The sequence below is a fragment of the Thamnophis elegans genome, chromosome 1 (genome assembly GCF_009769535.1).
Source record: "Thamnophis elegans isolate rThaEle1 chromosome 1, rThaEle1.pri, whole genome shotgun sequence".
Taxonomy (NCBI): Eukaryota; Metazoa; Chordata; class Lepidosauria; order Squamata; family Colubridae; genus Thamnophis; species Thamnophis elegans.
The window spans coordinates 156,040,440-156,143,983 of NC_045541.1; the positions used below are offsets into that span (position 1 = coordinate 156,040,440).

At 40.4% G+C, this 103,544-nt stretch overlaps 1 protein-coding gene across 1 annotated transcript; it reads left to right on the top strand.

Annotated features, from left to right (window-relative positions):
- The first annotated feature begins 33,713 nt into the window (after positions 1 to 33,713).
- Positions 33,714 to 89,444, top strand: PELI2 (pellino E3 ubiquitin protein ligase family member 2). Its single transcript, XM_032236190.1, is given in 8 exon segments — positions 33,714 to 34,144; positions 58,364 to 58,493; positions 74,061 to 74,162; positions 78,296 to 78,493; positions 80,015 to 80,154; positions 80,156 to 80,201; positions 81,710 to 81,860; positions 81,863 to 89,444. Coding segments are annotated over 8 exon segments (1,260 nt in total). The 5' UTR covers positions 33,714 to 34,067; the 3' UTR covers positions 82,279 to 89,444.
- Positions 89,445 to 103,544: the final 14,100 nt, after the last annotated feature.

Below are 103,544 nucleotides of genomic sequence, written 5' to 3' on the forward strand. Positions count from 1 at the left end.
ATGGCTTGTTGTGAAAGAAAAGCAAATCGTAAGGAGAAATAAGTAGGGTCTGTTAGTTATCAATATTTGTTCTTTTTTTCATAAGTGTGAAAAGCCATCACAAAAGACAATAGAAAAAAAAGCAAGTGATATCCAGCTGTGACTGCCAAGATTACCATTTCTTCCCCAGATTAGACAATATTTATAATCTGTATTTTCATTGTGATTTTTATTGTGTTTTCATAGATCGGTACATATTTTTATGGTTTTATTTTGATGTTGTAAGCCACCCAGAGTTGCCTTGCAGTGAGATGGGCAGCAAACAAATTTAATAAATAAATAAATTTGAGTTATTAACTGAGGAACTTAATTTATACGTTTCAGAGTATTTCAGTGTTAAAAAAACAAGTACTATGCCAATCACATATTAGTCTGAAAAGTAAGAATCAAATAATTCTTCCCAATCCTGGTTGTTAATCATTTTTGAGTCATAACCTGCTATGTATTGGCTCTCCTTGGCTATTTGCAAAAATTAAGCAAGGTTAGACCTTGCTCATGCTTGGATAGGAAATCCCCCACCTCGCACATCCTAAATTTAAAGAGAGCCAAAGAAGACCCTGGAAGGAAAGAAAGGCATACCACACCTGGAGAGTTTCCTAGATATCTTTTGTGCATGAAGATATATGTGTATGTCAGGGATGGGTTGCTGCCGCCGTTACTGCTGGTTCGGCTCACAAAACTATGCATTTCCTATAATGCATGTGCATTTACACCTAAAAGGTCTGCTCATGCGCACAACGTTAGAAAAGGAAAAAATTACATTTTGGCAATGAAGATTGCTCTGCGCATACGCAGAACTGAAAATCAAGATGGCGCTGCCGCCAATAGAACCGGTTCGGGGGGGCGTGACAGGCTGAGTTACTACCTTCTTGGCCGAACCGGTAGGAACCCACCTCTGGTGTATGTCGATGAAGACATGGGTGCCATCTCGACTTTTTTGACCATACTTTGTAAGTGTGCCTGATTTTACAGCCTTTATTGACATTAAGAAAACCAAGAAGACAAATATCTGCCTCCTGCAAGTAACATCCCACTGCTGGATAAGCAAACAGACTTGAATTGCATTGGGTGAAGGTTATGCTTAATGAAGCATGTAATTTTGTTTTCTAGACTATACAGTCTGCATCATAGTGCAACCCATGGAGAAAAAAAGGAAATAGCAAAGACTCATGGGAATGCACTGCTCTCTAAACAAGGCCTTATTTATGTAACAGGGCTTGGCGTTTGCTTCATGACTGCTTTCTTACCATCTATAGCAGTGTTTGTCAACCTTGGCAACTTGAAGATGTCCGGACTTCAACTCCCAGAATTCTGGCTGGGGAATTCTGGGAGTTGAAGTCCGGACATCTTCAAGTGGCCAAGGTTGACAAACACTGATCTATAGATCAGTGTTTTTCCAACTTGGCAACTTTCAGATTCATGGACTTCAACCTCCAGAATTCTTCAGCCAGCATGGCTGACTAGGGAATTCTGGGAGTTGAAGTTCACACATCTTAAAGTTGCCAAGTTGGAAAACCACTGCTCCATAGCCTGACATTGCTGCTCCTGGTTCTTATTCTCCTTATGTACACTGAGTCTGAGAGCATATGCACCAAAGACAAATTCCTTGTGTGTCCAATCACACTTGGCCCATAAAGAATTCTATTCTATTCTATTCTATTCTATTCTCTGAAAGGCAAGCATTTTTAGCATACACATCATGGTGACATTGCTGAGCGTTACTTAGAAAGCACTCTGCAATTCTGCTGGAGGATTTTGTGGATGTGGTAGAAGGTATCTCACTAAAGGCAGCTTGCGAGGAAACACATCATTGGCAGGGGAGGGGGAGGGGTAAACAAATGCAGTGGCAGCAGTATCATTTTATCAAATTAAGTGCCTATGATTTTGACTGTCTATTCTGGAGAGGATGAAAATGATTTTTAAGTTTTAGACTGCCTGAAGATGGAGGTATGACACACATGCATCCAGAATTATAGAATGCATTTTTTAAAAAGGGGATATTTGACATTCTGATTATTGGTTGGAATTCCTCACCTCCTACGCTTGTCCTTCTATTCTGCAAGGAATGTTGCAAGGGCCTTTTCTGTCCACTCATTACATTAATTCAGCTTTTTAGTCAAGATTGACCTCAGAAGCAAATAGCAACAGAAACTTGTATTTCAATAAAATTAAGGAGAAGAGGGGAAAATGGGCTGCTCATATGGAGGGAGATCTTAACACAAAGTATGAATGTTTCAAATGATCGCGTAGTCTCCTATCTTCAAGCCAATAAAATAGAATTATGATTAAAATATGGTACTAAGTTATCACCTAGCCCTCTCCCAGAAAAATGAAATATCCTAGGAAATATTGAAAAGGCAGAATATTTCTCTGGATGTGAAAAGAAAAAAACATGTTTTACAGACAGAATAGCTCCCTGTAGCTTCCTGCCCATCCCCACTTTGTCAATGGGCCATTAAGAAGGCCAAGCTAGTCCCTTTACATAATAAAGACTTCTCCGCTGCAGCTCCAGGGGGATGGGATTAAAAGCATGATAATATTGGCCCTTTACTCAACTGACCACATGGCATCTGAGAACTCAACCAACCTGAATTCAAAACACAGCTTAGAGAGTTACCCCTGCATGGCCCCATGGGAGTCTGACAACCAATCAGAATACATTTCTTACACAGGAACAGGAAACAGAGAGGTGGGACTGAACAGGTTATAAAAAGCCTAGCAAGCCCCTCCCTCAGCCCTTCTCTTCTTCTCCACCAACATTGAAGCATGTGATCACCTTTTCTGTTCAGGACTCAAGCCATGTGGTCCTGTCCACCAATAAACCATCTTTCCAAGCAGCCTCCATGTCTCCAGTGTCTTTTTCCCCACTTGGAGCCGAACCCAGAAGGACATTTCTTTCATCAGTACTTCGGTATTTTCAAACCAGAGTTTTTACTTGAGACACAAACGACCAGGCTCAAACTATCCTACCAATGTAGGAGAAAGAGAGACAGAGCCTGGGGGGAAAGTCAAAACAGGAATCAGCTTAGAGCTTCTTCATTGCCACGAATGGACTAAGTCCAACCCTCTTGTATTCCAACAATCCTTATCTGGCACCAAAATAGTGTTAACTATTAGTTGACTAGATTCTTGTGTATAAGCATGAGCAATAAATCAGTTTAATTGGAACTTCATGTGTGCATCTGGTCTTTTGCACCTGGCAACCTCAGACACGTTATGCAAAAGCTTAGCTCTTTGGAAAAGGCAGTTTACCATCATCTTATATATCAAGTCACAATCTTCCATGTGCCAAGGTACTTAGTAAATACGCCCATAGATATTGGCCTGTGCTGCTCATCACAGCTTTGACCACCTGAAGCTTTTAAATAATATTAATTAGTAAATAGAGAGGATATACCTAGGATACTAGCCTTAGTTATGCCCTAGGCAACATTCTCTTAAGAATGATAAGGTAACAACTGTACAAGTCAGTTTGAGCATAGTTTGATAGATGTAAATTTGGATGAGTTTATCATGGATGGAGTGTAGTTTCTGATACACCTATTGGCTGTTTTTGTAAGTATGGACCTGAGATGTTTCTTATGATTAATTATATTTTTTCAAATTTTGCCTGTTTGGTTAATTCATGATTTAATTTACTATGAAAACACATCAAAGGATTGGTTTACTAACCAAACCAAGAGTTTTGTGAGGATGCAGCCACCTAGACATGAATTAGCAAAGGTGGTATGAGTACAGCTGCCTTTAATTATATAGTTATCACTCCATGGTCTGCAGACTCCCTAGTTTCTCCTGTTTGCTTTAAATCCCGTGGGAACAACAATTCCTCTCGGAGGTCTTTTTCCTCGGTATTCATATTGCCTGGAGAAATAATTGGAGAATTTCTCTTTTCCCTTGAGAGAGTTGGAGAAATAGTTCCCACTTACACCTATATTCACAAATTGGATAGAAAACTTCAAAAGGCCATTTGTGCCTAACTTGAAACTGTCTCTGCCAAGGGGTTAGTTTTAAAGACAGGTAGTTCTCAACTTACAATCACAACTGAGACAGTTAAATGTTTGGGCCCATTTTATGACTTTCCTTGCCACAGTTATTAAGTGCATTTCTGTGGGTGTGACGTTAGTAATATGGTTGATAAGTGAATCTGGCTTCCCAATTGACTTTGTTAGAAGGTCACAAAAGAGAATCACTTGACCCCAGGCAAGAAAGAGAGGGAGCAGAAAAGGAAGGGGGGAGAGGGAAAAGTCAGATACAAACCAGAAGCAACAAAAAACACCCCATCTAAAGATGGAACAGGAAATAACAATTATTTCAATAAACTTGAATGGACTGAACACACACAAAAAAAAGAGCGCAGATGTTTAATAAACTTAAGAAACTGAAGGTAGATATAACCTATATACAGGAAGTACATATTAAAAGGGAACATAGGAACTTACTGGTAAGCAAAAAACTAGGGAAATTATATACAGCACTGGCAGATAAAAAAAAAAGAGGAATAGCAACCTATATAAAGGAAAAAATAAACTCCAAAGAAGTCTACTCTGATGAAGAAGGCAGGATGCTAATGATTGAATTAGAGACAACAGAAAAACCAATATTATTAATAGTCATATATGCACCAAATCAGAAACAAGAGGAATTCTATAGGAAATTACACAACAAAGTAAACGAATTAGAATATGAAAATATTTGCTTAATTAGGGATTATAACGCAATAGTGGATTAAAAAATGGACGATGAAAGCAAAAAGAAAAATAAAACAAATCCTTTTTTGAGATGGCAATGGAATATAAACTACATGATATTTGGAGAGAAAGGCACAAAACAAGAAAGCAATATACCTTTTATTCGAACCCCCACCAGTCCCTATCAAGAATTGACATGGCTTGGATTTCATCTGGTCTATGTAATCAATTAGACAAAATTGAAATAGAAGCAAATGAGTGGGCAGATCATAATCCAATAAAATTAAGATGGAAAGGTCAAAGAAGAAGAAAAAGATGGATGGTGAATGCAAATATTGTAAATGAAATAGAACACACTCAAATGCTGGAGAAAGAGATGCACCAAGGTTTTGAAGAGGCAAATTAAAAAAAAAGTTTTTGCACTCTGCAGACCTCCCAAAAACATCCCGTTTTTCACAAAAACATGTCCGTTTTTTTTAAAGGGCACAAATAGCCTTTAGGAGGCTTGTAGAGTGCTCCTGGGGGGTGGGAAGTCCCAAAACAAGCAAAAACCGGTCTATTTTTCTCAAAAATGTCTCTGTTTTTTGTCAAAAAAGGATATGGATATCCTTTAGGAGGCTCATAGAGTGCTCCTGTGGGGCTGGGGGGGGGGCAAAATTGAGCAAATATTGGCACATTTTTGCTATTTTCTGCCTTCCCCAGCCCCCAGGAGCACTCTGAAAGCCTCCTAAAGGCTATGCACGGCCATTTTGGTGAAGGGGGTGGGGTTTCAGGAGGCAAAAAATGCTGTATTCAGTCTATAAGACATATCCAGATTTTCAGCCTCTTTTTTGAGGGAAAAAGGTGCGTCTTATACTCCGAAAAATATGGTACATGCCAGTTGCCAAATGTCTGGATTTTAATCATGTGACCCTGGAGATGCTACAACAATCATAAGTGTGAAATACAGTCATAAGTCCCCTTTTTCAGTGCTGTTGTAACTTCAAACAGTCATTAAATGAATGGTTGTAAGTCGAGGACTACTTGTATTTGAGGGAAGAGAAAGAAATTGTGGATAGGAGAGGGTTGATGCTGGGTCTGAAAACATGCCTTGGACCAGGGGTGAAATGCTACCGTTCAGACTGGTTCACCCGAAACGGTAGTAAAACTGGTATTTCCGGCAATCAGCTTTGACGCGCGATTTATATTAGCTAGAAAGCAGGATTTCCTGCTTTCTAGCTAATCTAAATTGCGTGGCACAGTGGATTCCCCCCACTCGCTGTTCTACTTACCTTTGCAGGCGCACTCGGTATCAGGCTCCGCCCACCCGGAAGGTCCTGCATACGCTCACATTTCTGTACCAGTAGCAAGATAAGTAAATTTCACCCCTGCCTTGGACACTTAACAATCGACAAACACTTTTTTGCAGTCCTGTTTGTTGAAGAGGTTGATAAATATTAGTATAGATCCAACCACTCCCAATAGATAAATCATAGCTGGATCAGTTGGCTGGAGTTCAGCTGGGCTTCTGCCACCATCATTAGCCTCATCGAACAGGCTGGAAAGGTCTCCCAAGAGTCAAGTCATCTTTTTTTTTCTTATTGCTGTCATGGCTGACTGCATTCCAATTGCAGAGATGCCAAGCGAAACCAAACGGCCTTTGTTGAGAGGAGAGGGATGGCAAGGAAAAAAGATGCACAGGATGTACTAAGACAGCATCGAAAGGATTAGATCTATTTTTTTCCCCCTAATGCCCTCTCGGAGTCATGCTGTGATGTGAGACTATAATAAACTTTAATGGAGTTTTGGTATTATCCTTAACCAGACGGGGACAAGCCATCTGCAGAGTGTAAATGGGCAGGGTGTATTTAAACAGTTCTGGTCTCTAAAAACAAATAGCAAATCCCTTAGTGTTTCTCAAGTTTGGCAGATGTGTGATGTTCCACTTCCAGAATTCCTCAGCTAGCATGGGTTGATGTGGAATTTTGGGAGGCTGCTACAGGTTCGTCCAAGTTCGGGAGAACCTGTAGCTAATGTTATGTCCAGTTTGGAGAATCTCCAAATCCCACCCCGGCCTGGCCCTTCCCTTCCATTCCTGCCCCTCCTCTCCCAGGAGTCTCCCCGCGGCTTGTTATGGATGCGAGGTAAGTGCAGGGCCCGTGCAGAGGCTCAGGGAGGGGAAAAAATGGGCATCCTGGAAGTTCTGGAAGGCCGGGAACGGAGCTCGGGGGAGGCAGTTTTCTCTCTCCCAGAGGCTCGAGGAAAGCCTCCAGAACCTGGAGAGGCAAAAATGGTCCTTCCACGGTGGTGCAGGAGGCCGACTAGGTTACACCAACCATGGCCACACCCACACAGCAACCAAGCAGAGAACCCGTTGCTGAAATTTTTGAAGCCCACCCCTAAGTTGAAGTCCACACATCTTAAAAATGATCAAGGTTGAGAGATAGTGCTTTGAATGGCACAATAGTTTTTGCTCTTGAGGACAATGTCAGGACTTGGAGCCTTTTGGCAGCCACATAAGCATATTTTCTCTAACATGAACTCGAACTCATATCCTGGCTAGGAGTCTGGGAGTTGCAGGCCCACCATCTATGGAGGGTATCAGATTAGGAAAGGCTGAGCTAATCCCAATGCATTTAAAGGCTTATTGTCAGGCCTGGAAGCCATATTTTGCATTGGGCCTTCAGGCATGCCTCACTTAATGCTGTGGGGAAATGGGAGGGGGGAATTATAAGGAGTACGTGAGATAAATAGTCTAAACAACATTCCTTTCTCAGAGAGTCAAGGACATCTTGCCCTGCACCTGGAATGGTGTGACTGGGAGGCATCTCCAGTTGGGACGGGGTCTTATTGGACCTTGTGATAGACATGTGGGTGCTGGGCGGGGACTTGGACTTTCACTTGGGTAGGGACAACCTTGAAGCTTTCAGATTCAGGTTTTCCCAGATGTGCCAATGTGACATCTCTAATAAAATGGAACTTTGAGGAAGCCTCAGAGTCTTCTTTCATTGGGGGTGTTACTTGAATCCATGACACATATTTTGATTCTAAGACCAGCAACATACAAGTAGTCCTCAACTTACAACAGTTCATTTAATGACCATTCAAAGTTACAACACCTCTGAAAAAGTTACGACTTACCAGGACGCAATCCTTAGATTATTGTCAGGATGCTACCTCAAGATTGGTGCTACTTAAGGCCATGGAAGAAGATTAAGTCCCATTGTTGTCCTTTTGCATCCATTTAAATGGAAAATAACAGAGCAAGGAGCAGGCTGGGTAATAGTCAAGTTATTTATACTGGCAGAATACCTAGCAGTACAATTTATTACTGGTACATTCAGGTCACAAATTTGTCCATTCATCACCCAACTTTTTCCAATCTGGTTTCTCTATATTTTTTTATTATAATTCTTTTGGTCCCTGGCCAGATGTAATCCAATAATCTTCCTGCTCCCCAATATTCTGTTATTTTCCTTCTACTGTCACAAAGCTTTAGAAAATACAACATATTTTGCGGATGGTACGGTGACCTTAGATTAACAAAACATCATGGCTATGTGCATATAAAAGGGATGGATTTGTCAGTTTCAGTTTCTCATAATTGGTTTTTTTTAAAAAAATCTATTGTTAAATCAGGTCTACCCATTTCTTTATTAGATTGTTAATTTTAAAAAAAATCATACATCTATTTTCAAAAATATTTTTTTTAAATAAAAATAAACTATTAAAATATATTTGATCATGGAACATATTATACTCCACTTGTACCCAGCCACAGTGGGCACATTTTTTTCTGCTGCTGTACATTCCCTTGACATTTATTTATTGGATTTTTAGGTCCACTCGATTCCAAAAACATTCTGGTACGGCTTACAATATTTTAATAAAAGCAACCTTAAAAACTCAAAATATTGCCTTTGTCTCATTTCTAGCACATGAATGAGAGGGGCTTAAAATGTCCCTAGCTGTACTGGCAATAAAGCATTGCTTCTCTTTTTGTTCTCTCCTTATTCGAATGTTGTCCAAATATTATCAAAATGTGTAAAATCTTTAAGGCTTTTGCACCTATTACCTTGGAGAGAAATCAAGTGACTGCAAATATGAGATCAGACTCAATAGATATATAGTAGGGATCATTACTAAGAACAGCAGGGGGAATCAAGCTATTTTCCAAAGCACCTGAGGGCACGACAAGAAACAATGGATGGAAACTAATCAAGGAGAGAAACAATCTAGAACTAAGAAGAAATTTCCTAACAGGTAGAACAATTAACCAGTAGAACAACTTGCCTCCAGAATTTGTGAATTTTCTTAACACTAGAGGTTTTTAAGACAAGATTGGACAACCATTTATCTGAAATGGTATAGGTTTCTGGCTTGAGCAGGGGGTTGGACTAGAAGACCTCCAAGGTCCCTTCCAACTCCGTTATTGTATTCTGTTTTGTTCTGTTCAGCAAATGTCATGTCAATATAGTTTACTACTGACTCAGGAATGGATGGATTCAACTCAAAAGTGGGAAAATGTCCAGGGTACGAATGCACTGAAGTAGAAAATGCATAGCTTCTGCATCAGGTACATCTTCTAGAACGCTTTATCAAATACTGCTTTTGGCACAGATGGATTAGAGGGAGATTCCAGCTAATTAGAAAACGAGCAAAAAAAATAATAATGAAATATGGCATTGTTCCCAATGTAAGCACATGGTGGGAATAGAGAGCGCACGAGCAACGGTTATCATCCTGAGTCCAGTACTGCCGTCACTTTTGTGCTTTCTGTTTCTTTCTGCAGTGTTAGCAACGTTGCATTTCAAGACCAGGAGAATGAGAAAGGAAAAAGGCGAGGCTTTGTCTTTGCAACTTCATGGTGCCAGCCATGTTCCATGGGCAAAGGGCAGTGGAGGAGGGAAAGGGGAGAGAGAAGGAGCTCCGTCAGTCCCAAGGTCTGTTGAATCATTCATCAGTGCAAACAATGAGAGGCCAAGCATGTTGGATGTGGGCAGCTGCTAGTAGGAAGCAGGAACGTTCCTCGTTTATTTGGCAGGTGCGCTTATCTAAAATTGCAGAAAGGCCTTTAAATACAGTGGTCAAAAGATAAGTATCGGGAGTATGAAATGATAAATTAGGCCAACAAAGGAACTGTGATCAAAATGACAGGCATGTGTTGAGTTTTCCTTCGAAATATCAAAGGAAACTATAACTGATCAATTTAGGTCACTACATTAGCGGAATCCACACATGTATTGAATTGTATTTTACTAACCAGCTTTTTAAATGACCTACCAGTAACGGTTCCACCACAAAACCGCGTTCCACTAAAGGGCGCTCGATGAAACCGCGTAGCTGACGTCATCACAGTGCGACAACAGCGCGGAGAAAAAAGCACGCTGTAAACGCTAAACCTAAAATTAACCCCTAAACCTAAACCTAACCCCCCTAAACCTAATCCTAACCCTAACCCTAACCTAACCCTAAACCTAACCCTAACCCTTAACCTAACGCTAAACCTAATCCTAACCCTTAACCTAACCCTAACCCTAATCCTAACCCTAACCCTAACCCTAACCCTAACCCTAACCCTTAATCTAACCCTAACCCTAACCCTAACCCTAAACCTAACCCTTACCTTAACTTGAATCGGCTTGCTTTCAAAGCGCTATTTAAAGCGCTCTTCTTTCTCCACGCTCGCTGTTGTCGCCCTGTTGATGACGTCAGCGACGCGGTTTAATCGGGCGCGCTTTAGTCAAGCGCGGTTTTGTCGTGCCACGACCAGTAACTGCCATTCTTAGCTCAGTCTAGCTTTCCTAAATATGTAACTGTAACCTACCATATATTCTGAAGCAAAGGGATGTGAAATCTGACCTTAAGGTTTTCATCAGTCATAAAGATTCATAATTTTTCCTACAGTGCATCTTCAGCTTGACTAGTATTTATTTATATACTAGTATTTCAGTGGTGGGTTCCGGATCCCGTTGCAACCGGTATGCTGCAATGGGGATGGGTGTCCACCACATGAATGCATGCAGCACGCCCACACATGCGTGCAGCGTGCACATGAGTACTTACCACCCATGACGCTCCAGCTGCTCGGCAAAGCGTCACGCAGATGCCATATGCTCCGTGCGCATGCGTGGAAGCCTGAACAGCTCAAATACCGGTAAGGAGCGCGGGCGGGTGGGTGGGCCTCCAGAGCACCGGAATGGTACCTGGTGCTCCCGGCAGGCACCGGTTCGCCTGTACCGGTGTGTACCAGTCATAACCCACCACTGTAGTATTTCTATAGTTGCAGACTAATCTCCCCTCCATGCAAATCAAGATGCAAATACATAGAACTAATTGACTAGATATTTTGCAGGACTACAAAGGGTTTTTCAAGAAATGGCTGGGTCTGGGTGATTATAGTCAAATGAAATGTGGTGGATGTTTCATCTCCAACTATCTATCTTAGTGTAAAGAAATATCAGTTGCAGAGATGCAAATTCTAGTGATGGCATACACTATTTTATTGCTATGGGTCTTGATAAAGGTAAAGGTTCCCCTTGCACATATGTGCTAGTCATTCCCAACTCTAGAGGGCAGTGCTCATCTCTGTTTCAAAGCCAAAGATCCAGTGCTGTTCGAAGACATCTCTGTGGTCATGTGGCCAGCATGACTAAATGCCAAAGGCGCACGGAACACTGTTACCTTCCCACCAAAGGTAGTTCCCATTTTTCTACTTGCATTTTTACGTGTTTTCGAACTGCTAGGTTGGCAGAAGCTGGGACAAGTAACGGGAGCTCACTCTGTTACATGGCACTAGGGATTTGAACCGCCGAACTCCCGACCTTTTTGATCGACAAGCTCAGCATCTTAGCCACTGAGCCACCACATCCCTCTATGGCTCTTGATAAATGATTGCTAATATGTGGGGGAACCACTGTTTTGGAAAGAGAGGAATCATCTTTATTATGCGTTTTGGGTAAAAGAACAAGAGGACCAGTTCAAAGAAGGGGGAAAAAAAGCTTGCTGAAATGATTTAACCTCCAACTCCATCTGTAGGCAGTGACCTTTGCATAATTAGAGACTTGTTCTGCATGCAAAATTGAAGGAGAGTGCCTTTGAGTTGGTTGATTACAATCTTCCCTTTATGGACTCAGATTCCCAGAATGGGAATGTGGGGCTGGTAGTTTGCACACTTTGCACATTTTGGAACCCAAAAGGTTCCAATTAGTGAAATGTGAGAAAGTGAGGAGGGTACTAGAGAGAAGCCTGGCTATAGCTGTACTCGGCAGCTTCATTCATAATAACTGATTCATACAAACAAGTGTCCACTGGTCTCTGTGGTAAAGGTAAAGGTTCCCCTCGCACATATGTGCTAGTCGTTCCTAACTCTAGGGGGCAGTGCTCATCTCCGTTTCAAAGCCGAAGAGCCAACTCTGTCCAAAGACATTTCTGTGGTTATCTGGCCAGCATGACTAAATGCCAAAGGCACATGGAACACTGTTACCTTCCCACTAAAGGTGGTTCCTATTTTTCTACTTGCATTTTTACATGCTTTCAAACTGCTAGGTTGGCAGAAGCTGGGACAAGTAACGGGAGCTCACTCCGTTATGCAGCACTAGGGATTCGAACAGCCACTGAGCCATTGTGTGCCCTTAAGTAGTACTTGGGTCAGAATGTATAAGTAATTTAATTATTAAGCAGTGTTTATCTGCTGTCTTATACATTGGCTGGGAATTTGAACTTTGAAGTCCAGGATGAAGAACATTTTTTGCAGCAACTTCTTTATTTGGCTTATATGCTGTTTCATTCACATATGCATCTGGGCATCTTACATTCCTAAAGTCAGGAGTAAGATTAAGGCAATGTAAGAAAACATCAAAATATAATCAATTCTTCTTCTTCGAGGAGCCTCCAATCACCAATTAATTGATGCTCTCCCTGCAGAACCTCAGGCTAATTCAGCCTATTAGTACTGAAGGCTTGCTGAAACAGCCATGTTTTAATTGCTTTTTGAAAACCCAGGACACTTGGGGTTAATCAGACCACAGTGGATTGCTGTTCCAGAGAAAGGGACAGCAACTGAGAAGTCCTGTTCTTGTGGTGCATAGAGATGCCAGGGATAAAGAACCAAGAGGAAACTTTATTTTGCATTTATCTTTGGATGGGTAGAAGTCACTGGGAATAGGCGGTCCCATACATTGGAGATCCTAAGCCAGACAGGGCTTTTCAAATGACAACCAGCCTTTTGAATGGCACCCAGAAACCAACTGGCAATAACTATAGCTCTAGTAAAGTTACTTGGGTAAGCCCATGACTGGGAGGAGAAAGAATTGCATCTTTCTCTGAGTGAGATACAGAGAGGGACACTACATGAGGCTTCTGGAGTGAACCACCAGGAGTTAGTACCACAGTCCTGGGTGACAGAAAGGGAAGTAGGTGGGATTAGTTAATCACGAAAGAACTAATGAAGGGAGAGGTGCAAGGTTGGTTGGAATTATTAGCCCTTGGAGATAAGCCATGTCAGCAAACAGATTCCACACATTTGATTGGAATTATACTTTATTGTTATGTTATAGGGTACCGTTAAAGGATCTTGGAAGGCCTGTGTTTTCCCTTCCATCCTTTTAGACCCGAGTGACTTATGGACCCACTGTTGGGCCTGACTCAAGAACAGCAGTACAATCCAGCCAATGTTTAGTTCTTTATTTGCTCATGTCATATAGACAGAATCTTGCCAGACTAAACCCATATTACTCTAACTCTAATGGGTATACCTTGAAAGAGTCTAGGGCTGTGATGGCGAACCTATGGCATGCATGCCAGTGGTGTCACCCAGAGCCCTCTCTGTGGGCACACCTGCCATCGCCAGCTGCTCTTCTGGTTTCCGGTGTGTACATGCGTGCTGGTCAGCTAGCCTTTGAGGCCGCTGGAGCACCGGAAAAAAATCTGGAAAAAAGGCCTAAAAAACCACCTGAAAACAGCCCCCAAAATGGCAAAAAAAACAGGCATGCGCACGCTGGCCAGCTAGTCTTCGGGTTTCTGGTTCTGGCACACATGTGTTTGGGTACTCGGTGCTGAAAAGGTTCATCATTACTGATCTAGGGAGTGGCTATTTTAACGTTTTGCCTCCTTCTCTGATCCTGCTCAGGGATGTGTTGTCTCTTGTCTCATCCCCATCCTTGCAGTGTGTTCCTCCTTCCTGGGAAATTGCTGCTTCACTATAGTCCGGATTACAGCCAGTCTGACCCTTCCTCTGGAGCATAACGCATGTTCTTGCTTTTCTAACATTTTCTTCATAGTTTCTCCAAGTTTATTGCTGTGTCTCTGTATAATAAATCAAGTCAGGAAACAACCACCCTAAGAACTACTGAAATGCCAAGTTTGAAAAACACTGTCACAGATTGATCCAAGAGAAAGAGAAAAACACTATTTTTCAGCACGGGTGTCCTATAGGAGCCACTTCATCAACAAGACCTGCTTTAAGATTTAAGATAGGTCTTACCCAGGAGTTAAATCCCTCCATTATTAAAAAAATGGCAATAGATTTTAAATCCTCTTTTTCCTAAAAAAGAATTTGAACAACACTAGAATATTTGGTGAAATGCAATATACCACTCGTTTCCCCAGTTCATGATATCAACTGAAATAAATAATAGTACATTTAACTGAGACCATTATCTCTTTACAAAACAACAAATATTATGTATGCTACAACTTCATATTTCTGTTCTCATTTTGAACTTACATTCAGGATTTATAACCCAGACATTAACTGCACTGTGTACCTCTGCTTTTGATTATGATTTCAGCTTTGATAAATTTAGCTAGCAGACCTGTCTTTCTTCTGCAGAAATAACTTAGATAAAAACCTTTCTATTTTCTTTTTAGTTATAATCATGAAGCCTTGTTATTGCAATGATTTTTAGTTTGATATTTTCATTCATCTTTTCATCTATTTATTTATTTAATCTGCCTATCAAATTTATATAATAGCCCATCTCATGAGAAATGACTCTGGGTGATATACAGTAGTCAATTAAAAAAACACACATATATAAAAACAGACATTTAAAAATAAAAAAGTTCACCATTAAAATGGAGTTAATTAAAACAAAAAAATATATACTCTATACAAACCCCAAACCAGTGGTGGGTTCCTACCGGTTCAGATTGGTTCGCTGGAACCGGCAGTGACCCAGGCCTGCCATGTCCCCGGATCGGTTCCCCGGGCAGCACCATAGGCGCTGCCATCTTGTTTTTCAGTTCTGCGCATGCGCAGAACAATTTTACTTGCACTGCACATGTGCACTCAGAGTGTACATGAGTGAACCAGCAGTAGTGCCTGCTGGAACCCACCCCTGCTCCAAGCAGAGTGTGAATGAGTGCATACATCTCAATACTGGAGCCATCTAAACAATTCTCTGGTTCTCTGCAATCTCAGGCCTAATGGCAAAACCAGGTCTTGAGGGGCTTCCATAACATCTTGTCCAACTGACAATGGGTAGAAACTAATCAAGGAGAGAAGCAACTTAGAACTGTGGAGAAATTTCCTGACCGTTAGAACAATGAATCAGTGGAACAATTTGCCTCCAGAAGTTGTGAATGCCGCAACACTGGAAATCTTTAAGAAGATGTTGGATATCCATTTTTTCTGAAGTGTGTAGAGTTTCCTGCCTAGGCAGGGGGTTGGACTAGAAGACCTCCAAGGTCCCTTCCAACTCTGCTATTGTATTGTATTGTATTGTATTGTATTGTATCTGACCCTCCCATCTTCTCCTAATAGTGGTGATGTACATACAGAAAAAAAACCTGCAAGCACAATGGAACTGTAAAAAGAAAATACCCAGGTCCCACCCTTCCTTCCATTCTACGGGCAAAAGCCTCCCCTGACCAGTGGTGGGTTGCAGGCGGTATGCCCCAGTACAGGTGTACCGGATTCTGCCTGGAGCACCGGGTACCGTTCCGGTACGGTGCTCCGGAGGGCCTGCTCGCACTCCTTACCTGTGCTTTAAGTTTTTGGCGCTTCCACGCATGTAGGGTGCCTGTGTGACACTCCACTGAGCAACTGGAGCATCATGGAGGCTTGTTGAAGCATCATTTGATGCTACAACACATGCGCACACCGTGTGCGTGTATGCGCGCGCTGGGTGCGTGCATGTGGGTGATTCTGGGGCCGTTGGAATGCAATCTGGAACCCACCGCTGCCCCTGACCCACAGACAGGTAATCCTAGACTATTATACTATTCGTTTAGTGACTGTTCAAAGTTACAACAGCACAAAAAAACCCATCTTATGACCATTTTTCACAAAACAGTTGCAGCTTTTCCATGGTCATGTGATCAAAATTTGGTTGCTTGGATACTGGCATGTAGTTATGATGGTTGCAGGGTTCAGGCTGGTCATGTGATCACCTTTTGCGATCTCCTGACAAGCGAAGTCAATGGGGAAGCCAGTTTCATTTAGCAACCATATTACTAAGCTAACAACTGCAGTGATCGACATAACAACGGTGGCAAACAGTTTATAAAATGGGGTAAAGCTCACTTAACAATTGTCTGGCTTAGCAAGGGAAATTTTGAGCTCAGTTGTGTTTATAAATTGAGGACTACCTGTAAAAAGTTACAAAAAACAGTTAAGACCGGTTTTCATGCTATGTAGGCTGAAATTGACAAAACGTGTCTCCCCAGGAAGCCAGATAATTACCTATGAATCAATCAGGAAGCAAAGTCCCCTCAAGATAGGGAAATCTCCTAATCACAATACTGCTTCCAATGCCAGACTTCTCACCCAAATCTTTGATGCCAGACCCCCTCATAAAATGCCACACCTAGAAAAGATCAATGCACCCCACAGAACGAGAGACAGAGGGAGGGAGAGAGATTTCCTCATTGGACTTTACACGTCTACAAGGTAAAACACTTCAACTGACACATTTACACACCTCACGATCAAAGCCCATTATTAGTATAAATATTACTCCTCTCAACATTCCCAGTTTTGGCCAACTTTGAATTGCTGATCATCAGTTTTGCTGTCCAGAATAAAATTCTATCTCAACATGGAGCAATTGTTCTGCATTCTTCATTGGGTAACTTGGCTCAGAATCGGACGGAAACTTCTTTTAACAGAACTAACATGTTGCATGTACGTATGTGGACCAAAGATCAATCTATGACATTTTTTAAACTTGGCAAAATTAAGATTTGTGGATTTGAACTCCCAGAATTCCCCAACCAGCATCTTAAAAGTTGCCATGTTTGAAAAACATTGATCTATTATAGTAGTAGAATATTTTGTTTTAAGCTTACTTACCTTAATTTAAACCAGCTTGTGCCATGCAATCACAGGAATTAAACCAACTCTAGGATTAAGTATCTCTTCCACCTTCCAATCACAAAGATGAGAGACCAGAGGAGCTTCAAAATAGTTCTCTGCATGCCACTGTCTCCCTTCTTTTTATAAAAAAAATCTTTTGCAGACACATAGGACAATTATATAAGAGTTTGGAGAAAGGTTTGCTCAATAGCAATAGCAATAGCAGTTAGACTTATATACCGCTTCATAGGGCTTTCAGCCCTCTCTAAGCGGTTTTACAGAGTCAGCATATTGCCCCCAACAACAATTTGGGTCCTCATTTTACCCACCTCGGAAGGATGGAAGCTGAGTCAACCCTGAGCCGGTGAGATTTGAACAGCCGAACTGCTGAACTGCAGTCAGCTGAAGTAGCCTGCAGTGCTGCATTTAACCACTGCGCCACCTCGGCTCACATGTTCTATAGTCTAGCTTTCCAAATCCGTGTTTCTGAATAACCGAAATCATATTCATTTGGGATTGGATTACAAGGCAAACCATAAAGATGGGTTGAAGTATGATGCTGATGAGGACTGTGTTGATGACTTGCACAGATGAACTGAGTTCTTCCGCTGTGTGAAATTCTGCAAACAAGCCTTTTGTGGCATCACAGAGGTTCATCACGGGCGCTAGTGAATTCCTTACAGCACTGCCATAAAACATATAAACAATGTTCAGAGTTTGTCCCTGCGGGAAAGGTGATAACCCTAAGCAAAGGCCTCATTTATTTTCTTGAAATGAAAGCCATTTTTTAAAAACTACTGCAAGGATGCCAATAGCTGGGGAAAAGAAGCTTGGCCAAAGCTATTTGTAAATGTCATTGAAGAGGAGAAGCCTTCAACAAAAGGCCTCCTTCACCACTTTAGGAAGTTTGGCCTGAGTAATCCCAAAGGCCCCACCTACGAGTTATTTAAAGTTCTTGCCGATAATCGACTGCAGCTGCGGGAGCTCTCCTAAATGAACTGCTGTTGTGGAGCTGCTGGGAAAGTATTTGTTGCTTCAGTTACAAGGAGGAATGTCTGCAACTGTTAAAAATTGTGGTTCGGTGCTTTGCTTCGTCACAGGAGGCCGTGGAGGGAGGGAAGGTTCACCCGTATGTAGAAAGACAGATTGAGATGTCTAGTTCAAGCCATCCTGTGAAATATGAACCTATCCCCCCCCACCACCACAACTCCTTTACGGAAACAGGACGACCCTGCAAGAGTTCAAAAATGGTGAGGAAGAAGAGGAAAAGAACTGAAACAGTCTCTCTTGACCCGATGGCCTTCAGTTAGTTTCAGCAACTTGTCTGTTGGACTACAGCCTGTAGGAATTTATCACCCAGCCCTCTCCCAGAAAAATGAAATATCCTAGGAAATATTGAAAAGGCAGAATATTTCTCTGGATGTGAAAAGGAAGAAACGTGTTTTAAAAGACAGAATAGCTGCCTGCAGCTTCCTGCCCATCCCCCTTTGTCAATGAGCCATTAAAGCCTGAGCTAGTCCACTTTACATAATAAGGAGTTCTCCCCTTCAGCTCCAGAGTGATGGGATTAAGGCAGGATAATATTGGCCCTTTTACCCAACTCGCCACATGGCATCTGAGAACTCAACCAGGGCTGGATTCAAAACACAGCCTAGAGAGTTGCCCCTGCATGGCCCCATGGGAGTCTGACAACCAATCAGAATACAAGATCAAGATCAAAGGCCAGAAAGGGCATAAAACCTCAGCTTCTCTTCCTTCCTTGCCTTCCCTTCCCTTCTCTTCTCTACCAACATTGAAGCATGTGATCACCTTTTCTGTTCAGGACTCAAGCCACGTGGTCCTGTCCACCATTAAAACCATCTTTCCAAGCAGCCTCCATGTCTCCAGTATCTTTTTCCCCACTTGGAGCCGAACCCAGAAGGACATTTCTTCCAACAAGCCTTTGGTACCCCCGACATTACATCTGCTGGTACTAGGTTAGACTCTTGATAGCCATGTATCCAGGGGTGGGCTGCTGGGGGGTTCACAGGGGTTCGGCAGGATCTAACTAAGATTCTGTGTAGTTCAGAAAACCTCCAAATCCCACTTCTGGCTGGCCCCACCCACCCCGCCCCTCCAGGAGTCTCCACACAGCCTGCTTTGGATGCAGGTAAGTGCAGGATGTGGGCCCTCGGGGAGTGTGAAAAACGGGCCTACCAGAAGTTCAGGAAGGCTGGAAATGGGCCCATTTCAGGCCTTCAGAGGGCCTCCGGAGCGTGGGGAGGCCATTTTTGCCCTTCCGGAGGCTCGGGGAAAGCCTCTAGAGTCCAAGGAGGCCAAAAACCCACCCCCTGCCATGGTGCAGGAGGCTGACTAGGCCACGCCCACCCAACAACTGGACAGAGAGGCCCACCCCTACATGTATCCTATATTCAGTGACGTGCGGTGACGTTTTTGGCTGGTGAGGTAAGCGGGCAAAAGCCGCCCTATGTCGGACACAGCAGCAGAGATGTCCCTATGGCGGACACAGTGCCGGGATGTTCTGCTGTGTCCGCCATAGACGCGGGACGCCTCTGTCGGACACAGTGCCAGGGTGAACGCCCTGCCTCTGTGTCCGACAGAGGTGTCTCACCTCTATGGCGGACAGAGTGCCGGGGCATTCAGACACCCCGCCACTGTGTTTGCCATAGACGCGGGATGCCTCTGTTGCAGGATGGAGCCAGGACACCCAAGCTGCTGGCGGCGGGGGTGGGGCCACCTGAGCGGCCATGATCCTCCCTCCCCAGCCAGCCAGCCAGCCAGCCCACCCCCCCCGCCCGACCTACTCCCCGCCTGGCCAGCCGGCCGGCAAAAGACCTCACCGCTCTTCTCCTCCTCCTCATCCTCCCCGCTCAAGCGGCGGCAGGCTCCATGGGACAACGGGGTCTCATTCCTCCCCCGCCATGTTGAGCTCCAGTGGGCTGGACGCAGGTGTGAGGGGCCTGGCCCGTGGTGCCTCCTCGCTCAGTTGCAGTCGGCAAAGAAAGGGGAGAGGAGGAGGAGGAAAGAGGGAGGGGAGCAGGATGGGGCTCCCAGTGGGGGGAGAGGAGAAAGGGAAGGGAGGCACAGTGGGCAAAAGAAAGAAAGTGCCAGCCCGCCAGCAGAGGTGGGTAAAAGACCGCCTCTGCTGGTGGGCTGCCCGTCTCTTCTCAAACAAGGCTGCCCCTCTCTTCTCAAACAAGCTGCCCTCCCTGCCTCTCCCCGTTCCCTTTCTTCTGAAACAAACTCTCTCTCAAATTGAGAGAGAGTTTGTTTGAGTGAAGTGAAGAAACAAACACATGCACACACAAATTACTTACAATAAAAAATTACATTAATTTTGAACTCCTCCCACTCCCTCCGACCCACATACCTTTTCCAGCTGTTTCACAATCACAGAGGATTTCAACTCTGCTCTTGCCTGCCATGATGAAAATGTAAAAGGAAAAAGGCAAGAGCTGCTGAGGTCAGGCTGGATTAGCTGCTGCCAGAGTCCCCAATGGATGACTCTGCTTAACTGTTTAAAAAAGCCTCTAAAAAGAGTGCCCTCTACAGGAGGAGGCAAGAGAACCACGTGCCTCATCTACATAAGGAATTTTTCGGCTTTTAACCCTTGCTTAACTCTGCTCGAGTGATCATAAAGATAGACTAAATGAGGCACGTGTTTCTCCCGCCTCCTCCTGTAGAGGGCACTTTTTAAAGAGGCTTTTTTAAACAGTTAAGCACTAAGCAGAGTCATCCACTGTGACTCTGGCAGCAACTAGCTCAGCCTTTTTCCTTTTACATTTGTTTTTCTTTTCATGATGACAGTGGTGAAGCCCTGCCTTCCCTGCCTCCCCTGACTGCACGTCCCTGCCTATATTACAAAGGAGAAATAAAAAATCAATTCCTTTAGATTTATTTCCACCCCACCCCTGCAAAACATACTTTTGTCCTTGTAGCACAGGTAGCCCTGAAGTCATCATACATGTGCTTTTAAACTAGCCCTAGGACCAGAGCAGCCAACCATTCTTCGTCAATCTGTATTATATAGGTCAAAATGAGAAATTTTATGCTGGTTTTTTTTTTGACAGACAAGAACCCATTTATCCACTCTAATGTTGCCAGGTTTTGGGTCACAGCAATTATAATTCATAAAATGACAAGTACAGGGCAAGAGTAAGCACACTTTGCTTTTTAAAATCACAATTACAACTCTTGATAGGTAGCATTTTAAACTGAGGTTAACCCTCCTCATTTAGACGGAATACCGTACATTTCCTTTGTATTAAACAAATCATTGATCCTGGGAAAGCTTAACTGATGGTCTGAACTGAAGATTACGGGTTTATTAAAATAAATAAATTTGATTCTGGATTCTTTGATTACTTCCTGGATATTTAAGGGTCTTCCTCTTCTACTTTTCAAAATTATAATCCGATAGTAATCACGGGGATGAGTCCTGCATTTGTGCATAAGGTTACTGTCAGCCCTCAGGCTGCCATCCAGGGACCCTGTCCATCACCATGCCCGCTCAGCCATGCTTGCACGCCACTAACGCTGCCACGTTGATGCTGCCTCTCTGATGTCAATTGAGCCTGTAGCTGCATGTGGCTCTTCTACTTGGGTGCTACTGCCTACTCTGATGTAACTCGTTTGCTCGGATGCGGCTAACCAGGAAAGAGGCTATGATGACACTGAGTGGGGGTGTGGGGGTGTGGCTGAGGGTCTGGGTCATGGTGATTGGTGATGGTGGGTGGGTGTCATCTGGGTGGAGTTGTGGGTGGAGCTGGGTGGGCTAATGGTGTGTGTGTGTGTGTGTGTGTGTATATATATATATATATATATATATATATATATATATATATATATATATATATACACACACATACATACATACATACATACATACATACACATACTTAAAGTCACAACCCCTGGTATGCCCAAGTATGGGAGGAAGGTCACACTTCCACTCTCTGTCATAAAGTCTCCCTTTATTTATTTATCAGCATAAATATAACTAACATACATACATACATACATACATACATACATACATACATACATACATACATATATATATATATATATATATATATATATATATATATATATTTTATATTTATGCTGATAAATAAATAAAGGGAGACTAGTATAGATCTATTTCAAGCTATTTAGCTCTCATCAGCTAGCCATACCCAAGTTTGGGAATCGAACCTGTGCTCTATTGCCTCCCAGGCAGGGAGTTAACCATTTGAGCTACAGAGAACGACTCCTTATCAGCCAGCCAGGGTGGGAGGTATATACTTAAAGTCACAACCCCTGGTATGCCCAAGTATGGGAGGAAGGTCACACTTCCACTCTCTGTCATTAGGCTCGTCACAAGAGACCATCCAGACAGAAACCCAATATTTTTTACTGTTGCCTTTTTTGTTACATTTGTTATATTTATGCTGATAAATAAAGGGAGACTAGTATAGATCTATTTCAAGCTATTTAGCTCTCATCAGCTAGCCATACCCAAGTTTGGGAATCGAACCTGTGCTCTATTGCCTCCCAGGCAGGGAGTTAACCATTTGAGCTACAGAGATTCGATTCCCAAACTTGGGTATGGCTAGCTGATGAGAGCTAAATAGCTTGAAATAGATCTATACTAGTCTCCCTTTATTTATTTATCAGCATAAATATAACAAATGTAACAAAAAAGGCAACAGTAAAAAATATTGGGTTTCTGTCTGGATGGACTCTTGTGACGAGCCTAATGACAGAGAGTGGAAGTGTGACCTTCCTCCCATACTTGGGCATACCAGGGGTTGTGACTTTAAGTATATACCTCCCACCCTGGCTGGCTGATAAGGAGTCGTTCTCTGTAGATCAAATGGTTAACTCCCTGCCTGGGAGGCAATAGAGCACAGGTTCGATTCCCAAACTTGGGTATGGCTAGCTGATGAGAGCTAAATAGCTTGAAATAGATCTATACTAGTCTCTCTTTATTTATTTATCAGCATAAATATAACAAATGTAACAAAAAAGGCAACAGTAAAAAAATATTGGGTTTCTGTCTGGATGGACTCTTGTGACGAGCCTAATGACAGAGAGTGGAAGTGTGACCTTCCTCCCATACTTGGGCATACCAGGGGTTGTGACTTTAAGTATATATATATAAATAAAGTCACAACCCCTGGTATGCCCAAATATGGGAGGAAGGTCACACTTCCACTCTCTGTCATTAGGCTCGTCACAAGAGTCCATCCAAGAGTCCATCCAGGACAAGGTCACACTTCCATTCTCTATCCTTTGGCTCGTCACAAGAGACCATCCAGACAGAAACCCAATATGTTTTACTGTTGCCTTTTTGTTACATTTGTTATATTTGTGCTGATAAATAAATAAAGGGAGACTAGTATAGAGCTATTTCAAGCTATTTAGCTCTCATCAGCTAGCCATACCCTTGCTGGGAATCGAACCCCAGCAAGGGTATGGCTTCTATAGGGAGACTAGTATAGATCTATTTCAAGCTATTTAGCTCTCATCAGGTAGCCATTCTCTTACTGGGATTCGAACCTGTGCTATATTAGGCAAACGTCTTGTTTGTGTGTGTGTGTATATATATTTAGAGTCACAACCCCTGGTAAGCCCCAATTATGGGAGGAAGCTAACTGCTTCCATCATCTGTCAATTGGCTCGTCACAAGAGTCCATCACGACAGAAACCCAATATTTTTACTGTTGCCTTTGTTATATTTGTGTTTGTGCACAAATAAACACACACACACACACACACACATATATGATGGTGTTAACTTGATTAGAACTGACTTGGATTTGATTACCTTTGTATCATTCTCATTTAGTGCTCGTTATCAAGTAGTTTGTTAGATAGAGACAAAAGTTTTTCACCAAGCAAACTGAATCTCTGTTTGTATGCAACGTGAATGCCGGAACGTGACAGCTACAAGAGACCCAGATTCTGCATCTCTGCTTCGAAGCCCAGGAAGTACCTAGATGGTGATTAATAAAATCCAGGATACATGCACTGGTGGGATTCAAATAATTTAACAACCAGTTTTCTGCTCTAATGACCAGCTGGGTAAGCGGGGCTTGGTGGTCATGTGACTGAATGGGTGTGGCCAACTCATGTTGATGGGCACTTTGCCTTAGCTGTTACAATGTAATGAGGGTTAACCGGAGAGGCAGTTTCTGTAAGCAGGGCAATAAAGATTAAGCTAGAAACAACACCAGAATGCTTCCTTCCTGCCTTCCTTACAGGATTAGCCCTGTAAAGTTGAAAAGAAAACCAAAAGGAGATTTCTTCCAACAACTGGTTCTCCGAACTGCTTAGAAAGTTAATAAACGGTTCTCCTGAATAGGTGCGAACTGGCTGAATCCCACCACTGAATTCATGACCTATCTTTTTAAAATAAGTGCCTATTTTGTTTGGTACAAATTACACAACTGCAAGAGGTTCTTATTTTATGTCACTTTTTTTTGCCAACTTCATTTCCATAGACTGTGCCATTCTGGACACGTCCCTATCAAAACAATTGAGAAATGGTATATTTATCTGGTACTGAATACTTACTCTCTCTATTTAAGGTACAAATCCTGATCTACTGACCCAAAGTGATAATTAGATATAGACAAAATATTAACTATTTACTCTGTGTCTCCCCCACCCCCTTTACCTAACATTCCCTCTGTTCCTGGTGTCTAAATTTGCTAATCTGAGATCTCTTTCTTCTGCCTTTCTTCCGAAGCACACATTCAAAGAACACACATTCTTGGAGTATCTTTGGAATAGGCTACAGCTAACTAGGTGTTAGGTTTTGCATATTTTTATAATGTATTTCCTGTAAACAGATCTCTTCACTAATCCCTTATCTGGGTAGATTCCTATTCTCAGAAGTGCTGGTACATAAGAAAGAAAATTTCTATCTCCAACATTCTTGAGGGATTTCCAGGATGAATCCTGGAACTAATCAGAAGACTAGAAGTCTAAACGCCTTCAAATTCTTTAAAAAAAGTCAGCTTTTCATCCAGCAGAATTGAGTTTTTGCATTCTTTGTGGTCTATGAAACAGTCTGAATATTTGAAACTCCAAAACAGAATACGTATGAGGTCTCTTTGCAACAATTCTGATCCTCTTTATCCTCATAAATGTCAGTGGCTATCCTTTTATTACCTTTCACATACTGATGGAGAGGAGAATCTTTAACTTATTCCAATGTTTAAAAAAAAGGTCAAATGAGTTAAAGAACATTTATTTTTCTTGGATAGGAATATACCAGAACAACTAGATTATTCTACCTAATCAGCACTTTTAGTAGCTAAAAATCGGTCTATCCAATTGTAATGTACAGAATTATATTTTGTGTATACACTACATGGTTCTCTAAAATCCATTGGTATACATTAATGATTATTTAGTGTAGATTTCTTCAGGTTTGGGCTATCTAGATGCACTGGAACTGCAGATGACAAAATATCCAACCAGGAAATATCAGCCTCCCAGAACGTCAAACGCAATAATAGACAGGCAAACAAACGAAAGGTAAACCGCTCCAAACTCGATTGCAGAAAAGATGACTTCAGCAATAGAGTGGTCAATGCCTGGAATGCTCTACCTGACTCTGTTCTTACTTCCTCTAAAGCCCATAGCTTTAACCTTAAACTGCCTACATGGATCTCACACCATTCTTAAGAGGTCTGTAAGGGGCGTATATAAGCGTACCAGCATACCTACAGTTCCTGTCCTACCGTCCCCATTTATTTGTACTCATTTCATGTGCTCATTTACATGTTTATACTTATACCTGTTATATTGTACATGTTTGACTAACTAACTAACTATCTATCTATCTATCTATCTATCTATCTATCTATCTATCTATCTATCTATCTATCTATCTATCTATCTATCTAACTAAATAAACAAACAAACAAACAAACTTTTCAACAAATGTGGGTTAGATAACTTACTTAGTTTTGTCTGGAATAGTGTGCAAATCCAGCTATTGGCATGTGTAAATTACTCCCAACTGTTGTCTTGGTAGTTTACCACATAGGGATTCATGATCTAGAAAGGGTGCAACTCAGGGGTGAAATCCAGCAGGTTCTGGAGAACCGGTAGCAGAAATTTTGAGTAGTTCAGAGAGCTGGCAAATGCTACCTCTGGCTGGCGCCAGAGTAGGTTGGGAATGGAGATTTTGCAGTATCATTCCCCTGCCTCACGCACCAAGCCATGGCCACCAAGCCACACCATGCCCACCAAGCCATGCCCACAAAACCAGTAGTAAAAAAACATTCACCACTGGTACAACTGGTACATCAGGTGAAGCAGAGCATAGACCTTCCTGTGGATACTTCTGGCTGGATTCAGTTCTTTTTGTAATCGATCCTCAACAATCTATTTGTGTGCTTTTAACTAAAGCAAGATTCTGGCCAGTTAGTTTTGGATTTATCTGATCCTAATTATTGAGACATGAATGAAAAAATAGCTATTTTAATTTATAAAGAAGAAGAGAAATGCAAATCTTTAGATAACTGCATTTGGGGGTCAAATGCAAGAAACAGGAGGAAGTTATATGAGTGATGTGCAGCTGTTTGTTTATGTTTTATTCCTTGCTTGTTTTATGCACAAGCGTGTGCTTACTCTGACAGTGAGTTATGGCACAGCTTTCTTAGCTGCAGCCTCCTCCTAATAAAAAAGATAACTATGTAATAATTCAGCTCTTGGTTTTAATAAAATCTCATCCTTCTCCTTGGAAGCAGATAGGAAAACTTTCTATGTTTAAAGATTAGCTGCTTTTCTCCATTTCCTCCTTATCGCTGGAATGAGCAGCAGAATGTCTGTGCCAAAGAAATTAATGGCCAGATTTTGTTTCAGTCAGGGCTACTTCCCTTACTCTAGTAGATTAATAATTTTGACTGGTGTCAGAAGAATAATTTGGGGTTCCAACTTGAGCTGGGGTTGCACAAGAATAAATAAAAAATGAGATCCAGACAGCTGTGAGGAAAGAAGAAACATTTATTCCTAAAAGCAAAAGCAGTTTGCTTTTAGGGGCAGGCTGCAGAGAAATGGGGTACAATGGCAAAATTTTATAGGGGGAGCTTGTCCAGGGTATGGAAGTGTCTACGTACTAAGGTGTATGTGTGTGTATTCTTGTAAACATGCCGTTCTGCTGGGAGACTTAATTTAATTAACTCTGTTTGCATTTTATCTTTTGATATGTGGATTAGGTCTACTTATTTTGGGGGTTGAGGAAGTTTGCTAATTTGATTAACTTGGAGACACTGATTCTCAGACCATTATGGGTTCTGTCAATATTTTAAGGGAAGATGAAAACCATATAAATAATAAAATATATTTAGATGTAGAACTTCTCACAATGGCCTGGAAGCCTCTGAAACCTGCTGCCTGCATTTTCCTGATGGAAAGGTGTATGTGTTAGGTAAGTGCTGTTGGTGAATTAGGGTATTTTCTCTAGTACCTTTGGAATCCACAAAACATTTTGTTCACAATTTTATTTTTAAAACATGTAAAGAATAAAGTAAGAGATTATGCAAAAGAAAAGAGGAAGACGATGATAAAAGTCAAGAACCCACAAGTATTGGTAAGGGAGAATGAGATGGAGATAAGAGGCTAAATCATTGAAGAAAAGCTGGACAACCATTTAAAAAGTTATACTACCAAATTTAGTCAGCTTATCTCCCCACCACAGTCTGTTCTACAAACATTAATGGAATAAGTTTTAGTGCATAAATAGAGGCTGAGATGTTTGCTTTTGTCTTATAACTGAAAACAGTAATAAGAGTGGAACAGATTTTAAGGAATTTTATTCTCAAGAGAGAAGGAATGCTTTTTGTTACTTCTTGTTACTGCTTGATTCTCCTTAGCAGTAAGAATGTTTGTCTTTCCAGCCTGGAAGAAAATGGAATAGAAATCAGCAGAACACCACTGCAAAGCATTGTACAAAACTTCATCACAAGTACTTTTTCTAACTAACAAATAATTTTGGCCTTTTAATAACATTGTTGAATAAGACAAAAAGTGCCACCAGACTTCTGATTTGTTGGTGGTAGCCTAGACTAATGCCTCTCTTCTCCTACAATGTAGGATGGAATATATTGGCCTGAATTCCCAGGAGGGAGAGGGTGCATTGAACGTTGTCAGCCACTCAGAGTCACTTCGAAATGAGTAGGGTGGGAAATAAATTTAATAAATAAATAAATAAATTCCAGAAGACTAAGAGACAAGTTAATTCAGATACTTTGTGTGAGAGAAAGAAAGTGAAGGCAGCCCCTCCCTAATAGTTTCCAGAGTACCTGCTTCTTATAGGAAGTAGTCTGCTTTACTTTGGCAAGATTCCGTCTGTAGGTGTAGAACAATAAAGAAATGTGTTTGGAGGAATCACTATGTATTTTTCTTAATTTTTGGAGCCTGACACAATATCTACAATGCGGAGCTTTTTTAGATGGTGCTCTTTCCAGGCAGCATGTCCAAGCCTTACTAGTACAAATTTTAGGACCAAAAAATTTACACATTTGGAAAGCATCACACTGGAGAAGGTGTCCATAAAACAGATGAGCTCTGTTGTCTTAACATGAGCTGTGAGTAGAACTAAGGATTGTTTTATTAAATCTACACTTGCAACTAATCCCAGTCCTCTGAGTTCATTGGCCAAAATGGTCCCAAGTGGATTCTTGGTGGAATATACCCTTCATATTTTTCATGAATGGGAGCAAAATCGATCACATATGTTTAACAGCACATGCCCATTCATCTTTCAACTGCCCCCATTAATTTATCTTATTTCTTTGTAAGTATGCATAGGATTAGTTCAGAATAAGCAAGTTTCAGACTGCTCTGCTGAAGATGCAATATCTAGTAGGTTTTTAGATAACGAAGGTCCACCCAGCTCTCATCCTTCATTGGTATGGTTCCATGTTATGTTAAACATGTTTACAGCATAAGTGAAGCATAACAGAATAACAGAGTTGAAAGGGATCTTTCAGGCTTCTAGTCCAACTCTCTGCTTAAGCAGGAGACCCTATACCATTTCAGACAAATGGCTGTCCAATCTCTTCTTGAAAGCCTCCAGTGTTGGGGCATTCACAACTTCTGGAGGCAAGTCGTTCCATTGATTAATTGTTCTAACTGTCAGGATATTTCTCCTTATTCTAAGTTGCTTCTCTCCTTGATTAGTTTCCATCCATTGCTTCTTATCCTGCCCTCAGGTGCTTTGGAGAATAGCTTGACTCCCTCTTCTTTGTGGCAGTCCCTTAGATATTGGAACACTGCTATCATGTCACCCCTAGTCCTTCTTTTCTTGAAATTAGAATACCCAATTCCTGCATTTAGGAATCTCAGAAATAAGTTGAGCAATCATGATTTATATGCAGCACCAGTGTTTTAGGTAATACATATACCTGTGGTTGTTTTTTTCAAATAATGCCTAGTATAGGGATACTGTGAGTTGCACAGAAAGTTCAGGAACCTTCTAATTATCTAAAATCTAAGATCCATTTATGTAGAATGTGAGAGCAGGGCTCTATAACACAATGCCTAGATATGAAAGTATTTTTAATCTGAAAGCAAGCAAAGCAAGAACAGGGTTGTGATTTCAATGGATTAAATGAAAATAATACACCTGGAAATAAATTGGAAAGCTGAAGAGAAGATAAAGCAAAGAGTGAAAAAAGAAGTAGAGGAAGAAGTAAATTGTTAATAAATGGAAGGATGAAGAGGTGGGGCTGGGGAAAAAGTTATCCCAAACCTATGAACAAGGAGAGCTAAACTTGACAAGCAACAGAGCAGAGGTGGGTTGCTGCCGGTTTGGCCCGGATTGACCGAACCCGTAGTAACAAGGGCGGGAGGCTCCACCTACCTGCCTGGATGCTTCTGCGCATGTGCAGAAGCTTCACATGTGCGAGTAGGAGCATGTGGGAGCGTGCCCGAACCAGTAGTAAAAAAATTGGCAACCCACCTCTGCAACAGAGATGACTGTGCACCACTGAATCGTAAACATTGGATCCTAATGGCACAGAGGAAGGTTATGGATTTTATATGCCAGTTAAGTAGCCAATATTCAAATACATTCAGCACCTCAAATTTTTAAGAAATAAACAATGCAAGCCAATGACAAAACTTCCTATCTTAGATAATCACTTCTGAAAAACAAAATAAAATAGGCTAGGTACTTAAACATGTTTCAGCTAGACATTAATTGATTCCTTTTATCCAGTAGTGTGCAAAGTGGAAAGATGAAGAGAAAGTGTTCCTTTTAAAGAGAAAATGGGCATTTACACAGACAAATCCTTAAAGAGAAAAAAAAGCTAAAATAAAAAGATTAAACAGCATATAAATGACTCCAAAGTGGAAACATGGATTTAAAACATTTTTAGAGTTAATAAAAATAGAGTGTTCTTTTTTTTAAAAAAAGAACTCTCTGAAGAAAGAAACTAGCAGTTAAGACAATTTATTTTAGTCTCAGAAGATGAAATTGAATAGGTGGGTGAGAGACTTCATAATGTCATTTCCAATTGCTGATAAATTACAATTCACAGAAGATGTATTTTACTTTAGCTGTATGTTCAACAGAGTGATCCCTAGATAAGCTGGGGTGAATTTAAATGGGCACTGGCTTTGAAAACCATATGATCAGCCAACTGTAGGTTTCTTTTCCCAGATACTGCTATATCTTAAAAAAAAAACCTTGCAGACTAATATCATGAGAAGAGGGGTGCCAGGAGGAGATCCATTTAGAATAGAATAGAATAGAATTCTTTATTGGCCAAGTGTGATTGGACACACAAGGAATTTGTCTTTGGTACATATGCTTTCAATGTACATATAAAGACCAGATACATTCATCAAGAATCATAAAGTACAACACTTAATGATAGTCATAGGGTACAAATAAGCAATCAGGAAACAATCAATATCAATATAAATCATAAGGATACAAGCAACAAAGTTAAATCCTATACTTGCCAGGTTTAGGATATTGGTTAGATGACTGGAATTTTGATTAGGCTAAAAGTAGATCTACCATTAAGCCAAGTAAAACAACTGACTCAGATGGCAAATAATTCTTGTGTGTCACATTAAGTAATCTTCTCCCCAAAGCTAGGCTGTAGATTTCAGAGGCCATAGAGAAGGTAAGGACACCTTTTGGGTGTCTGGGAGTAGCACTTTGGAGAGGGGATGCAGTGACACCCACAAAGGGCCTTCCCCCATTGCTGAACCAAAGGCTCTCCTTTCTTGCTTGAGTCAGCAGAAAACTTCCTAACTTGAAGACTGCTATTCCCTTTATTGATCCCTACACTACCCCAGCTTCTCTGTTTCAACTGACTGCTAATTTTGCCTCCAAGGGGATAAAGGCTAACTAATACTATATACCTTGAGGTTACTCTTAGACTGCGATGGATAAAGAGGGAAAATAATCCCCTAACACTTAATATTATGACTTAAGCCTGTTTCAATCACAGGCTGGGGATGTGATAAAGGCAACAACATGAAAACCCCACAGAAAAAAAGATGCTGTATGTGGTTGCTCTGGTTGTGCTATGTGTGAGATGGCCCCGTTTTAGGGGGTGTTGAGATTTTTAGAGTTGTTTTAGTTTATTTGTTGCTTGTTTTTGCAGGGAAAGGATTGTTTAAACTAAAATTTAGTATATCTGTTTTCAGCTGTTTTCTACAGAAAAAGTGATAGGAAATCGCATCTTATCAATTTGTTGTTGAAGTTTAACACAGAGATCTAAACAATGAATTGCAAAAAAGTAGGTGTGGAAGGATGGATGGGAATTGCATGCATTTTGTCAGCAAACAAGTTGCTCATCCTGTAAAAGAAGGCACAGTATAGTTCTGTGGATACAAACGCATAGATGCCCATCACATCATTTTTATGTGGTGAAGCTACATTTATGCAGAGCACATATAGAGTAAGAAATACTAAGAGCTAAAGAGACAAATAAACATAAGATAAAAAAATGCAAATGAAAGATGTGGGGTAGCTATAGACTGAATGATATTCTTCTGGCTCTGCTGTTGAACTGCTGGAACAATGAATTGGCTGAAGGCATTCTCAGTTTTTATGGTTGGTAGCAATGAAGCAGACCTCGAGGTGAAATTGCTTGTGAAGGACTGTGAAAGGAAGGTGCACACTGTGTAAGTGCTGCGTGTTTATTTTATGTACAAATATTGGTAAGGATCTTATTGAGGCTGCCACATTCTCCATGGATGCCAACTGAATATTTCAGAAAAGCTCACACTTATAGCATGAAGACTAGATCTCTTTTCTTCTATGCTTCCTCAAGAACTAACACCATTTAGCAGAGTTTCTTAACCTTGGCAGTGCGAAAATGTGTGTGGGCTTCAACTTCCAAAATTCCCCAGCCAGCATGCCAGGATTGAGAAAGGTTACATTTGAGAAATACTTTATACAATCACTATTCCAGAAGTTTTAATTATTTACAGAAAATTACTCAAGTCACTAATTGGTAATGATAAATGTCATTCCCTATGTGAAATTTTTGCATTAATTTTATTTTCTAGTAGTGACAGTAGTATGGAATACCTCATTGCAGTTCTGAATGGCCACATATCTGACACAAGAAATGACAAGATTAAAAAAGAACCGATGAAGTTCTCTGGATAGTCTGTCATTTATTTTAACGTGGGCATTTTTGAACTTCAAAGACCAATGTCAAGATGAAGTAGCTAAGGTATAATGAATGAATTCTATATCTCTCATTGGCTTAAACGGGGAAACATGGGAGTTTTCTGAGCCACAATGTGCAGTATTTGCATCAATGAAAGATTCTTAGTATTATATGCAACAATACCCAATCATACCCAGTTTGGTGTACTGATTAAAGTGCTAGCCTAGAAACCAGGAGATTGTGAGTTCTAATCCTGCCTCAGTATGAAAAGCAACTGGGTGACTTTGGGCCAGCCACTCCCAGCCCAATCCACCTCACAGGGTTGTGTTGTTGTTGTTGTTGGCATAGGAAGAGGAAAGAGCATTAGATATTCGCTGGCTAGAGTTACTTATAAAGGCAGGATAAAATCTAATAAATTTATATACAGCCACCACTATAAATTACTGTTTTTAACTTCTCTGTTTACAGTAATTTCTCTTTATCTTCATTGTTTCCACTCTCTAAATTTATCCCAAAGTTATGCTTCATGCTACTGTTGTACATAGTCCAGAAAATATTTTGCTATTATACATTTGTGGATCTCAAAGGTATTACAGAATTGTCTTCTTTTTATCCCCAGCTAGAGTAACTATTAGTTACTACTCAGCTTCTAGAGGTAAATGCCCATCTTCTCCTTTATATTATTAGATAGAACAATGGTCACACTTGTGGCAGTGAGTTCCCTAAATTACTTATATACTACCGTACTTTGTCCGCTCTTAAACTTAAGCTCATATTCATTAAGTACTAAGTACCGTAATCCCATCCCGACCTATTCGATAATTGAGTACAGTACAGTAGTCAATTATTGTAGACAGGTTTTTGGCCGAGAGAGGGACGGACAAAGCCTCCGGTAGGCGGCGGTAGACAACGCCTGTCTTTCCTTATGAAGGAAACATTGCTTTAACAGGGCAGCAGCCCTTTAAGAACTTCCCCCTGTCCCTTTTCGTACTCTATGTTTACATAACAGACTGGAAGATACCATCGCGGTTTTAGACGGAAGGCGAGGGGAGCGTGGAAGGCCCGGAGAAAGCCAAGAGGAGGGGCCGTTCCACGCCTCCTTTCTGGGTAGGCGCTGTAGTTGGTCTCTCCTCACTCCCCCCCCCCTCACCCCCGGGCAGTCGTGTCTGTCGCTGTTGGCTTGAGTGCAGAGAGGGGGAAGCGAAGGGTCCGCGTCGGCGGGCGCACCAAGCAAAGGCAACCCCGTAATTTCGCCCGACCGCCCGACCGCTGGCTGGCTGGCTGGCACCGCGACTATGAAGGAAAGGTCTCCAGCCCAACGTCCTGTTTGATGACTGCTCTTGCAACGGCTCTTCTGGCGAATGCCGTTGTTGCCCCGCATGGGATTATAGCCACGACGACCGCGGCCGTGGCGGTGGCCCCATGTTTTCTCCTAGCCAGGAGGAGCACTGCGCGCCCAACAAGGAGCCCGTCAAATATGGAGAGCTCATGGTTCTCGGGTAAGGAGGAGGAGGAGGCGGCGAAGACTGGGGCGCTGCGCTGCGGTGTGTCGGGGCTCCGGCGGGGCATCTCCCCCCTCCTGTTTTGAGGCTGAGGGGGAAGCCGGCGGCGCGGGAGAAGCGCGAGTGGGAAGGAGACCCCCCCCCGTGCCACCCACCACCACCTTTTGCCTCCGGTGGGCAACGCAGCCCGAGGGGCTCTAGTTACGAGCGGGTGTCCTTTCGGGGGTGGGCAGCTGTGGAGAAGCTCCCCGAGAGTGAAGTGAGGCTGGGAGAGAGTTGCGGGTGCGGGGTGTCCCCCGAGGCCTCGGGCCCACGGTCGGGGAGCAGACGGGCGACGGTTAGGTGGGACGGCGGGCGGAGGTGTAATAAACTTGAGGGAGGACGAGGAGGGCCGGTGGGGGTGGGTGAGCAAAGAGGGCCTGGCAGCTCAGGTCAGCCGGGGAAAATGCGTGGAAGGTCGGCCCCCCGGCTGACGAGCGGAGGAGAAGCGGCGGCGGGACAGGAATTATTTCTCCCTCGGGGAAACATCCTGAAGCGGGCAAGAGGGAGCCGCGTCTCTCTCTCTCTCGGGGCCTCCAGGCAGCAGGGCGGGCGAGTGTTGGACGTAAAGGATGTGCGGGTCGTTTTAATTAGTGGCCTCTCCTCCTCCCTCCCCCAAAAGAAAGAACCCGAAAAGTTCGTTGAGGCGAGAGAAGGCGCGGATGATGGGGTGGACGCGGAGAGTATTCCGGGACCCACTTCGGACCTGTGTCTGTGTGTGTGTGGGGGGAGTCTCTCGCTTTCCACTGTTTTGGGAGTGTTGACGGGAGGGGGTGGGGGGGGGGGAAGAGAAACCTACCGGACGGGGAGGCATGTATCCGCTTGTTGGGAATGGTGAGTCTTGATTCATAGAGGTCTTCAAACTTGGCAACCTTAAGACTTGTGGACTTCAAATCCCAGAATTCTCCAGCCAGCTCTGCTGGGAGTTGAAGTCCACAAGTCTTAAAGTTGCCAAGTTTGGGGACCCTAGTCTTGAAGGTCAGTAGGGAGAAGGGGGGGGGGAGGAAACACAACTTGCCTGGTTAGAAGGCCTGCCCGGATGGCAAAAGGAGTGCCAAAGAGGAGTGGTGTTAATCGTGATGGAGGGGTGGGAGAAGTAGGGGATTAATCTGTGCAGGTGAGGAAAGAGGAAACTTTGTATTGAAAGAGAGGGAGAGGGAGAAATTGAAAGGAGGGGGGGTAAGAGGAAGGGTGGGCAGGCAAATAGCATGTTTGTACTGTAGTCCCATTCTGAATGCTTAGCAGTGAGATTATTATAAACACTGATTATGGGGTGGGTGTGGGTGGGGGAGAGGCCCTGTTTCATTGGGACTGAGCAGATCCTACTTCTGCCTGGTTTATGGTTTATTCTTGCTTACCCGATATCTTTTCCCCATATTCTGTCTGAGATGAAAGATCTCAAAAGGGGTAAAATATGGTGATACAGAAGTGTAATGCTGGGAGCCTGCTTAATTGGCTATTGGTCCCATAGATTGGAATCAGGGGATTGGCTCTTGTCAACCTCATTGTCTTGGCTTTAGATATAGTTTGTACCATATTGCAGGATACTGTATTTGTTGGGACTAATAATAGCTGTTCCAAAATTAAGACTGTTTTGTGTTTGCTTTTGTTGGATGGTCAGTGCAATTCTTGGACTCGTTCTATAAGAGCATTCTGGATGGTAAAAGAGAAGCACTGGGCCTTCTGAAATGTGTACTGTACTGTTGGGAGAAGAGCAATCTGCAGTATCTATATTTTTTAATGAATTGCTTCTAAGTTGGATACTTCTTAGCATGCTTTAAAAAAAACCATACTGTGGAGAAGGTAAACCGACATTACCCATCTGGTTTGGAGAGGTCTGTAGTCTGACTCTGGGGTGCTTTTACAATTAATCTCATGCCATTCTAGAATGTATTAATTATAGTGCTAATTGTTGTTTTACTTCTCCAGTATGCCTTGTGATAGAGAAGACTGGATGATGTTGGTGAATATGTGAAATAGTAAACATGTACTTCAGCAGTTGGGATTTGGGGAGGGGGGGGTGGAATCTATGTCGCTGGTTTGGTGTTCTTCTCCATCCTTATTGTTTGAATGTGGAGTTTGTGTCTGAGTGCCATACAAATTGAATATAAGACATTTAAATCTGTTTATCCACTCCCAGCAAACCTTGTGTTTAGACATGTTAACTAAAAGTACATAACATTTGCATGATCAAATAAATAGAATATGAAAACTAACTTTCAAATTAAATTTACTGTTTGGAAGTTTTACTATGAAATAGCACTACTGGGTGCTTTGTACTAGCTGTTTGCTTATTTCATAAACAATATGGAGGGATTGGATTTGAAAGAATTATCACTAGCAGAGACCTTTTTCTTAGCATTTTTTTCTAAGCAGATCCTTATAGGGTTATATTTTTAATAACACTGAATATGACAGTAAAAGAAAACTTGACAAAATCTTATTCCAAAGAAGTTGATTATTTTAAATATTTTTTCGGGAGATTTAATTAAGTGAAGTAAATATAAATAATGACCATAAAGGAACATCCATAATTAATTTTTTTGGAAATACCATGAAAGTGATTTACAATTGTCACTTTTTTGTAAAATCCATTGATTTTAAGCTTTATAAAGATCTTGAATTTCCTAGTAGTCTCCTCTACAGGAACTAAACAGGTTTAATCTGACTTAGCTTTTTTAGGGATGAGGTACATTGCTACCTCCTGTAGCTGATTTCAGAAAATTAGGAAAATATAACATGATTTCAAATATTTGAAAGGTATCAAACATTTTCTACAAAAAAATTATTTGTAGAAAAGTTGTTAATCTAAACAATAATTGGAAATATCTAGTTTATATCACTATCAGTAAAGAACAGTCTACTTGGAGAAGAGACATGCTGACAGCATGGACATCATCTGTGTTATTAAAGTCTTGTCACTTCTAGAACTCTGTTCAGCATGTAATCTTTAATTCAGGTAATTGTACTATTTGCTTTATGCAATTGGAAGCTTTGGAACAAACATTATAGATATAAGTTCAGGATAATTGAATGTGGCTTGAACCATTTCCAAATATTTATTATTATTATTTCTTTCCTTCCTTGCACTGCGCAATGGCAAATAGCTTTCCCCCACAAAATCTTGTAGGACTGAATTTATCCTTACTTCTGTTTTGAATATCTATATTTCTTGCTTCCCCCACCCTGCAATGTCTGTGTGGAAGCACTAGAGATTTTTAATGCTAAATGACTACTTTTGCTAGTTATTAAGGGTCATTAGAGAGGCACTTAATATGCATGAGTATTTCAGCTTGAGCAAGAGATACATTTAATCTTATTCTGTCTGGATTGTAGCATGACATATTTAATAAAGCTAAATTTCTATTTAAAGGAACACCAAGAATGAGAATTGAGACTGGAACAAAATCAGCTTACAATAATGCAGAGAAACTAGATTTTATTTGTTGTTTTTATTCTAAACATCTATATCTCTTCTAAGACACCTTTTCAAGAAGCTTAATCACTCAGTAATTCCATAAATAGCATAATGCTTCTTCTTCCCAGAGCTGTATCATTAGTAGAAAATAATCACAGAACAGCTTGAACATCTGTTCAGCATTTTTAAAAAAGCCTAGAATAAGTAATTGTGTAATCGTCTGCTATTTGTTACCTTTGAGAATGAAGAACTTTAGGTAACAAGGTTGTGAATCAGATAATCACACTCATAAATGGTTAGAGATGTTGAATAGCTTATGTGTTAAAGATGTGAGTATATTAATTGTATTGTGACAAAAACCTATTTATTGGCAGAAAAATGAGGTATCCAATCAACTTCTTCTATGAATTTCTCTATATTGTCAAAGATTGATTGCGATGGAAATGGCTTAAATAAGAAATAAATAAAAGTAAATCAAATAATCATTTCCTAAATCAAAGAAAGTTGGATTGTGACAGAGGAAGCACCCCCTGTACAATTTGGATGATATTAATTAATTGAATAAAGAAAATCTCCAAGAAAAAGGAAGTGATTATATGCCATGAAACAAAAGAGGAGGTTTTTTTTTAGAAAAAAGATAATGTCATTTCAGATTGTGTGATAAAAAGCATTGATATTTCCTACCATAAAACTGACCCTCGTATCGAATTATCTAGTAATACCACAGCAATGGAACTTGAAGCAAAAAAAGCGAACTGGGAGGCGGTGTTGAGTAATACACGATTTGCTAGTTAGGAAGATTTCAAGAAGTGGTAAAAAGGTATTAAACTTAGACAGCCAGCTATTCCAAATTTGGAGAAGTATACCAATATCATAGGAAAATATTCATTGATAAACTTATTAGAGATAAGAATATTGTATACTTTGGGTTGGGAAAGAATGTGATGATATATCACGTTAATCTGATAAATACTTATCAAATATGAGATTTGAACAATTAAGTAATAGATTAAAAAGGCTTTCTGCTAAAGCTTTTTGTGCTAAAGCTTTTTGAACTATTCCAAAAATCCTAGATTTGTCTTATTTTACATTTAGAGAGATACAACAAGTAGATTCATTTTTCAGCAAACTTGTAATGTATCAGTGAATTAATGTTATGAATGCTTTGTGCCTTTACAATTTTGTCTATTTTAACAGTATTATTATTATTTTTTTTTAAAAAACTTTTTTTGCTTCAGTTAATGTTTTTAAAAAACGAAGTCCACAAGAAAATTGTTTCAAAGAAAGAGTGTTGTAGAAAGTTGTCAGTAACTGAAAAGTTTAAAATAGTGACATAAAATGCAATTTTGTAAGATGCTTAGCATTTTATCCTGATCTGTGTCAAAATAGCAATACCGGTACAAATGTAAACTTGAAAGAAACTCAACTGTGTTAGAAAGTGCTTATTGCAAACATTATTTTTTCTGCTGATTTGTCTGCAATTTTGTAAAGTATTTATGCATTTTAGTAATAAAAATAGCAATAATTTTTTGTAAAGATAAATTATACACCTATTCAAGTCTGCAAATATTACCTGATATATTTTTAAAACTATAATTGATGTAGCGATAAAATATGTATATGCATACTTCAGTGACGTGTGGTGAGGATTATGGTTGGTGAGGCAAGAGCGTGGCAACGACGAGAACGTCCCTGCCACTGCCGCGCTCCCCCGCCTCGCCATCTTTTCTTCAACTCCTGCCAACCTCCCTGCTTCCCCGTGTCTCCATCTGCATATGAATCGCACCTGCACGAAGCGATCCCGCTGCTGACAAAGCCATAAAGAAGCCGCAGGAAAACAGTCGCCTCCATTCAGGGCTCAGCCAGTTGCAGGAAAGCCCCCTCCCAACACCTCCTTCCCGTGAAACCCGCTCGGGGCGCCCTTGGTGCGAACCAAGAGCCAACCCATGTAATTCCCCTTCGCCTCCATAGCCCATTAAAGCCTCGGTCTGGCTGGCATTTCCCCCTGGCACGTCGCTCTCTGCTTGGCAATGTCATCCTTTATTTTAAAAAAATAAGTAAAAAGAGGGAAGCCGGTTGGAAGTGGGAGGTTTTTTTGGGGAGGGGGGGTTGGGAGAAGGAGAAGGGCACCTCAAAAAGAAAAGCAGAGGTTGAATCATGCAGTGGCTGGCGGGGGCCCGATCCTTCATTAGCGGACATTCATGAAACGGCTTAGGGGGAGGGAACACCTGCAGCGGACGGGGATGGAGGAGGCGGGGGGCGAGGTGGGAGAGTGCAGCAGTGGCGGGGACGTTCTTGCCGCTGTGTCCGACAAGCGTCTCGCGTTTATGGTGGACATAAATGTGAGATGCCTGTCGGACACAGTGGTGGGGGTGTTGCTTCTCGCCGCTGCTGCGCTCTGCAGCCTCGCCCCCGCCTTCTCCATCCCCCGCCGCAGGGACATTCCGAAAGACTCAGGCCACTGAAAGTCAGAAAGGCGCATGGAAATCCACAATTGCAACCCGACATTTATGTATTTATGAAAGCGAGATCACTCCAGTTCGCGGGTGGGCAAAGTTGGGGTGGGGGGAATCTCCCGGAGATCGTTCTGTAAATTTGCTTTGGCAGACAGGTTTGTTTGGGTTTTTTTAGTTGCATCGAGCCCTTTCAGGGTATACTTCACGGGGAAGTATTTAACCGCTCCAGCTTGAAAATCAAACTCCCCCGGCGGCTTTTTTGGTTTCTTTCGCCCGTTCTTTTGCCCTTTTGAGCGTCTTCCCTGCCTCTGATCGCTGTCAGGGGATCGGGAAGGACGTTTTGCCCCTTTTATTTCATAATAGAAATATAAATAAGCTGGGATTCGTTTGCGGTAACATCGAAAACACGCTTGTCAACCCCACGTATTTAAACCCAAATACCAAAGCAGCCAAAAAAGGACCTTGCCAAAGCGAGAGAAAACCCGTTTCCAGGACAGAAAATTTGTAATTTGTAATTTTAATAGATTTGTATGCTGCCCAATCCCGGAGGACTCTGGGCGGCTTACATAAAACAGTTTAAAAATATTAAAAAGAGTTTAAAATAAAGACAGAAATAGATTAAAAGAGACACAACATACACTCGATTATAATGGGGCTGAAGTCCAATCAAAGATCAGCAGCCCCAGGCCTGCCGGAACAGCCAGGTTTTAACAGCCTTTTGGAAGGCCGAGAGATTGGGGAGGGTCTGGATCTCAGGGGGGAGATCGTTCCAGAGGGCCAGGGCAGCTACAGAGAAGGCTCTTCCCCGAGGAGCCGCCAGACGACATTGTGTGGTCAACGGTACCCGGAGAAGGTCCGCCCTTTGGGATCTTATTGGGCGCTGGGAGGTATGTTGCAGGAGGCGGTCATGGAGATATCCAGGTCCCAGGCCATGTAGGGCTTTAAAGGTGATAACCAGCACCTTGAAGTGTGTTCGGAGACCGATAGGAAGTGAGTGCAGCTCACGGAGGATAGGTGTAACATGGGTGTATCTGGGTACACCCAGTATCGCTTGTGCGGCTGCATTCTGGACCAATTGTAGTCTCTGAACACTTTTCAAGGGCAGCCCCTTGTAGAGCGTGTTACAGTAGTCAAGCCTTGAGGTGACGAGGGCATGAGTGATCATTTGGAGTGCCTCCCAGTTCAGGTAGGACCGCAACTGGTGCACCAGGCGAACCTGGGCAAAAGCTCCCCTGGTCACAGCTGACAAATGGTGTTCTAATGTCAGCTGTGGATCCAGGAGAACACCCAAGTTGCGAGCCCTCTCTGAGGGATGTAGAGTTTCACCCCCCAGGTTTAACGGTGGAATATCTGGACTATCTTTGGGGGGGGTAACATCCAAAGCCACTCAGTCTTGTCAGGGTTGAGCGCCAACTTGTTCATTCCCATCCAGACCTTGACAGCTTCCAGGCACTGGCACATTACTTCCACTGCTTCACTGAGTTGGCACGACGCGGACAGATACAACCGGTTATCCTCCGCATACTGGTGGTATTTAATCCCGTACCGACGAATGATCTCACCCAGCAGCTTCATGTAGCTGTTAAATAGGAGGGGGGACAGGACCGAGCCCTGCGGCACCCCGTATTAAAGGGGTCTAGGGGTCGACCTCTGTCCTCTGACCAACACCGACTGCGACCTGTCAGAGAGGTAAGAGGACAACCACTGTAAGATGGTGCCTCCCACTCCCACCTCCACTAGCCGCCGCAGAAGGATATCATGGTCGATGGTATCGAAGGCCGCTGAGAGGTCAAGAAGCACCAGGATAGAGGAATGTCCTCTATCCCTGGCTTGCCAGAGATCATCGGTCAGTGCGACCAAAGCGGTTTCGGTGCAATAACCAGGCCTGAAACCAGACTGAAAGGGATCTAGATAATGCGCTTCAGGCAAGGTCCGCTGGAGTTGGGAGGCCACCACCTTCTCAACAACCTTCCCTAGAAAAGGGAGGTTGGAGATGGGACGGTAGCTTTTAAAGACAGCTGGGTCCAGAGCAGGCTTCTTAAGGAGGGGTCTCACCACCGCCTCCTTCAAAGGATGCAGGAAAGACCCCTCTCGAAGTGAGGTGTTAACAATCCTCTGGATCCAGCCTTGTGTCACCTCCCTGCTGGTCGAAACCAACCAGGAGGGACACGGGTCCAGCAAACAGGTGGCGGCACTCATCGCTCCCATGGCCTTGTCCACTTTTTCAGGAGTGGCAAGCTGGAACTCTCCCCACGAAGTTTGATCAAGGCTCTCCCTTGAAAAGGGCAACACTCCAGATTTATTGCCGACAAAAATCACATTCCCCCCTACCTCATTAACCCAAGAAGGTGGTCCCAAAGGTGCTTTTTTTTCCAAAAGGCGAGTTGAATTTCTTGCGGTATTCCCCCCCCCCCTTTTGAACACGTTTCGCTTCTCATCCATGAAGCTTTCAGTTCTTCTATCCTCTTGCATGAGAAGAGAAACGTCTGAAGGGGGGGGGGCAGAAAGTCCACGCCTTTGGAAAAAGCACAGATCTGAATGATTGAGAAACTCTCCTGAGAGATAATGGTAAAAGGTTGGAAAAACCAAAGAAACTTTACTTGCACGCTGGAGAGTTGAACTCAGAGCATGAACTTTTCCAACACAGGCGCGTTTTACAAGCAAGGCTCCTGCTGCTATATTGTGCAGTCGCTCAAGTGCAAGGCATGATTCGCTGCTTCCAGATCAGGAGGCGGGAGAATCAGTGCCTCCTTTGCATATGAAATTTTTTGCTTTTTAACTCTTTCTTAACTTTTAAAAGGCGAAAAATTCCTTATGCAAAGGAGGCCCCGAGTTCTCTGGCCTCCTCCTATAGTTAACACTGAGAGCAGACACCAAGCCACTGTGACTTGAAATCTGGTAGCAACTATCCTGGCTTTAATTATTTTTAAAAAATTCTTTAAAATTCTTTCCTTTCCCTCAGGCGACTGATGAGGCCCCGCCTCCCCTGCCTCTAGTGACTGCACGTCCCTGGCATTCTTTTGGACAGACAAGTTGAATTGTCTGAGAAGAAAGATTTGTGTGATTAGAAAGGATTAATGTGGTTTACAATTTGCGTGGTTAGAAAGGTACACTTTAAAAAAAAATTAGATTGTACATATGTAAGTACTGGAAATACATAGTGGCTATATCTTGATTTTTTAAAAATTATGGTTGATGAATTATGTCATAATTAAGATAATACTAAATCTATGATTTAAAGATAGCATTAACTTGAGTTTATAAAATGTGATTTATTTGGTTTTGGCTTAATATTTTTTTATTTATTAAACTTGTTTGCTGCCCATCTCACCATGAGGTGATTGGTGGTATTTTGTGAATCAAGCTTGTGCGAGTTATAAATTATGATGTAAGAGATGACCAGGCTAAGGGTAAGGGAATGGGTCAAGCGTGTCACTAGTCTTGAGTCCCTTCGTGGACACGAGATCTACGTCTGTTACACCTTGAATTCCATTGACTCTTATCTATCACCAATTTGCTTTGACCGTTAGTAGTTCATATTCTTGTAGAAAGCGTTAGCATGTATTAAACTGATATTCGTTTGGACAGCCTTGGCTCCTGATTTCTTGTGCCTGACATATGAGTTATAAATTATAGTTATAAATTATAGTTTTTCACTTAGCATTTTATGCCAACCCAGTCATTTGTGGTTTTATACTACAAACAATAGTTAAACTGGAACTATAATATATAAACTTTGTCACAATTTCAGTAAGGAGACAATGAGAAAAAACCCTCGTCCTTGTTCTGGCAGTCACATCAACTACATTATCACGACTACATTAAAATGTTAGTTTAGGATTGGGTATGTATTCTATAGGGAATGGTAAAGAACAGGTTAAAAGAAAAGGATTGAAATTTGAGAATGGAGCAACACAGTCAAAGAATACCAATTACTTGGACTGTAAAATCTAGAATCAGATGAATTTCATCCTAGGGTAGTGAGGGAATTTGCTGATATTGAAGAACATATGAAGTGCTAATCACATATGGACTGGCATTTTTTTTTGGGGGGGGGGGATGCTTATGGAATAATGATGTTTGTACAATTTATATGAAATATATTTCAATCCTGATCCTTACCCACAAACATGATTTACTGTACTATATAAATGCCAACCAATAGCTTATCTCTGGTATAAATCAATATTTAAAATAGACTATATTCCCATTTGGTACATTGTAAAACAGCTAAAGTACTGACAATGGCCTTCTGCCCTGAAATTGTTTCATCCTGTGGGTATATTTAAATATTTAGATAATGCACACTTTGCAGACTGCTCAACAACTCAATAGCCATTACCCATGTTCTACCCTCTTGAAATAATTGATTTTTCACAGAGGCTGCAGTATATTAAAGGAATACTTGAGAAGCTTATCCTTTGGATGGATTTTGCCCCTGGCATAATATTTGATGCAAAGCCAATGTACTCCAAGATAATTTAAAATTTGTAAAGTTTGTTTTCTATATTCTGTAATACATAGGAAATGGCCGTGTTTTATTTGTACCAGGATGCTCCTGTCAATTAGATATGTGTTCTACCTTGAGTTGTTTATATAAAAAAATAAAAGCTGGATAAAAAAAAAAATCTACACCCCCCCCCCCAAATAAAACAAAGCTGTCAGTACAAGAATTATAATGTAGCTCTAGTCTCCCGAAAAAACCAAAATCCTTCAGTGGTAACAGTTGTGAAATATTTAGAAGAGTACATAAATCTATGATATGACACAATACCACAGTACCATCAGAGATTCATTTAAATCTTAATGCAGTTGTATGTAAAAGTTTAGGTAGCTATTAAATTGTACAATATGCTTTAGCGAATCTTTACTTGAACAGAAGCTGACTCTATCTGCGTATGGTTAAACAGGATATCTTTCTGCTTATTAGAATCATGGGGCTGGAAGGAATCTTAGAGGCCTTCTAGTCCAACCCTCTGCTATTTAAGTACAATTATTTTCAGATTGAAAACAAAACAGTTAATATGACAGATGCAGAAATGTGTACATTCTTTAGACCGTACCTTATAGCCCCTACTGTGACAGTAAAGATTAGCAAAAATTTTCAAAATTACAAATAATCATGGTTGATTTGGAGATATATTTAGATTGTTGTCTTGCTGAAATACATAACCTAAGAATGTGGTGGGCTATCTATAGTGTGAAAGAATAGTGTATTGGGTAATATAATAAGAAATACATGTTTGGTCTGCTCTGTGCCTCCAGGAAAAAACCTAAGAGTTTTGAGACAGATAATCCCTATAAAGAGAATAAAATGCAGGTGTATGATACATCTCATTGCAGTTATGATTTCAGAATATCATCCATTTTGCTTATATCTAAATTTTTAATTGCAGCAATGAGTTATAAACATTATGGCTCATTACTTTTTAACTCTTACAGTACTACAATTGTAAATATCCCCTTGACATCTTTGATTGGCCTTTATGAGGCAATTAGATTTGAAAATGTTTTTAATAATGAGCACTTCTCCCCTTATTTTTGCCATTTTGAAAAAGAAGTTGCCTCTCTTCTCTCCATGGTGCAGTTCTTGTCTGGGATGGAGTGGTGGGAGGCAGTCTTGGTAGCTTTCTCTTTCTGTAGTTGGGTAACTCAAAGTCATAAAATGATTGTTGTTTTCCTAATAGATGGGTATCAGAGGAGAAACATTTTATATTGCCGTAAATATAAAAGATTTGGTACATAATGTTCATGGATGAAATTGTTGTTGGTTGTAAAATTGTATCTCTAATTGTCTATAAAAGGTTTGACAGACCACAGTCATTCTGCACAGATATAATGCATATTTCAGAAAATAAATAATTATTTTTTTCTTATTGCCATCTGTTCTACTCCGTTCAAAGGAAGTTCAATTCAAATCTGTTTTGAAAAAGTAACCCTGAATTCATTGGGACTTATTCCTAGGTAGGTTTTTTTTTTTTTTGCATTATATGTTGTTTGGAAGTGTGGACAGTCCCTAACTTGCTTTTATTCATTCTGCTTTACTTTCTTTGAACAGTATTCTACCTTGATGTACTTTTACCAGGACATGAATGTGAAATGAGAATGTTTAATATTATTTTAGTAGTTTAATGCTTTTGAACTGTGACTTAAATTTTTGGAAGAGATCTAAGAATGAACAAGCATATTTTTGCCTCTAAGAAGAATGTGACAGTGCTGTTCTTGCACACTTTTCACTTGAGGAATCTTAAAGATGTTTTGTAGCCCTGAGGCAGAAAGGAAATGTCTAGAGAGAGATTTGGTTTTGCTGAAATTTGCAGTTGGTCCTGCCCCTCCCAAAAACATAAATGAAGGGCAAGCACAATTAAATAACATGATGGGTAGGGTAATGTTGTTAATATGTTTAACGTCTTGTTTCTCCTAGGCGCTGCTTGGAGTGTCCAAGCACGGGGTTAACTTCAGCTTGCTGCCCAAGGAACTGAGTTTTAAAATTGTAGCTCCGCCTCTTGGTTGCCTCAGAGGCTCAGTTTCAAAAAACTCAGTTGCCCTACAGGACATGTTTTCTGGGGCTCCAGTACTTGGGAAACAAGCTGGACCCAGTCCCTTTAGTGTAGTTTTTATTGTAGCTTCCTTTTTAATTTCCTTCAGTTTTTTAATCCTTTAGATAGTGCAGGTAGCTTTTAAATCCCTAGCTATTGCCTCCGTTCGTTTCTGTTTGCCTCCAAATCGTGCGGACAGGCTGCCTGGAGCGCTCCTAGCCAAATGCTAGTTTGAGCTGCTCTTCAAGTCGGGGCTCGCGTTGGCGACCATCTGCGAGTGCGAGAGGTGAGTTAAACAGCTGATATTCCCCTCGCGAGGAGCACTAGGCTCCTCATAGCCCCGGTGCCACTCCCGGTGCACGCGCGTGAACGGCCCCATTTTGGACGGTTAATTTTGGCGCACTTTTGTTCCCAAGCCTCTAGCTTCGCTGCGCAGCCTGTCCCACTAAGCAGATCGCCGTGGAGGGCTGCCATAAGCACAGGAACTTGCTCTGGGTGGCCAGGCAGGCACTATCCCTGCTACTCCTTCTCCAGCGGCCGCAGGGAACCTTGGCCAGTCAAGCCAACCTACCTGCTCTGGCGCGGATCAGCGGGCGCTTGGCTACCTCCCCCAGCCAGCTCCAATCAGCCTCTCCTCACTAGAGCGCACGGGCCCAGTACCAACGGAGGCCCAGCGCCTGGCCTAGAACCATCCTCCTTCAGGCCTGTACAATCTACCCACCAATGCCATAGAGAAGCAGAGAAGCCCTCATGGCAACATCGGAGAGAGGCAAGAGGAGAGCCAGACCGGGCCCACTCCCAGTAAATGCAGTTGGTCCAATCCTGTGGCCAAGGGTAATGGGGTGGGTGCCCCCTCCAAAGGGAAACAGCCCAAACCTGGAATGACCTCTAATGCTGAGGAAAAGATGGCTGTGAGATGCCAGAAGGCCCTGGAAAAACAATTCCAGAGGGCTTAGGCCACACAGCACAAAGCTTCCGTGGGCTCCAGTTCTAATGAAGCAGGGGTGAGTCTTCCCTGATCATTCCCCAGCAGGGGGTTTCTTCTTCAGGCCCATTTAATGAGGATTTTGGGTTTCCCCCCAATCCATCCAGGGCTTCTCTGGGATCCGCAGTCCACTCGATGGCTGAGGACTCCATTGAGGATATGGATTCTGGGGCTGAGGAGGAATCCTTGGCTCCTTCTGAGTTAGAACCTCCCCCTCCCCAAGGTCAGGATGTCCTATTATCCAAGGCCATGGAGGATGTAGTGGCTCGTGCCATATCTGATAGCATGCAACAGCTGGCAGCCAAACTGCCCGTTGTAGTGACCATCCCTAATGCGAGTTACATAGTCAAGCCAAAGGCCCCTGCAGCTAGGGAGGCCTCTCCAACACCCATGGGGATCAGTGAGGTCTCTGACTTAGAGGAGGCCGAGATAGATGCTCCGGTTCTCTCTGATGATGAGAACCCCACCCCTGAGCAGGCCACTGGGTCTGGGCTTTTCAATCCCGCCATGTTCAGGGCCATTCTCACCAAGGCTCGGGCAGTGGGGCCCCCAAATGGATCTTCCAGCTCCAGCAGCCAAAACCCCTTCAGATCAGGGCACCAGCGAGACCGTTGGACCCCAGGACCCGGGCACAGACTTGTTTAACGATGTGCCTCCGCCTTGGACTTAGTCCCAGCCCCCCAGCTGTTCATTGACATTATTCAACGGCAATGGGCCCAACCAGGATCCATGGCGAACCCTAGTGGGACAGACAGGAAGCTCTATACTATGGAGGCTCCCCTGGAGGAGCTATTGAAGCTCCCCCAAGTGGATGATCCTATTGTGTCTCCTACTTCTCCGTCTTCTCTTCCTGTGGATTTGCTGGAAAGTCTTAAAGCTGAGGACAAGAGAGCAGAGTCAGCAGCTCACAAGACCCACCTGGCTACTGCCTGGGCCATGCGGGCTTCTTCGTCCTCTTCCTATTTCGGCAGGGCAGCCCTGTTCTGGCTTCGAAAGTTGCTGGCAGGGCTTCCAGCGGGAGACACTAGAGCCAGGCAGGACGTCAATAAGATAATTGCGGCCGTGGAGTACTCCGCTGATGCCTCACTAGCGGCCACGAAGCTTTCCTCCAGGGCCCTGGCTTCTAATGTCACCTTGAGGCGCCTACTGTGGCTTCACCACTGGCAGGCAGATATGAAGGTGAAGTGGAAGGTGGCTTCCGCTACCTTCAAAGGGGGGGAACTCTTTGGGGAGGCCTTGGACCCATTCCTAATAGAGTCCAAGGATAAACGCAAGGTACTCCCCGCGATTACCAAGAAACAGGAGCGTAAGAGTCAGTCTTTTCATAGGAATTCCTTTCGGAATACCGAGCCTTCTACCTCCTCCGGAAGTCCCAGTTGCTCCTATGTTCCGCCCCAGGACTGTTCCCAAGACAGGTCCTCGTTTAGGGACAGGGGCAGGCAGCAAGGGAACCGCAAGCAATTCCAAGGAGGTTACTCTAACAGATCCTTTTGGAAGTCCAAGTGACCCTCACAGAGCTCCCCCCATAGGCAGCCATCTCCAACTCTGCCGCCCAGTGGGAGGAGACCATGACAGACAGTTGGGTCCGGAACACGGACCCTGGAGTTCCTGTCCCTTCCCCCAACAACCTTTATCCGCTGCCCCATCCCCAGGTCCGCCCACAAACTCCAACTTATGAGGACGGAGATAGACCATCTCCTGGAGATAGCGGCCATAGAGGAGGTCCCCAGGAGTCAGGAAGGCAGGGGGTTCTATTCCATCCTGTTTCTGGTCCCCAAGTCATCAGGGGGGAGGGTGATTATGGACCTCAAGAAACTCAACAAACATCTGGCGTACAAGCGCTTCAAGATGCAGTCCCTTCAGACCATTCTGGGCTGCGTCAGACAAGGCGATCTGCTGACTTCGATTGACCTGAAGGAAGCGAACCTGCATGTTTTGATACACCCGGCGCACCACAAGTTCTTGAGGTTCCAGTAATTGTCACTTCCAATACAGAGCCCTCCCCTTCGGCCTCTCGTTGGCCCCGCGGAGATTCACCAAGCTGCTGGCCACCGTTGCTGCGCATCTCTGGTCCCTTCCCATGAGACTAGAATGCTACCTGGACGACATCCTCATCTACTCGTCGTCCAGGGGGCAGGCCCAGAATGACTTGGACACCACCATCAGAGTCCTGCGGCTCCACGGGTTCTCGGTTAACCTCGCCAAAAGTCACCTGACCCCGACCTGCAGAATCCAGCATCTCGGCATGGTCAGCGACTCTGGGGACTGCAAAGTCTTCCTCACGCAGGAGAGAGTGGACAGCATCAGGACCCTGGTGAGGGGCATTCGCTTGGCCGGGTCAGCGTCGATCATCTCCCTCTCCCAGCTGAGGAAGCTGGTGTCGTGCATTTCGGTGGTCCCGTGGGCATGGTTGCATACGTGAGAGCTCCAGTGGTTCCTGCTTCCTCTACAGAGACACAAGGCCAGCAACTCCAGACGGGTGATTCGGGTCCCTCCGAAGGTCCTCCGTTCTCTCAGATGGTGGCAGTCAGAGGCCATTCTGAAGGGCAGTTGCTTCAGGGAACCGGTGCGCCTGATCATAACTACAGACACCAGCCTCTTTAGCTGGGGTGCTCACCTAAAGACTCTGGTGATCCAGGGCAGATGGTTGCAGGCGGAGCTCGGCCACAACATCAATTGGCTAGAGCTTTGGACAGCGAGGCTAGCCTTGCGCCATTTCCACAATCAGGTCAGGGGCCGCGATGTACTGATTTTGACAGACAACATCGTCGCCAAAGCCTACATCAATCATCAGGGTGGCACGCGGTCCTTGGCTCTAATGTCAGAAGCAGAGGCTCTGGGTTGCTGGGCGGAGAGACATCTGGCCTCAATACGGGCGGATCACATTTCTGGCGTGAACAACATAACAGCGGACTGGTTAAACAGAACCACCATCCAAAACTCGGAGTGGCGTCTCCACCCGAGGCTATTCTGCCAGCTGTCCCGGAGGTTCGGCCCACCAGTGGTCGACCTGTTCACCTCACCGACCAACACACACCTTCCCCGGTATTTCACCAGGTTCCATTGCCTCGGGGCAGAAGGCATGGGCGATCTTCGGTCCTGCTGGCCTCCAGATCGACTGTATGCCTTCCCTCCTCTTCCACTGATTCCTCTGGTCATGCGAAAAATCCTGGAGGAGGGAGCGGAGGTGTTGCTTTTGGCTCCTCACTGGCCGAGGAGGACTTGGTTCGCTGACCTGGTCAGCTTGTCGGTGTCCCGACCATGGCACATACCTCAGGAGCAAATTTCCCTTAGCCAGGGGACCGTTCAACATCCGGAGCCCCAGTGGCTGCAGTTGGCCATCTGGCACTTGAAGCCACTGGGTGAGATCATTCGACGGCACGGGATCAAATACCATCAATATGCAGACGATACTCAGCTGTATCTGTCCGCCCCGTGCCAACTCAGTGAGGCGGTTGACATGATGTGCCAGTGCCTGGAGGCTGTCAGGGTCTGGATGGGGGTTAACAAGCTTGTACTCAATCCAGACAAGACCGAGTGGCTGTTGTGTTTTCCTCCCAAGAATTTGGCCATTATTCCATCACTCAGGCTGGAGGGTGAAAATTTACGCCCCTCAGACAGGGCGCGCAACTTGGGAGTCCTCCTGGATCCACAGCTGACTTTAGAATATCACCTGTCGGCTGTGACCAGGGGGACATTTGCCCAGGTTCGCCTGGTGCACCAGTTGCGCCCTTACCTGAACCGGGAGGCACTTGCAACAGTCACTCACGCCCTCGTGACATCAAGACTGGACTACTGCAATGCGCTCTACATGGGGCAGCCTTTGAAGAGTATTTGGAGACTTCAACTCGTCCAGTATGCAGCTGCGCGAGCGATTGTGGGTGCACCTTGGTACACCCACGTTACACCTATCCTCCGCGAGCTGCACTGGCTACCGATCGGTCTCCGGATACGCTTCAAAGTGCTAGTCATAACTTATAAAGCCCTTCATGGTATTGGACCTGGGTACTTGAGAGACCGCCTGCTGCCAATTACCTCCCAAAGACCCGTCAGATCACACAGGGTCGCCTCCTCCGGGTTTCGTCCACCAGCCAATGCCATCTGGCTACTATCCGGGGGAGGGCCTTCTCTGTAGCAGCTCCAGCCCTTTGGAATGAACTCCCCGCGGAGATCCGGACCCTCACCTCTCTCCAGGCCTTCCGGAAAGCCGTCAAAACCTGGCTGTGCCGGCAGGCCTGGGGTTGATGAGTTCCCCTCCCCTCTCGACTGGTATGGCTGTGTGATTTTCGTGTATTTTAATTATGTGTACTGTTGTTTATGTTCCCTTTCCCCTTTGAGTTGTTCGCCGCCCTGAGTCCCTCCTGGAGAAGGGCGGCATACAAATAAACCAAAACTAAACTAAACTAAATAAATCTTATTTCAATGTTACTAGATCCCTAACAGCATTGGCCTAAATAACTCAATTTATGTCTTATAACTTCAAAGGGATAACTATCTTGAATGAGAGTTCTTTCTGTTTTACACAAGAGGCGTAATAAAAGTAATCAAACGAGACAGATGCACAAATCCTCATAACTGAGTGCCTGGGAGAACAAACAGGTCTTCAAAGCCTTATGAGAGGCAGGCAGGATTAGGGCCATCTGAATCTCAGGGGTAATACTATTCCATAGGAAGGTGCATCAATAGAGAAAACTCATCTCCTGGCTTTCATAAGATTTTTTTTTAAGAGACAGGACCTGGGCCATGCTAGCATTGTCTGATCTTATTGAACAGACAGAGATAATTACATAGGACATGATCTGATATAGCTAGAGTTCCTACTTGCTACGGTAACCTGTTCAACTAAGATACCAGGAAATGTGAAACTGAACATAAAAGTACATTTTTATCCTAAAAAAAATTATTAGTTACTATACAACTACTTAACTTCTGATGTTCAAGCTTGCAATATTTTCCATTCTGTACTAGAATTGGATTTAGAAGGAGCAATTTTGTGATTTAATAAAGGATTGACAATTTGATTAAATCTTCAGCCATAATTTTACAATATATAGCCAAACTAAAACTATGACTGCTACGTGAGTGATGCCATGGATGCCTGGATGTTTCAGTGCCTGGAGGCTGTAATCTGGATGAAATGCAGGGGACGTTGACTCAACCTAAGGAAAACAGGATAGCTTTGGGTATTTGAGTCTTCTGGTGATAAGTTCTTTTCACCACTAGTCCCTGATAAGGTGACACTGCCCCAGATAGGCCCCATGTGTAATCTGGAGAACTCACAGCTCCTGCTAGAAAGAGCAGGTAGCAGTAATGGCCAGGAGGGTCTTTGAATATCTTAGAGCCGGGATGGCGAACCTATGGCACACGTGCCACAGGTGGCATGCGGAGCCATTTGTTGGCATGCAAGGCGTTGCCCTGTCAGCTGGCCAGTGTGCATGCACGCACTGGCCAACAGAATTCAGTATTTTTAAAAGCCATTTTTCACCCTCCCAGACTTCCGGCTTGCTCGTAGGGTCGGTTTATGCCCTCCGGAGATTTCAGGGACCTTTTTAGTCCTCCGGAGGCTTCAGGGAAGCCTCCTGAAGGTTCCTGAAGCCTCCGGAGGGCCTCCGGGTAGGGGGAGGCTGTTTTCGGTGGCCAAAAAAAGCATGCAAAAATGGGGGGAGTGCCTCTCATGCGCACATGCGCACTGGGTGGGGTCGCGCATTGCATTATGGGTGTGGCATGCCCACACACGACCCCCCTGCGTTCCCCCCCTAATGGCACGCAAGCCAAAAAAGGTTCGCCATCGCTGTCTTAGAATGTTCCTGGATGGGGAGGCCTTGCTCATAGACACTCTCTTTTGGATTACTGCAGTGCGGTCTACATGGGGCTGCCCTTGAAAGAGCATTCAGAAGCTTCAACTGGTGCAGAATGTGACTGTGTAGTAAAGTGTGTCAGCTATTTGGCACATGTAACACCATTGCTTTGTGAACTGAATTGGTTATCAATGTGTTTCTGAGTGCAATTCAAGGTGCTAGTTTCTTTAAAGCCCTTCATGGTTTGTGAATGGGTTACCTTAGGAACCATCTTCTCCCAACCATTTCTACCCATCCAATTTGGTCAGGCGGGTTGGGCATGTCATCCTGTTAGATGAGGAATGTCGGCTGGTGGGAGTCAGAAGAAGTGCTCTCTGTCCTGTAGCTCTTGCCCCCTGATATATTCTCCCTTCAGGTATCAGGATGATCCTGACCCTGTCGCCTTTTGCTAGACTGCTTTAATTATTTAATGTTTTATGACATACACTGTCCAGAGTCACTTGTTGAGATGGGTGGTGATATGAATCAAATTTTTAAAAAATCCTTCCGAATCACTTGCTTTTTTTCTATCAAAAATGTGGAGCACTTTTTAATGAGTTATTATCCCTGTGTCTATCAGAATTTTCATTTGTGTATACTTGATCAACCTATCTCCTAGATGAGATGCTTTTGTGGAGAAATACGATTTTCCTATCCTTCACCTTTTGGTTGCCTTCACCTTCTGCTTCCCTTATCTTTGCCACAGATAATAGTTTTTTTTTCCCTTAGTGTATCATCTCTTCATTTCTCAAGCCCCAAATAATGTGTGGATTATTTGAGTTTAGTTCTGTGGATTATCAGTTTGAGGAATAGCCAAACTAATTTATTGTCCATAATACTCTACTCATACATATTAACTTTAAGACATTTGTATTCTTTCTCTATACTCAAGAGAAGCTTCTTTTCATTTCTTTGTACTTTAATCTGATATCAAATATTCTTACACTATTTTTCATGATCTTGCCTCACTTTGATACCACCCTCCTTCTTCAGCACACTGAACTCCTTTGTCTATTCTTAAGTCTAAGAACATTGAATTAACAATTGTTTTTGCCTAAAAAGTCAATTACTATTGCCTTTGTAATATTCAACACTAACCTTGATTTTTTTGCTTTCCATTTTACTTTCAGAATGAGTCTTCTTCACTTTCAGATAATGCAATAGTGTTGTCTGATTATCTCAAGTTGTTACTATTTTTTGTTCATTGTAGTGGTTCCTCAGGAGAAGAATATGATATTGTGGCATGTGCATTAGTGTCTTTCATATTCTAGCACGAACTTTACAACCAAAAGTCTTGCTATTGTCAATAAATCAATACATCACTTTCTTATGTCCTATTGCTCTTCCCATTAGCCAGTAATCCTGTTTCTTCCTTTGTGAATAACTGTTTCTTTGTATGGGTGGGGCATGATGTGTGTTTAAGTGTGCATACAAAATTTATTTCAAGACTGAATATGGAATTTTATTCTGCAGCTAGGTTAACATTTAGTTATTATAGTAGGATTTTAAGTGTAACTATTAACCTTGGAATAAATTGTTATAATCTGTTAGGACAAACTGTTCTTTGAATAGTGAAACCATTATTGTTTGAAAAGGTCCAGTGCTATAAAAAAGATCAAAGCTGTTCTTTGTTAAGAAGTAATTAAGCTCTCTCTCTCTCTAAATATGGAGAATGGCAAATGTCCAATGTTATTATCAGAGGTTCTCCATCAAACTCACCAGTCAGAGCAGGGTTGTCAAACTCATGGCCCGATACGTCACGCACTGGGCCTCACCCACGCCCAGTTTAGCGATGGGGAAAAAGGTTGCGATACATCACTTGCCCTGACTATGCAAGTTTTACACCCCTGAGTCAGAGGATGACATGAACTTTAGCATGCACATAGAAAATTATTCACTACATCTTATTCTATTAAGAGATAAGCACCGATACTTCACCACCGTGTCTGGTTGTATTGTAGGTTAGATTATATGCAACTCAGGATTAAACTATTGAGTCCTTGGGAAGAAACAATACCTTAAATAAGGAATCAAGAAGAAGGAAGCTACACTTCCACCAAAACAGGATAAGCAATCCTTACTTTCACTCATACTGAAGTAGTCTCCAAGGAAACAACCAAGCTCAAAGAGCAAGAAGAACCCAACAAAAAATTATTCAGCAGCAAGTTTAATCACCTCCTCTGAAGAATCCCAGCAATGGAAATGGTTGGCTATTGTCTTCTTTCAGGATGGAGTCTGTAGCCTTGAGATTTTCTGCTAAGGATTAACAGTCTGATCCAGCTTTGATTGTCTGATTCCTACAAGCAAAGTCGGATGAGGAAGCCAGCATGAGGTCACAGAGGATGACTACATGATGTCCTTGCTTATTGGCTGCAATGATTCGCACAATGACAGCAACTGGAAGTGCTGGAGTTATTGTGCTTTACATCTCTTAGCAATGGAAAATCCAATCCCAATTACTGCCACTAAGTGAGGACTACCGGTAACAAATTTGAAAATCCAATTCAATTAGAAAATACAATTTAAATACAAATATTTCTTAATTCATTCTGCTTTGACCACTTAATAACTCTGGGCTATGCCTTCTAAGAATCAGGATAAATGTCCTGACTTGAGACTTGTTTAGATTTCTATCAAAGGATTTGATGCTAGAAGCAAAGGAGAGACACTGTTTTGTACTTTTGGGAGCGTAATGCTGCATATGCTTTGTTATCAACAACAGAGATGATACATAGATGATAGAATTTCATCATGGATTATTTTCTTGGTAGAGCTTTATGTTGGCTTTTTGAAAGAATCACATGTACTGGCAAGGATATGCCGTATACAGTTCAATTATTTTCTCAGAGGATTTCCCTAAAATCCAATCAGTTGAAGAATATAATCTACCCTCCTAATTTTAATTATTTATGAAGGCACAAGTATATCTAAAGCATTCAAATCTCTTTTGTTCCTAGTAGACCTTTAAGTCTATGCCAGCCAGACTGACTTTCAGTACACAGAATGCAAATTAAATAGAAGTTCTGAGCCAGGATCTCTAAAAATATCAATCAAAACACAAGGCACCAAAACATAGTGTCTAGACATCCATCTCTGAAATCCTTCAATAATAATTAATAAACGCTCATTGATCATCACCAAGAAGGAAGCATTTTGTAATGCTGAGTTCAGAATATCTGTAGGCCACAGGCATTGCATATCTGTCACAAACATGCACATACAATTGTGGTAGATAATTTTACTTTTTTGTTCTTATGCAACTCTTTAACTGAAGTTTACAGTATGTGAACTCACAGTTCTCACAAAATTTACAGCTTATGTTTACTCATGCCTTGGTCATTTCCTCATTGGATTATTACAATATATCCATATGAGGCAGTCCTTAAAGACTATCTGGAAATTGCATCTGGTTCTAAATATTGCAGTGCCTACACCTCTGGGCAGTCCACAGTTTACTTATATTACATTGCTGCTGCAAGAACGGTCAATCAATCAGAATAGAGTTGGAAGGAATCTTGGAAGTCTTCTAGTCCAACCCTCTGCTCAAGCAGGAGACCCTATACCCATGATGGCGAACATATGGCATGTGTACCACAGGTGGCATGCAGCGCCCTCTCTCTGGGAAAGCGAACCATCCCCTAGTTCAGCTTCACTGCTCATGCACGTGTGCCTCCTGCCATCCAACTGGTCATCAGGTCTCTGCTGCGCATGCACAGGGAGTATGTGTGGGGCCATGTACGCATTGCATTTTGGGGGTTTGGGCGCAGGTACTCACGCTTTGAGCTCTCACTCTGGAAAAGGTTAGCCATCACTGCTCTATACAATGTGAGAGAAATGGCTATCTAGTCTCTTCGTAAAAACCTCTAGTTATGAAGCATCCACAACTCTGAAGGCAAGCTGTTCCACTGGTTAATTGTCCTCGCTGTTAGGAAGTTTTTCCTTAATTCCAGGTTGCGTCTCTCCTTGGTTTGTTTCCATACATGGTTTCTTGTCTTGCTTTCTGGTGCTTTGGAAAATAAATTGAACCCCTCTTCTTTCTGACAGCCCCTCAAATACTGGAATATTGCTATCGTGTCACCCTTAGCCTTCTTTTCTCTAAACTAGCCATTCTCTGTTTCTGCAATGGTTCTTCATATGTTTTAGTCTCCAGTTCTTTAATCATCTGTTGGTCAGGCACCGATTGTTCAAATGGAAGCAATGTGACTTCTACCCCCCCCCCCAAGTGCAATTCAAGGGGAACTATTAACTTTAAAGCCCTAAATGATTATAACTTTTAAAGCCCTCAATGACTTGCAGGACCATGTCTCCCTAAGGGTATCCCATTCCAGGTTAGATATGATAGGCATACTCCAAGTCCCTTCCTTTAAATGTTGCCATTTGGCAATGTGCCTTCTCCATATCTCTCACTGCCCACTAGAATACCCTTCCTCCTGGAAATCCAGCAGAGCTCTATTCCCCTGGTCTTCTGGAAGGCGTTCAATAGCTGGCTTTATCTACAAGTGTTCAAAATGAGTGAGATTGGCGTGCAGAAGGTAGAATGCTGATGTTTGAGAAAGTATTGTCTTAGGGTGCCAGGAATTGTTATTGTAATTGTTGGGAGTTGATTTTTTTATTGTTTTGTCAAGTGTTCAGGGTTATGGTTCACAATATAAGCAGCTATATAAACACTTTAAAATAAAGTTGAATGCTTACGGGGAGTTTGGGAGACATTAGAAACTGAAGAATGCAACTTGTGGTCAGATACTTTATCTGAAATTGTTTCATTTGTTAACTTTTAGGTAATGGTGTTGTAGATTTGGCTGGTTGAACAATCTGGTGGTCTTTTATTATCAGAGATAGCTGAGAGTTGCTGCCCCTGTATACATGTCTACAAAGACTTTAAATTTTTATTTCACTAAAATGCTCAGCAAATGGAAATAACAAACACATATCTTTTTCATAGGTACAATGGCTGCCTCCCTAATGGTGACCGGGGTCGTAGGAAAAGCAGATTTGCCCTTTATAAAAGACCTAAAGCAAATGGCGTCAAACCTAGCACTGTTCATGTGATTTCAACACCTCAAGCATCTAAGGTATTGTCACTAATTCTCAGAGCTTGGGCCTCATGCTACGTTTTGCCGAGCAGCAATGATTGAATGTGTGTTATCCCTTTCTGGTGCTAGAAGGTATTTTTTGCATTGAGCATACTTTATTGGGTCTTTGAGTACAATGATGTTTGCATTAAGAATTCCTTCATCTGGGCTAATAAATAGATGTTGACAAAAAGTTTCAAATCTACAATTTCTGAGCTTGAATGTTCTTTAAGCTCTGATATTCTATTTCTAATTCACGTTAGCTATTTGATGTTATTGGCAATATACAGTCCTATTCCAATTTTCCAGATGTTGTCCATACTGAAAGAAGTAGTATTTCCAAACACCCCCCCCCCCCAATAACCATTTAGAGTGGGTTTAGGGCATCTTGAGTCTTAGAACAACTCTGGAATATATTTTACAAAATGACAAAAAAAAACCCCACCATGTTGAAACTTTAAAACCTCAGACTGAAATGCATTTCAAAATTTAATCCATGGATTCATAGATGCATGGACAATTATGAATCCTGCAATAAAAGCAAATACTTTTTATTCAGGTAGACATGAATCCCACTCTAGGATAAACTATATAAATATTTAGATCTTTCCAATTTTTTTGCAATATGTTGAAACTGCACCCATACGCTCCAGTGATTATTATGCTCAAATTAGAAAAGATTATTCATTTACTTAGAAATCATGTTTTAATCTTATAATGCCATGCAATGCATTAGCTAAGCAACAACTAACTCAAATTTTGAGAAACTTTTTTCAAGAAAATAATATAAATGGAACATTAGTAAGGGTGAGACGGGATGTTGTCAAGACAATAGTAAGGGAACATGAGATAAGCATAATTTAAAAAACATGACTGCAAAAAACACTTTATTCAGAAGTTAACAATATAGCAAAACATATAATAGAACCGTATCAATGAGTATAATATATAAACAGATGGAAAATAAAAGGAGAGAGATTATTTGCAAACAGATGAAATCTCCTGCAAATTATTTTCTGTCAAGTAAATACAACATTCCCAGAATTAATTCCAGAAGATGTACAATTTTTGGAATCTCCTTTCTCTGTTTTAGAAATCTCTGAAGTCTTTAGTTCTATTCAAAATGTAAAACCTCCTGACCGTGATTGACGGTCAGGGAATTTTATAAAGAATTTAAAGATATGTTAATATTTTTATTTTTATATAATAGTTTGCACCAAGAGGACTCTTTTCCAGAGTCTTAAAAATAATCTAAGATTATTTTGATCATTAAAATGACTACAAATTCACAGAAATTGTCATTTTATAGGCCCAATTCACAACTCAATGTGGATTATAAACCATACACAAAATTGTTAGCTAACCACTAATTATAAGTGACATCATTCATATATTTAACATATGAATGTAAATTTATATTTAATTAATATTTTATTCCAATTTAGAATACAACTATCCAATCAGAAAACTATTGACTACTATAGAAATTAGTAAAACTAATTAAGCTTCATTAGTAATGTATCTTTTTGATATATTTAAAGTTTAAAGTCTTTGATTCTCTGGAAATAGCATTTTTAAAACCAAATATTAAATAAATCTAGATTTGGGGCTGGCTGTCGTAAGATGATTGAACATATATATATATATATATGTATATATATGTATTGAACATATTTATATATATATATAAATATAACAAATGTAACAAAAAGGCAACAGTAAAAAAATATTGGGTTTCTGTCTGGATGGTCTCTTGTGACGAGCCGAAGGACAGAGAATGGAAGTGTGACCTTCCTCCCATATTTGGGCATACCAGGGGTTGTGACTTTAAATATATATGATGATGAGAGCTAAATAGCTTGAAATAGATCTATACTAGTCTCCCTTTATTTATTTATCAGCATAAATATAACAAAGGTAACAAAAAGGCAACAGTAAAAAATATTGGGTTTCTGTCTGGATGGTCTCTTGTGACGAGCTGAAGGACAGAGAGTGGAAGTGTGACAGGGGTTGTGACTTTAAATATATACCTTTCACCCTGGCCTGGCTGATAAGGAGTAGAGCTCTGTAGCTCAATGGTTAATACATCTGCCTAAGAGGCAATAGAGCACAGGTTCGATTCCCAGCAAGGGTATGGCTAGCTGATGAGAGCTAAATAGCTTGAAATAGATCTATACTAGTCTCCCTTTATTTATTTATCAGCATAAATATGATATATATATATATATATATATATATATATATATATATATATATATATATATATATATATATATATATATATATATATATATATATATATATATATATATCGAACAACTAAAGTGCAGATAAGACTTAACAGCTTTGATTCAGATTATATTGTGATTTTAAAAAGTACCAAGCAGGGTTGTCTCTTATCACAGGGGTCTCAAACTCGATTTCATTGAGGGCCACATCAGGGTTCTGTTTGACCTCGGTGGGCTGGAGATAGGTGTGGCTGGAGAGGGCGTGACCATGGTGGACGTATGACACAGGCTCAAGATGCATTTTCCCCCTTTGCATTCAAAAAAGCTATTCCAGACAATGGAAGATTTACTTTCTGGCACAAATAGTCTCAAATGCATAATGTAGAGATTAAAGACATGTAGAGTCCCCAGCTGCTATGGGGCTTGACTCTTTTGTATAGGAGCAGAGCATAAATGAATTGACAATTTCTCCAGATGTCCCTGAAACCTGTCTGTCCAACAGTCTATCAATCTTTGTTACTACCTGTGACATAGTCCTAGAGGAGGACTTAATATTAGTAATAATTTACAAAATTTATATACCACCCAATTCTTAATCACCCTGGGTGTCTCACAACAACAACAAAATTACAATTAAATCAATCACAGGTAAAAGATTAAGATAAAAGATGACAAACAGTGATACAAGGGGGCTCTTTCTCATCAAAGACCTGGGTGAAGAGCCAGATATTTTTGGGTCTTCTGAACAACAGCCATCCAGATCTTGGAGGGTACCTAGTTCTAGTTGGCAGATGCTGCTAAAGAGAAGGTGAAAAAGGTACTGCTACCTGTAGCACTATGCCAGTCAAAATGGGCCACAGATATTGATGTATCTTCTAATGAACTTCTATTTAGAAAATGATTTGAAAGACGATATAGACACCTTGATGTATTGGGCCCTAGTCAGTTTTGACACAACTGTATGCTGCTGCCAAATGATTTAGACACTGTCTTGGAGGAGGAAAAAGAACAAATGTTAAATGAATCAAATGTGAAAAAATACATCAGCTTCAGGAGGCAGAGTCTCAAGGTTTAGATATAATACTTAACTCAGTAGTTCAAAGCTTAGCATCTGGTTCTCCTTATCTGGATTTAGAAGCTGTGCAGAGTTAAGCCTGGTTAATATTTGGGTGGAACTATGGGGTGTGGGGGAATAACCCAATCATGGAGGTTATCTAGTTCTGATTGGCAGATGCTGCTAAAGAGAATGTGAAGAAGGTGCTGCCTCCTGCAGCACTCTACCAGCCAAAACAGGCCGCAGCCCCCCTCCCCCCGAGCAACCCATTTTTAGCCTCCATGGCCTCCTGTAGCACTCAGCTGGCTGAAAATGAGCTCACGAAGCCCTAATGTGGCCATTTTGGCCTCCACGGCATCCTGCTGCTAACCCTGAAGCTGACCTGGCCGAAGCCATATCCCTTGCTCTAAAGTGGCAACACTGAAACTCCAAGATGGTTTTGGCCAAGTCAGCAGATCAACCTTGTCACCTGCAGCAGGTTTTGGCCAGCAGAGGCACCACGGGCCGGTCCTTTGAATTTCTAGGCCAACCGTGGGCCAGATCTAAGCAGCCTGTGGGCCGGATTCGGTGGCAGGCCTTGAGTTTGAACCCCTGTCTTATCACCTCTATTATTCAATCTAGTTATAGAAGTGCTAGTAACAGCACTATATCCAACAATCAGATTTACTGATAAAATTGGGAGACATATATCTTTTCTCTCTCTCATACACACATACACACCCCTTCCCAATGTAAAAAAAATCCCTTTTTTCACTTGTAGTGGTCATGTGATAAAGATACACCCTTTTGGTGTAAAAATTTTTGAGAATTAGTAACATTACTAAACCAAAAATTGATGTCCCCAAGTTGGCTTATTGCATTTATTTTTAAGCCTAAGATTTCATCTTGTAAATAAAGAACTTATCTGTGTAATTTTAGCAGTCAAAACAATAGTTGCACGTATTGCCCAGAAAACAGTGATAAAATGAGTTACAACTAGTGCTCTTTCTGAAATGCATAAATACTTCTGAAATCTTTAGCAAAGCCTTTACTTTATATTATTTTTCTGGTGGCTTAAGGAGCTGTGACCTAAACCAAAAGAACTAAATGTACTTTTGCATGTTCTATAGTAGCATGGTTTCCAAACACAGAACAATACTGTTCCCTTCTTTGAATAAAATCCATGTTAGAATAAAAGCTTGCATATTTTAGAGACAGTTTCTTAGTACTGAATTCTTCTTCTTCTGTAAACTAAATGTAAATCCCTATTGATCTGTTTTATTGAATAAGATCTGTTTGGGGTATGTTTAGTATACCATGGAAGTTATGTGATATAATAAAGTGCACTGTACAGGTAGTCCTCGATTTACAACAGTTCATTTAGTGATCGTTCAAAGTTACAATGACACTGAAAAAAGTGACTTATGACCATTTTTTACACTTATGACTGTTGCTGCATCCCCATGGTCACGTAATCAAAATTCAGATGCTTGGCAACTGGTTCATATTTATGATGCTTGTGGTGTTCCAGGATCATGGGATCACCTTGGTAACCTTTTGACAAGCAAAGTCAATGGGCAAGCCAGATTCACTTTAACAACCGTGCTACTAACTTAACAACTGCTGAGATTCACGTAACAACTATGGCAAGAAAGGTCATAAAATGGAACAAAATTCACTTAATTGTGTCACCTAAAAATAGAAATTTTGGGCTCAATTGTAGTCAAAAGTTGAGGACTACCTGTAGTTGGTTGTCTCACTTTCCAGGCACATCTTTTCTCCTGACACTTAAGCAAGGATCTCTAATAGCATGATTCCTTTGTGTTTCGTGACAATATATTTGAAAAAGTGCCTGGAGAAATAGATAATTAACTATTTCTAATTAGTTTCATGTATGTCCCCTTCTTACACTTCTTGATTTTTGTGATTATTTTCAAGTCTAGATCTGGAAACTCTTTTGTTTGGTTTATTCCCCCCCCCCCCCCAATTTCAATTTCTTCAGGGTTTTTGAGGGGAGGGGGTCATGCTTTTGTAACCCAATTCCAAAACTAGAATTTCTTTATGTCAAGGTATTTAAAATTTAACAGGCCTCATAGATTCATTGCTTTAGTGTTTACAAAATGGTAAACTATAATGAGACATCTGTTTTTGACTGAATGTGATGTGTGACAAAATAGCAGTAAACCATAGCTAGTAAACTGTTGACTTATAAATCTTGATTTATTTTAGAATGTATGAATCCACTATCATAGTTCATTTTATGTGTTTCTCTTCTTAACTTCTAGGTATTCAGAAAAAAAGAGATAAGAATATGGAATAGGCTAAGGAAGCTATAACTGCTTTATCTGCAACTTTGGTTTGTTCAACAAACTATGCTTAAAATGAAATCTGATTAATATTATATATTATCACCACAATTTCTTTCCAAATGTGTACTTTCAAAGGCAGCCTTCCTCAATCAGGGCATTCTCTAATTAGTTGGACTTGCACAGGCAAAATACCCAGTGAACTCATTAAACCTTACAGACTAGATCAGACTAGGATACGAACATCATGAAGATCAGTACTACTTTTATTGTAAAGTTTCAATAACAGAATATTTCACTTTACCTTCCCTCCCTTTATCTTTGGGCCTACGAGGGCGGAACCTCTTAGAGTTTTACTCACATCACATCACAGTTTTACTCACATCACATTGTTATCCCAAGCACAGGCTTAACTAACCATTGCTTTGGCAGTGGCTTTTTCTTGTGCCTCTGCCCTCTACACAGCCTGCCCATTGCATTCTAAAAGTTGGACGTGCACATACAATATGTGGATATTGTCCACATTGGCTAAAAGTGCTTTCATGGAAGAAAGGGAGGTAGGAATTGAAATTGACAAAATGCCTATCAGTTCCGAGTTTCTGGCTCTTCTTTATTTTGAATATTAAAAGGCAGCTTCTTCTACCATGAGTACCACTATTCCTTTATAGAGATACTTTACTTAAAATAAGTATTTAAATTGATTGCCACTAAGAGACTGTAAACTGACAGCCAAATCCTGCAAAATGTTAGTGAGATATAAATAGACATCACTCCCTGCTTTATAAGTTGGAAGACAGACAGGGGCATAATGCTGCTTTTCCGAATATATAATTATTCTGGAACCAGAAATGCATATTTATGGCAAGTGACTAAAAAGCACTCCCAACACGTCATCTGCTTTTCCCAAGTCCTCCTTTTTATTGTATCTTTTTATTTATGTATTCATTAAGCTTATATGCCACCCAGTTCGCCTTGAGGTGACTAAGCAGTTTACATTCAATTAAAAACAACAAGATAAAACATTGAAAACATTGAAAACAATAAATAGTAACACTAGAAATGAGTTAAAATTGACAAAGATGGGAGGGAAGGGAGAAAGTTACACACAGGGATGGGTTGGGATTTATCTTACTCCATTAACCCCCTCCAGAATGACATGCCCCAATTGGGGCCCCAGACCAGTTTGCAAAACCAGCTCTTCAGGCCCTTTCAGAAGGGCAAAAGCCTTTTTCTGACTGACTATATTTGTACTCTTAAAAGTTAAACACTAATTAAAACATTCTAATCATTTTAGGATTTGTCTCTTTCTCTGACTCAAATAGACACACGATTTTCAGTAGAGATTGCAAAAATGCAGCATAATACAGCTGGGTAGGTATTTATATTCAAGGGAAAAAAGGTGATTTGGAGTCCGTAGGGGTGCCCATGTTGTATTTGCTGATAGGGCTCAAGGTTGACTCAGCCTTCCATCCTTCCTAGGTGGGTAAAATGAGGACCCAGATTGTTGGGGGCAATAGGCTGACTCTGTAAATCGCTCAAGAGAGGGCTGGAAAGCACTTGGAAGCGGTATATAAGTCTAAGTGCTATTGCTATTGCTAACTCCATAAAGAAGTTAAATCTTTGCTCAGTCCCAGAAAAAGACAGATATTAATAGACTGAGAAATCAGAGGGATAATAATGCAGATTTATTAGACCAGCAGGAAACCTCTCATATCAGGATGGAAAAATAATCTCTAACCATTAGGAATAAATCACAGCTTGTGTTTTATTCAAACATAAGAAACAGATTGCGAACAATGGAAGAGGTTGAGGCAATGAACAGAAATTTAGACAATGAAATGCAAAATAGATTTCATTAATCACTGGCCATAATGTTGGGGATTGAAAGAGAAAATTGTTACTGGTTTCTTCTTTTTATGTGGTGGTAAATTGAGGGCATTGTGCATTTCTGTTTTTAAAATAACAAAATAGCTGTGCCCAACAGCCAATTGTGCTTTAGTCTGGGAAATAAATTGAAGAAACAATCAAGTTTACGTGGAAAAGAGAATGCCTGTCTTTGAATGACATTGGCAGTTGGAGTACAGGTAGTCCTTGAGTTACGACTGTAACAGAGCCTCCTTATGATCAGAAGTTAGGAAGGCTGTTATACTGTGACTCCCTGCCCTGTATATACATTTCTCAAGAGATCAATGAGGTATTCTGGAATTCCCACTTCTTTCTGAGCTTTCTCAAATCCAGCGTTCATCACCATTAATGTCTCCGATTCCTCAACCTTTTCTAAAGTCAGCTTGAACATCTCTTTTCCCATGCAAGACTCTAATCTCTGTTGAATTGTCTTAAGTATTATTTTGCTAGCTTGTGAAATTAAGGATATAGTACGATAGTTTACACATTGTTAGTCTCCTTTTTTTGGTATTGTAGATTGATTTCTTCTGATTTGTTGGCCACTGTGTCATTCTCCAGATTTGCTGGCATAGCTTAATTAGAACCTTTACTGATTATTCTTCTGCTGCTTCAATGGGCATTCCATCAGTTGCTATAGCTGAGTTGGTAATGAATGGAGTGCTGATCTAACTTCATCTTCTAGTAATAGGGATTCTTGTAAGTAGGGAATTTCTTTTAAAATATCTTGAATGTTAACATCACAACTGTATGGTGTTTCAATATGTTCCCTCCATCTTCCTTTGATCTTCTTTGAATAGTTATTATCTGCCTATTGGCATGCTTTATACCAATTCAAGGTTAGAATTTCCTTCTGAATTCAGAAATCTTTTGAAAGAGTCCTTGTTTTCCCATGTCTGTTTCTATCTTCAGTTTTTTGCCAATGTAATACTGTTTTGTGTCTTTTTTTTCTTTCTTATTCTGGCTTCTTTTCTCATCTTAGCAATTTCCAACAAATCCTGGATTTGTTCTGAAATCCAGTTTTCTTTTTTTCTGTCTTCATATTTGGCAGACTCGTATCTTTACAGGTAATCCTCATTTAATATCCAGTCATTTAGCAGCCGTTTGAACAAACCCTCCCAAAAGTTATTTGACCTCATTTTGAAATTGCAGTGCCCCCATGGTCATTGGCTCTTACAACTGATCACAGGAAGGCTGCAGCACTCCCTGTCTCTCTTCCCCCTTGATTCTGCACCACTGGTACCTGCAAGCTATGTGCCTGTGTCCCACCTCTCCATCATCCATCACTCTTACCTTCTGAAGATTTCTCGACCTCATATTGGAAAGGAGGGCAGTCCATACATGTTTGGACCATGTGGCTGCTTCCTGGAAACAGTCACCATTTTCAGAATGGCCACAATTCCTTGCAATTGCGCCAAAATTTCATAACTTCTTTGGGGAGCAAAACCCAAGGGCCTTGGGGACCCCAAGGGCAACAAGCGGAGCACAGGATGTCTCCGGTTGGGAAGGCCTTGGGAGGCCTGCATCAAGCAGTAGGGATTGGTGGCGTTGCAGGTATTTTGGGTTGCACCCATGGTGCTTATCACTATCTTTGTTTTCTATTGCTACAGGTCTTTCTACTTCTACATTCTATTTGCAGATCTTAGTATTTTGTGACCACCCCCCAGTGCTTTCCCTTCTATACTGCTGTCTCCAGGGACTGTCATATTATTATCATAGGGATATTCTAGGATTTAATTGTTTTACCCTACTTTGATTTAGCTGACAAATTCCATGTTAGAACCTGCTTTAAATAAATCTAGATGTATGCATACTCTGTCTTACTCCAGGCCATTGCCTAAAATGTATTGTTTGTTTTAATGTCCAGTACACATATTTGTTTACTGGGCTCTAAGCTAGTTTTATTGAATCAGTATATAATTATTGTATTGTGGGATTTTTTTGGTGGTGTGCCATGGAAATAGTGTGTAATTTATTATTGGTGCTGTTGTTGTATATTAGTAGAAGTTTCTAGAAGTTTCCTTTAAAGGAAATCCTAAATAGAGTGCTTTGCTGTTTTCTAGAGGTGGTAAAGGCATTATTTTTTAAAAGATTCCAATTCCAATCTGTAATCTACTTCTTAACAGATAACAGCAGTGCTTCTGAAACTTCCCCCGCCCCAAACAATATGTTACTGTTGATGCTAAATCTATATGTAATAAATCTATATGGAAGTACTTTTTACATTTTGTTAATAGCAGCAATAGCAATAGCAATAGCAGTGGACTTATATACCGCTTCATAGGCCTTTCAGGCCTCTCTAAGCGGTTTACAGAGAGTCAGCATATTGCCCCCAACAATCTGGGTCCTCATTTTACCCACCTCGGAAGGATGGAAGGCTGAGTCAACCCTGAGCCGGTGAGATTTGAACCGCTGACCTGCTGATCTAGCAGTAGCCTGCAGTGCTGCATTTTAACCACTGCGCCACCTTGGCTCTAATCCTGGAATGTACTCTTGCTTGACTTTCCTAAAAATGTTGTCCTCTCCAATTGCAACTTTCTCGTTGATTTATTTGAAGAAAGATGGGGTTGTAGAATTGTTTGTTTGCAGTATTTGTTCATTTTGTAATATCTGATCTTTATGAATTTTGACCACGTGTATTTTTATTAAAAAAAAAAAAAGCAACAAGAAGCCCATGAAGTGTTCTTTATACTGCCGTAATAGGAAATTGGTATGTGGTTGATTTGCACTGACAATGTTTCATTCCCACCCACCCACCCGCCCCCAGTAATTGATTTCTATCAACTTCTGTCAGTGATAAAATCAGTTTCAATAATATTTTAGTCTAGCTGTCATCCTTTCATGTCCTGCAATATAATATGTCTTATAAATTCTGATCCTGTAATTGTAAGACCATAGTTCCATAATTGCAAGAACATATCTTGAGTTTGTCTGGAACAGATGAGAACAGAATAACCATTTTATATTGTTCAGGGGGAAAAGTCAGTGCAGCTTATCTGTGTATCCAAGAACGACAGATTTTCTGTATTCTGATAATTTGGCTACTAATGTACCTTTGTAAGACTAACTGCTTTTCACTGTCTACAGTACACTGATTCTTAATTCATTTCTTAGCTCTGGATCTCAAAATGTCTCATTTGTTTTTAATGTAAACTGTTTTGTGTATATTGGACTCCCTGAAAAATCATTTTTTCTTCTATTGGAAAGTCTATATCAGTCACTTCACTTTTATGACTATTCACTGATTTGTTTCTCTGCATTAATAATCTTCAGCGGCATTTGGGATTTATGGTGTAACTTGGATTAATATGAGAATATAGTTAACTTCACATAAGATTCCTTCAGTTTTTGTTTATAAATACTTCTGTTCCTAACAGAATAGTTTTATGAGGTATCAAGAAATTCTGCTTGTCTTATTTACCAGTATAAGTTGTTTTTTTCTGATTTAATGGATAGATCCTTTGTGTGTTTAGCTACTTTTGAAATGTGCCATATTCCACTAGGGAGGTCTGTTTTCTCTTGGCAATATCTTGGTGCTCCAGGCAAGTTAGGGAACATTCTAATTAGATATGCTGTATGATATTTTGCACAAACATAATGTTATATACTATATGTTGTTTCGCACAAATATGATGTTAATATATTTGCCTTCCTAGGATTTTCAGTTTTGTTCATTTGAATCAATATTTTATTTTATACATCTTTTTACCTGCTCCAATAATACCTTTAGAATTATCCATGCACTTCCTGGACATTCACTATGTAGCTTAGAAGCATTCTATTAAGGCAAAGTGTTTATTTATTTGTCATATATTGCCTAAGGAAGGCTTTGTAGCTTCACATCAGCCACAGGAACAATTAGAAAGCTCCCTATTCTGGATGCTGCAGAAGTCCATTCCACTATAGCACCTGCAATGTTGACAGCAGACCTGCAAAGTATTTATTATGTTGCAACTTGGTCTGAAAAATCTATTATCTAGACAGATCAAAACAGGTGCTGGGTTGTTGTTTTTGGATGACATATACTCTTGTTTTTGTTTCATTGTCCTCTGCATTGCTTGTAATTACATCTAGCTGTTTTCCTCCATTCACATGTTACAGGGAAACCATAGTGAAAGAGAGAACAAGTTGCCTAAATGGTCATTTAAACCTTCCGCTGTCTCTTTTTAGGGGGATATTTGCATTTTAATAACTTCTAATTTGAAGAATACTATTTATGATGCAGAGTATTAACACAACACTTTTGGAATATTATCTCAATTATTTTTATAGTAATTGAATGAGACAAATCTAAAGCATAGTATATTATCCTATGAGAAAAATAATGCATTTTCTAAAATTATCTTATAGTTTATATTCTTGTTGAAGTGAGAATTATGGACCAATATAACTATGGACCAACACAAATCAGTGCAGTATTTTCTGTATTACGCGTTATCTCCCATTGTGGTTTTCATAATTGGATAAATAGTGTGACACACCTATCTTTTTAGCTCTCTGAATTTGCTAAACATTCAACATTGCTAAAACATACAGCAATGCTTTTTGAATCATGGTAGAGGTTTTTTGGGGGGTTGTTTGTATGTGTCTTTTAGTCTGTTATGATTCCTGGAAACTGCCCAGATTAGTCCCTGCAATTTTCCTAGCAAGATTTCAGAAGTGGTTTGCCATTGCCTTCTTTCCAGGACTGAGAGAAAGTAACTGGCCTAAGGTCATTCAGCTCACTGTGTGCCTAAGGCAGAACTACAATTCACAGTCTCCTGGTTTATAGCCTTAATACCTTAACCACTAAACTATATTGGCTCTTCTTTTTAATTGATACATAGAGAATAAATGATCAAAAGCAAAGAAAGAGATAGGAAAAAAGTAAACAATACTGTTTCTGTAATTGAGGTGATAATATTGAGGTGAACCAAGGGTGGCGCAGTGGTTAAATGCAGCACTGCAGGCTACTGCTAGATCAGCAGTTCAGCGGTTCAAATCTCATCGGCTCAGGGTTGACTCAGCCTTCCATCCTTCCGAGGTGGGTAAAATGAGGACCCAGATTGTTGGGGGCAATATGCTGACTCTCTGTAAACCGCTTAGAGAGGCCTGAAAGGCCTATGAAGCGGTATATAAATCTACTGCTATTGCTATTGCTATATCACTACAAGCTGTGCAATCTTCATTCTTTCTCCATTCTGTGATCACAGAAGGAATGACAAGCAGAAATATAGTTTGCCAGATAGTGTAGGATAGAGGTATAACTTGTATGCGGTGCAAGGCTTTTGCATTTTTATATTCAGTTTGGGATGTAGGTAAGCTAGCAGGAATGTATGTACCTATATTTTGAGTGTTGGCTAGGGTCCAGCGGTCCATATAATAACAAAAAAAAGTTTGTTAGCTTTGCCTATTCGTTAAGTTCTGGTTTCTGCACCTGTCTTGGTACTACTTGAATATTAAAAGCCTTCTATATATTATAGAATATAACCGGAACTCCTTTTAAAGCTATGAATAATTCTTTTTGTTTTCTTCTTAATAGCCACTGAGCTTCCATTTTAAAGAATGTTAACTTAATCTTCAAGAATAATGGGTTATGTAGCTCATAGGCCCCTCAATGTTTTGTATTTAGAAAGAAATGTTGAAAGAACCTGATAAAGGCACCAAAGTCCTATGAATGTGGTTTTTGAATTGTACAAATAGTTTCAGTGAAATAAAATTAAGTGCATGTAGTACTAAATGAATAGTTGTTTTAGAAACAGAGGACGTTAATTTTCTGTAATTACCAACCAAGGACACCCTGTATCTATGTGGGAGAAACATACGTATAATTTACCTAGTAAAAATAGAACTAAAAACAGGCTTGCTAAAGGATATTTCAGAATGCCAATCTATGAAGCTGGGGTTGGCTTGTAATATGTAATCAACTATTTCCAAATAACCTTTCAAACATATTCTTAATTCTAATTGCTGACTGGAAGTGGCTGAATGTTTTTCAGCTGTACCTGGATTCTTAAGCATATCTGTAGTACAAATATTGTTAAATATTACTTATCAGTGGCTAAGCATGTGATAGATTGAATTTAAGAAATATTTAGGAGATTATGCCATTTAAAATGAGGAAAATAGCAGATGCAGATACTGTCTGTTTGGGAACATTCAGATGCATAACCAGCTCTGTAATTGATTCATATAAAACATATTTGGCTCACCTTTTGAAATGAGCTCTTTTGGTTTATGTTTAACGATAGAATTCTGACTAAGAGGAACATTAGAGATATTTTTTCTTTATATTAGTGGAAATTATATCTTGAAGCTAAGTTCCAATACTTGCAAAATAACTAAAATAGTTTAATTATATGACTAAACAGTCACAAAGGTGCTTTTCCAAAAGGAAATTGAACTATTTTTTTTCCTTTGAGGAAGAAGATTGATGTTTCGCTTCTCATCCAAGAAGCTTCATCAGCCATAATTGCAATAGGACTTGACACCGGATTAGGGTCCGCAACTTGGGAGTCCTCCTGGATCCACAGCTGAGTTTTGATCACCATCTATCGGCTGTGACCAGGGGGGCATTTGCCCAGGTTCGCCTGGTGCGCCAGTTGCGGCCCTACCTGAATCGGGAGGCTCTCACGACAGTCACTCGAGCCCTTGTGATCTCTAAGCTGGAATACTGCAATGTGCTCTACATGGGGCTGCCCTTGAAGAGCACCCGGAGACTTCAGCTAGTACAGAACGCGGCCGCGCGAGTGATTGTGGGCGCACCTCGGTTCGCCCACATAACACCTATCCTCCGCGAGCTGCGCTGGCTGCCTGTAGATCTCCGGGTGCAATTCAAGGTCTTACTTACCACCCATAAAGCGCTCCTGGTAGTGGATCTGACTATCTGAGAGACCGCCTCCTGCCAATAATCTCCCTGCGTCCCATCAGATCGCATAGAGCGGGCCTCCTCCGTATTCCATCCGCCAGTCAGTGCCGACTGGCGACCACCCGGAGGAGAGCCTTCTCAGTTGCTGCTCCGACGCTATGGAACAATCTCCCCGTGGAGATTCGTACCCTGACCACAGTCCAGGCCTTCCGTACAGCCCTCAAGATCTGGCTACGCCGTCAGGCCTGGGGGATAAACTCTTCTGCCCCTCCCGAATGCTGAGTGAATGTTGTGTTTTAGTACTTTTTAGTTATTTCACATTTTTTTTTCTGTATTTTGTCTTTCACTCCCCTTCCCTTACTATTGTAAGCCGCCCTGAGTCCCCTCAGGGAAAAGGGCGGCCTATAAATGCTAAATAAAATCTAAAAAAAAAAAAAAAAAAAAATTGCATGTACACGCTTGTGTCTGCAGTCGTGCGTGGCGCCCCCACTGCACATTCCTTCTTTCGTGCTTTTGGGTGCAGGGAAGCGGGCCTTTCATGGCATCATGGCTCTGCTCCTATCTCCCACCCTTTCCTTCCCATTGTTCTCCCCCCCCCCCCACTCGCCCGCCAAATTTAAACTAGGTGTGGCCTCCAGGCTGCAAAGTTGAATGCTTTAATTCCTTCTAGGAAACTTACTGGTTCTGTGCTCTGCAGCCCACCCAGGCCCTGCTTGCCTGGGCACCTCCTGTTGCCATGGGATGGCTGGGCGCCATCCATTGTTTGATCTATAAAGTTTCTTGTGACAGCAAATACTGTAGGTTTAAAACCTGAAATAAAATGTTGAATACATCTGTAAAAAAATAGGTTTTCATATGTAAAATATGAATCTCCTCTAGAAAAACTTCATTAAGCAGTATTCCAATGTAAAATATACTGTAGAAATCACAGAGGCACTTTCTTTTCTTGACTTTGTGAAGTAGATAATACTAATTTAAAAAAACTATTGAAGTGTAGATCTCCGTATTTTCTACCTGCTGTCCCATGAAAAACTCATAAATGATTATATCTTACATGGGAGATAATTTATTTAATTTTTATTTGTTATGATTACACTTAATGACTGCAATATATGCTGTATTGTACCTAAAATTAAAAACTCAATTTGAAGAATGTAGTCATGTTTGTAATTGTATTTACAAGTGTTTTATACTGTTCTTTCCCTGGCAGAAATGTTATTTAAATAAAGCAGAGAATGTTTTATTCCACAGGCCATCAGTTGTAAGGGACAACACAGTATCTCCTACACGTTATCACGAAATCAAACCATTGTAGTGGAATATACGCATGATAAAGATACTGATATGTTTCAGGTAAGTGTATTAACATTACATAAAAGTAGTTGCTTGTGGTAACATAAAATAGATTTCTTAGAGATTTTAATGTTTCGTATGTGCCTTATGAATTGGAAATTTGTCATATGAAAAGTAATTCTCAGAAAGCTTTTATACTGTACCCTGTCTGTCTTTTATAAGAACACATGCACTGCCATGTTGGATCTGACCTCTGGACCATCTAATCCAGCAGTCTCATAGGACCAACCAACTACCCAAGGAAGCCTACTAGCCTCCTAGTAGAGGCCTTTTAGAGACAGTCACACTGCCTTTAAGGCTAATTGCCATTGATCCTAGTATTGCACTGTTCTCAGATTTTATAAATTTGGTGTGAAATAATCTGTAAAATTAAAATATTGCAATTGCTGAAGAAGAATGTTAATTGCTTCTCTGTCCAGTCTTTGTATAGAAAAATATAGTTTATGTATAATTGCAAAAGAGACCTATTTCGTAGTTATCTTACAAGTTACAGGAAAGCACACTAGGAAGCTGTGGTCAGTTGTGTAGTTTCCTAACTTAAATGCATGCAGCAAAATATTTTCAAGATAGTGATATGTAACTGCATTTCCATGCATTTTCTGCCCCTGAAGAGTTTTTCATGTGGAATATTTAAAACATCCTTTTATAGCAGATCTTTTAAACAATTATACACATGTTTCCTGTTATGTACTTAATGGATCATGCTTTTGAAAATTAGTTGGTTAACACATGAGCAGTTCAGGAATAATGTTCCTGAATTTGGATTGATCTTATTCAAGCATTTTTGAAAGCTCTCTCAATGAGAACTAGTGATAGCTGCATTGTTTATACTTTGGTCTTCTCAATATTATCTTGAAAGTGTGTCCATGGACACCACGTAGTGTACATGGCTAGTATAGCAGATCCACAGAAGCACCCCAATTCCCCACTCCATCTGGAAAGCCCTTAATTAATTTTCAAGATACGTTTGGAAATAAATGAATTCAAGTTTTTCTTTGGATTTTTTAAAATGATTTCTCCTACTTCAGTGATTTTCCAAGCTCAGAACATGTAGTGCTATTTGTTAAATTGATCTCCTATTTATTTTTTGAAAAGTTCAGACAGGCTTCATAAGACTAGGTCTCCCATCTAGGAATTAATCATGTCATATCCTCCTTGTCTTCAGCAATTAAATGCTTCCTATACATTGACTCTAATCCACAATGTAAAACAAAAAGTGTTTATACCACAAGATAAGCAGTCCTGAACCAGCTAGGGCTTTCTGAGAGTGATAATGCATACTGAAATTATACAATCTTGAGGTAGTTGATAGTATCTAATACAAAACCTATGTAAACCTGAACCACACCAGATAAACAAGAACAATCATAGAAGAAATAATAACTAACTCAAAAGCAATCCAGAAAGAAGTGATGCCTCAATCAAGGCTGGTCGGACAAGCTTCCTCACCTATACAATCAATAATCTCCCTCCTCTGTGCACTGATAATGTTACCTATCTTGGTAATGAAATGTCTGTAAGAAGAAAAGCAAGCTCAGAGAATGCCAAGAACCTCAGCCCTGAGCTAGATATTTTCACTATGGCAACTATCTGATACAGCCTGGTATTAAGCCTTCTTTGGTAGCCTGGACAACCAGGAATTGCTTCGGAGGCAAGGGAACAGATTGGATTGCCCCATTCCCTCTTTGCCAGTGCACTTTATTTCCATGCTAGGACAGGCAGCCTCTTCCTCCATAACTGGAATGGAAATGTAATGGACTGCTGGAGAGGGACAGATTGTTCCACTTTTTCACCAATTTGCTTGACAGAAGGCCATTAAAAAGATACCATGAATTTCTACGTGGGCTACAGATAGGAGGGGATTGTCCCTCCTTCCTGTCTGTTACCAACCTAGTTGTTTTTTGGAGCATATTTCCAACACTGGTCTCATAGTTGACAAGGTTAGTCAGATGGATATTCAAATGGGAAAAAAAACACTGTTTGGCAACATGTTTCTCATTTTTCACCTATTAGAATGAAAGTTATCAGATAAAGTAGTGTCATGTCTGAATGGCAAAAAATGCATGAAATTGGAAGTGTAGTGTTTTTTTCAGGTAACTCACCAGGCAAATAATGTTTTTTTTTTAAAAAAATACAATTGAATTTTTTTCCAGCAATAGTTTTACGTTTTGATATGTTTTCCTGTAACTTAATGAACTACTTTATCCAGAGAGTTGCCTAGATGAATTTTTAAAAATGGATCTAGAAAGTAATACTTAATAAAGTAATTTATCAGACCAAACTGTATTACAGAACAGTTGTTTGGGGGCGGGGAGGGGAGAATATAGAGCATTGTTTATTTTAATTTGAGTCTTCTACTAAAGAAAAGTGGGGGGAATCAAATACATAAAAGTTCTAGACAATAATTGCACCTGTGGCAGTATTCTATTAATATTATTTGAAAAAACATACTTCAGGCACAGATTTTAAAAAGTGTATGTAGGCTTCAGATATTTCATACTTTTGTAGCAAGTCCATGCTATCAAAACCGAATATACTGTGATAGCATATTCTTAAATAAAACATAATGGGACAAACATTTTTGAGGACTTGCACATAGGCAAAACAAATGTCCTCAACTTATGACCACAGTTGGAACCAGAATCTCACATGATTGTTTTGCTCAATGATCATAACCCTGGCACTTTTAGTTGTTAAGCAGAGTCCCGGGAAAGTCATGCAGGATGCCTCAGGGGGTTGGGGAAGACCTTGGAAGGTCTGGTGCAGGCGCTGCATTGGAGTGTCTCTGCTCAGGAGTAGGAAATCTTTCCTGTTAAAATCCAAGTATTATTTTCAGCCCCTGAGGAGAGATACTCACATGGGCATGCACTGGTCCTCATCTACCTGAGGCACTCTTCACTCCTTACCTTATCATGCTGCGTCTCCGCTCAGAGGCTGAAAATCATGCCTGGATTTTGGCTGCCTCTCGTTTCTGGGAGCTGGCTGAAAAAGCTCCCTGCTGAAGGATTTGAGCTCTGTGATTGCTTGGATGTTGGAACAGGCCAAAATCTAAGTAGGCACAGAGCTCAAATCTTTCAGCAGGGAGTTTTTTCTCTGGGGGTTGGCTAAAAGAGCTTTCTGCTGAAATCCAAGCAGGCATAGAGTTGAACTCTTTTGACAGGGAGTTCTTTCAGCCACCCTCCAGAGACAAGAAGGAATCCTCTCAGCAAAGGGCAGCAGCGTGAACATTCCCAGCTAGCTTCCCCATTGACCCCACTGACTTGATAAAGAGGTTGCCAAGCACCCAGATTGTGATCATGTGACTGGTGTGTGCGTGTATGCAAAGTTTTGCGTCCTTTCCAAGGCTGTCATTAATTCAAACTGTCATTAAATGACTGGTCATAAGTTAAGGACTACCTGTATGCAATTATCTTCTATTTGCAATATTTATTGTGAACATAAGGCATTCCTAAGTGGATCTAACAGTACATCAAGTGCAGTGTTATTTAATTGAATGTAATACAGGTAGTCCTCTACTTACGACACAGTTGAGCCCAAAATTTCTGTTACAAAGTGAGATAGTTAAGTGAATTTTGCCCCATTTTACAAGCTTTCTTGCTACAGCTGTTAAGTGAATGACTGCAGCTATTAAATTAGTAACATGGCTATTAAGTGAACTTTGCTTGTCAGACGGTTGCAAAAGGTGGTCACATGGCCCCAGGACACCCCAACCATCATGAATATGAACCAGTTGCCAAGCATCTCAATTTGGATCATACGACCGTGAACATGCACTGGTCATAAGTGTGAAAAACAGCCATAAGTCCCTTTTTGGGTGCCTTTGTAACTTTGAACAGTCATTAAATGAACTGTTGAAAGTCAAGGATTAACTGTAATTTTCAAGCTCTGATCCCAACTGTGATTAAATATAAGAGACCTGCATCCTGAAGCAGCATTCCCCATGCTGGCTGGGGAATTCTGGGGGATGAAGTCCGCACATCTTAATGTTGCCAAGGTTGAGAAACACTGATGTAAGCCATGCCCATTTCTAGTTTGCGGGGAGCGGGGCTTGTGTGAAGTACAGTTAAACTGTTCAGTTGTTTTGTTCACAGGGCTTCACTTAAGGATTTTCTATATACTATTAATTCTTTCAGGTTGGCAGATCAACAGAGAGCCCCATAGATTTTGTTGTAACAGATACGATTTCCGGAAGCCAAAACAGCGATGAAACTCAGATCACCCAAAGTACTATTTCCAGGTTTGCATGCCGCATTGTCTGTGACCGGAATGCACCGTATACAGCCAGAATATTTGCTGCAGGATTTGACTCTTCCAAAAACATATTCCTTGGGGTGAGCATACCAGGTTTTTACATAAGTGAGGACATGACTTCTATATCATATGATGAAGGGCTGCTTCAGATAATAGCTTCTCTCAGAGCGATGGCTTTTTTTTTGCAAATCCATCCATTTAATAAAATAGGAACAAAGAGTTCTGAAAATAGTCATACTTTATATGTGTATTTATATACCATGTTATCATCCCACTACAATCACACACTAACTCTTGGTGACTCACAAGATAAAACCAGCAATAACAATGAAAACTAAAACCAATGGTGGAAATAGAGAAATCTGCCCTTCAAAAGGCATCTGGCATCAGCCCCCAAACACCTCCAGAAAACTGTGTTTTAAGAAGCTCCCAGAGCTTGGGCTTAAAAGCACATCCAGAGAATTGGGCAGGTGATGAAAGCAGTGCAACTGGACCTTGAAATCCCAAAAATGTTGCTTTCCCAGCATGATCAAAATGGTTGTGCTGATTTCAGAGAGATGTGGACATGAAAATAACACAGCACCAAGCCATAGAAAGCTTTATAGATTAAAAGTTGCACTTGAAAGCTGATAGGAAGCCATCGCAGGCTTCCAAAATAGATACAATGTCTGTCCAATAGCAAGCAGCTATGAGCACCAGGGTCACTGCATTTGCATCAGTTGAACCTTCTGGGTAGTCTTTAAACGCAACCCATGCAGAGTGTTCTAGAATCCTTAATCGACTTATCCAATATTGTGGACTTAAACTAGTAGCAATTCTCCAGAACTTCAGATAGAAATAGATAGTTTGCTAGGTTGGCTGGTTGTTTGTTTGCTTTCTCTGGTTTTGGCTATGTTTATGCTGCTCCCATCACTGCCAACTGCCACCCATGAGCACCTTAAATATGTTTAGTTTTATATAGAGTTAAAAACCAAAAAAACCAGTCAATAATATAATAAGATCATAATAAGATCATTTATCAAAGGTATTGGTACAAAGGAGGAGCATTTTTATTTTGTAAAAAAAAATGAAGCAAGAAATGGGAGCTAAGTTTGACTCACTAATACAAACAGTGCTTGCTTTCAAAGTTTTGCTTTGAAAGAATTTGTCCATTTCTCTGAAAACACTATTTGGTTCTCTTTTTTAATTGCTATAATCTCAAAATAGACTTCATCTTCTCCTCTTCCTACTAATCCCAGATAATTTGTTCCAACTGCATATTATTTGTTGACTAATGTGATTTCTGCATCTCTCATAATAAATGTTAAAGCAGTTTACAGATGAAGCCAAAAAAAGGCTGCTGTATATGATCTATTGGAAGGCCCGTAATTAAGACAACCATATTTTCTGAAATGAATAAAGGAAACTTGTTAGCAAAAATAGTACTAGTTATACAGCATTTTGTCCAAGTTAATCTGTTTTTGATTCCAAGCTATATTCTTATTCTTCTATTTATCCCTTGATATGTGATTGCTAATACTTGGCTGTATTAGGCACTTGGTAATTCAAGTATGGAAAGCCTGAAAAAATTAATTTTTTATTTCTTGTGGCATTTTGTCTAGGAAAAAGCAGCAAAATGGAAGAATCCAGATGGACACATGGATGGATTAACAACTAATGGCGTTCTAGTCATGCATCCTAAAGGAGGGTTCACTGAAGAATCGAAACCTGGTGTTTGGAGAGAAATTTCAGTCTGCGGTGATATATACTCTACGGGAAACAAGATCTGCTCAACAAAGAGGCAAGCTAGTAAGTTAATGATGAAAAACATGATTTAAAATTATTTCTAGCCTTTAAAGAACAATGAAGTGGTTTTTAGTTAAACAAACAGTAAAGTTTGTTCAAAAAAATCTTATCGAACAGGACAACATAAAAACTCTGCAGCAGTAAATAAGAATGCAAAAAACATAAATCCATCTGAAAACCCTTACAATAGAATCATTTTATTCCCGAATGAGAAGCCACACAGGGATTTGTGGGAAAAGAAATCCAGCTAGACACACTGTTTAGTAATATCTTGAGCTTGCCTAACCTACTGGATCTGGTGAAATGGGTGGGGGGACCCTAAGAGTTGAGAAATCCTACAAATTACATTACCTTGGGCCTTGTGGATGATAACTAGCACCCGAGTTGCACCCAGAGGCAGACTGAAAATCATTGCAGCTTACATAAAGATAGAATCGTTCTTGGATCAGGAGGTACTACATAAAGTTACTCATACAGTTGGACTGTTGCAGTGTGCTATATAGATGGGCTGCCCTTGAAGACTATGGGTAACCACATTTGGCCCAGATTGTAGAGTTGTGAAGGGATATGGGTATACCTTGAAACATTCTAGGTTCACTTCTGCTCCACAAGCTATACTGGCTGCTAATTGGCAAAAAGGTGGCATTCAAAGTGTTGCTCATCATCTGCAGCCAATCCTCATTTAACTGCTCATCATCTGCAGCCACTCCTCAAACTGACGGAGTTCCATTCCAACGACCAAGTTAAATCATATGGTCATCAGGTCATTGGAATGGAACTCTGTCACTTAAATGACGGAGATAAATCTATGGAGATTCTCAGTCATCCAGGTCATGGTTGAAAAAGCACCACCTTTAAAGACCCGGGGGAGGGCCTTCTCTGTAGCAGCTCCGGCCCTTTGGAATGAACTCCCCACGGAGATCCAGACCCTCACTCTCTCCAGGCCTTCGGAAAGCCGTCAAAACCTGGCTGTGCCGGCAGGCCTGAGGTTGATGAGTTCCCCTCCCCTCTCGACTGGTATGGCTGTGTGATTTTCGTGTATTTTAATTATGTGTACTGTTGTTTATGTTCCCTTTCCCTTTGAGTTGTTCGCGCCCTGAGTCCCTTGGAGAAGGGCGGCATACAAATAAACCAAAACTAAACTAAACTAAACTAAAACCTTTAGGACTAATTATTAGACTCGTGTAATGGGGCAGCTTATAAATCAAATGGACTGATATTGGGATGTGTGTTGGCAAGGAAATTCTAGTAGAATGAGCTCACAGTTCTTAAAATGCAGAAGTTAGGAAAAAAAACTGCTAAAATAATAAAAACACAATTGCCCATTGCTCTAGCTCTTGCATACAATATTTATTGTACAGATGTCATTGTCTGAGTGAGAAGGCTGGATGGCTTATCATAATATAAGACGTTAAAGAGGAGAATGAAAGTTTCATTACTTCCAGAAGTGTGGGGGAACATTGCGACAGGAGTCATTTTCAATTGTTCTTCTTTTCTGCCTGGCGTTTTAGGTGGAAAATGAAACCAACATCCTACAAGATGGTTCTCTCATTGATCTATGTGGGGCCACACTCTTGTGGAGAACAGCAGATGGCTTATTTCACACACCAACTCAGAAACACATAGAGGCTCTACGACAAGAAGAAATCAATGCTGCAAGGCCCAGTGTCCCGTGGACTGAAATACACTGGCTTTTCCTAGCATTAACCGTAAAGAAGTGGTAGAAGAAAAACAACCGTGGGCTTACCTCAGCTGTGGCCATGTCCATGGTTATCATAACTGGGGACACCGCAGTGATACAGAAGCCAATGAGCGTGAATGTCCCATGTGCAGAACTGTTGGTCCATATGTTCCTCTTTGGCTTGGGTGTGAGGCAGGCTTTTATGTTGATGCTGGTCCACCAACTTATGCTTTCACCCCTTGTGGGCATGTGTGCTCAGAAAAATCTGCCAAATACTGGTCTCAGATCCCATTGCCACATGGTACTCACGCATTCCATGCTGCCTGTCCTTTCTGTGCTACCCAGCTGACTGGAGATCAGAACTGCATCAAACTTATTTTTCAGGGTCCAATTGACTGATAATGCCATTTTACAGATGACCATTATACAGCTCACTTTGTTAACAATTTACTGTGAAGATAAAGAATTGCCACTAACTCTAGATTTTACCTTTTTTAAAATAAGATTGTTATTAATGAGGGCTTTGGGGTGGGATTAGCAGCTGGGTTGTGAAGTTATTTTGATATCTGGAACCAAACAGTTATCAGTGGCATTGCATGCGGAACAGCAGCATGCTCATGATGACATCTTTTTTTTGTTAAGCTGTAGTATATTTGTAAGATTTGTAAGATTAGAAGAAAAATACCAGTGTCTTAATGATTTTTTTAATATTGGATTTTTTAACAGAAATGTTTTCTTCTACACTTTGAATGACAAGCCTTTAAAACACATATTTTTCAATCTAAAAGAAGCATACAGAATGTAATTTGTCCTCTCTTTTTCATTTGCAATATAGTTAACTTGAATAATTCATCTCAAAGGGGATAAAACTAGGTGAATATTCACTTAATACATTGAACATAGAGTGAAATAAAAGGTTGGCTTTATCAATATAGCACAAAATAATATGAGATTCTGCAGTGTTGTCTAATATAGCTGTCCAAGAGACATAGTTACTTGAAAGTTGGGGATCTCTGGTTGTGGGTGACTTTCTGTGTTATTTTTCTTTTCTTCAAATAAAAGTTGCTATGTTAAACAATGCTCGTAAAACTAATAGGGGAAGTTTGAGGAACAGGTTATTTGCTCCAACCTAAGTTTAAGACAGTGTATGCAAAATGAGCATTTCTTTCTTTGCTTCTGATTCTTCTGAGCCAACTCTGTTACCTATCAGTAGCAAGGACTGTACTATCATTCTACCCTGCATTTTAGTAAATTTACACAGCATAGAATGGTCCTGTAAGGATTAGTATTAGGTCAATTATCAGAGTAGGACAAGAACCATATTTCTTTTTCCATAGTATCCATGGCTCTTATCATGCGCTAATAATCTTTCCATGCATGTTCTTCCTAGCTTGGATGGTCCTGCTTAGGTCTGATTCTTTTATGGTGCTCTTGCAGCACCATGGCTGAAGCAAAGTGGTTCTCCCACCCGTGTAGTGATGCTAAATTTTATCTCATTTAAATTCAGTGGCCGTAAATCACAATGTATAACAAGTCTTTTTCAATTTTGCATCTGGTGTCATTTGTACTTTTCATGCATATCTACCTATTTGTACCATCTTAACAGTTTTGTCTCTTTCTAATTCTGCCTTTTGGCTTTACTTGCATTAACTTGCCCTTGCATGTCTGAGACCGTGAGCAAAAGAAAATGTAGAAACTTATTAATCCAGTTTCTCAGTAATTTCACTTTCTACAGTAATGGGAAGTTTTGGACAATTTTTTGTAGAACACACACAAACTCCCCTTGAGCTTATAATCAGTTTGATGCCCTCTTCAGTCTTAACCAACTGCAGAAAATTCTGCATAATTCACATGTTTAAATTCTTGTTAATCATTTTGAAATAATAATTTAAAATAGGTGATTTTGTAGCACCTGCTTCTTTTATGTTTCCCATAATGTGCAAATCTTTTCTAATAATACTATTGACTTGTTAATGTTTGGTTTGCTATTTTTCTTTTCTTCCTTTTATTAATTTTGAAGTTGCATCTAAAAAAAACCCCTTTAAATGTTTAGGATCAATTCCTGTCTTAAGTAACTTGAAATTCTTGATTTAGTATGGCAGGAATGGTGGATAGGAAACAGGACAAATTACTGCTCATTTTAAGAATTATTTTACATGTAGTTTATTGTTGTTTTGGTATAGAAATTCCATTTTTTTGTTTTATACTCATGCTATCAAATTTATTCAATTTTTCATATTGCCATGAAAAAATTAGTCTCTACCAGAAAGAAATTAATTGCATATCTTGAAGTAAATCTTGCATTTTGAATTATCTGTTAAAATGCAGAACAGTCCATTGGTTTACTTTGTCCTTGGTTAAGTATAGAAGTTATATGATTTTAATATAACATACATATATACACAGACATACACTTTAATTGGCCTGTTCATAGTTAAAACATAATAATAGTCAATTAACCTTTTAAACACTTCACATGTCCATGCCCATTGACATATTTGTTTTTATTTGCTGATTTTATACACTTTTCCTGTATAAAAAGTTCAGTATTTTTAATTAGAAATAATTTGTCTGAAAGGATTTTACTTATTGCAGTATATTACATCAAGTACCACACTGTAGCTTGCCTAGCCCATGTGATAGATTGGGAGAGCCAGTTCTTTTCAAAACATTTCATCTTAGTGCCTTCTAAACAAGATAGCACCTTGCTCTGATTTCCTGATAAAACATGTAACTCAAATCTTGCTTAGCTGTTATCTTTTAATACAGATACTTTAGTCCTTTTAACGACTTCTTGTTAATTGGTGAAATGCTATAAAATCAGTTAAAAAACTATTCTCCTTGTTACTTTAAAATGTGAAAAAAGAAACATGGTTGCCATGTTTGACTGTTTCATATACAAGGTATATACAAGGAGATCCTATGCTCTACTATTTGCTTAAGCAATGAAAGTTGTTCCAGATATATATTTTGCTTTTTAATAGGTCATATGAGCCCACTTATTCTGCAGTTCTGAATCCTTTTGTAATCTGAGCAGCATGTATAGAAACAGTTCCATATTTCCTCATACTGGAAGGGGGTCTGAATCCCATTTTTCCTTATACATTACAGAATTCGATTTGCTTCTCTTTCTGTTCCAGAGGGCTATTGGCTATATGAAAAATTCCCTATACAATTTGCCAGTACGATTTATTAAAGAGCATTCTCAGTCTCTTCCTCTGTTAAGCTTTTGGAATTTTAAAACTATTTTGGATATTGTTCTCCTGAATTCTGTCAGCAATAATATTTTCTACAAGTTAAGATTTTTGAAGCAGTCTCTTTGTCAGTGTTGTCTGAATAGAATTTAAAACTCTTGTTATACAAACTTACTTCAAAGTGTGCTTTGTGTCTTATTTTAAATTTGGTTTATTGGCTCACATTATACAACTCTCATTCCTCATATAGGAAAACATTTTTTTTGCTTATAATAAGCCTGTAAGCTACATGTTCATGTTCTTCCTCTGAAATGTAATTCTTGTTTAGTAATCCTTTGATTCTTTCCAATCTAAACCATCCAATGATGGTTCTTCAGTGCCTCAAGCTTGCCAGACACAAATAGAAGATATTTATTTTGGATTCCAGGTTGAAGGGGTGAAAAGGAGCATTGAAAACTGTGTGCATTTGTAAGAACAAGCCAATTCCAGTGCAAAGCAAGCCACTGAATGGCTTTTTTGCATGTTTTAAATGACTGTCTCATTTCATGTTGAACTTTTCCCCAAAGAGCTATGAATTTGTTAGTGTACTGTTTCAATCAGTCATTTACAGTCTATATTTGACTTAAATGGACATATTTGTATCACGCTTCACCTAACTCTATGGGTTTATAGGGCTCACCAGATTAAATTGCACAACACTCTAAACTAAAATGTGATTGGTACTTTATAATTTGAAGTGTCATGCAAATTCAACCAGCATATATGCTCCTCAAAATTTTCTGTGCACCCTTTTGAATGTTTGCAGTGGTGCTTGCTATCATCAACCTTTTTTTCTGTAATTTCTTAATGTCAGATTGAGAATCTTGACTCATTCCTTGGTGATGAAGTAGTTTAGAAATGTTTTGGTACTTTTAAAAAAAGATAAGCACGAGTCTGATGTTTGTTCCAAAATATTTGGGGAAGTTGAAATGCTTTTGTTTTAATATTTGCATGATGTCGACACCCCACCCAATTGGACATAGATTCAAAGTATATACAGGAACTGGCCAAAATTTCTTGAGATATCTGAAATTCATCTATGCGATGGATTCCAATGGGTTTTCTCTAAAATAAAACTTACACATTTATATATTTTGAAATAAAATAGGAGCCTTTAACCTTAAAAAGATTATTTAATCTGATAGTTCTAGATGTGTTGAGGCTCTAACCTCAAGGATACTCAGTTCTTGAGGTTACAAAGATTTTTGGAAATGTAGTACTGCTACAACTGAAGGATGCCAGGTTGAGGAAAAACGCCCTATAAAATGAATTTGAAGCATGTGCAAACTTTCTCTTCCCTGCTTTTTCCAATAAATACCTTGATAAATATTTATTTAAAAGAGTGCAAGTCACGCTAACCTGTGTTGGGAGATCCACTAATGTCTGTATAAAATATTAATTGATCACCTTGTAAGTCTCTCTGGACAATTCCTCCTCTTATACTGTAGTCAGTGAGGAAATGTTTCTGTATTTGTGTTAGCTTTTCTACTCTAGAACCCAATAATTATTTATTTCATTGCTGATGTATTTTGTTCTTTATGAACAGCAGACTTTCTGAAGTCTTAGTTGTCCCTGCAATTAGAATTTCAGGAAAAAAGTATGCTAGATTTTTCTGAAACTTCATAAGGTTTTAAAAATTTCTATCAGTCAAAAAATTGCAAATGCAAAATACATTTGAACAGGTTGACCTGTGCAAATAAGTCAAAATACATGGTTGCCCTCCCTTTTGTTAAGTAAATAAGAACATTTTATTATATGCATATATAGTTATCATTACCATGGGTCATTAAACAATGCCAGTTTAGAAACTGCAAAACCTCAGATATTTTTAATGCCATTAAAACAATTCATTGTTCCATAACAGCAATAATTGTTTGTCAGCTGATGGATTTGCCTATGTGTTTTGCACTAAAAGCAATGTGGTTATCCATTTTTACTACACTAATTCATTACTGTCTAAATGACTTCAGATATTCCAACTGTATATCCATTTTCTTGTTTATGCTTATATCTTCTTATAGTTTCCAGGCAATGGCACAGGAACAATTAATAATTCTCTAAAGAGATTATGAATGTTAAGCCATTCAGTTCCCTGTAATGGACTGTTCCATGGAGATTGCTTCAAGCAAATTCAGATGTTTCCCTTCAGTACATGGGCTTTTACAGATCTGAATCTGATTGGAGAAATTGATAGCTTAGCATTCATCCCAAAAATTATATTTAAAAAGACTGAAGTTAATCTTATGGTCAAATATCTCTGAAACATTGAAATAGGATAGTAGCTTCCTTTCATTTAAAAAATCTTAAATAGTCCTAAATTGTTCTTAAGGTGATGTTTTTAATTAGTTGGAAAGCTGTTGTTCTTTAATAAAACAACCTAGATTGTTGAGATATCTTATACAAAGAAATATCTTTGCTTCATTGAGAGGCATCTTGTAGTTTTAGTGAGTACATCTAGTAAGTACAGAAGCAGGAGCTAGAGGACTTAAAAGGAGGCGGTGCATGGTATATAGGATATGTGAGACATCTGGTTATCAAAGTATTGTAATTGTTATTGGCATTATATTATTTTAATAGCAATCAGTATGGCTGGTTAGTGATCAGGATGAATTCCTGCCCAGAGTCATGGTGAAAATATGACTCATGAAAGATTGCATCAACAGCTGGGATAATTACCAAGAAGCTGTTAGAGGAAAAAAATATTTTCACTAGTTCCCTTCCATGTGAATATCAGTAGTCGATAATACTTATTTTAAATGCAGTCTTATTTACAGTAGTTTTGACATACATTTCTGGATGTCTTTTTCAAACTCCTGGTGTTAAAAATACTTTTGAGTAGGAGTGTCATGGATTGAATTGGGGCTTGTATTACAAAATGGTGACTTACTAATTAGTTTAAAAATATTTTAAGAACCTGGGCATGTAACAGATCACACCAAAATCAGGTCTGCATCAAACTTCAGATATGTGTGAAATAGAACATATGTTGTTTAAACATTTCATTGCTCTGAATTTTGGATGAAACAACACTCTAGAAGGAATCCATAAGATCCAGGAGTGATATGGGATGAGTAGGGTAAGGCCCCCCTTCTGGTTGCTCTGGGTGTCATACTCCAATTGCCTGCCTGCCTCCAATTTTCCTCCCTCTTCCGCAAACTAATGTGTGGAACAGCATTGTTTTGTTCTATATATAATCCAAAGATTACAAAACATGCATGGTTCACTTAGAATATTGGCTACTCAACACAGTTCCATGCATGGTACAGTTTGCACATTCCTACAGAAAATCCATTCTATGCAGGAAACCATTATAGTAACCTTAGAGTCTTAAATGATTCTAAGTCTTATATCTTTAAATAATTCGGAATAGGCAAAATGTATGTATATTATTGGTTTATTCCAAAAAACTGAAGACAAATTTGTGTTAGACATATTAGGTACCTGTATAAGTGATACTTTAGATTTGGAGACTCTTTTATACATTATTTTAATGTTGAATTTATCTGATTACAAGTTTCCTGATAACCGTCTTCACCTAGAAATAACTACTGAAAACCACCAGTCTGCACACTAGAGTGGGTATTGATTGATTTGGGTGTTAGCCAGGCTTTGGGGCATTCTGTCCTATGAAAACAGTGTTCCCTGGAATCTTTATAGGAATCTGGGCCTCTTTTAAATGGTATTTTCAGCTCACTATTATCTATTACTAGATAATGCTTTAATCAGTCCACATCTATAGTAGAGAGGGATAATGCAAGTTGTAGCTCAGCCACATTTTCCACCTCTGCTCTAAAATATATTCAAGATTGCCTAGTTTGAAATTGGGGTGATATCTGTAATGATGAGCAAGCAATCATTTGGCATCTTACTGGAAAAAAAAACACCTCTCAGAAATACATGCAGGGGAGTCTCAGCTTCATAGGAACAGCATATTGAAAATATTATCTTAGCTGTTGATCAGGCTTGGTAAACAAATATGCAAGAAACTCATCCTGGTAAAATAAGCTGTTCAAATAATTATCCAACTTAATTTTTTAATGTAACATGTTAGGTAATTCATTGCCTAATAAGACTAAATTGTAAGGAACATAGATAGAACTCATTAATCAAAACCATTCCTAGAGATTTTATTTTGGACAAATCCACTTGAAAGATGGAAATGGCAATATTGACTTTAGAGTGTTACCAGCTGTTAATGTTCTGAATTATATTTGTGAAATTGGCCTTTTGTACAACAGTGTGAATGAATATTAACATAATTTAACTATTGTATGTTTTGGAAGTACAAGCCATTTTACAGGGGGGGGGAAATAAAATAGTATTCCAGTATTATCTCTTGACTCCTTTTTTATTCTTCATATTTCAAAGCTGTTTACCAGAATCCAATGTTTAGTTTGTGAATTAAAGTCAGCATTGCTCTTTAAGGCTATCAAATAAATGGTTATTATAACACTTGGTGCATGGAGATTTGAATCTTAGCAGTTTTGTTGGTCCTTTCGCCATTAAGAATTCTGGAAAGGAATATTTAATGGTGGAAGTTCTCATGTATGAGATTTCAAGATAAAAACAGCACAGCAGTGAAATTTACCATAAAAGCTGTTAGATGTATGTTAAAACCAAGCAGCAGAAATTTTTACATCTTACTACAACTGAGCCTTCTCACCTGAGAATTTTCTCCAATTGCCATAACAAGATTAAACAGGCCATTCAGAATGTTTATTGCGTATAGTTTTGCATGTACTTTCGTATACTTGAAGTGAAAATTCATTATGTTGTTCAGGACATAAAAATATTTAATGTGACTATTCTTAAGAATACAAGCTAGGTGATTTAAGACTTAACAAAAGCCAGATTTTTGTGGTGTTTTACAAAATTACAGTTATGAGTGGGGAAAATAAGTCTTATGCCAAATGTAATGTTACACAAGAAAAATAATAAAAAGTAATAAACAATTAAAAAAGCAAGAAATAAACAAGAAAAAAATATTACTTACACCAAGAGTAATCACTATATATATCTCTGTGCCTTTAACCATTCAAGCCATCCTTAATATATTGTTCCCTGCCAGTCAGCTCCTTTTTCTGAAGAATTTCATCAGGTTCAACCATCATTTTCTCAGGGTTTTTTTTTTTCGTTTTTTGTTTTTCTGTTTTTCTTTGTTCCCTTCTTGATTCATTGCTTCCTATATTTGTTTATAATTCAGAATAGTTCTTACTAATTTTCTCTATACGATCAAACATATTTAGTTTGTGTAGGCCACTTTTTATTCAATTTATTTAAACAATTCATCAGCTATTATTTTTGTTTGTGTATCTTTTATCATAGACACTCTTAAATAACTCATTCTCACTGTATTGAGCTTTAATGTTTTTTATATATACCTCACTTCTCCATAATAAAGTGTCTAGAAATGCAGATATTTTTGCTTCTTTTGGTAAACTCTTTTATTCCTCACAATAGACAATTTATTACCCCCATACATCTATCAAAATTGATAATTTTTTTTTTACTCATCTTAATAAACTTACTGTCTGGGTATACAAATTCACCTGTTTACTGTTATTGTTTGCCATTTATAGAAAACTGACAATCTTTCATTCAATTTTCCCAATTTACTTAGTTCTTTGATACATTAATATTGTGATCTACACTCCTCAATACATCACGCAAACATATTCTATGCAAATAATTCAGAAACTTACCTAACAATACAGCATTGTCTGCATAAAAAGTACACACATTTCCATAGTTGATCATTGTTGAACTGTTCATTGACAATTCTATCTTGGGCCTCCAAATAGCTCAGTCACTTTTTCTATACTCCTGTTTCAGTTCCCACCTACTTTTGTTACCTAAAAGAATAATTATGGTTCTTTCATTATCAGTATTCATCGGTTCAAAACATGTAACTACCACTAACTTATGAATGCCTATTTTATATGCACCCACAATTGCTTAATATCAATTCACACTTGTCATTCATAATTAAACTTTTTTTCACTTCCATGTGTGTACTAAATGACCCAACTTTATAGTACATATTTTTGTTAATTTTAGGAGAACATACCTACTTCTTTCATTCATGATTCATGCTACACTCTTCTTATGTTTAGGTTGGTATATTGTGGTGCCCAAAACCAATTCCATCACAAGTTCTATATACCATGATCATTGCAGATGTGTCCATAGATGGTAATCTCCACCATCTAATAAAACTTTGATCATTAAGATGTTCATACAGCATTTTTTAGTAATTTACAAGCTTTAGCCATATCCATTGTTCTATGCAGTCTATACGCTACTATTTTTGTTTAATTAAAACAAAAAAATAAATGGGAAAATTCTGTAATCACTGATTTTCTAACGCCATCTTTATTTGCAATCCCTGAAATTAGATATGCTTCACAGAGATTTTTTGAAAATGATGTATCCATTGCAGTTCAATGGATTGTTTTAAAATATGCTCACCTGCCTCCCCTTCCAAAGTGACAGATAAACTGGGTTTGTAGAAAACATCTCGCAAACTAGAGAAAGCAATAGTAAGCAATTTCATTTATTTGCCTTTTAATAATAAAAAAATACACTCTGATGGTTCATGCCTCCAATAGTAATTTATCCATTTGCAAACCACGTTAACAGAGGTTTGCTGCTTCCAATTCGGATAGGTTCAGGCAAACCGGCAGTTCTAATCAGAGGTTGGGCCCTCCTACCTGCCCGGGGCTATCCTATCCTATATAATTGTGTTTTTGATGCCGTGCGCATGCCTGGAAGGCGCGCACACAAGCAAAACAGGTGTGCATATGCGTGTGCTCACATTTTGGTTCTAGGCGAACAGGTTGTTACATTATGTGATGCCCACCTCTGCATGTCAAGCTTTTTTTAGAAAGCCGTTTTGAAGAAATATTTGGCAAATGCCTTATCACTCTCTTCTGGAAAGCTTTAAAAGAGCAAAAAGGTGGCCAAAGACCAGAAATGTATTCCAGCAATCATGGGAAAGTCACCATGGGAACCTAGAATTTAATCAGACAGTGAAACAGGATGAGTAGGTGGTATTTAAAACCTTAAATGTTTCTACAACAATACACAGAATAAACAGAAAGAGAACTAGAGATCTTAACTAGACCAGATATACCGGTAGGCATTACTGGAAGACTACAAGCACATTATAGGAAGAATAGTTGTACTAAATCCAGGAGAGCATGGAAATCTCAATGAAAGTATTTAGGAAATAGCAAAAGGAGAAAGAGATAAAAGTGACATCATTTAGGGAATTTATAATAGACCACTTCGTGGGCAGAAGATATTGATGAGGCCTTTCTGAATCAACCAGTCTTATTAAAGCACAAAATGATAATTAGCAGCTTCTGTTATTCTGACATGCATAGGGATTTAAAGGAGGAAATGAACTCCAGGGATTAATAGCTTGAAACCCTGAAGGAGAAAAGTGTCCAGGAAGAATGGGAAATTTTCTGAAACCGGGCACTAAATGTACAGCTGCAAATTCCCCTCAGAAAAGAAATATGGGAGAAAACTGAAGGGGCCAACATGGATCACTAACTGGAAGTGTGATAATAGCCTTTAGGAGGATTGTCACACAGAAGGAACGCACGTATTCTCGATAGCATTGTCCCAGGGGTCAGGGCCAGAGCCAATGGATTAAAATTACAGATTCAAATCAGGTAATGGGACAAAGTTCAGACTAGACATCTGGAGGAATGACTAGATGGGCTGTCAGCTAGTGCATCAAGCTGCCTATTAAGTGATTGGTTCTCCTTTGTTAGGTCTAAGTCCTCAGACAAAGGCTGGAGAGTTGATTACTGTATCTGAGATGTTGTAGTGGATCCTCCACTGGGCAGGGAGTTGGATTAGCAATAGCAATAGCAATAGCACTAGCACTTAGATTTATATACTGCTTCATAGTTCTTTTACAGCCCTCTCTAAGCGGTTTACAGCAAATTGCCCCCAATAATCTAGGTCCTCATTTTACCCACCTCAGAAGGATGAAAGCCTTGTGAGATTTGAACTGCCAAATTGCAGGCAGCCGGCAGTCTGCAGAAGTAGCCTGCAGTATTGCACTCTAACTACTGTGCCACGTGTTAATTCAAATCAAGGGAGGCTCCTAATAACATCTCCGGGGCTGGATGCAACTTGTTCTGTAGCAATGTTACTTTTACTTTTACTACAAGATCCTCTGTCTGTCTGTTTGTCTATCCAGGTTGAGGTAGAATTTGCTTCTAGATATAGTGGAAAGAACACCTATCACAACATTCTACCAGGGAGCAACTGATTGGCAGGTTGTCACTAGAGCATGTAGAGTGAGGCTCTCTTACCCAGAGCAAAAAGTAATTTAAAGTCTTCCACAATTTTATTAAAGCTTTGCTGTAAAAAAGGGTGGGACTCATATCACTAGATTTTGTCATGTTGCATATTGTATATGTTTATGCATAGTTCCAGTTCTTCCATTTTTCTGCTGTTACCCTAAGTTCCTTCAGATTTGTAGAGAAACACAGACTTCAAGGAGTGCCTTCAAATCACAAGACCGCAAAAATGTCAAAAATGTCCGTGTTTGTCTACTGTATTTTTATGAAACAGCAAATACAGATTGTGTACGGGTTTTTTTTTGGGGGGGGGAAACAAGGTAACGAGCAGGAGGGTACATTTGCCTTAATGTACTGCTTAAGGGATGGTGGTGCAGTGGTTAGAGTGCAGTACTGCAAATTAGCAATAGCAATAGCACTTAGATTTATATAGCTTCATAGTTCTTTTACAGCCCTCTCTAAGCGGTTTAAAGAGTCAGCCTATTGCCCCCAACAATCCGGGTCCTCATTTTACCCACCTCGAAAGGAAGAAAGGCTGAGTCAACCTTGAGCCGGTGAGATTTGAACAGCCGAACTGCAGAACTGCAGTCAGCTGAAGTAGCCTGCAGTGCTGCACTCTAACCACTGCGCCACCTTGGCTCTAAGTTGCCTGCAGTTTGGCACCATGTTCAAGGGGGACTCAGCCTTCCATCCTTCCAAGGTGGGTAAAATGAGGAGCCAGATTGTTGGGGAGAATATTTAATTGTTGATTCTGTAAACCGCTTAGAGAGGGCTGTAAAACTGTATATAAGTCTAAGTGCTATTGCTATCTGAGACAAGGAAAAACCTCAAGAAAACCTTTTTTTAAAGTAAAATAAACCTTAGCAGGCCTTTTACATCTGAGCATCCAGCTTAATTAACTGAGACAAAGTTATATTGCCAGTTGGTGGCATATTTAATTTTTATCCTTTAGACCAGTCTCAGTTCTGTGGGATCAAATGCCCTAAAGGCAAGTTTGATTATGAATCTTGATCCTTTTGTGTTTTTTTAAAAAATATTTTCCTGGCCACAGAAGTTTCTACACTGCTTTGCATTTTGTTGCAATGCTGCATTAACTATGCAGCTGGCTGTGAAGTCATGGGCAGTTGGCTGCCTCATCCTGACAAAGCAATTTATGCTGAGGATGAAGGGGGGGGGAGATAAAGCTTTTCAGTTTGCTTCCAAAAATAACCTGACTTTCGCAGCTTAATATAGTTGTTTATGTATCCTTCTTTGACAGAAGTGGCATTGAAGAAATGGCTTAAAACAGCATGCACATGCTGAAAATAAGTCCCCAATTTTGATATTTAGTAAATAAGTGAATAAATGAATGAATAAATAAAAGGATGCTCTTGTCAAGCAGACAAATTCATTGTGTGTCCTATCACACTTTGCCAATAAAGAATTTTGTATTGCATTATATTTTAATAACCCTTGCCTCTTTTCCCTTCTTCTTGTCCCCTTTAACAACTTAATGGGAAACAGCAAAAAGAAGAGAAGGGGGTTTCATATAAATGTAATAAATAAATGATAAAGATGGTGAAAGAAAGGTTAGTCACTTACTTATAATAAGAGGCACTACTGTGCCAAGCTTTCTGGCCATTTATTGCTGCAGCAATCTCTTTTGAGGCAGCATCTCCTCTCAAAAAATGGAGATGTTTGTTTTCTTAAATCTTTCAGTGGGAAGCATCAAGACGGGGATTTTTACTTCTCCCAGTCGAAAGTAACAACAGAAGTGTCTTCTGTATATCAAAGGCTAGTGAAGGGATTGTGTCAGTAGGTACTCGGCATCTTTTAAAGGCTTTGCACAGTCTTAAATTGTCACCAGTGTCTGATTAGTTTTCTGAATAGGAAATTAGTCGTTGTTGGGAATGGCAAGAGTCATAACTCAACACACCTGAATGGCAATAAATTAGATAAGGTTGAACTGCATCCCACTTTTAATTTTGTTAATGCAATAATTTTGCCCTCATGTCTATGTGATTCTCTTCAGTCAAATTGTAGCATAGCTCATAAATTAGGAGTATACCCAGTGTGGTTTTTCTGGTTCTTAATGACAGAGAATTAGCCTACAAAACACTGATCTAAGCAGACAGCTTGTTAGTCATCTGTCAGATTTGCAAAACTGGCCAAATATTTGCTGAACAACTTATTCTGAGCCTTCAGTTGTGCAGAATGATGTCATTCTGCTACTGCTGAACTTCAACTACAATTTTAAAAAAAGGTTCTATTTTTACATAAGTATTCAAAGTAATTGTTTTGAATCAGTTTGCAAAAACCGTCCCCCAATTTGTTTCACATGATCTGCATTTTTTTGGTTTCTTGAGGATTTGTGGTAGGGGAAAGTAACAAGCTAAAACATGTAAAGAACTGTTGCAGGAATTGGGTATGTCTAGTTTAATGAAAAGAAGGACTAGGGGGTGACATAATAGCAGTCTTCCAACATCTGAGGGGCTGCCATAAAGAAAAGGAATCAAGCTATTCTCCAAAGCACCCGAAGGCAGGAGAAGAAGCAATGGTTGAAAGCTAATCAAGGAGAGAACCAATCTAGAATAAGGAAAATTTTCCTGACAATTAGAACAATTAGTGCAACCACTTGCCCCTAGAAGTTTGTGGGTGCTCCAGCACTGAACGTTTTTAAGAAGAGATTGGATAATCATTTGCCTGAAATGGTATAGGGTTTCCTGCCTAAACATGGGGTTGGGCTAGAACAGGAGTCAGCAAACTTAAACAATCAAACAGCCATTTGGACCCGTTTCCCACAGAAAAGAAAACACTGGAAGCCAAAAAGGTCCTAACCGGAAGCCCCTTGTTCAGTTCTGAAGCTGACCTGAAGTTCAGTTCCCCCATGCTAAGAGGAGACCCCCAAGAGTCTCCTCCTAGCACGGCATACTTTTCCCTCTACCTGTCATAACTGAAAGCCCTATCAATTGTGGAGACAACTGGAAAACCCTTTCCTTGCCATAGAGTCTTCTCCTGGCGCACTGTGCTTCTTCTGCCCGGAAGCTCCTCTCAAAATTGTTGTCCAGTGACGGAGCCGCAGCAGAGGGAGGAAAGAGCCACATGCAGCTCCAGAGCTGCAGTTTGCTTACCCCTGGGCTAGAAGACCTCCAAGGTCCCTTCCAACTGTTATTTTTTCCCATTTGCTTAATGTTGAGTATAACATAACTTGGATCTCCTAAGTAGACAATACCTTAAGATGCCAGCATTCATTTTCCACAGAATTGACAAAATTTCCATCTGTTATAAACTTCTTATAATCAGGTAGAAAGTCTGGCATATTTGTGGCTCAGTGACAATTTCTCAGTAGTACACAGACCAAGATAGCCCACTTATCTGATTCAGCAGAGCTCTTCTGAGGTTCTTTATGTTCTCTGCCATAAAGAAGAAGGGGAGTGATTTATTCTCTAGGGCACCAGAGGGCAGGGCAAGAAATAATGGGTGGAAGCTTGTCAAAGAGACATCCAATCTAGAAGTAAGGAGAACTTTTCTAACAGTGAGGGCAATTAATCAGTCAAATAGCTTGCCTCCTGGGGTTGTGGGTGCTTCATCAGTGGAGGTTTTCAAAAATAGACTGGTCAACCATTTGACTTGGATGTATAAGTCTATTGCCTAGAGCAGGGGGGTTGGACAAGAAGACCTCTGAAGTGCCTTCCAGCCCTATGTGTCTTCGATTCTATGTCAATTAAAGAGGAAGCATATTCATAGACATTTTTTGAAAAAGAAAAAGGTCAGCTTGGCTGGTTAGTTGACAAAATGTGTTTGCGGTAGCCAGGTTTATTCTGTTTTCTACTCAGGCTTTTAGTCATGTTCGCTTCATCCTCCACTTCCTGGGGGGAAGAATCTTCTTATGAAACATAGAATTAGTCATGCAGGAAACCAAAGGGTCGGTGCGTTAATATCTGCCTCCTACTGCTGTACTCCTATGGCTACTGTTGCACAATGCTTTATGGCTAGACAAAGCACTGAAGGCCAGGATGTGCTGCAGGGCCTGGGATCTGAAGGTTAGATGACTTGCTGAGAATTTTCTGTTGTGTTGTTTTGGCTTATCCTCAGCAGCCACTGTACATTTTTAAACATTTGTTGATCCCGCCCCCACTACTGTTTTTAACACTGTTTTTAGCCACTCAGGAGTTGGGATGTGGCAGTCATATGACTCTATTTAGTAAATAAATGAATAATACCAGCAATAAAACTTATCAGGAGGAATCCAAAGGGCTCTTGGAGGCATTCAATATAGAATCGTGCGACTTCAGAGCCTGCAAGCAATGTCTGGAAAGCCCATGAAAATAGTACATTTTGCCCAGGGGTGAAATCCAGCAGGTTCTGACCAGTTCTGGAGAACCGGTAGCGGAAATTTTGAGTAGTTGAGAGAACCGGCAAATGCCACCCCTGCCTGGCCCCAGAGTGGGGTGGAAATGGAGATTTTGCAGTATCCTTCCCCTGCCATGCCCACCAAGTCACACCAAGCCCACCAAGCCACTCTCACCAAGCCATACCATGCCCACCAAGCCCCACAGACCAGTAGTAAAAAAAATGAATTTCATCACTGATTTCGCCTTCATTTTGCTTGTTTGCAAAGATGACATGAACAAAGCAGAGACCATTTATGGGACGAAGACTGACAAAAAGAATGTTGTGCTGGTGCGACACAAGCCCCCACCCTTTGTACAGGGAAATGTCACACACAGAAAGGGGCAGAGCGTCTGTCTTCCTGGGAAGCGGAAAGTGACGGCTAATTTGATCAAAGGTGACATTCTTTGCTCTGATCTTTCTGTGATGGTATTGTATCAGATAATGAATGTAAGGAACAAAGTGATGAAAGCAGTACTGCCCTGTGGTGACACAACCTCCACCCCTTCCTGCACACAAGATTTACATGTACAAAGAGCCCAAGCTTGGTTAATGTCAGTGCAAACACTTTTTGTTGTTTTCACTATCTATGCCTAGCTCTGCAGAGACAGGAACAAAAATGGGTTAGAGAAAGACAATCTTTGATTCTTGGAAGGAGGAAAGATACATTTTGGAAGAGGGATTATCTATCTATCTATCTATCTATCTATCTATCTATCTATCTATCTATCTATCATCTATATCTATCTATCTATCTATCTATCTATCCATCCATCCATCCATCCATCCATCCATCCATCAATCCATCCATCCATCCATCCATCCATCCATCCAGTAGCTTGGTGGGTGTGGCTTGATGGGTATGGCAGGGGATGGATATTGTAAAATCTCCATTCCCTCCCGATCAGCTGGGACTCGGGAGGCAGAGAATAGATGGGGGTGGGGCCAATCAGAGGTGGTATTTACCAGTTCTTCGAATTACTCAAAATTTCCGCTATTGGTTCTCCAGAACTGGTCAGAACCTGCTGAATACCACCTCTGCTTCTATCTATCTATCTATCTATCTATCTATCTATCTATCTATCTATCTATCTATCTATCTATCTATCTATCTATATATCATCTATCTATCTATCTATCTCTATCTATCTATCTATCTATCTATCTACCTAACTACCTACCTATTATCTATCTATCTATCTATCTATATATCTATCTATCTATCTATCTATCTATCTTCTTCTTCTTCTTCTTTCTTCTTCTTCTTCTTTCTTCTTTCTTTTATTATTATTTTAAATAACACATGGCAGTAAACATACCCAATACTCTTTCCCTCTTCTGTTTTCCCCAGAACAACAGCCCTGTGAGGTGAGTTGGGGGAGAGAGATTGACTGACCCAATGTCATCCAGCTGGCTTTCTTCATGCCTTTGCCTGAAATATAGAAATATTTGCAGAATAGAAGGCTGCATCTTCTCCTGGAATAGTGTAGCTGCGCTCAGCTTGCTGATTCCCTGAAAGATTTGATTGACAGCTGAAGAGAAGTGGTAAGTGTACAGTTCCTGTCTGCTTTAAAGGATCTTTTCACATTCAAAGTGAAGGGCTGCCCTAATTGGGAGTATTGTTTTACTCTATAAACCTAACTAAAGATTATGCAATGATATAGATGCTTTATGTAAGAATGTTTATAATTTACAGTGTCTCATCTTTTTCACTTTTTGACTCTTCATGGCAGTAGATCTCCTTATTCCTTTACTTTCCTTGACAAAGCCTGCATATAAAGACTGTGCATGTAAAAAGATTGTGCATGTAAAAAGCTGGGAGAGAAAATTTTTGGGGAAGAAATTGAAAGGAAAGGGGAAAACAGCACTTGGAGGAATACAAAATACATTGCATTATGTTATGGTTTGTTTCAGTGTGGTTTGTTGAAGAAACCATAACTTGTTGCTGGGATTACTTAACTCACTAAGCCATAAACCATGATGGAGTCAGCCTATAGGCAAGCCAAAATGAACAAGCTTCCATTTTGGCTTTGTGTAATGTCTGAACCTAGCCTTTGGCAGTCTCTGGCAGGACTCATTGGTGTTACATTCTTCTTGGGCCTCAGAACAGCTATGATTCTCCATTTTCAGGTCCCAATCAGAGGTGGGTTGCTACCGGTTACCACAGGATCGCTGAACCAGTAGGGACGGCAGGCTGGCCCCGAACCAGTTCCCCGGTCACCCATGCCATTGCCGGCATGTTTTTACGTCCTTTTTTAATGTTCTGCGCATACGCAGAACAATTTATAGGCAACTGGCCATGCACATGCAGTGAACCGGCAGTAATGCTGGCAGCAGCCTCCTCCTGGTCCCAATCTGCTGCCAATTACCTCCCAAAGACCCATTAGATCACACAGGGTTGGCCTCCTCCAGGTTCCGTCTACCAGCCAATGCCATCTGGCTACTACTTGGGGGAGGGCCTTCTCTGTGGCAGCTCTGGCCCTTTGGAACGAACTCCCCGCAGAGATTCAGACCCTCACCTTTCTCCAGGCCTTCCAGAAAGCTGTCAAAACCTGGCTGTGCCGGCAGGCCTGGGGTTGATGAGTTCCCCTCCCCTCTCGACCTGTGTGGCTGTGTGATTCTTGGCTATTTTAACTACTTGTATTGTGTTCTATGTTCCCTTTTCCCCCCTTTGAGTTGTTCACCGCCCTGAGTCCCTCCCGGAAAAGGGCAGCATATAAATAAAACAAATCTAATCTAATCTAATCTAACCTATTTGCTGAAGATTGGGTTACTTCATAACATGACATTAAAACAAAAAGCAGATACTAAGCTAGGCAGAAGCGCCTCAGACCTAGAGGTGGTCTTGGTTGGCTGGAGAATAGATCATGAGTTTTCTCATCCCCTATTTCATAGATACTTATTAAAAAAAAACCAGTTCTTTAATTTCATAAAAAGATTGGGCCTTTAGAGTTGCTGACATAACGATTAATGAATCATCATTATTATTTTGGTCTCAATTATACTCTTTATTCACAAGATTTAAAATAAACCAAACAAAGTGTGTTGTGTTTAGTCTTGTGCCATCCCCAGTTGTGCAAAATCACCATGATCCGTGCAGGTAATCCAGCCTAGATCAAGTGAGCTCTTTTCAGCAGGATCAGTTCAGGCAGATAATGATAGATTTAACAGACAAGCTGCTCCTCGACCTATGGCCATGTGGTCAGTGACTATACTCTAAGTTACAAGGGCGCTGAACAAATACTTATGACTGTTTTATGGAGTTCTGTCTGCCTCAGAACACTTTATAAAATGGAGTAAAATCCATTCGAAAGAAATTGATGTATGTTTTAATTGGTCTCAGGGCATCAGTATTCTGTGCTTTACTGTGCATGACCAATCTAGGGAGCTGATTTGTTAATGTACCGAGCTAACTGGGGGTAGATTTGGCTTTTATTTGTGGCCAAGAGCCTCAGCAATCCATCACCCTGTCATTGATTGATTAATGATGTCCTATAATGGATATGATGCTTATAGAGAAATTCTTCCTTTATTTGAAACCTTCTATATGTGTTGGGACTGCAATTCCTGGAAGATGCAGTTCCATTTTATCTGGAGAAAGCATCAGGAAGGCTTTTATAGAAGAAGAAGTCACATCTGGGATTGCGATGGGGATTTTTTTAAACCGTCCCTTTGCCTGCCCCTTCTCCATTATTAATCAGAAGATATGGTACTTCACAGGAAAGTGTTTACAGGGGCTCTATAATTCATTTCTTTCTTCCCCATTACCTTATTTTCAAGCATGGCCAGCTTTCATTTATCTGTGTTATCAAGCAACAAGAAATTGTTTTCACCCTGAAGCTGGAGCTTGGGATGACAAAGGGGTTAAGTGGCACATGAAGAATCTAAAACTGTGGATTATTAATAATTGTTATCTGTTCACAATAATATGAAGTCACAGCTGCCAGTTCTTTAGCTGGTGTTGGCCTTCATGGTTGTTGTAATGTATCAGTATATATGCAGTTGCAAGCAATGGGCATTTTGCAATTGACAGATGCAGATTTTCTGAATGTGCAGATTTTCTAAGTGCCATCCAAGATTTTTTTTTATTTGGCATCCAATGTACCAGGACTAACATGGCTGGTTTATGGTAAAGATTATTTCAATTTCAATTTTCAGATCTTGACACTTTCTGATCTCTTCTAATATTATTCTATTGTGCTATCCCCTGGTGTTGCTACTTCATTTATCCACAATTTCTTCTTTGCAACTAGAGTTACATCTAGTGGGTTATGAGCCAAAACTTTGTCTACAGTCAGAAATCCCACAATATTTAAACCTGCTCACTTTTTAATATTTTTTTTCAATTATATGTTCCCAGCAATTTTTCATTACTCGTATATTATAATTTTTACAGATGTTCCACTGAATTGTTTTGGTGAACATGATCTTACACTAGCAAGAGTATATGTCTGTGTGATTTTCTTACAGAAGCTGAGTATGTGACCCCTTGTTTCTTCTGCTTCTTTGCGCAATCTGCACTTTGAATCATTTGGTGATTTTTCAGTTCTGCTTTGATTGCATTCGTTTGAACAGTTTGCTCTTGAGCAGCCAAAACCAAGCCTTCAGTTTCTTTTTTAATGTTGCCACATTAATCTTTATTCACTTTCATAACTTTTTAACAGTTTTTTTTTAAAGAATGAGATGGCGTAGTGAGGGTTTGGTGGCAACCATAGCTGTTGCTTTCGCATATTCTGCTGTTGCTGTAGAATTTTTCAGTGAGAATTATCTGGTGGTCCTGAAAAGGATGACAAAACAAAACCTGCAGTGAATGGGGTGATGTCACAACTCTGAACAGCCTGTAAGATTTGGTTATACATCATTTATCCCAGTGTTTCTCAACCTTGTCAACTTGAAGATGTTGGACTTCAACTCGCTGGCTGGGGAATTCTGGGAGTTGAAGTCCAGACATCTTCAAGTTGACAAGGTTGAGAAACACTGATTTATCCCAATAAATCTTCCCTAGGCTAAAGTGGATGATCATTAGGACAAGATAAAGTCTTCTTGGCTTTAGAATTCTTCACAGAAAGGAATACTTGATGCTGAGTTTATTGTCCTCTTTGATTCCAGATTGAAACTTTTTTTAACCCCAGACCTATTATTTTTCAGTTGGATATTATGTAATTGGATTCCTGCTATTTTTAAAAAGTGGTTTCATATTTTAAAAGGCTTTGTTTTATATTTGAAGAACCTCCTCTCTTGTTGTAGAACTGAATATTAAAAGGCTACATGACATCTGGATGTCTATGGGATGTCCTTCTCCTTCTGGCTTCTGCTCATCCAATAAGATATAGATGAGTGAGTGGGTAAGAGTCCCTTTATTGGGGGTGGATGTTGTCATCCACATCATCTTGGAGTTAAGCCTTCTCTGTCGCAGCCCCCTTGTTTGCAACAACACATCACCTGAGATCAGACTTACTACAGTTCTCAATGTGTGACAGTTTTAAACCTTGGGAATAAAACTGCTATGAATAACAAACCTATTTGTCTTTTTGTTCATCTTTGGAAACAAAGTTTCCTTTGGAATTTCCATAGTAATTGTTCATTTTTATGGATTTACACCATTTTTATTCCCCTTTCTTACCGTAAGGGGGGAATACAGTATAAGTGCTCAGTGTCTTTTTGAATTGGAACTCTATATAAACCCTTGTAAGTAAATATGTAAATAAATAAGGCAAGTGAGGACAATGAAAATATTTGACTA